Source organism: Cervus elaphus, chromosome 22 (genome assembly GCF_910594005.1).
Source record: "Cervus elaphus chromosome 22, mCerEla1.1, whole genome shotgun sequence".
NCBI classification, from domain to species: domain Eukaryota; kingdom Metazoa; phylum Chordata; class Mammalia; order Artiodactyla; family Cervidae; genus Cervus; species Cervus elaphus.
In genome coordinates, this window is record NC_057836.1 from 14,056,717 (window position 1) to 14,199,388 (window position 142,672).

At 47.7% G+C, this 142,672-nt stretch overlaps 3 protein-coding genes, 1 long non-coding RNA gene and 2 other non-coding genes across 8 annotated transcripts in view; 4 read left to right on the forward strand and 2 right to left on the reverse strand.

Moving 5' to 3' along the window:
- Positions 1-20,070: 20,070 nt before the first annotated feature.
- LOC122680950 lies at positions 20,071-20,177 on the forward strand. Its single transcript, XR_006336858.1, has one exon. It is a non-coding gene; the product is annotated as a U6 spliceosomal RNA (small nuclear RNA).
- A 38,779-nt stretch (positions 20,178-58,956) lies between these two features.
- Positions 58,957-85,318, reverse strand: LOC122679897. Of its 2 annotated transcripts, none has more exons than XR_006336570.1 (3): positions 84,887-85,318; positions 60,535-60,720; positions 58,957-60,416 (listed from the first exon to the last, which is right to left on the reverse strand). It is a non-coding gene; the product is annotated as an uncharacterized LOC122679897 (long non-coding RNA). The 2 variants fall into 2 exon arrangements; XR_006336571.1 differs by lacking the exon at positions 84,887-85,318 and adding an exon at positions 80,176-80,877.
- CCND2 (cyclin D2) lies at positions 83,613-112,003 on the forward strand. The gene is made up of 5 exons (XM_043880717.1): positions 83,613-84,120; positions 85,848-86,063; positions 88,626-88,785; positions 96,994-97,142; positions 106,609-112,003. Exons 1-5 carry the CDS (start codon positions 83,926-83,928, stop codon positions 106,756-106,758), a joined length of 870 nt encoding a protein of 289 aa, XP_043736652.1. The 5' UTR covers positions 83,613-83,925; the 3' UTR covers positions 106,759-112,003.
- A 7,840-nt stretch (positions 112,004-119,843) lies between these two features.
- Positions 119,844-119,950, forward strand: LOC122680961. Its single transcript, XR_006336869.1, has one exon. It is a non-coding gene; the product is annotated as a U6 spliceosomal RNA (small nuclear RNA).
- A 3,379-nt stretch (positions 119,951-123,329) lies between these two features.
- TIGAR (TP53 induced glycolysis regulatory phosphatase) lies at positions 123,330-139,289 on the forward strand. Of its 2 annotated transcripts, none has more exons than XM_043881985.1 (6): positions 123,330-123,532; positions 129,000-129,037; positions 133,122-133,243; positions 135,609-135,686; positions 136,321-136,431; positions 137,470-139,289. In XM_043881985.1, exons 1-6 carry the CDS (start codon positions 123,501-123,503, stop codon positions 137,899-137,901), a joined length of 813 nt encoding a protein of 270 aa, XP_043737920.1. In that variant the 5' UTR covers positions 123,330-123,500; the 3' UTR covers positions 137,902-139,289. The 2 variants fall into 2 exon arrangements, with proteins under 2 accessions (XP_043737920.1, XP_043737921.1); XM_043881986.1 differs by lacking the exon at positions 123,330-123,532 and adding an exon at positions 123,545-123,756.
- Positions 139,290-142,193: 2,904 nt separating this feature from the next.
- Positions 142,194-142,672, reverse strand: part of FGF23 (fibroblast growth factor 23) — an 11,280-nt gene continuing 10,801 nt past the window's right edge. Inside the window, exon 3 of the mRNA XM_043881987.1 lies at positions 142,194-142,672. This exon is cut by the window's right edge and continues 2,406 nt beyond it. The gene's annotated coding sequence lies outside the window, so the exon portion shown is untranslated.

Here is a 142,672-nt window from a genome sequence, read left to right on the forward strand (position 1 = left end):
TTTTGTGATGAATAAATCTCTTGTGAGGAGATAGTTTGAGACTCTGCAGATATCCTGTTTTCCATCTATTTTCACATCCCACATTCAGCATCCACCCATGAGACATACTTGGCACAATCATTAATGGAGTGTTGCCAAATTGTCCTTTTTCCCCCTCTCTCATTTCTTCTACATTTATCAATTGGAACTCTCCTATGAAAAAGAGCTGTTCCTTTTTTCTCCCTTTGTGTATATAATTTATTCAATTATTTAGATCAGCATGGACTCATGAACATTTATCCTCTTCTCTTCTATGGGTTATCACTCATTTTTATTATTATTTACTTTATTACTCAAAACTTCTCAGCATGGGACTCAAGGATAAACCTGATCCTTTCCTAAAAGTCATCATGGTCTCATAGTTGAGACAGCTAATCAAAGACTATCAGAAGGCATAAGGTCCAGAAAGCAAATACAGAAACCCACTGGAAGCCACCGTTATGTAATTTTCTACTATTCTTGGTCATTTAGGAGAAGTGATTCTCAAGAGATGAGTAGGTGCTTCCCAGCCAGAAAAAGGTGGGCAGGACAGGTCAGGGAAGTAGCTGCAGCAGAAGCATCCATGTGCAACAGCCTGGGTACCGCAGAAGAACAGGGTGTTCCGAGTGGCTGAAGCAAAGGGTTTGCACATGAGCCGGGCAAGATGTAAGTTTGGAGAGAAGCAGGGTCCAACTCCCAGAGTGGGCGGGGGACCCAGATGCCTGACTCCGGGCTGTCATTGACACTCTAGGTGGGAAGTCACTGACAGGGCTCAAGTAGCAGAATCACATGTTTGGTGCAGTGATTTTTAAAAAGTCTTTCTTTCTCTGTGAGAGAGAGAGAGAGCTAGGAGAGTGTGAGGCTGCAGGTGGGCAGTCAGCTACAGGACCAGCACCAGAGTCAAGCAGAAAGGATGAGGGTCTGAGGAGTCAGCGGTGGGGATGGAAAGTGGAGGCAGGTCTGAGAGATGGGAAGGAAGTAGACTCAAGTGTGTTCCGTGACCAAATGTGGGGAAGCTCTGGAGTGTCTTGGGCTGATAGTGACATAATTTGTTGTTCAGTCGCTCCATCGTGTCCAACTCTTTGCAACCCTGTGGACTGTAGTATGCCAGGCTTCCCTGTTCTCCACTGTCTCCTGGAGTTTGCTCAAACTCATGTCCATTGAGTCAGTGATGCCATCCAACCACCTCATCATCTGTCGCCCTCTTCTCCTCCTGCCCTCAATCTTTCCCAGCATCAGGGTCTTTTCCAATGAGTCGGCCCTTCGAATGAAGTGGCCAAAGTATTGGAGCTTCAACTTCAGTATCAGTCCTTCCAGTGAATATTCAGGACTGATTTCTTTTAGGATTGACTGGTTTATCTCCTTACTGTCCAAGGGACTCTCAAGAGTTTTCTCCAGCAGCACAGTTCAAAACCATCAATTCTTCTGTGCTAGCTTTCTTTATGGTCCAACTCTCACATCCATACATGACTACTGGAAAAATCATAGCTTTGACTATACAGACCTTTGTTGGCAAAGTGATGTCTCTGCGTTAAGGAGCTGAGATTTAGAATAGCCACTCTGGCTCCTGCATGCAGCATGAAAAGAGAAAGCCCCATTGCAAGGCCCTTTCATTGATCCAGGGGAGATAAAGACCACTTGGGATGATGGCAGGGGAGAGCAAAAGAAGGAGTAGTTTAGAGAGATGCCGAGGAGGGAAAACCCACAGGACTTGGCCATGGATAGGATGCTCGACCGAAAGAGAGATATGTATGGAGGAAAACTCCAGGTTTCTGGAATCGACAACAGTTGACACTAACTGAGCACTCAATTTATGTCAGGCACAGTCCTAGGGGAGAAAAAAATCACACAAAGACACACACACAGTTTACACGTGGGGTACCTCTCGGGATACATAAGAAACTGTTTGTAAATGTTGCCTTAGGGAGGAATTGAGTATCTCTAACAAAGATCAAAATACTATCTAGTAGGACTTCCCTGGTGGTCCAGTGGTTAAGAATTCACCTGTCAATATAGGGGACACGGGTTCAATCCTTGGTCCAGGAAGACCCCACATGCCACAGGGCACCTAAGCTCATGTGCCACAACTATTGCAGCCCATGCACCCTAGAGCCCATGCTCTGCAACAAGAGAAGCCACTGCAATGAGAAGCCCACGCACAACTAGAGAAAGCCCAAGAACAGCAACAAAGACCCAGCCAAAAATTTTAAAAACTAAAATAAATATTTTTAAAAAAATACTGTCTAGTAAAACTCTTGGAGAACTGGTGCTGAATGTTTTCTACATGTGTGTTTGCTAATAACCCACCTTCAGTTTGACTGACTGAATCCGTACAATCCACACAGTGTTGCAGCTTCAGGTTCTGTGTAGGTAAAACAGGGGGAGAGCAGAAGACATATTGTCCCCTGGTAAGCAAATGCAGAAAAGAGGGAAGACCAACCATCACACTCAACTCCTTCTTCCAGAGCAGCCAATCAGCTCGGTCCCTCACAGAGGTGGGCAGGGTTTGGAGCAGGAAGGTGCCGCCTCCATGGGCTCCCAGCTAACATTCCCAACTCCTGCTCGCTGAACTGGGTGAAATAACCCACTGAGCTTATGGTGGGTAGGAGTTGTGTGTCCTTCCAGATCTGTTCGATCTTGCTCCCACCATCAAGTGGGATTTTCCCAACATCAACTACTGGTCCTTTGGGGAGCCTCCTAGAACCATAGCTGGGCAAAGCAGATTTGGTTGCCTGAAGGTCAAAAACAAAACAGGATTATATATTTCAATTGACTCCAAGGCCAGTCAGTACCTAAGCTGGAAAATGGACTCCCTACCCCATTTTCCACCTCAGATTATGAAGCACCAAGCAGCATGATAGAGCTCATCAGATATACTCCATATACTCCAATACTTAGGCCACCCGAATGCAAAGAGCCAACTCATTGGAAAGACCTTGATCCTGGGAAACAGTGAAGGCAAAAGGAGAAGAGGGCAGCAGAGGATAAGATGGTTAGACAGGTAGCATCATTGACTCAATGGACACGAATTTGAGCAAACTTCAGAAGACAGCAGAGGACAGAGGAGCCTGGCAAGCTACAGTCCATGGGATCACAAAAAGTCAGACATGACTTAGTGAGTGAACAACTAAATGGCAATATAAAAATACTCCATGAAATACCAACACAGAGAAGCCTCAGACTTGAATATAAATTCATTCCCATGGTGAATTTCTGATCCTGCTCAGCCACAGCTGAAGGGGCTCTGAGGGTCTGGATGGAAATGGGGCCACCACCTGGACCATCTCTAGTGGGGAGAGGCATGGACCCTTCAGCACCTTATAAGGGATGCTGAGAGTACCAAGTCTCTCACGAGACTCAGCTTAAAAACATCCTAAGAGCTAATGTGTTGAACCACAGATGAATGACATACCATCTACACACCCAGGAAATCCCCAGCTCTCAGGGCAGGTGTATGAGCAAGAGTATGTTCCCCTAGGCTCTGTAGGTGATGCTGCAAAGACCAAGAGAGAGACTCAAGCGAGGGAGGAAAGGAAGATGTGGACCAAGAAAACCATTTCTATTCTGCGAAGATGCTAGTCAGGCGATGGAAGACAGGGATCTGGGGTCCACTTAAACTCAATAGGGTCAAATCTCCCCCTACTTTTACCACTGGGCAATGCCATATAAGGGGGAAGGGGCCATGCACAGGGTCCCCTCTCTGAGACAGCAGGGTCTGAGATGTAATTGTCTTCATATTATTGTTGTTTTTTAGTCGCTCAGTCGTGTCTGACTCTTTATGACCCCATGGACTGTAGCCCACCAGACTCCTCTGTCCATGGGATTCTCCGGGTAAGAATACTGGAGTGGGTTACCATTCCCTTCTCCAGGGGATCTTCCCGACCCAAGAATAGAACCCGGATCCCCTGCATTGACAGGTGAATTCTTCAGCACTGAACCACCTGGGAAGCCCCCATTGTCTTCATGTAAGTTAGCAATCTGCAATGATGCTGGCTCCTGTGACCAGGTCTTCTTCTTTGAGGTACCTTCCTTTCCCAACTGGAAGTCAGACTCTCTGAATGTCCATTCTTTCCGGGCTCCAGTGCCTCCTCCCCCTCCTGAGGGCATCTCACCACAGGGCATCCTTGCTGAGACCCCAGACTGTCCCCTCAAGAAGGTGGCTTTCTTCCCTCATCCCCCTTGTGTTCCAACTGGAGGATCACTCAGGCAGAATCCTGAACCAAAGCCGGATTGATGGTTCTGCTCCCGTGCACTTCTCAAGATGCTCTTCTTTGTAGATCTTTTAAAAATATCCACCCTTAGAAAATCATTGCTTTCCCTCAAATCTTTTCCTGCAGAGATCAGATCGTTCACCTGTGCGTTCTTCCCCTCAACTGTCCCTGGCTTCTTTCAGGCAACCTCAGGTTCGTATCAGTTGAATCTGCTTTTTTTTTTTTTAAGTTGGCCCTTTATTTCATACAGAGCCCGCCCTTTCATGTGTTTTCCAAGAATTGTTTTCTGAACACAATCCTCCAGGGCCTTTTCTTATGGGATTTCCCATCATGGGAGATACGAAATCATTCATTCTGGGTCTGTTCAAAGCAAACCGCTGTTTAGACAAATCTTACTAAGCTGGAAAATCCCACTCAGAGGTCTTCTCCCATCAGTCCTGTCTCCTCGAGTCTGGGCTTGTTCCGAGCTCGTCCTGCCCGGCTGCTCTGTCATCCATCCCACGGGTCCTGCGTTTTCCTTCAGCGACCAAATTCCATGAATGTCTCAGGTGTTCTCTTAGACAGAGGTATTTCCTGGGTCACAAAGTTCATGAAATGTTTTGTTGGTTTTTTTTTTTTTTTTTTTTTTTTTTTTAGCATTTCACACTGATCTTTCTGGTCTTTCACTGTCCAAAAAATTTCAATTAATTTATCTATTTTTAATTAGAGGATAATTACTCACACTATTGTGTTGGCTTCTGCCATACAACAGCATGAATCAGCCATAGGTATGCATATGTCTCCCTCCCTCTTGAGCCTCCCTCCCTCCTCCCACGCCATCCCATCTCCTCTGGATAGCTTCATCCAAAGCTTTTTTTGTCCCATCCTTTAAGGAGCTGTTGCCAGTTGTTCTTATGATGTACGCTCACACTGTGGCCCTCCTCCCAGCAGATCTAAAAGGACAGACACTTCTCAGATTTTCCTGGATCCTGGCTACCCCTGGGAAAGTCATTGCAGTCTGCTTTCTGTAAAATGTTGCTTCTTTTCTCTGCTGCTTAATCTTACTGGAATTCGAACACCATTTCTGTTCTAGAACCATCTAAACTAGGTTTGTCAACATTGTATAATATATCATCTTTACCATCTGAGCAACCAGGGAGGCTCAATCCATTACTATAGTTTCATAAAAAATATTTTAAAAATATGTCTGTCATTTCAATTTCCCCCATAAGAACAATCAATATTATATTTTCAATAATATTGATGTATTTCTCTTCCACAAACTTAGAGGACAGATTCTCTTTATGATAAGACTTCATTCCTTTCATTATTTTTTTAAAAATAAAATCTACTATTTTTCTGTAAAAGGAAGCCACAGGCGGGGTGTCTGAGGTTCAGAGCTGTAGTCAGAGTATATCAGTAACAAATCTGGAACCACTTTGAAATCACATATGGGGGTTTCTCTTGAACCTGTGGGCAAGTTACAGGAATTAAAATCTAGTTCCTTTGTAGTTTTCTCTCTTGCTTCTGAAGACAATTTAAAACAATTTTAAAATTTTTAAAAGTACAGAACTGGGGGGTAGTTTACCTTATGCCATCTACAGTTACTGACCACTAACACTCTAAAACTCAAAACTCACTCTGCTCTGTGAAACAGACAGAATATCAGCTTAAAGTCCTGGTCATCCTGGCTCTGAGAACTTCCTGAAGACCACTCTAAAAATGTCCTGCTCCTTTGCATCAGAGACCCCATGAAATGCTCTCAATTCCCTTTAATCAAACCCTTGCCTCCTTCTTAATCTTCCCTAATGCCTCCTTTTCACCCAATCCTTGCTTCTGCCTCTTAAGTCCGTCCTGAAGCCACCTCACTTGCTAGGGTCCCCAGCCTGCCTCCATCCCAGTGTAAAATGGCCAAGGAGCTTCTGGCTGCCATGACCGGCTAAGGGAAGAGTCCCACACGGTCCCTGCTTCCTAATGCTTAACTCTCCCACCCAGGGCATCCCTGTGAAAAACTCAGTTTCAGGGGCTTCCCTGGTGGCTCAGCTGCCTGCCAGTGCAGGAGACACCGGTTCGATCCCTGATCCAGGAAGATCCCATACGCCTGGGAGCCACAGCTCCTGAAGCCTGAGTGCCCTAGAGCCTGTGCTTTGCAACCAGAGAAGCCTCTGCAATGAGAAGCCCGAGCACCGCAACTGGAGAGCAGCCCCTGCTCACTGTAACTAGGGAAAAGCTCATGCAGCAATGAAGACCCAACACAGCCCAAAATAAATAAATGAAATTTTTAAAAACTCAATTTCATTATAGAGCAGAGAGAATGAATAATATGTGACTACGCACAACCATGTGAATGATCTCATAAAAAGCTCTTCATGTTGTGGGAAAGAACATACTGTTTCTACTGTGTGATTGTGTTTATAGGAATGTATGTGAATTACAAAGCAAACGCAAAGCTCTTTATGCTGTTAGTGGTCAGGATGGTAGCTGGGTGATCATAAGTGGTATGGAGGGGGTTTATGTGGTGTTGGTAATGCCCTTTGTCTCGTTCAGGTGCTGGTTACATAAAGTGTCCAGTTAGTAAAATTTCATCCAACGTCCAACTGTAACATCTGCACGTTGATAAAAGGTTACTTTTTTAAAAGTCATCAAGGCCAACTATATGACATCATGTTAGCATTGTGACAAATTGCCAAGGTCAACCCCCATTCCCACCCCAAGGGCTGCAGTTGACAAACCTAGCACCTTGCCTCCTGGCCATGCCCAAAGGCCCCATCCATACAGGTTGAGTGCTCCACAAGTGACAGTTATTGTTATTTATTTTTCAATGTTCTCTGCTCTTCAATGAGATGTTAGGGTTTGGGGGAGTATGTTGGGTTGAAGAGTGCACCCCAAAAATGATATAACCAAGTCTTAGCCCCCAATAGTTATGAAAGTGATCTTGTTCAGAAATTGGGTCTTTGTGAATGTAATTAAGTCAAGGTCTGAGATTTACAGTACTCCCTAAATCTAATGAACAATGTTCTTATAAGAAAAAGGAGAGGGAAATTTGAAATGCAGAAAAAGAGGCCCAAGGAAGAAAACCACGTGGAGATGGAGGCAAAGGCTGGAATTCTGCTACCACAAACCAAGGAACCCCAGGAGCCAGCAGAAGAAACCAGGAGAAGCAGGAATGACCCTTCCCTAGAGCCCTCGCAGGGAGCATGGCCCAGCCAACACTTTGATTTCAGACTCTTGACCTCCAGAACTGTGAAATACATTTCTGTTGTTTTAAACCCATCAGTTTGTGGTCATTTGTTAACAATAACCCTAGGAGACAAATACAGCCCTAGGACCAAACATTTAACACTCCCTTTTTCCTGCACTTTTTATAAACCGAGAGACAAATTTCTGACTCTAAGAGATGGGTATCAGAATTCTGCCTGGATTAGTCATGAAACCACAGTAGATGGCACGATTGAACACATGCCAAATTAGCTTATTAATAACTGCCTGAGAATTGAATTGAGTCCTCCTGGCTCCAGACCTCCCTACCACAGGATAGACTCTGCTCTAAAATGTTTGCAAAAACAGGTAAGGTCACATTTTATCTAAAAGGTATTCAGCATTTGTTTAGAGACCCTAGGTGCTTCCTAGGGGGCGTGAAGGTGGGAAACAGTAAAGATACTGTCTATCACAGAGCAAGACAAATACTAGATGATATCACTTAGGTGTGGAATCTAAAAGAACCAAACTCTTAGAAACAGAGTCAAGGGGTGTTTACCAAGAACTGGTGGGTGACGGACGCGGGAAGATGTTGGTCAACAGATACAAACTTTCAGTTATAAGACTAAAGTTCTGGGAATCTAACATACAGCATAAGTATAATAGTTACTCATACTGTAGTATGCATTTGAAAGTTGCTAAGAGAGTAAACTGTAAATGTTCTTACCATGAAAAAGAAATGGTAATTATGTGACATGATAGAAGTGTTAGCTAATGGTGTGTTGGTAATTATTTTGCAGTATATAAATGTATCAGAACAACACAGACACTATGTGTCAATTATATCTCAACGAAGCTAGGAAAATAAGATGTTGTCGATCACTCTGCAATTCAGCTCTGGCCCCATACTTGCACAAACCAGGAAGAACTGAGTAGTCTACAGTATCTATGATCTTTGCAGGCAGATTATTAAATTGTTACTTGGATATGTCCCCTGGGGGTTCACACAAATATCCCCCAAGTGGCTTATTCTACCCATGCTTACTGCTCTCCCTAAGGGGTATTATTACTGAAGCAAACAACATTCTGTTTTGTTCTATATCACTGATGTTTGAATGCCTCTTCCAAAATGTCATTCCCTGACAGCAGCTTGCCCAGCCTGTCCCCAGTCCTGCTCTACAGCAGAAACCAGTGAAGAGATATTGTCTTTCAGGTTACATAGTCTTACTATCGGCCTGCAGGACAGAAAAAAAGGCTGGATATAATCTCCTGTCTATTACTTGTGACAAGAATTCTCACTTATTTTTGGTTGCATTAGATCTCAGTTGAGGCAGGCGGTATCTTTTGTTGTGGCACGAAGGTTTTGTTGTGGCACGAAGGTTTTGTTGTGGAATACTAGCTCCCCAACCAGGGATTGAATCTGTACCCCGCAGCATTGGAAGCATGGAGTCCTAACCCCTGGACCATCAGGGAAGTCCCTCCCAATTCTAATATTGCCAAAGTAACCAGACCCGGAAAGCAGAGGGGACACGTGACAGGGAAAGACCACTTTTGGCTAAGCCCCTCTTAGGGGCGTGTCAGCCTTTCCCAGTGCACATTCTTGCTGACAAGCATGTGACCCCATCCGAGACCACCTAGCCCAGACAGCCTGCCACATTCCAGAATTATTTTTTTCTCTCTTTACTTTATCCCCCTTCTTCTTTCAGCTAATTGTCTGGGTAAAAAATGTCTGGGCAACAGTTCAACTAATCCCCTCTGAGGTACCCTATTAGTGAAGATACCAGTTATCTTCCTCAGGGATACATATATTTTAGAAGAAGGTGATTGAAGAGAGTAAGACCTGAAAGCAAAGGAATCAAAGTTGAATGTTGCAATTTTAGCCAGCTTGAGTGAGCGGAAAGATTTTCCTTCCTCCCTCAAACTACACTGTGTAGCTGAGCACCGACACTACAAGCCTACAGCGGGGGCTATTCAGGGCACACGCCTCTGTAAGACGTAGAAGTCACCATGGAAAGTCCCACTTCCCATCACAGAGACACATGCTGGAACATACAGGAAAGATGAGAAATTAGACATGACAGGCAGTCAGGCTCCCCATACACCAGAGTAAGGAATTTACACTCTTTCTTACAGGCACTGGAAGCCATGAAGGGCTTTACTCGAGGGAGCAGCGTGGTCAGCTTTGCCTTTTAGCCAAACCACCACATGGCACTGCGCAGGATGGATGCGATGGAGTCGGCGGGCTCAGCTGGGAAGCTGTGATGTGGTCCATGTGAGAGACACGAGGCTCTGAACCAGAGCAAAGGTAGTGGAGCTGGAGAGGAGGGGAAGGATTTGAGGACACTGGGGAAGGGTGGGGAGCGGGGAATGCAGCAGTCCCAGGTGACCGAGGGGATCCAGGCAGAGAGGGCAGGAGCCTCGCACACACCAGTGCTCATAAAGAGGGGAAGAGGAAACCAGGTACAGAGAAGCCAAGGCAGCTACCGCTGTGAAATTCAAACATTTCTGTTCATGCAGTCCTGGTGCTTTGGTCCTTCAGAGTACATGCAGGTTTCCACAGGCCACATGAGTGTGGATCACCTGAAAGTTGTCCATCTCCAGATCCTCCACTTCCTCAAGTGGATTCAACCTACCGCAGATAGAAAATATGAAGAAGAACAATTCCAGGAAGATCCCAAAAGCAAAACCTGAATTTTTCCACTCGTGTGCAAACAGTTACATAGCATTTTCAACTATTTACATATAATTTATAGATAACTTGGCCTTCCCAGGTGGCTCAGTGGTAGAGAATCCACCCGCCAATGCAGAAGATGCAAGAGACACAGGTTCGATCCCTGGGTTGAGAAAATCCCCTGTAGAAGGAAATGGCAACCCACTCCAGTATTCTTGCCTGGGAAATCCCATAGACAGAGGAACCTGGAGGGCTACAGTCCATGGGGTCACAAATGACTTAGTGACTAAACAACGGATCAATTACTTTGTATTAAGTATTATATGTAATTAGAGATAACATAATGTACAGGGAAGCTATGCCATAGATTGTCAGGAAATACCAGGATCACAGCTTTATCATGGTGAAGGGGAAGGAAAGGAAATCAGTCCTAAGTATTCATTGGAAGAACTGATGCTGAAACTGAAGTTCTAATACTTTGGCCACCTGATGTGAAGAGCCGACTCATTAGAAAAGACCCTAAGGCTGGGAAAGATTGAAGGTGGGAGGATAAGAGGGCAACAGAGGATGAGATGGTTGGATGACATCACCAACTCGATGGACATGGGTTTGAGCAAACTCCGGGAGATGGTGAGGACAGGGGAGCCTGGTGTACTGCAGTCCATGGGATCGGAAAGAGTCGGACACAACTGAGCGACTGAGCAACAACAGCAAAAACAATAGGCCATTTTATGTAAAGGATTTGAGCTTCCCCAGATTTTGGAACCCAGGGAGAACCGCCTTATCTAAAATCATAGAAAAAAAATTCACTTCAATTTATATGTGGCAGAGAGACAAAACAGGATGATCACTAGAACATTTTCAGTCATAAAAATAATCATGCCCAGATAAACTTCTGTGGAGTTCAAGGTGAAAAGTGATCTCTGTAAAACTCTCAACTCTTAAGAGCTTGTGCATGGACATTTTAAAGTAAATGATGATTCGTATCAAGTAGCTAGATTCTCTTGGAGACACTTCAGAGTGATATCGCACATTTCAGCGTCAAAGAAATGTCGACATGGCAGAAGGTACATCGTTTACAGGCTACAACCACTTAAACTTATGATGAGACATTCCCGATGCTTGATGGATCATCTCCAAGATGATGGTCTAAATGATCTTAGAGGGGCGCACAGGTCACGCCTGGTTCCCCCACCCCAGAGCTGTGCCTCCCCAGGGCTGTCTTCAGTGTATCTGAACTGGGAGCCCGCCTGGCTTCAAGTTGCACTCGGGTGCCCAGCACTGTCCATTCCCCTCCTGAGCTTCTCTCTCTTTCCTGGCTTTCACACCCTTTCCAAGTGAGCGTTTTCCTCCGCCACATGCATCCTTTTCCCTGGCCCCGGTACCCTGATAGCAGTTGCTGTTTGCAGGCTGGGCGTTGAGCGGATGCAGAAGGAAGCCCACCCCTCCGCTTCAGCCCTCCTGCCTCTCCTCCCGGGTCCCCCACTTCCCCGAGGTCACCACCCACCATGTGTACCCTCCCCAGCCTCCCTCCTCTCTTCCATCAGCCCAGTCGCCTCCAGCCCTGCCTTCCCTTCCAGGTGCCCAGGGCCCAGCCTCTGGACCTCCTTCCCAGGAGAGCTGACGGTGAGCCCGAACAAGCACACACCCCAGATCGGTAACACCAGCCCTGCCCAGCCAGGCCCTTCCCGCTCCCCAGACATCTCAGTCTCCCTGGCCTTTCATCTGCAGAGCAGTGGGAGGGAGAGGATGTGACTTCATCAGCCAGGCATCCGAGCCCAGGGGTGCCCAGAGCTCCCACCCAGGCCTGCCCCCTGCACCCCTCTCTCCATCTCCGAGCCCTGCTGCGGACAACCAGGGGCTTTGGCTTTGAAGGGAGGATGCTGCATTTCTGAGAAAGGGACAGACTGGGGAGGAAATGGACTTGGCTAGACGTGCACTTTATGTAAAACATCCCCTCCGCTGGAATCCCATGCACAGAGCTACACACACTCACTGCCACAGGGTGCAGCCTTGCAGGAACACACACACACTCACACACACACACACTCACACACACACACACACACCCCCAACTCACTCCAGCCCCAACCTGATCAGAAGAAATGAATTAAGATGAAAGCCCTTAGTATTCTTCCTCATTTCCTCCTCGTGGCATTAGCAGAGGTCACAGCAGAAGCTTCTGAACTTCAAGGTGCCAGTGAGAGAAGGGATGGGACCAATAGGACCAGGAGCGCCCCTCTTCGGAGCCCCCAGGCTCCCCCTCTCCGACTGACTGCATGGGGGCTGCTGGCTGCACCCCTTTCTTTCCTCCCGCCCCCACAGAGTGCATGGTCTCCACTTCACGCCTCCTTCCTGCACTGGGGCTTACTGCCTTGGAGGTCTTCAGCGTTTCCAGCCCTCCAGAATTCTTGGCGTACATACAAGTGCCTCATGGAAGTGTGACACACTCGTGCACACTTCTGGGGGAGGGGACAGGAGCAGAGGGGCGAGGCTCAGAAAGGGCAGAAAGGAAAGGGCCCTTTCCAGTTTCCAGGCTGTCACCCCGTCCACGGCCCCCAGCGGGTGGGTCCCCAGCAGTGAAGCACCCTTCCCAGGGGTGGCTGCTCCCTCCCTGCCTGTCCTCAGAGGGCTGTGGAGAGAAGCCCAGGGACCTCTGGGGTTTCTCCATCTAAGGAGTTTGCAGAGGCATCTTTGCTGTGTCTGAGGTGTGTTTCATGCCAGCCAGTCACTCCTGTCACCCCATCTCGAGTGCCCTCTACCCCTCCACACCCACCACTGTCCCCATCACCCTGTGGACTCCTCACCCTTAAGATCTCTCTTAAAGGAGCCTCCTCCAGCCACGCCATGGAAACTTGCCCTCTCCAGGAAACAAATCACTCTGTTTATTTCCTTGCAAGCATTTGTCATTATCAGGCTCAATTTTGCTTACTTATTTGCTTGTTATCTGAGCAGCGCTGTCAGCTCTCCACATGGAGACCCCCAGATTGGAGCTCCCCAAATGAAGTGGTTTGCAGTCTCACTCACCCTTCTTGTAGCCCCAGAGTAGGTCTAGCACCCAGCAGCTACGTGTGTGCTCAGCCACTCAGAAGTGTCCAACTCCTTGTGACCCCATGGACCGTAGCCCTCCAGGCTCCTCTGTCCATGGGATTTCCCAGGCAAGAATACTAGAGTGGGTAGCCATTCCCTTCTCCAGGGGATATTCTCTAGCCGGGGATGGAACCTGGGTCTCCTGCTTTGGAAGGCAGGTTCTTTACCACTGAACCACCTGGGAAGCTCACCTAGTAGCTACATATTTGTTCATTAAATGAGTGAAGGAAAACACTCTCGGTGCTGGTAACCTGTGTCCTTCCATCTTAAAGACTTTCCAGTTAAATTATTATTTATAATGTATAAACATAGATATTAACATAGGACATACATTGGATACATTATACAATTATATGTATGTATAATAAGCAAATATGTCACACGTACTTGTCAACATCTGCCTTCTGAGCAACTCTAGAGCGTTGCACAGTCTGAGCTCTTGCTGTCACTCAGCATCTAGCCCAGGACCCAACACAAAGTCAACAGTCTAGAGTTTGTATTGCCATATGATGATGAACAAAACATTTTATTTTAATTAGGAGGAGAGTGATGCATCTTGCATTTGCTCAGTTCCTGAAATACTGCTAAGTTCTTCCACGTCTGATTCATCTCCATAATTCTAAAGGTCAGCACACGGCAGGGGCGGTAGTTTGCTCACTCAGTCGTCTCTGACTCTTTGTGACCTGATGGACTGCAGCCCGCCAGGCTCCTCCGTCCATGGGATTCCCCAGCCAAGAATACTGGAGTGGGTTGCCATTTCCTTCTCCAGGGGATCCTCCTGGATCCGGGATTGAACCCCGCGTCTCCTGCTTGGCAGGTGGGTTCTTAAGCACTGAGCCACCTGGAAATCTCCAAAAGTCAGCATCAGTTAGTTCACTTCAGTTGCTCGTTCTGTCTAACTCTTTGTGACCCCATGGACTGCAGCACACCAGGCTTCCCTGTCCTTCACCATCTCCCAGAGTTTGCTCAAACTCACGTCCATCAAGTCGGTGATGCCATCCAACCATCTCATCCTCTGTCATCCCCTTCTCCTCCTGCCTTCAATCTTTCCCAGCATCAGGGTCTTTTCCGATGAGTTGGCTCTTCGCATCAGGTGGCCAAAGTACTGGAGCTTTATGTATTGGGAAATTCTATTTCCATAAGTCCTTTCACCTATGCAATTAGGATGGCCTCATGCACCCTCTGCTCATGGCTTTTCTTCCGAGCTTTGTATTGTGCTATGTTCGCCTCTCCCACAAGATACAGTTCATACCTCCCTTCCTTTGAGTACCTCTCTTCCTGATAACTTGAGCAGAAACGTCACTTCTGAGACCACAACCCAATTATACCCGCATGCACACTTTTATCAAAGCTCGTCACATTTTACTGATTTGCCTTTGTGAATGTCTTCCCCACTGGATCCTACATTCTTCTCAAGGTAAGAACTATGTATTGTTTATTTACATGTCTCCTGTTCCTAGCAGGGCTCCGTGTACCTTTTCTTGAACTTGTAGGCATACATCAGCCAACAGCTAACTGATTTGCTTCGCCATATCACAAAGGGCATAAGGATGATACCCAGAAACACAGGACAAACCAAAGACCAGAAAGCCATTTTCAATAAGATCTAGGAAAGCATATCCCATTGGGAGGGCTGGGTAGGTCAGTCTCTGCTCAGGGACGTGGTGTGGTCACGAGTGTTAGTGGAGAGTCCCATGTTCCTCATGAGTTCCCCAGTCACTCACCGCCTCCTAGCCCACCTCTCTTCCTTTCTTGGGCAACACTAGGTGCCCCAGCCCGGAAGAAAGACTTGACTTTCAGGTCCTGGGAGCAATTAAATAAGACCATAGGGCTCAAGGAAGATTTCCATGGGGAAGTGATGATTAACATGAGACCCCACAGACTTCCCTGGATAGGATATCCTATCCTATCCTGTGGATAGGAATCCAGTGGACAGTGGATAGGAATCCACCTGTCAGCACAGCAGACACAGGTTTCATCCTCGGCCCTGGAAGATTTCACATGCCGTGGAGCAATGAAGCCCAAGCACCACAACGACTGAGCTCTGTGCTGGAATTATTGACGCCCGTGTGCCTACATGCCTGGGCTCCACAACAAGGAAAGCCACCGCCATGGGAAGCCAGCGTGCCTCAATGAGAGAGTAGCCCCTGTTCACCACAACTAGAGAAAGCCTGCACGCAACAACAAAGGCCCAAGGCAACCATAAATAAATAAACATTTAAAAAACCATTTTGAAAACAGATGAGACCCAAGGAAAAGTTGGAGGTGGCAAAGAGAAGGGAGTGAGGGTTTTGCAGACAGAGGGGACAGTACCCGTAAGACAGCAGTGGTCACTTACCGCCGTGGAGGCCCCGGGGAGTGGAGACCGTAGCAACCAGAGTAGTCATGCCTCAGCCAAAAGGGGCAACAGGCTGTGGCCACACAGGAATGGGGGAGGGGGGTGTTAATGTATATTCCAATTTTTTAAAGAATCTGGAAACCTGGACTTTTATGAGAAATTCTCTAGTTTTACATGTCGGCTCAACTTAACAAAAATATTGTGTGTGCCAAATAAAACACACCTGTGGGTTTAATGGGCCAGTGGGTAGCCAGTCTGGGGGCACCAGGTTAAAATGTGTACAAAGGGGCCTCAACGTGCAAAGACAGAGGCTGAAGAATGAAAAAGACCATGTGGCCGTGAAAGGCTGTGGAAGGACTTTGTCACCTTGTCTTGTCTTTACTTTTTCTTTTCTTCTTCTCTCCGCTCTTCTCTTTTTTTTCTCATGCAACTCTTCTTATTTCTTTTTTTGAAATTGAATTATGGTTGATTTATAGTGTCATGTTAGTTACAAGTAAACAGCAAAGTGATTCATATATATATATATATATGTAGATAGATAGATAGATTTTCAGATTCTTTTCCCTTATAGGTTATTACAAGATATTGAGTTGAGTTCCCTGTGTTACACAGTAAGTTCTTATTGCTTATCTACTTTATTTTTTATTGACAGATGCAGTACCATTTATAAGATAGATGGGTAGTGGGAAGCTGCTATATAGCATGGGTGGGATGGGGGGAAGGGAAAGGCAAGAGGGAACGGACGTATGTACACACACGGCAGATTCAGCTCACCATATAGCAGAAGCTAGCACAACACTGAAAAGCTGCTACATGCTAATACATTTTTTAAAGCTTATCTATGTTATATGTAGTAGATGTTAATCCCAACCTCCTAATTTATCATTCCCCAAAGAATCTTAAGGTGAGCAGGATTGTATTTCAGGAAGCCTACTCAGGTTGCAACATGAAGAATCAATGGGAAGGAACCAGCATGTAAGGAGGAAGACCAGTTACCAGATAAGTAATGTGACAACACAGGTAGAGATGTAGCAGCCTGGTCTCGGTCCAGGAGAAGGATGGGGATGGATGTGTTTGAGAGATTTTCTGGGTTTCGAACCACAGGATTTTCTGTCTGAATGATGTTTGAGTTTCTGGCTTAGATACCTAAGTGGTTTTTGGTGTTATTTATCAAAAGAGAAAACACAAGGGACTTCCCATAGTGGTCCAGTGGTTAAGACTCCGCACTTTTACTGCAGGGGGCAGGGGTTCAATCCCTGGTTGGGGCACTAAGATCTCATATGCCACTCAGCTGAAAAATAAAAAGAAGAGAGAAAACACCAAAGGATGACCAGGTATGGGGGTGAGATGAGTTTAACTTTGACCATGTTGAATATAAGGTTTTGGCGCTTCCAAATGGAAATTTCCAGGGGATGATTTCAAAGAAAGAAATCTGTGTTAAAAATCTAGATTTAGGAGTCATCGACAGGTGATAGTAAAGCCACAAGGGAAAGTTGAGACCCCAAAGGGAGACTATGTAGGGTGAGAACAGAAAAGGGTCTGGAACAGAATCCGTTTTAGGGTTGCGTGGAAGTGAAGAAGTTGCAGGCCCATCAAAGAAAAGTCAGAAAAGAAGTAAGAAAACCAGTAAAGTATTGGCATGTGGTTTCATGGAATCATGGAGAGATGTACTTTCAGGATCAAGTGGACAGCAATGTCAGATGCTTCAGAGATACCCACTGAGAACAGGAGAGTGCCCATTGAATTAGTGACAGGGAGCCTAATGGTCATCTTGGGGACTGCAGTTTCACTGAAGTGGTTGGGATGAAACCCAGCTTGCAGGGCACTGAGGACCCAGTTGGGCTTGAGCAGAAGGACACAGTAGGTTTGGACAGCTCTTTCCAAAATGTTGGCTCTGGATAGAGGAGAGAAAGATAAGTCTATAGAAGGGTGTGAGAGTTGGACCAGAAAGAAGGCTGAGCGCAGAAGAATTGATGCTTTTGAACTGTGGTGTTGGAGAAGACCCTTGGACTGCGACAAGATCAAAACAGTCATTCCTAAAGGAAACCAACTTTGAATATTCATTGGAAGCACTGAAGCTGAAGCTCCGATACTTTGTCCACCTGATGTGAAGGGCCGACTTATTAGAAAAGACCCCGATGCTGAGAAAGATTGAAGGCAGAAGGAGAAGGGGATGACAGAGGATGAGATGGTTGGATGGCATCACCGACTCAAGGGACATGTGTTTGAGCAAACTCTGGGAGTTAGTGAAGGACAGGGAGGCCTGACATGGGGTGACAAAGAGGTAGCAACTGAACAACAACAACAAGAGTGTGTGGGACCAAGGCGTTTTTATATATAGGAGAGAACTGAACATATTTTAATCTTTATGAGTCTTCAGAGCAAGAGAAAGAAGTTGAAGAAATGAGAACAGAGAAGTCATCAGTGGTCCATGGAAGCTAAGAAGGCAGGTGACAGAGAGCCCCCAGAAAACAGGGAGATCCTTAGATGGGAGCAGGAGAGTGTGTACAAGCAGGTGGTGAACTGGCTGTCTGCAGCGAGCTCCACTCACGGGCTTCTCTTTTTCCCTCTGAAGTTAGAACTGATAGCATCAGCAGAAGAGGAACGGCGCACGTGGAGGATTCTAGGGGTTGAGGGGAAGTGACTCATCTCTGAGCACATCTGCAGAGAAGGTGACTGCCTTGCCCTGGTTCCCACACTCGGTGAGCTTGGGATTTTGTGTGTGTTCTAGTGATTCTTCTTCACTCCTTCAAAGGCCAGTTGCATTTCTAACTGATGGTCCACGGGCAGATGCAGCCCTTCCCACACCTTGTAGGAAACGCCCTGGACTTGAGTCCAGGGGCCTCAGGAGAATCCCATCCCTGCCACTCACCAATCTGGATATAAGGTCGAAACATCAGGCCACGAGTGGCCAGTGATGAGCTTGATGCCAAATAAAAGGGGAGATGTGTGTTTGCATGCTCACGTAGCCAAGCACACGCTCCTGACTTACAACTTCCACACCATCTCCAATGTTGCTGTTTAGTCGCTCAGTTGTGTCCAACTCTTTGAGACCCCATGTACTGTAGCCCACCAGGCTTCTCCATCCATGGGATTTCCCAGGCAAGAATACTGAAGAGGGTTGTCATTTCCTTCTCCAGGGGAATCTTCCCAACCCAGGGATTGAACCCGCATCTCTTGTATTGGTAGGTGGATTGTTTACCACTAGTGACACCTGGAAGGGTCTCATATAAGGCTGCAATCAGGGTCTCTTAGGAGGTGTTGTCCATGACTGGGGTCTCTCTCACCTGCAAGCTTGGCTGGAGAGAGATCCTCCTCTGAACCCATAGCCACCATTCAGCTTCTCTCTGACTATGGACCAGAGATCGCCTTCAGAACCCTGCCGCGTGGGCCTCTCCAACAAGGTAACTTGCTTCTCCAATGCACACAAACCACAAAGGTGATGGTGTCTACTAGCAGAAGTCACAGTCTCTTGTAATGGAATCACAGAGTTCATGTCCCTTCCATATTGCCACATTCTGCCAATCAAAAAACAAGTCACCGGGGACTTCCCTGGTGGTCCAGTGGTTAAGAAACTGCTTACAATGCAGGGGACGTGGGTTCAATCACTGGTTGGGGAACTAAAATCTCTCGTTGTTTGTTCTTGTTGCTGTTCAGTTGCTAAGTCGTGTCTGACTCTTTGTGACCCCACGGACTGCAGCATTCCAGGCTTCCCTGTCCTCCACTATCTCACATGCCTCTGAGCAGCTGAGTCCATGCCACAACTAAGACCCGGTGTAGCTAACTATATGAATTAATTAATTTGTAAAGCCTATTTAAAAAAACAAAAAGTCACCAGGTCTGCCCAGGTTCAGGGGACAGAGTTATGCAAACGCATGAAAACCAAGAAGCAGGCATCATTGAAGCCACCTTTGAAGTCTGCCTACTACAAACAGGCTCCAGATTTTCACTCTGAAACAGAGGTTCAAGCCAAGTTTAATCATGTTTGAGAAAGGCAGAGTGGCCTGAGCTGATATTTGACTCCTAAAGAGTAACAACTCATAGACAGGACCATATGCCAGTCACCACCCTCAGCTATGTACATGCACTTCTGATTTGCAAAACAATGTTTCAAGTGAAGTGTTTTCACTATGCAAATTTAGGATGATGAAAACAAGTTTTAGGTTAAGTGAGTTTGTCCAGGGACGCAGCCATCAAGTGGCAGAGCTGGGTCACAGACAGAGCCGGTCTGCTTCCACACCATGAAAACCAGCTCTGAGGAAACCCCACTCAGCCAGGTCTGTGTCTTCAGAGCCTCACCTCTGGATGCCAACACCTGCATTGGTTAAGAATGAGTTTGGCTTTAATAGCCAAGAACCCAATACACCAGGGTTTCAATAAGACAGGCTGCGTTAAAAGTCCTTAAGGGCTATTTTATCTATAATAGTATACACGTGTCCAATTCTTTGCAACCCCATGAACTGTAGTCTGCCAGGCTCCTCTGTCCATGGAATTCTCCAGGTGAGAATACTGGAGTGGGTTGCCATTTCCTCCTCCAGTAGAAGATCTCAAGAAATCTAAAAACAGTGCTCGCTTTGGCAGCACATGTACTACAATTGGAACGATACAGAGAAGATTAGCATGGCCCCTGCACAAGGATGACATGCAAATTCATGAAGCGTTCCATATTTTTTTTTCTCCAAAGAAGACATACAGATGGCTAACAAACACATGAAAAGATGCTCAACATCACTCATTATCAGAGAAATGCAAATCAAAACCACAATGAGGTACCATTACACGCCAGTCAGGATGGCTGCTATCCAAAAGTCTACAAGCAATAAATGCTGGAGAGGGTGTGGAGAAAAGGGAACCCTCTTATACTGTTGGTGGGAATGCAAACTAGTACAGCTACTATGGAAAACAGTGTGGAGATTTCTTAAAAAACTGGAAATAGAACTGCCATATGACCCAGCAATCCCACTTCTGGGCATACACACTGAGGAAACCAGATCTGAAAGAGATCTGGTGCACCCCAATGTTCATCACAGCACTGTTTATAATAGCCAGGACATGGAAGCAACCTAGATGCCCATCAGCAGATGAATGGATAAGGAAGCTGTGGTACATATACACCATGGAATATTTACTCAGCCGTTAAAAAGAATTCATTTGAATCAGTTCTAATGAGATGGATGAAACTGAAGCCCATTATACAGAGTGAAGTAAGCCAGAAAGATAAAGAACATTACAGCATACTAACACATATATATGGAATTTAGAAAGATGGTAATGATAACCCTATATGCAAAACAGAAAAAGAGACACAGAAGTACAGAACAGACTTTTGGACTCTGTGGGAGAAGGCGAGGGTGGGAGGTTTTGAGAGAATAGCATGTATATTATCTATAGTGAAACAGATCACCAGCCCAGGTGGGATGCATGAGACAAGTGCTCGGGCCTGGTGCACTGGGAAGACCCAGAGGGATGGGATGGAGAGGGAGGTGGGAGGGGGGATCGGAATGGGGAATACATGTAACTCCATGGCTGATTCATGTCAATGTATGACAAAACCCACTGCAATGTTGTGAAGTAATTAGCCTCCAACTAATAAAAATAAATGAAAAAAAAAAGAAATCTAAAAACAAACTGCTAAAACTAATACATGAATTTAGCAAGGTTACTGGTCAATATACACAAATACTTACATTTACCTGGGTTATATTTTTAAAGATTGTAACATATTTTAATATATAACATTCAGGTATGATCTAAATCAAATCCCTTATGATTATACAGTGGACGTGACAAATAGATTTAAGGGATTAGATCTGATAGACAGAGTGCCTGAAGAACTATGGCGGAGGTTCATGACATTGTACAGAAAGCAGTGATCAAGACCATCCCCAAGAATAAGAAATGCAAAAAGGCAAAATGGTTGTCTGAGAAGCCCTTACAAATAGCTGAGAGAAAAAGAGAAGCAAAAGGCAAAAGAGAAAAAGAAAGATACACTGATTTGAATGCAGAGTTCCAAAGAAGAGCAAGGAGAGAGAGAAAGCCTTCCTCAGTGATCAATGCAAAGAAATAGAGGAAAACAATAGAATGGGAAAGACTAGAGATCTCTTCAAGAAAATTAGAGATACCAAGGGAAGATTTCATGCAAAGATGGGCACAATAAAGGGCAGAAATGGTATGGACCTAACAGAAGCAGAAGATATTAAGAAGAGGTGGCAAGAATACACAGAAGAACTATACAAAAAAGATCTTCATGACCCAGATAACCACAATGGGGTGATCACTCACTTTGAGCCAGACATTCTGGAATGCAAAGTCAGGTTGGCCTTAGGAAGCATCACTAAGAACAAAGCTAGTGGAGGTGATGGAATTCCAGTTGAGCTATTTCAAGTCCTAAAAGCACTACGAACGTGCTGCACTCGATATGTCAGCAAATTTGGAAAACTCAGCAGTGGCCACAGGATTGGAAAATGTCAGTATTCATTCCAATCCCAAAGAAAGGCAATGCAAAAGGATGTTCAAACTACCACACAATTGCACTCATCTCACACACTAGCAAAGTAATGCTCAAAATTCTCCAAGCAAGGCTTCAACAGTACATGAACCATGAACTTCCAGATGTTCAAGCTGGATTTAGAAAAGGCAGAGGAATCAGAGATAAAATTGCCAACATTCGTTGGATCATCAAAAAAACAAGAGAGTTCCAGAAAAACATCTACTTCTGCTTTATTGACTACATCAAAGCCTTTGACTGTGTGGATCACAGCAAACTGTGGAAAATTCTTCAAGAGATGGGGATAGCAGACCACCTTACCTGCCTCCTGAGAAATCCGTATGCAGGCCAAGAAGCAACAGTTATACCTGGACATGGAACAACAGACTGGTTCTAAATAGGGAAAGGAATACATCAAGGATATATATTGTCACCCTGCTTATTTAACTTCTATGCAGAGTACATCATGTGAAATTCCAGGCTGGATGAAGCATAAGCTGGAATCAAGATTGCTGGGAGAAACATCAATAACCTCAGATACGCAGATGACACCACCCTTATGGCAGAAAGTGAAGAAGAACTAAAGAACAGAAAAAGAGACACAGAAATACAGAACAGACTTTTGAACTCTGTGGGAGAATGTGAGGGTGGGATATTTCAAAAGAACAGCATGTATACTATCTATGGTGAAACAGATCACCAGCCCAGGTGGGATGCATGAGACAAGTGCTCGGGCCTGGTGCACTGGGAAGACCCAGAGGAATCGGGTAGAGAGGGAGGTGGGAGCGGGGATCGGGATGGGGAATACGTGTAAATCCATGGCTGATTCATATCAATGTATGACAAAACCCACTGAAATGTTGTGAAGTAATTAGCCTCCAACTAATAAAAAAAAAAAAAAAAGAACTAAAGAGCCTCTTGATGAAAGTGAAAGAGGAGAGTGAAAAAGTTGGCTTAAAACTCAACATTCAGAAAACTAATACCATGGCATCTGGTCTTATCACTTCATGGCAAATAGATGGGGAAACAATGGAAATAATGAGAGACTATTTTGGGGGGCTCCAAAATCACTGCAGATGGTGACTGCAGCCATGAAATTAAAAGACGCTTGCTCCTTGGAAGAAAGCTATGACCAACCTGACAGCATGTTAAAAAGCAGAGACATTACTTTGCCAACAAAGGTCCGTCTAGTCAGGCTATGGTTTTTCCAGTAGTCATATATGGATGTGAGAGTTGGACTATAAAGAAAGCTGAGCACTGAAGAATTGATGCTTTTGAACTGTGGTGTTGGAGGAGACTCTTGAGAGTCCCTTGGACTGCAAGGAGATCCAACCAGTCCATCCTAAAGGAAATCAGTCCTGAGTATTCATTGGAAGGACTGATGCTAAAACTGAAACTCCAATACTTTGGCCACCTGATGTGAAGAACTGGCTCATTGGAAAAGACCCTGATGCTAGGAAAGATTGAAAGCAGGAGGAGAAGGGGACAACAGAGGATGAGATGGTTGAATGGCATCACCGACTTGACAGACATAAATTTCAGTAAGCTCTGGGAGTTGGTGATGGACAGGTAAGCCTGGTGTGCTACTGTCTGTGGGGTCACAAAGAGTCGAACATGACTGAGTGACTGAAATGAACTGATAACATATAATATGCTATAGCTATATATTATGAAATATAAATATATTCATACATATATTTATAATTATTTTAATTATGTCTTATTCATAATGATGCAAATAATACTTTATATATATTATATACTCTATTTCTATATTTTCCATGTACCAACAGTGATCAATCAGAAATTAAAACTAAAAAGCACTCATTTACCATGGCATTAAAAAAAATCAAATTCCTGGGAGCAAATCTAACAAAATATGGAAAAGTGCTTGACACTGATAACTTTTTAATATTTTTGAAGAAAAAAGGAAGACCTGAATAATTGTAGATATAAGCTAAGTTCATGGATTAGAATGCTCACTATTGTTAAGATGTCAGCTTGTCCCAGATCAATCTATGGACCTCTAGAGTCAATGTAGTCCCGGTCAGAATTCCAGCAGCAGCCTTTTGGAAGAAACTGACATTCTCATCCAAACATGTACATATATGACTGACTTCCTTGTCTAGCACGTCATTAATTTCTCATCGTCATAAAGTTGTCAAGATAGTTCATCTGTAGATTTAATGTCATCCCAATAAAAACATCAAAAGGGCATTTTTTTCTGGAACTAGACTAGCTGGTTCTAAATTTCATATGGAAAATTACCAAGAACAGCCAGGAAAAGTTTGGGGAAATTAGAGTAATAAGGAGGCTTGCTGCTGCTAAGTCGCTTTAGTCGTGTCCAACTCTGTGCGACCCCATAGACGATAGCCCATCAGGCTCCTCTGTCCCTGGGATTCTCCAGGCAAGAGGCTATCATATATAAAAACTTATTCTGAGTCCTCAAAAATCAAAACAACATGAATGGAAACAAAGATCACTAATACCAAGTACAAAATTCTGAAACAGATTTAAGGTTTCATGAGAATTTTGCATAATAAATTAAAGTCTTGGCTCACAGGAAATCCATCTGAAGAAAAAAATAGAGGTGATTTTACTTCACAACTGATGCCCAAATAGATTCTGATAGATGAAAGATTTAAATGAAACCACAAGTTACTAAACGTGAGAATAATTTTATAAGCTAATATGAGAGAAAGTGTGCTGCAAAATCTAAAAGCATAAAAGAAAAGAGTGATGAATTTTATCCTGGAAAAACTACTTACAACCTCTGTGAATCACAGATGCAATTATCAGAACAATAGTAACAACACCTCAGACAAACAGATAAACAACAAACTGGGACAAATATTTGTAACTCATATGACAGGCAAGTGCTACATTCCTTCATATAAAGAAATAAAAGTAAGAGAAAATTTAGTGATCTAATGGAAAAATGAACAAAGAATAGGAGCATACACAGATAAAATAGGTCACAGAAAAAACAATACGGATAGTCCCCAACTTAGGGCGGTTTGACTTACAATTTTTTGACTTTATGATGGCGTGCTTTCAGTACAGTATCCAATTCATTCAATTCATTATGTGAGACAGTCAGCACTTCATCACAAAGTAGGCTTGTGTCTGATGGTTTTGCCCATCTGTAGCTAATATAAGTGTTCTGAGCACTTTTAAGGTGAGCAGGGCTAAGCAATGGTGCTAAGTAGGTGAGATACATTTTAATCTTATGAAATTTTCAACGTATACTGGGTTTATGGGGATGTAGCCGCATCAGGAGTCAAAGATCTGTAGCCTTTGAACGTATGAAAAGATGTTCGACTCCATTCATTTTAAGAAAAATGCAAACATAAGGTACAATGAAATTCCATTTTTTCACCTGTAAGGTTGGTAGATTTTTTTTGACTTTTGTTGATGCATAGTTGATTTATAATGTTGTGTTAGTTTCAGATGTACAGCAAAGTGAATTAGTTACACATATACATATATACTCTTTTTAAGATTCTTTTCTCATATAGGTCATTACAAAGTACTGAGTAGAGTTCCCTGTGCTATACAGTAGCTCTTTATTAGTTATTTTATGTGCAGTAGTTTGGGTAAACTCCAGGAGTTGGTGATGGACAGGGAGGCCTGACGCGCTGCGGTTCATGGGGTCGCAAAGAGTCGGACACGACTGAGCGACTGAACTGAACTGAACTGAGTGGGTATATGTCAATCCCAATCTCCCAACTTATCCCTCCCCTGCTCCTTTCCCCCTGGTAATCATAAGTTTGTTTGCTACATCTGTAACTCTATTTTTGTTTTGCAGGTAACTTCATTTGTACCCTTAAACTTTCGATTCCACATATAAGCAATATCATAGGATATTTGCTTTTATCTGACTTACTTCGATCAGTGTGAGAATCTCTAGGTCCATCCACGTTGCTGTGAAAGGAAGTAAAGATTTTCTTAATTTGATAACTGCTAATGAGAAATGTGAGAAAACAGGCATTCACATATTGCTGATATTGGTCCATCTTCTATGCCACGACACTTGCCAATTTCTGTCAAAATTACAGATTCACGTACCTTTTGAATTAATTTCATCTCTAGGCATCTAACCTCTAAATATGCCTGCACATATGAAAAATGACTGTCAGGAACACTCACTGTCTGTAGCAAAAAGCTGTGATGTTAAGTTGGAAACAACATAAAGCCTTTACCATCAGTATCCATTTTGATATATCCATGTAACGAAATACTATGCATCAGTTAAAAAGTGGGTGGCAGCTGTTTATCCCAATGCAGAAAAATTGCTAAGATACATTATCAAGTGAAGAAAACAAGACAAAGAACAACGTATACAATATGCTACCACTTGTATTAACATAAAATATGTTGTGTGTCTGGTGTGTGTATGTGTGTGTGTGTCTGTAGAGGCCGGTAACTGAGGGTACCTCTAAAGAAACGATCCAGGTAGATGGGGGCCAGGAATGGACAGGAAGACTTTCTTTTCAGGAAATATCTATCTTGTATACCATGAAAGTACAGAAACTATTCAATAAATAAATATATATTCAGTGTAGAAAACAAAAACCTTGAGGAAGAATAATAATACTCTCACCACCAAAGATACCTTAACATGTTTGCGATTACCCTCCAGCCTCTTTTTGTTTTCTGAGCATGTCATTGTTTTTAGTGGTGGGTGTGTTAACAGCACACCCTGTCTCCTCTTGGTTTTCTTCCTTTATTAATTTATAATGAACATTTTCCATTTTGAAACGTATTCTTCTAATATGGATTCATACAGATTTTCCCATGTTCAAGCAGGGGCGGCATTTTTTTTGACCATCACCTTGTGTATCAATACATACAGCTCTGCCTTATTCATTTGAAACTGCTGTGCAATATTCCAAGATGTGGGGCTGTCATTTTTTTTACATAACCATGTACTGCGTTAAAGAGAGCATGTGCCGTCCGCGTGCGGGAGCTGCCAGCCCTCCGGTCCATGTGCGGTGACGCAGTGTTCCAGGCTCACGGGCCTCCTCGCAGGCTCCACTCTCAGTCCTCCAAGACCACCCAAGGGTTAAGGCCCTCTCTCCTGGTACTGTGAACCCCTACACTACCTTTTCCTTCACTCCACATGGTCTGGCCCAAGACTTCTTTTTCAGCTGAGGGCCATCTGATTAGAGCTAAGGTGCTAATAACTGGAATGAAGGTCATTAAATAGGACCAGATACAATCTGCATTTAAACAGGGGCTCCCCAAGGGCCAGAGGTTGGAATGTCAAGCATCCGGGTAAGACCAGAGGAGTGAAGCTTGAAGAGGCGTCCCTTCCCTTAGGTAGCCTCCCCACATCTCTCTGGGGCTTCCTAGGTGGCTCAGTGGTAAACAAAAGGGTTAGTCGCTCAGTCATTGCAAGCCCATGGACTGGAACCTGCCAGGTTCCTCTGTCCATGGAATTCTCCAGGCAGGAAAACTGGAGTGGGTGAGCTGTTCCCTTCTCCGGGGACCCAGGGATCGAACCTGCATTACAGGCAGGTTCTTTACCCACTGAGCCATCTTCAGGAGAGGTTAGGAAAAGTCATGTTCTAGCTGGGCCCAGTAGTCCCTCCAACAAAACAGGGATTCAGTGAGTCAAGATGGGAGGCTGGCTGCTGAGGGGCCAATCAGTAGCCTCAGCTTACATACACTTCCACAGACTGTCCTCTTTCTGTTGTAACACTTCCCCAAGTTCAAAGCTACACCCTCATTAGTCTGTTTGCGTCTCGTGTTAGTATCTGCCTTCCCACCTGGCTATAAACTCCATGAGAGCAGAGTCCACTTTTGGTTTTGTTCATGACTGAATTGCCAGTGCCCAACGTAGCCCCTGGCACCTGCTCTACAGATATTTTTGAAAAGAATGAATGAATGAGGAGCATTAAACAGAACAGAGACATTCTCCTCCTACAGGCATTTCTAGCTTGACTTTCCAAAGGTGACTCTTTAGGAATGAGAATAAGGTAATGGCTTAGTTCTTACACATTCAGGATTCTACTGGCACATGGAAAGAAGCCTGGGACCAGAAAGCAGATTATGGCCTCCCCAGACGCTGCCAGCAAAGACAAAACATCAGTGGCCCCAGATGTTTGAATGGGCGACTAACTGGTCCTGGACGCTGATCGGTCCTGTTGGCTCACTGTGTGGTATTTTGTAGTCAGCCTGACGTAAGAGGCTAGAGGCGCGTGAATTCCTGACCTTGTCACCTCATTCCCATCCAAGGCTTGACTTGAAAGTGGCAGATTAATACTCCTGAGAGGCGCACCTTGTCCAGAAGCTTCGGCCACATGGAATCTACAGAAAAGTCAAAATGGTAACTGTCCAAAAAGTCTCTTCATAAACACGCACCATGGGAAGTAAATCCTAGACTGCCCTGTGAGAAACCTTAGCACTGACTTTGCCAATCGCTCTGTCTTACAGACAAGGACGCGGAGGCTCATGAGGGGCTTCATCCCACAAGCTCAAGGCAGCATGATGCCAAGACCCCCGGCTTCACACTGAGCCACTCAGGACCCTCAGAGCCTTGATGCTGGGGGTCTGCCGTGAGAGCTGGGACTCCTCCCCTCCCCCCACATCTCTGCCCTCATCTCTCCAAGGATGTTAAAAAACCAAAACCAAAATAAAGCCAGAAGACAGAAGTGCCCAGCAGTTCCCTGGCAACCCTCTATTTTCAGCCCTACAGACTCTCTAACAAGAGATATGATTCTATTGTCAGATCCAAGGACAGCACACCTGTGGCTCTGGGCTTGTCCACCCACATGTCGATAGACAAAGCAGTCTCTCCAGGCACGGACTCATAAGCAGAGGCTCCCCAGATCTTGCTCTCAAGTAGCTTCAGTTCTAGGGGGACTTCCGGGCTGGTCCAGTGGTTAAGACTTCACCTCCCAATGCAGGCAGTGCTGGTTCAATCACCGGTCAAGAAGCTAAGATCCCACACGCCTGGAGGCAAAAAAAAAAAAACAAATCCAGAAAACAGAAACAATATTGTAACAAATTCAATAGGGACTTTAAAAATGGTCCACATAAAAAAAGAAAAAGAAAAGAAACTTCAGTTTTACCCCAGCGCACAAGACCCAGGGCTGAAACAGATGACGGTGGGTGGAAGCAGTGACCTGACCTGTGTTCGGAGAGGGCTCCCTTCAGCCCACCTCACTCTGGGATGCCAGGGACACCCCCTTGGTGGAGGTCAACTGATTGCTGCAGAGTGTTTTCCTCTGAAATTCTAAGTCCAGGGGTCCTGACATAATTCTGTACTTAATCTCATTAGTTAAGTGTTCGTTGCTCAGTCAGGTCCAACTCTTTGTGACCCCATAGACTGTAGCCCACCAGGCTCCTCCGTCCATGGGGTTTTCCAGGCAAGAATACTGGAGTGGGTTGCCATTTCCTTCTCCAGGGGATCTTCCCAATTCAGGAATTGAACCCAGGTCTCCTGCATTGCAGGCAGATTTTTTACCATCTGAGCCATGACTAATCTCATTACTGTCTAATAAATGCTTTTATAAGTCAGTATTTCTTGATGGACTGCCTGAATGGATTAATTAACAGCCCACATGTCATAACAACCTGTGAGGAGCTGTTACAGAAAGCTTCAACCCAGATTGCTGTAATTATCACATATTTAGGTCACACTAGTTCCAGGCACTCTACATACATTAGCTTTAATCCTTACAACAAACATGCCAAGAAAGTATTTAAAGAGGAAATCATTTGCCCAAAGGCATGCAGCTTCCTAAGCATCCAGATAGGATCTGAACTCAGTTCTGCCGGCTACAAAGTCTACGCAGTCTTTGTTTGTCCAACACCTGCTAACCTTCCAACTCTGCAGAACAAGCCTGTCCACACAGACATGGCTAGCCCCGTCCTTTCCACTTTGGAAGTCAGACAAAAGGTGCATTTCTGGTGTTCAGTCTAGCATTGGAGTGTGTGCTCAGTCATGTCTGACTCTTTATGACTCTTTATGACCCCAAGGACTGTAGCCCACCAGGCTCCTCTTTCCATGGGATTCTCCAGGCAAGAATACTGGAGTGGGTTGCCTTTCCTTCTCCAGGGGACCTTCCCGATTGAACCCTCATCTCCTATGTCTCCTGCATCGCAGGTGGATTCTTTACCCTCTAAGCCATTTGGTGCTGTTTTCTGGGCCAGTAGACAAGTGGTTATTTGCAAGAGCGGACACTTAGGGGTTAGGGTAGGGTGTGGGAAGGATACTGACCTCTGCAAACAGATAGGCAGCAAGCAGTGGGCGTTTGGAATCTTCCTACCAGGGAGGTATGCTTAGAGTGATAGAACTGCTTAAAAAAAAAGAGGCCAAGATAAAAGGGATTTCTCATCCTCTTTACAGACACTGATCTGTTAGGCTTCCCTAACTCAGAGGACAGAGGCCGATCTTTCATGTGACAGATTGTTTAGACAACCTTGCCTCTCTGGTGGAAAGGGTCCTAGGGTTAAACCTCCTGTAAGGACTCTCCCACCGTCTCATGTGGCTTGAATCACTGGAGAGGGACACAGAGATTGGTGTCAGCATGGAGCCAAGGATGCACAGAACAGGGGAGTGGGAGGAAGTGGAGGGGAGGTGTGGGAGAACGAAGGGGAGGGGTGCAAGATTCCACTCGAACCTGATGCAGAGTTATCCATCAACCTCTGTCCTTTCTGACTCCAGGCTGTTTACAAAACCCTCACCCTAGCCTGTACCGGGCTGCCTGATACAGTTTTGTGCTTCCTCCTTGAGAAGAAGGCATGGGCTTCCCTGATGGCCCAGTGGCAAAGAATCTGCCTGCCAAGTCCAGAGATGCAGGATTGATCTCTGAGTCGGAAAGATCTCCTGGAGAAGGGAATGGCAACCTACTCCAGTATTCTTGTTTGGAAAATCCCATAGACAGAGAAGGCTGGAGGGCTATAGTCCATGGGGTCGCAAAAGAGCTGGACATGACTGAGCGACTAAACAACAACAAGAAAGCTGTGCTTTAGTTACAGCAAAAATAAAAAACCTTCACAAAGCCTACACGCAGGACACACCCCTGCATGTGTCTTGGACCTGGGAAGCTGGACCTGCGAAGATGTGAAAATTCAACATCCATGAAGATTGGCTGCTTCCTGTAAATATCCTCAGACATTCTCTCTCCCATCTCCCTCTCTCCCCCTCCACTCTTTATGTGAGTTTACCTATGGGGTGGGACCCCCTGAGTGCTGAGGGACTTACTGAGTTCAGAGCCCCCAATTCAAAATACAAAGTGGTAAAGGACTAAGGTTGGCAAAAAAAAAAAAAAAAAGAAGAAGAAAGAAAGAAAGAAACAGTGTGGAGAAGGAAATGGCAGCCTACTCCAGTATTCTTGCCTGGGAAATCCCGTGGACAGAGGAGCCTGGTGGGCTGCAGTGAAAGTGAAAGAAAGGGAAAGTGTTTGTTGTTCAGTCATGTCTGGCTCTTTGCAACCTCATGGACTATAGCCCACAAGGTTCCTCTGTAGCAGATTCTAAGTCATTTCACAGAGATCTACATCCCTACAGGGCTTCTTAGGGGAAAATGTAAGGGAAGGTCGTGGGAACTGCACTGAAGAGCCACCAAGACCAGTAGCCCCAGTGCAGCACAGAAGCCTGCTCCCCTAAACCCTATTCATACAAAGGGGCCAGAGACAAGTAAGCCAGCTGGTCAACCCAAAGTCAGAAGCTGGGCATCTTACTCCATCACAGGATAAATGGTCCCTGATGGCCTCAGCACCAGCCTCTCGTCCATGAACCATCCTCATCCCACCCCTCACACAATGAATGTGTGCTCAGGGAGTGCAGATTCATTTTGATATTTAACATGACCTTAAAGAAAGCAGCTGAAGGTAGGTCCCCTGCCTATCTCCAGGGGAAAACTCAAAATTCTCAAATATTCTAAGGCTTTGATCAGGGATACGAGAGAATCTCAAGTGACCAGTGAACTGTTGGAAGCTAGAGCATTTGGCATGTGTGTATTTAAAAGAATTCAGTTGTAAACTCTCTTGTACAAGGCGACCATCTCCCCTTGCACCCTTGGTTCCGGCAGCTGCGGGCGTGAGCCCTGAGAGGTTGGCTGATGAGGCAACACCGTGCTCTCCTCCTGTTGCCCGATGGCCCGCTGGCTCCTGCAGTGGGCAAGGAGGCCAGCAGGGCTCCAGGCTCAGCGAAGCACCCCTCGTGGATTTACTTTCTGCAGGAGCTTGAGCTGGCAGAACCCCAAAAGGATTTTGCCCCCAGCGTGTTCTCTGATTTTCATACCTTTCTGGATTTCAAGGGTAATGCAATTTGAGGGTGTCCGATTCAATGAAAATAGCTCAGCAAAGTCTGGTTTGTGAGAGCTATTTGATGACTGAGATGCTGAGATCCCTTTTTTTGCTCATAGTCTTCTGAGCCCATCTACTCTAAACCCTTACCCTGGTTGGAAGCTGGAGAGACACAACCCACGTTATAGAGGAAAATGGAGCCAAGGCATGGTGAAGAAGTGTATCTAATTCTTCAAAATCTCCCATGATTCTTTTTTTTTTTTATGTCACACCAGTCGACATGAAAGATCTTAGTTCCCCAACCAGGGATCGGATCCTTATGCCCCGCAGTGGAAGTATGGAGTCTTAACCACTAGACCACCAGGGAAGTCCAGTTCATGATTCATACGTCTGTTTCACAGATGGGAACACTGAGACTCAGAAAGAGCCTTACCGTTTGTAGGTGAAAGAACAGAGCTATGAATAGGATCCACCTGACTCCAGAGACTGCCCTTCCCACTAGACCACATCATATCCTTGGGAAGCAAGCTACCCAGCCCCAGGGATCCCAGCCAATACCTCACGCTTCCCCTGGTTCTAGCCTCTGATTCCTCATTCTAAAGCCCCCTACCAGCAAGAATCTAGAAGGACCATCTCCCAGTTCCCAGCAAAACAGCTCTGATATATACTACACTTTTGGCATTGAAAGTTTTCGATGTCCTGGAAGTTCCCTGGTGATCCAGTGGTTGAGATTTCACCTTCCGATGCAGGGGGTACAGATTTGATCCCTGGTCAGGGGGCTAAGATCCCAGGTGACTTGCTGCCAAAAATAAATAAATAATAAATAACATAAAACTGAAACAATGCTGTAAAAAATTCAATAGAATTTTTTATAAATGGTTCACATCAAAAAAAAAATCTGCCATGTCCTTAGCTACTAATCCTAGTGGCTTAGGGAGTAAGTGGTGTACACGCTCTGTACAACAGTGCTGTGGACATCTGATTGGGTCCCAGGAGGCCAGCCCTCACTGTATCTGCCATTGAGGGGGCTGTGTCATGCCAGGCCTCAGGTTCCCCACCTGTAAAACAAGAAGACGGGGCTGCTGACCTCACAGAATCCACCCTCCTGACAATCTGCCAGGGTACGTCAACATAACCACCTTGGTGCCATAGGACCACGCTGAACTACAGGACATGTCAAGACAGAACAAAAAGTGATAGAAAGCATTAGTCACTCAGTCGTAGCCGACTCTTTGCGACCCCAGGGACTAGAGCTCCCCAGTCTCCTCTGTCCAAGGAATTCGCCAGGAAAGAATATTGGAATGGGTTGCCATTTCCTCCTCAAGGGGATTTTCCCGATCCAGGGATAGAACTTGGGTCTCCTGCACTGCAGCTGGGTCCTTTACCATCTGAGCCGCCAGGGAAGCCCCAAGAAGACAGAGTGATCTAGAGAAGAGAGAAGGGCTACCTGACACATCACTCGACATGGCGGGAATTCCAATTTCTTTCCTGTAAAACATACACCCATCACCCTAGCTAGGAAGGACTTCCTTGGGATGACAAACCCAAACCTTTAGGGCTTTTTTTTTAGCCTGGAAAGACACAGCTGAGAACAGACATGAGTCTTGTGCGGAGCTCTAGCCGGGAGAGCCAGCCAGAGCGGCCTCCTTGGCGGAGCTGCCAGCCTCCGGTAAGATAACATCTCTGAAAGTATTTTGTCAGCTGTTTGGTGCCAAGGCAAGGACAAGGGATTTGAATTGTGTACAGGAGCTGGAGTTCCTCTCTTGAGGCTTTAAGGATATATAAAGGCAGTGTTACTTAACACTGGAAGGAGCAAACCACCCAATGGACAAGAATACAGGCTGAGAAGTACCACTGACTCCAAACAAAACTCTAAGATGTTTCATGAACATCAAAAGCTTTGAAGTTAAAATCCAGGGACCCCTCTGTGGCTTACTCCAAAAAAGAGCTCCTCTTCCTCTTTCTCATCATCAGTCTATAGACGCACCCCTGGTCTCATCCTCAGCACCACAATGGGCATTTCAGGGCGGTTACCCCCATCTTCCAAGTGAAGAAACTGAGATTCAGAACAGTTGCAAGCGTTGTCAAAGCCACACATCTAGCAAGCGGTATAGCCTCCAACTCGAGCCAGAGGTCAAGGTCCTTTCTGCTATTAACTTAGCTCACCCCTGGGATTCGTTCTTCTTTCATTTATGTGTTCATTCATTTAATAGATGTCTAGGAAGTAGCTTCAAAACAAAAGAAACAGGAAACTGGAGGATGTTTTCTTTCCCATCTCCTGGCAAGATTGAGACATTTTCAATGGAAACAGTAACATTTTGTCTCTGTTCTAAAATCACGTCTGTCATCTCATTGTCTTCACTGAGTCTCTTTGCAGCCCAGAAGTTCTTAAAGATCCCCCCTTCTCTCTGGCTGGTCCCCTGCTTCTTCCCAGCTCCCTTCCTGGGTTCAAACTTCACTGACCTTTCAGTCCTTAATGATACCAGCCAAGCAAATGGTTTCTCAGGACCTGCGTACAAGCCATTTTTCCCGTGCACACGTGTCCACATCCTTCCCATCATTCGGGTCTGGACTCAACTGTCCTGGCCTGGCTTCTGCTGTCTGACCTGTCACACGACCTCGGCATACACAGCCCTGTCCACCACGGTGCCCTTAACTTTCTTCATGGCACTTACCACTACCTAAGGTTTTCTAATTCCTCTTCACTTGTTTGCTGCCAGTCTCCCCCCACCCTCAGGAAGGAGAACACCAGAAGAGTGAGGACCTTGTGTGTCTTGTTCACCAGAGATACCTCCTGTCCTGTGTTTAACACATAACAAGCTCGCGGTAAGTATTCATTGAATAAAATCGGTAATTACTGGTCATGGTGTCAATATTTACTCCACTGCATCCAACTGCACTGTTTACACCCCAGGGTCATTGTTATAAGTTGTAGATGAGGGACCTCCCTGGTGGTGGTCCAGTGGTTAAGACTCTGCCTTCCAATCCAGGAGGTGTGGGTTCCATCCCTGATCGGGGAGCTAAGGTTCCACATGCCTCGAGGCCAAAACAACCGAAACATAAAACAGAAGCAATACTGTAACACGTTCAATAAAGGCTTTAAAAATGATCCAGGTCAAAAAAGAAATTCTTTAAAAAAAAATTATAGACGAAAAAAAGAAAAGCCTTCTTTTCCCTGAAATCAGATAGGTTCTAGGGAAATCTAATCTCTTCTAAGGAAAAGTTTCAGCAACCATCAGATCTACACACACACACACACACACACACACACAGAGTATGAACTCAATTAGAAGACTCCCTTTGTCCTTGTCTTGTTTGTTTGTTTACACATGGCATCAATTTATGAACAGTTGCTTCAGCTTCCAGGCTGGGGAAAAGCATCAGTAAGTTGAAGGCTGTGGACAGCACCTCTTCTGAGCCACCATGAAGCAAAAATTCTAGACAGCTCGCAGAGGGGGCTATGTTGTCCAGTTAGAGCTGAGACGTCTACCTCAGGCTCAGAACCAGACGCACGGGAAACAAAGCTGGCGTGTTTTTAGCTCCAGCGCCTCCTCTCTCTGAACTTTTCCCTCACAAACCACCTGCTTTCCTCAGTTACGTATCATCCTTATTCTTCCCTCTTCCCTTATCTCACATGCTCTGATGAAAGGAGCCGAAGAACTCATGCACACTAAGGTGTAAAGGATACGCATATATTTATATTCTTTTTCAGATTCTTTTCCCCTTATAGGTTATTACAGAACATTGAGTACATGTAGTAGGTCCTTATCGGTTATCTTCTTTATGTTTAGTGGTGTGTATCTGTTCATCGCAACCTCCTAGTTTATCCCTCCCCCCACTTTCCCCTTTGGGAGTCATTAGTTTGTATTCTATGTCTGTGAGTTTATTTGTTTTACAAATAAATTCATTAGTATCTTTTTTTTCCACAAGTAACCAACACCTTATGATATCTGTCTTTCTCTGTCTGGCTTACTTCACTTAGGATGATCATCTGAAATGGACATTGCTATTTTCATTTTTCAGAAGAGGAGAAAGTGAAGGCCCATAGACATAAACTAACGAGCCCAAGTTCAAATAGGCAGGAAACAGCAGAGCCAGGATTCCTTCTGACTCTGAAGATCTTGATTTTTCCCTGTAGCTTCCTTCTTCACATGTGTGAGACAGAGTAACCCACTGAGGTATGAGCCCATAATTCCCATTATAACGTATGCACTTACATGTTTAACTTCCCAAGTTAGAAGTGAAGGTCCACACTAAGTGCTGTGTCATTTGCGTGAGTGTTTTGGAGTGGCTCTCCTGATTGTCATTTCTTTTTTTTTTTTTTTCTTTATAATACATAATGATAAAAAAAATAATGGTGTAGATAGTCATTAATTTTAGCCTTACTTGTACAAGAATTTTCTATTCCTTATTCATGATACTCTTTTCTTAAAGAAATATTTACCTAGCAGAGACTGAGTACCAGATGCTACTGGTAGAAGGAAACAGAAGTAAAGCCCAACAGCCTTGCCTTCGAGGAGCTGACATTCCAGCAGGAGATGGAGAATAATACGACAAGGAAAACGCAGACTATGTCAGGAAACACTGTTGCCTGAAATGAAGCAGGGGGAGAGCGTGGAATGCCGGGGTCCAGGCTGCAACATTAACTCCTCTGCTCAGAGGAGGTGTCACCAAGGTGTCTGAGGTGCAGCTGGAGGTGAGGGAGCCACGCAGGGTGGCTCTCTGGGGCAGGCTCATTCCCGGGGTGGGGAACGCAAGGACAAAGTTTCTGAGACGGAGTATGTCACAAAGACAAATGAATTTTATGAAAAATACCAGTCTGATAAGTTGCTTGTGTATTGTAAATGCAAAAAAAAAAAAAGGAGGTGAAAAAAATCTTTAAATGTATCTCCTACAATGGAACCAGGATCAGTGGTTGCCCCTGGAGAGGGGGTGGGCACTGCTGGGAGGGTGGGGGCTTCTGTGTAGACCCAGGTGGGGATTAAATGCTTGCAGTCATTTGCTGTCCACCTGCAATCTGGGTTCTTCACTCCGTGAAGTTATACCTGCATTTTTTTTAATTTGTTTTTTTATTATTTTTTGTATTTACTTAGCTTTACAATGTCTTGAGAGTCCCTTGGATAGCAAGGAGATCAAACCAGTCCAATCCTAAAGGAAATCAACCCTGAATATTCATTAGAAGAACTGATACTGAAGCTCCAATACTTTGGCCACCTGATGAGAAAAACCAACTCACTGGAAAAGACCCTGATGCTGGGAAAGATTGAGGGCCAGAGGAGAAGGTGGGGGCGGGTGTGGAATACAGGATGAGATGGTTGGGTGGCATCCCGATTCAATGGACATGAGTTTGAGCAAACTCCGGGAGACGGTGAAGGACAGGGAAGCCTGGCGTGCTGCAGTCCATGGGGTCGCAAAGAACGGGACACAACTGAGCGAATGAACAACAACAATGTTGTGTTAGCCTCTGCTGCACAGTGAAGTGAACCAGCTCTATGTGTACATATATCCACTCCCTCTTGGACCCCTCTCCCATCCCCTGCTCATCCACCCTTGTAGGTCATCACAGAATACTGAGCTGAGCGCCCGGGGCTATACGACAGCTCCCCACTAGCTATCTATTTTACACATGGTCGTGTATATGTGTCAATCCCAGTCTCCCAATTTACCCCACCTTCTCCCCACCCCATGCCCACACATCCATTCTTCTGTCTGCATCTCTATTCCTGAGCATAAGCAGGCTCATCGATGCATTTTTTCTAGATTCCACATATATGCATACAATGTTTGTTTTCCTCTTTCTGACTTACTTCACTCTATATGACAAGACATGAAATCCATACACGTCTCTCAAGATTTTTAAATTTAAAAGCAGAGAGGGGTCCTGGTTTTTCACTCCAGTCTCTGAAATTACTTATGTACAAGCTTCATGACTTCAGGGTATTTAGTGCACATTGCAGGATTTCTCCTTTGTCATCCCTGCTCCAGAACCGCTCAGCAAAGGGACAGCTTCATAAGAACAGGGTTCAGGTCCTTGCTCTACCACTTGGGGAGACTGGATGATTTTCTCTGGAACTGAATTTCTAAGCTATGAATCAGGGCTGGGGGGGAAGCATTCACTTAACTGGGTTTGGGGAGACCAACTGTTGCAGGGAGAAGTTAGTTCTGACTCCATGTTGGAACTGTCTCTTGGATTTGCTTTCCCCATTGCTTTTGTTATTATAATCTTACCTAAAGGCCTGCCTCAGAGAAACCTGCCCTTCTGCCTGTTAAACTCAAGTGCTTTTGTTCAGAACCCTGTCCAACTGAGGATGGCAGGAAGGAAGAAATTAACACATCCTCCTGCCCGAGGCTTGCCATTCTAGGAGATATTTGCAAGACTAATCGCCTTGTCTCCTTTGTTTCCTCACCTTCCCCCATCTCTGATCCATAAAAGAACCCAGTGTCCAGACTCTGACAAGATGGTTCTTTATTCGGTTTTCCGAATGAAGTCATATTCTTTGCCTCAACACCTCATCTCTTGGATTCACTGGCCTGTCAGTGCGGTGAGCAGATAGACACAAGATATCATCTGGGAAATTTATCCTTGAAAGTAGGACCAAAGACATCTTACCTTAGGTCATAAGTTGGGGTGTAGCCAGTTCTTGCTGGGAAGTGCCTTCAGGGATTCCTCCTTGGGCTTTGCAGCTGTTTGCATTCTGCTATCTCCCTCGGCTGCATATATTACAATTATTTTGCTGTTGTTGTTGTTGACTCACATCTGACATTTTGTGATCCCATAGACTGTAGCATGCCAGGCTTCCCTGTTCTTCACTGTCTCCCAGAGTTTGCTCAAACTCATGCCCATTGAGTCGGTGATGCCATCCAACCATCTCATCCTCTGCTGCCCTCTTCTCCTCCTGCCCTCAGTCTTTCCTAACATCAGGGTCTTTTCCAATAGTCAACTTTTTGAATCAGGTGTCCAAAGTATTGGAGCTTCAGCTTCAGTCCTTCCAATGAATATTCAGGGTTGATCTCCTTTAGGGTTGACTGGTTTGATCTCCTTGCTGTCCAACAGACTCTCAAGAGTCTTCTCCAGCACCACAGTTCAAAAGCATCATTTTTTCAGCACCTAGCCTTCTTTATGGTCCAACTCTCACATCTGTACACGACTACTACAAAAACCATAGCTTTAGCTGAATGGACTTTTGTCGGCAAAGTGATATCTCTGCTTTTTAATACACTGTTTAAGTTTGTCATAGCTTTTCTTCCAAGGAGCAAGCATCTTTTAATTTCATGACTGCAGTCACCGTCTGCAGTGATTTTGGAGCCCAAGAAAATTCAGTCTGCCACTGTTTCCATTTCTTCCCCCATCTATTTGCCATGAAGCAATGGGACCGGACGCCGTGATCTTAGTTTTTTTAATGTTGAGTTTTAAGCCAGCTTTTTAAGTGGGATCTTAGCTCCCAGACTAGGGATCGAACCTAAACTGCCTACATTGGAAGGTGAAGACTTAACCACCAGGCCGCCAGGGAAGTCCTTTAATTGTTATTTTAAAACTAAAGAACAAATCAAGAAAATCATGATTCTTGCATGAGAATTATGGGAAATAATTTGGGGGAATAAAGGGAGGAAGTGTAGAAACTATATCTATCCGAGGAGTTAAATACACTAAGGATACCGAAGAATGTGTATCATTCAACCAAACACTGAGTGAATTGAGCTAGGCATATTTAGCTCTCAAGCCTTGTGTCCTTCTATGTTATTATTGTTGTACCTTTCAGGATAGTTTCAGCTGCTGGGAAGAAAGGGGATGATGATCACCTACAAGAATGCTGCCCTGATCCATTCACTCAAAAAAGCACTTATCAGACACTTTTACTGTGACTTTGGTTTATTCAGAGCACTGCACTTGACCCTGGAGAAAGTTCCAGGACCGAGGAAGCCACGATTTCCCTATTAATTCCAAAACTGAGAAACATAGACGGAGATGAAGGTGAAATATCTTGGTCTTTAAATGACTACAATTATGGTACCATTTCCAAAACACACCTATTAAAAAGGCAGGTTTATAGGAGGGAGACACACACTTATAAAGTAGTTGATAAACAGAATGTCCGTTTATGCTATTATATATTTATAAAATGAGTCCCGACCTGCTGTGGAGAGACAAATAATTGGAGAGGACCTCCCTCCTGTCGGAGCCCAGCACAAGCTGTAACAGCAGCCCAGCGTTTAGAGCCTCTTGACGCGCCCCGGGAACATGTTGTAAAGTGCATTTTCCTGATTTATTTAATAAAAGCAATTCTTGCTCATTATTCCTCTTATTATCATTGGTAACAATAATAACAGGGTGTTTGAACATGTTACTTTTTCTCGGAGATTGGCCGGAAGGGCAAGTTTATTACTCATCTAATGGTGAACCAACTGGTGTGAGCCTGGGGTGGGGAAGATGCTGCCGGAAGGGCAGCGGGCGGTGGGGTTGGGAAGTGTGCAACCATCTGTGTTGTTACTTGGCATTATGATGCTGAGATGGTCCCGCTGGTTCCTTGGTCACTGTCTGGAGGCTATCAAACATCATGTGAGGAACAGGCTCCAAAACTTTCTGTGGTCTTGGCTTTGGAAACCAGTCCTTGGTACCATGGAGACAGGAGCCCAGGTGCGTTCCGTGACATATAAGTGCCATGGTGGCCTCCTTCATTGGATCCTTGAAGAGATGGGTTAACAGAAACAGCCACAACATATAAAGAAGATTGCTGTTGCTTCTTTAGTCACGAAGTCATGTCTGACTCTTGTGGCCCCATGGACTGTAGCCCACCAGGCTCCTCTGTACATGGAATTTTCCGGGCAAGAATACTGGAATGGGTTGCCATTTCCTTCTCCAGGGAATCCTCCCAACCCAGAGATCACACCTGGGTCTCCTCCTTTGGCAGGCGGATTATTTACCACTGTGTCACCTGGGAAGCCCCCATAGACAAGATTGTTGTTGTTGTTCAGTCACTAAATTGTGTCTGACTCTTTGCAACCCCATGGGCTGCAGCACCCCAGGCTTCCCTGTCCTTCACTATCTCCCAGAGTTTGCTCAAACTCATGCCCATTGAGTCGGTGATGCCATCCAACCATCTCATCGTCTTTTGCCCCCTTCTCCTCCTGCCTTCAATCTTTCCTAGCATCAGAGTCTTTTCCAATCAGTTAGCTCTTTGCATCAGGCGGTCAAAGTATTGGAGCTTCAGCTTCAGCACCAGTCCTTCCAATCAATATTCAGTGCTAATTTCCTTTACGATTGACTGGTTTGATGTCCAAGGGACTCGAGAGTCTTCTCTAGCACCACAGTTTAAAAGCATCAGTTCTTTGGCACTCAGCCTTCTTTATTGTCCAACTCACATCCACACATGACTACTGGAAAAACCATAGCTTTGACTAGATGGAGTCAACAAAGTGATGTCTCTGCTTTTGAATACACTGTTGAGGTTTGTCACAGCTTTCCTTCCAAGAAGTGAGTGTCTTTTAATTTCTTAAGAAGATAAATTTTTTTAAAAAGATAAATTTCTTTAAAAATAAAGAAGATGGAGCCTCTTACTTTGGATATTGTTACCTGAAATACAAGGGTGGCAAAAACCATCCGACGATGAAGCCAATTTTGTCCTCGTAGGAGCAGGGGTGGAGATGTTCTACTTGGTGTGAACTTGACGATTAGCAGTTTTATCAGGTGCTAGAGGCTGGGACGGGCTCACCACCTGTAATCTCACCTGGACCAGGTATCTCGACTCTCTGTCAACCATAGATGCAGCTCTCCAGGCTTGCAAAGCAACTGGACACCAGGAAGGCAGGCTCAGCACTGACTGGGGTTTGAAGTTCGCTCTTTCATTTCCTAGAAGGGGAACCTTTGAGAAGTTACTCTAATATTCTGAGCCAAATTTTCCTCATCTGGAAAGCATAAACCATAACACCAAGCCTGTAGGTCCATGATGTGACTGGTACAAATTCTGTTAAAAACCCAGCAGACACTGCACTTTATTAAAGGAAGTCATTCAATGGCCAAGTTAAAGAATTATCTTGGTAAATGTCATTTTGCACTTGAAAACACATGGGTAATTTTCAAATATCTTTTGATATTGATTTCTAACATAATTCCACAGTGATAAGAGATCAGACTCTATATGATTTCAGTACTTTTAGACTGTGAAATTTTTGCACCTTGTTTTATGTCCCTGGATACATTCTAGTGTCTCCAGATTTACAGTCTCTGGGAACTTGAATTTGTATCCTGTTGTTGTGTGAAAATTATATAAATCTCTATATTGAATTGGTTCATACTGCTTTTCAGGTCTACTGTATCCTTCTACTTCTCTGTCTATCCATTCTATTAATTTTGAGAATTAAATATATCAAATTTGATATATCAAAACTCCAACTAAAACTTCTGACTCATTGGAAAAGATCCTGATGCTGGGAAAGATTGAGGGCCAGAGGAGAAGGGGGCAACAGAGGATGAGATGATTGGCTGGCATCACTGACTCAGTGGACATGAGTTTGAGTAAGCTCCGGGAGATAGTGAAGGACAGGGAAGCCTGGTGTGCTGCAGTTCATGGGGTCGAAGAGTCGGACACGACTTAGTGTCTGAACAACAACAACAAAATAATAGTAATATATTGTGGGACAATATGCAACTTTGTTCTGTATTCTTTAAGTCTCATTTAGCTGTTATCATACGTTCATAATTTTAAAAATAAAAAAAGAAAGAAAACGAATAATTAAAGGAAGCCATTTCTACATCACCCTACTACATCCTTGTTCGCATTCTTATCACAATCCAGCCCACGTGGGGCTGTGGCTCCCAGGCTCCTGTCTGCTACTGAAAGTCAGAGAAACTCTCCTTTCCATATTTTGGTAAAGGTCAGAATAAGGATAGAAAATTGGAACATGTTCATTTATTTTCTCCCAAGGAACTGAAAGCTCAGTAATCAAAACATTGCTTTACTGGTGTTTAAAAACTGAACCGCGGGGAGCTGTACACGAAGAAACTGAGGTTTGCAGGAGTAACGGGAATTGCTGAAGTTCATGTAATAAGCCAGAGCTGTTATCCAGGGAGTCCCGGGAGTGTCTGTCTTCCTCTTAGGGCTCTTTTCACTCTTACTGTGTTCGTGAACAAGGAAATCCTTTTTGCAATAGGAGGAAAATGAACTGGAACTAGTATTGATTAAGCAGAGCTTCTTACAAGGCACTTTCACAAAACTATCTCCTGAATTTTGTGCAATAGATACTATTGTTAGCATTCACAAATGAAACTGAAATTCTGTGATGCTACCGAACCTGTTCAGAGTCACGGTATCCAAATAAGCAGAAGTCAGGTGGGTGTGGCCCCAACCGTCCATTCCCCAATTATACATTCTTCTTATTCTTGAGCATGCAACATGAAAACTTTACGAGTATTTTTCAGAAAGTATACTTTCCCACCTTCACTTCCCTCACCACCTGCCCCCTGCATCTTTTCTCCCAGTCCAACCACTTTCTGTTTTTCAAATCGTTGCTCCACTGTGAAGCCTGTCTTGATCAGTACCTTTCTTTTGGATCCAAGGAATCCTGATTCTTCACCTCCTCTACCTGCTCCTGTCACTCATCTGAGAGCACGAGATGTGAGGTGTGCACTTGTAGACTTCTATTTTATCACATGATGTTAAAACCTAATCCCCTATGAAGGATAACCCGAGGTTCATCAGCCTTGAAGCTTGTGTGGTTGGGGAGTCCTCTCTAGGAAAGAAAAAAAAATTACAGAGCCTTAGAAGAAGCCCATGTAAATTGCAGGGGGTGGTGGTGGGCACTGAAGTTCATGCTCCACAGTCTCTTTGTAGTCCGTCCCCAGGTAAGATACAGTTCCCTCTGGCTCCCCTTTGAGAAGTCTACCTTGAACCAAGGGCTGAATTTGGAGGCTTAGCCCACTAAACATTCACAACACAGTCAAGAAGGTGTGACATTTCCGTTTTATAATTCAGCTCTTCTCATTCATTGTTGTCCACTCAAGCCCAAGTTTCTTAACCTCAGGGGTCCAGCTTGCTATCTCTTGGTGGGACCATCCATCAAACCCAACACCATCCTGAGTTCATAAATAGTCTACGAATGAGTGGATATTTGAACAGACAAATGAGTAAAAAGTACACATTCAACAGTGACTCGTTGAATTTATAGCAGAAAATGTAATGATTATAATAATTACCGTTATTGAGTGTCTGTTATGATCCGGTGGGAATTATTATCTCAGATTTATAGCTGAGAAAATCGAGGTTCTTATGTGGTAAGTGGCTCGCCTAAGGTCAGACAGGAAGTGGCAGAACCAGATCCAATTAGCCCTAAAGTCTAGTTCTTTCCACCACGTGCTACAACTCAGAAGTCAGAACCAGGATGCTTCAGTCATGGGAACCGTCTGCTCTGGCTGGTACCTGCTCATCCTGTCTGCCTCACCTGTCAGTGAGGAGGTGATGAGAGACCCCTTCCTGCTTTTACTCACTTTTTCCTGCCTCCCCTTTACCCACAGTTCCTTGGACATGCTTGGCCCACGCAACATACAGGTCACATGAACTTAAACAGTGGGCAAAATTCTCTTAGTGGGTCTGCGGTAGGAAGTAGAATTCAATAAGACTCAGCTTGGCAAACAGAAGGAGCATGCCAAGGAGACCGGGGTGCTGAGGACTAAACTTGGGAACCAGCGCCTGGGCTGCAGGAGAGGGGAGGAGATGAGCAAGAACTTCTGGGGCTTTTGCCTGGTGCCCCAGACTGCTCTGCAGATAAAGCCAACAGAAAGATGCTCTTTGCGGTCTCTTTGGACCAAACAGACTCTGTGATCATAGGGGAATGTGAGGGTGCATGCCAGATTCCCACCGAGCACTAAGAAGGAGAAGATCTCTCCGGCAGTTTTTATGGGATGAAAATGTGGTGGTGCTTTTAAGAGGTTTCAAGAGCCGGAGGCAAAAGATGCTCTGATAACTTTGGAATGAGATGCTCAAAAGCTCTCACCTCCATTATCTCATTGAAGTCTCTCTTATCCTTTAGGGTTGAAAGGGGGGCAGTCCTAGTCATTCCCAGTTCAGAGAGGGGAACTTGGAAGCCCAAGATGGGAAAGCCCAGAAGTTCACTGTGTTTATTCTATGTTTGGCTTGGCATGGGATGGCCCTGAATATTAAAAGTTTCTAGAAGAGAGGACAAACTAGAGTCTTTCCTTTTCATTATAGTCTAGTTCAATGTAGCATCCTGGTATTTGTTGTTATTTAGTCACTCAGTCATGTCCGACACTTTCGAGACCCCATGGACTATGGCCCGCCAGACTCATCTGTCCTTGGGATTTCCCAGGCAAGAATACTGGAGTGGGTTGCCATTTCCTCCTCCAGGGGATCTTCCCAATCTAGGGATTGAACCTGCATCTCCTGCATTGGCAGGCAGAATCTTTACTGCTCAGCTGCCTGGGAAATCACATTATAGTACAGTTCAATCTATTTAAAAATGCTGTCTGGGAACTTCTCTGGCAGGCCAGCGGTTCAGACTCCCTGCTTCCTCTTCAGGGGGCATGGGTTCAATCCCTGGTCAGGATGCTTAAGATCCTGCATGTCTAGTGGGACAGGCAAAAAGTAGGGGGAAAGAGCAATGTTGTCTGATGCTGGGAAAGAGGGTTATAATGAGGATGGTGACAATGATGGTGACGCCGGCAATGGCCGTCACCGGAACTCACTCAGAAATCAGAGCACCAGGAATGCCGGGGCAGTGGCCTGCTCCCAGGTCCTTGTGGACTGAGACCCAGAAGACCGGCAGAGTCCTCCCACACTGGTGACAAGCAACTCTTGACAGGAGCTGCAAAAAACATAGGTGGAGAGGGGCAAGGAGACTGTAATTCCCCAGCTCTATTGTTCGCAGCCAGGTCTATAGTCTATGGTTCTGCAAAGCCAGGTGGTCTGTTTTTTTTTTAGATTTTTGTTTGAAGATTCATGGCCTGAAGCACTGCAGTCACTTTGTGACCATGAGGGGGAAATCCTAAGGGCAAAAATCAACATGCTTCGGATGGCAGAGAGGGCTTCCTTGGTGGCTCAGACTATAAAGAATTCACCTGCCAATGTAGGAGACCCTGGTTTGACCCCTGGGTCAGAAAGATCCCCTGGAGAAAGAAATGGCACCCCACTCCAGTATTCTTGCCTGAAGAATCCCATGGACAGGGGAGCCTGGCAGGCTACAGTCCATGGGGTTGCAAAAAGCTGGACATGACTGAGTTTGCACACACACATACACACACACACACCCACACACACAAGATGGCAGAGCAGAAAGATGGAAAGAAGCTGGCTCTCTGGTGATACTGGGCCGTCAGGCTGTCCAACCACAGAAAGAGGCTCAGGATTCCTCACCGTGTGATGATAAATGTCCTCTTTACTTAAGCCCCTTGAGTCGAGGTCTCCATCCCTGCTGTACTAAGTATTTCAACCAGTACACCACCTGTGCAGAGAAAGAGCTCCGTGACAAAGGGGACAATAAAGCCAAGGAGTGTGCAAGGAGGAAAAAACAAACGGGAGGCCGAGGGTGAAGGAGTTAGAGAGGGAAAGTGAGCAGTGAGACGCGGAGAGCATCACTGGGGTGGGAGAGAATTAGAGCCTGTGTCCCGCAAGTCCACGGAACAGAAGGGTCCAGAAGAAGTACACAGGAGTGGACTGAAATCAATGACAGTAGAAGAAGGCAGAAGTCTATGGGAAGAGGAGGGTGGGATGGGGGTGGGGGGAATCACTCTGTCAGTTGACTATCTGTACAACGGACAGCTGCCCCACAGAAGCCAGGATGACCTGGGTGTCCAGGACTCAGGAAGCTCTGATCCTCAGGATGAGAAAGAAGTGTCATCGTGCAGATATGAACTCCCCATGTCCAGGGCCTCCAGGGCAGAGGCTCTGCAGAATGCTGCCCATTGTCAGACCAGGAGCCCAGACACCTGGTCCCGACCTATCTCCCGCAGACAGAAAAGGCAACACAGAGCTATAACTCTGGGAAGTCACTTTGTTGCTTTCTTGTTTCCAGTGCCGGGCAGCTCCCCAGGTCCCTCCTCCCTCCCACTTTATTCCTTCCTCCTTCATGCTTCCTGCCTTTGATCACAGGGTTCCCTCTACCCTGGTGTCCTTCCTCACCATCCCATCTCTACTTGTTAAAGTTTCTCTTCCTGTCCTTCAAGGCTGCCACCTCCTCCAGGAAGTTCTCCCCAGTTCTCCCATGTCAAAGTTATCCTGGGCTCTTAGGTACCCCCATTTCACCTGGCTTGAACCTTTGTTCTTCTAAGCTCGAGGGGGACATGTCTGGGGGCATCTGTGGTCTCCTGGGAGATGAGCACAGACCCAGAAGGTAATTCACCTGCACAAGTAAACGCAGGACCTACACACAGTCTGCCCCAAGTGTGAGCAGAACGTGGGTGACCCATCCCCTCTGCTCACCTTCAAAGTCGCCCCTCCCTCTTGCCTTCTCAGATGACCTCCAGAGCAGATGACCTTGGCAAAGCAGGATGTACACCATTTGCCTTCCCACCTCTGGAGGGTAGGTGACCTCACCGGTCCCCAGATAAAAGTCCACTTCCTTTGGGGCCACATCTCTCCTCGGCTGCCCTCTCCTGGGCTCCAGGCCCAACGCCTAAGCTCTCTGTTTCTCCTTATCACCCTCCGCCTTTATCTGGCATTGTTTCTTTCTCTGTCTGCCCACCTCTGTCAGACGCTGTCCTTGTCCTTCCCCAGCCCTCCTCCTCACTCCCTCAGCCTCCTGGACTGGAAGGATCTTCCTAGGAAAGTAAGTTGGCTTCCAGCGCATGAGGGGAGCTGGGAGGAAGACCCAAAGGACAGGGGGCTTCTCGGTCTGAAACCAACCAGCAGGAACTTACACCGTGTGTACCAGACCTGACTAGACCTTGGAGCAAAGTCACGGGGCAGAGTCCCAGAAGCTGGGGCCAGAGATGCACACTGTGGCCTCACTAGCATCTTAGATGGTGACCCAAACAGTTTTGATTGCACACCCCGATCAGTTTTTAGAATTGAGCAGTGGTTAAACTAACACAACGTTGTGAAGTGACTCTACTCCAATAAAAATTAATTTAGAAAATTGAGAAGCGACCTCAATCTATCTTAGTTCATTTGCTCAGACGTGTCCGACTCTTTGGACCCCATAGACCGCAATACGCCAGGCTTCCCTGTGCATCACCAACTCCCAGAGCTTGCTCAAACTCATGTCCATCAAGTTGGTGATGCCATCCAGCCATCTCATCCTCTGTCATCCCCTTCACTTCCTACCTTCAATCTTTCCCAACATCAGGGTCTTTTCCAGTGAGTCAGTTCTTTGCATCAGGTGGCCAAAGTACTGAAGTTTTCACTTCAGCATCAGTACCTCCAATGAATATTCAGGACTGATTTCCTTTAGGATTGACTGGTTGGATCTCGTTGAAGTACAAGGGACTCTCAAGAGTCTTCTCCAACACCACAGTTCAAAAGCATCAGTTCTTCGGTGCTCAGCCTTCTTCATGGTCCAACTCTCACATGCATACACGACTACTAGAAAAACCATAGCTTTGACTAGACAGGCCTTTGTTGCCAAAGTAATGTCTCTGCTTTTTATATACTGTCTAGGTTGGTCATAGCTTTTCTTCCAAGGAGCAAGCATCTTTTAATTCCCTGGCTGCAGTCACCATCTGCAGTGATTTTGGAGCCCAAGAAAATAAAGTCTGTCACTGTTTCTGCTGTTTCCCCATCTATTTGCCATGAAGTGATGGGATGGGATGCCATGATCTTAGTTTTTCAACAAATCAGTTGAGTTTTAAGCCAACTTTTTCACTCTCCTCTTTCACTTTCATCAAGAGGCTCTTTAGTTCCTCTTCACTTTCTGCCATAAGGGTGGTGTCATCCGCATATCTGAGGTTATTGATATTTCTCCCAGCAATCTTGATTCCAGCTTGTGCTTCATCCAGCTTGGCATTTCGCATGATGTACTCTGCATGTAAGTTGAATAAGCAGGGTGACAATATACAGCCTTGACATACTCCCTTCCCAATTTGGAACCAGTGTATCTACCTACTTCTATATATTTCCAATACTTTGGCCACCTGATGTGAAGAGCCGACTCATTGGAAAAGACTCAGATGCTAGGAAAGATTGAAGGCAGGAGGAAAAGGAGACAACAAAGGATCAGATGGTTGGATAGCATCACTGACTCAATGGACATGAGTTTGAGCAAATTCTGGGAGATAGTGAAGGACAGGGAAACTGGAGCGCTGCAGTCCATTGAGGTTGCAAAGAATTGGACAAGACTGAGCGACTGAACAACGTTTCCCTTGTTATTAACATCTTCCATAGTAGTAGAGTTTATGAACTAGTACTGATTTCGTTATGATTATTTTAAAGCCCCTGCTTTACTGTGCTTTGTTTTTTTTTTGGGGGGGGGGGTTTGGTCACACCGTGTGTGGCACACAGCAGCTTAGTTCCCTGACCAGGGATTGAACCCACACCCCATGCAGTGGAAGTTCAGAGTCCTAACCACTGGACTACCAGGGACCACAATGATGTTTTTTGAAATAAATAAAAGTTTATTATTTCTCTTCCTAACCCCCAAGCCTCCGGCATATCCCCTGTGTCTGGTGGCCCCGGTGGTGACCATTGCTTTAGGAGGTCCCTTCTTAGTCCCCTTGCTCATCAGATAGCTCAGGAATGAGGCTGAGAGGGGATATCAGGTGAAGGGAGGTCAAGAGTGTGAGTGCTGGGCAGATCAGCAGAGATGGAGGGACTGATGGCTTTAAGGATCAGTCCAGAAAGCATCTTGGAAGCTGGGTTTAGCCAGGGAGGTCAGAGACTGCTAGAGAGAAGGGTCTGGCATTTCCAGGGTGGAGAATAGCCCCGGTGCAGACCCCGGGGGGGGGCAGGAGCGGAGGCAGAGGGGGTGACAGTGGGGTAGAATCTGGTTTGCATGAGGAGTGTGGCCTGGCAAGTGACACAGAGCTGGTCTGAGTCAGGGCAGTGGGTGGTGGACTCCAGGCCTGGGTCTTGGGTACTTTCCTTCTCCAAGAGCCCGTCTGCATTATTTTGAGCCCAAGGTCCTGTCTCTTCTGCTGAACTCTGCGTCCTGTGTGCGCTGTGCTTAGTCACTTCAGTTGTGTCTGACTTTTTGTGACCCCCCTGGGGGGCTATAGCCCCACCCCCCACCCCCAGGCTCCTCAGTTCATGGGATTTCCCAGGCAAGAATAGTGGAGTGGGTTGCCATTTCCTCCTCCGGGGGTCTTCCCAACCCAGGGATCAAACCAGCGTCTCTTGCATTGGCAGGCAGATTCTTTACCACTGCACCATGTGGGAGGCCCCTGTGTGTACTGGTTCCCTGTGAAAACAGTGGGGTTTTCCTTGACCCTTGAGAGTCCATGTATTGGCTTGGCCAAAATGTTTGTTCTGGTTTTCTATAACAGCTTACAGAAGAACTTGAACAAATGTTTTGGCCAACCCAATATCTGGAGGACAGCCACGATCTTGGAGAAGAAAATTGTAGCAAGACCCCCATCCCTCTCTTCAGGTCAGACCATGACATAAGAGCTGTCTGGGGAAATCAAGGCCTTTTCTGGCACGTATACGCAGAATGCACCCACGACATCCAGTACTCACCCACTCACTGCTGGCTGCTGTTCACATTCTGATTCCCAGGTTTTCCGTGACTTTAGATTGGAGGAGGTCCGGAAGCAGAGCGCCTGGGGTCCCCTGCATCTGGACAGACATGAGCCCATGGACCTGTGCCCAGTCGCCCAGCACCCTGGCCATTATATAGGTCTGGGGTGTAGAAACAGGTACAAACCAAGATCACAGATAGGTAGGAACGTAAGGATGACCGATGTGGTGCCGAAACGACTTCATCATCTGTGCGCATCCCTGGAGGTGGGACTGGGTCCCTTCCCTCTGCATGTCCGTGTCCAGCTCAGGGTCTGCTGTGCAGTCCGTGTGTCAGACAATTTGTGCATCCAAACGCGCTTACCTCATTCACCGTAGAACCAGGAAAGGCCTGGGGACCCTAAGCCTTGGGTCATGCTATCCCTTTCATGGCACCAAGTTACCAAATTGCTTCTGGACCTTGCTGTGGCTGCATTTTGGTTCGGCCAGCCACCTTGCTCCTCCACCCCAAGTACACCCACACCCGTTCCTCTGCTGGTTCACCCGGGCTAAAGATTACATGTGGCTTACAGAGACAGCTGTGACCACAGGGCCATTGAACAGCCGAGCTGGTTAGCTTCAACGAGGCTCAGCCCTGGCTCTAGGCTGCCTTCTTAGAGAAGGGAAGGTGCACATGGGGACAGAGAGTGGCGCTCAAACTGTTAATACTCAGTGGGGCCGCAGTGCCTGGAGGATAAAAATCCAAAGTCGTTAGGGTCAAGTTAGTCCTCCATCCATTTTTCTGGAGCCTTCTGTCTCTCCGTTACCAACTTCTACACTCACACTCTAATCCTGACTTTACTCACCCAGCTCCCCAGATATCCATGGCTCAGTCACATTCAGTATTTGCCATTCCTTATACGGGGCTTCCCTGGTTGGCTCAGATAGTAAAGAATCTGGCTGCAATGCAGGAGATGCAGGTTTGATCCCTGAGTCGGGAAGATCCCCTGGAGAAAGAAGTGGACACCCACTCCAGTATTCTTGCCTGGAGAATTCTAAACGGACAGAAGGGCCTGGCAGGCTACAGGCCATGGGGTTGCAAAGAGTCGGACATGACTGAGTGACTAACACTTTCATTCCTTATACATATCCTTTGTCCACCGGCACAAACAGAGGATATGTCCAATGAATGTTTAAAACTGCTTCTTGCGTGGAAGGGTCTCCCCGCAGCAGGCTAGGAGGATTCTAGGAGGTTTTGGGAGCTGTTCTGTCACACAGGGCTTGGGGCACCACCTCCCCACTGTCTACCTCATCCCTCCTCAGAATTTCTCCAGAGAAGCACCCAGTGGCCCCAGGAAGTCACGGAGCCCAGAGGCTCAGCACAGCTGGTGCCCGGCAGCAACCTCTTCCAGGATCTATCCTTCATGCCACCCCTCCCTCATTTCCTCTGTGCCTCCCCCAACCACACACGCCGCTGGGATCCTCAGATGGAAGGCCCTTGGCAGCTCCAAGGGTTCCCCAGGCTGCTGCTCCTCCTCTGGACTCCTGAGTGCTGGTGACCTTCACCCCAATGCAGCCATGACTCTTGGGCTTGGAACCAGAATCATCCAATTCATCTTCCTCTTATCCTTCAAAGGTGGGCAGGGTGCGTGGGCTTCTGGGAAGCCCCCAGACTACCCAGCATCCCAAGTGACACTCAGCCAAGAGCAAGGAAGTAGCGTGGGATTAAGTGCTCCCTGCTTTCCTGAGAAAGGCCAAGCTCATGCCTGTGGACCACACAGCTTTCCACCCATCACCTCTCATCCAAGTCCTGCAGCATTCCCGCCATCCTAAGGAAGAATGGGCTCCAGTGACATAAAATCATGAAGGATCTCAAGCTTCCCCCGTGGCTCAGTGGGAAAGAATCCACTTGCCAAGCAGGAAATGCGGGTTCGATCCCTGAATTGGGAAGACTCCCTGGAGAAGGAAGTGGCAACCCACTCCAGTATTCTTGCCTGGGAACTCCCATGAACACATGAGCCTGGGGGGTGAGGGGATCACAGAATTGGACACGACTGAGGACAGCACACACGTGAGGGATCTCAGACCCGTTCTGTCCGGTTTGGGAGCACTAGGCGGTTCTTCTTATCCTGCAGCTGACTTTCCCAAATCTATTGAATATTAAAATCCACACACCGCCTGGACAGGGCTGGAGGGAAACTGGCTCCTCATGGAGAGCTGGCCACACGCAAGTCTGAGCAGTTGTTCTCCAAGAAATCTTTTAAAAATCACAGGAATCGCCTGAGAGTCTGAGTGCTGTGTGTGGGCAGTATCTTCTCCGCTTTGAAAACCAACCCAGAGTCATAAATTAGCAACACTGGGAGGGGTCTTGAGACCACTGCCTGAGTGCCCGCTCCGTGTGAGGAAGCTGGAACCCACAGGGAGGCAGGGCCCGCCTAGTGGGACAGCCCGTCTCCTCCTCTTTCTCTTTAAAACTTTGACTCATACACCCTTTTACCCAGAAACCAACCCACTCGCCCAGCTCCCCTCACCCAACAGCAGCTCGCTCCACACTCTGATTTCTGCTCAGCTGCTATTTTTATGCACCTGCTGGGTGTGTCCTTTGTGTATGTGTCATTATGTACATTTTAATGACTTATTTCCCCTATTAACCTATAAGCTAGAAAACTACTGATTCATTTGGGTTTCTTCTTGTAAATTACATGCTAACACTTCATTACCTAGTGACACCCGACTAACGGCCCCCGGCACCCATCTTGAGGGTCTCTGACTCCCACCAGCTCCTGACTCTGCTACTTTCCAGCCACAGGACTCAGTCCCTCTAGAGGTGACATCAAAAGAAGGCTTTAGTCCCCACAATTGTCATGGGTGTTTGCTCAGTCGCTAAGTCATGTCCGATTATTTGCAACCCCATGGACTGTAGCCCGCCAGGCTCCTCTGTCCATGGGATTTCCCAGGCAAGAATTCTGGAGTGGGTTGACATTTCCTCCTCCAGAGGATCTTCCTGACCCAGGGATCGAACCCATGTCCCCTGTATCTCCTGCATTGAAGGCAGATTCTTTACCCTCTGAGCCACCAGTGAAGCCCTAAAAACCATGGTATGTGCCATTTAAATTATGAGAGGCCAGTTGATGTCAGGGGCCAGGATCTAAATGCTGCTCCCCAGTGCCTAGGAGGATAAAGCTGTGTCCGGACGGTTGGCCATGGAAGCCCAGAGTCCTGAGTGGCGGTGGTCACACCTCGGGCAGACATTTCTGTGGCCCCCATGTCACTGGCCTGCCCTGTGACGCGTGTCACTGGGACACAGGGAGGTTCCTGCTTGGCTGAGGGGTCAGGCAGGGGGTGGAGGGGGGAGAGAGAGGGAGCATGCTTGTGTCCACTGCAAACTGGAAAGTCCTCTCCATTGGGTGATCCCCAGACAGTAGAGCCATGGGGGAATGTGCGCTGGGGAGGTGGGAGTGGGAGTGTGGGGGGATGTGTCTGGAGCAGAGGGTCTTTAGACACGAGTCTTTCCGTGTCCACGGTCTTTCTCGGGATTCTAGCCAAGCGAGAAGCATCTTCCCCTGGAGGAAGAAGTCACCCGGACAGCCAGGCTGGACTCCGCCCTTTTGGTCTCCGCAGGCAGCGCACACCTGGGGAGTCCCCAGATTGCTCCCACATCCCTTACCCAGGCTCCTGGGGCCCTGCCCTTCCCCCACCCGGGGTCCCCCCACCCACGTGGGCTGTGCTGAGAGCAGGCAGCAGTGCCCGGGCCTGGCAGACCTGGCAGGAGAAGGGCTCCAACCCGCCCCCACGCTCCCACCCAGCTCTCCACCCTCCAGCTGTCGCTCCCCCTCCAAGCCCACCATTTGGCAGAGCGCAGCCCCTGTCCCGCCCCCAGCCAGTCTGGTCCAGCAGGCACGGCTTAAGTTGCCACAGAAACTCTGACTTTCCTGGGGTTTGGAGCAGGCCGCGGCAAGGAGGGAGGTGGGCGGTGTCTGTGGCCACAGTTCCAAAGGCTGCTGGCTTCGGGATCCCCTATCCTCCCACGGCTTCTGGCGGGCACGGTCACTGCCGGACCAAGGCCTGGCAGATCCTGGCCTGAGAGGCGGGTGGCCTATTGTTGGTTCCTATTCCTCGCCCCCTGAAATCCCGAATAGCAAACCTCACCCTTAAGGGTCCATTTCCACCTTTCAAAGAACTTTCTAATATTTTATTCCACATGGTCCCCATGGGTTCCCAGGATAATTAAGACCAATCCCATTTGGCCAAAGAAGAAGCTGAGACCAGAGAGGGTGAAATAACTTGCCCAACGTCCCATGTTGGGGTTACTGGCATGGAACCCCCGGAGTCCTCCCCAGGCCACGTTATTAACACCACACCCTCTCTGGGTGACACAGCATAATCCCAGAAGTCATGGCAAAAATGTCTTTCACTTTTCACAGACTCCCTTTTGAAGAAAAGACCCTGGAGGTGCCCCATGTAGGGAGCTGTTGGGGCATCGGGGAGACAGTAATTCACTCCTTCTTGGGCAGCCTCACCACATCTGGGCACCAGGACCCACCGTTGCCTCTCCCACTTGCTGGAAACACGTGCTCTGTGTCCTGGGCAAATCTGTTGATCGACGTGAAAAACCCCCAGAGAAAGATGCTTTGTCTGCGTTTTTCCATAGGAGGGATGGGAAGCTTCAGAGGGTAGAGGAAATTAAGAAAACTGGGGGAGGAAGAGGGCAGAGGAGGAAAAGACGTGCACTTGTGGGCCTGGAGACAGCAGTTGCAGGGGCTCACTCTTGCGACGTGTCCACCTCTTGGAAGTTTCTCGCGTGGACTTGTTAACTTGATCCCAACTGGCTTGAGAAGAGACCCGTCCAAGGCAGCAGGCTCATTCCTGAATCCACAGAACTGAAGTCACCAGGTCCAGCACAGTCCTAGACTCTGCCAGTGGTGAATCTGCACCCTGGTCTTGCATGTTTCCAGAGAATGGGGCGCCTTGATCAATTCTCAGGTCTCAGGTTCTACTTCGAGTCTAGCCTAAATCCTTCCTGCTGCATTTTAGAAAGACCTTCAAATCTCAGTGGAGGAGAGAGCAGGCGGGATGCCAACAGGTAGGAAACGAAATCAGGAGGCTGATGGTTTCCTTCTTTTCTTTCCTCTCCCCTCTCCTCCTCCTAGTCCATCACGTCGCTGCCCCCCACCCGTGGGGCTGCTTATCAGATGCCCCCACTGTGATGAGCAGCGCCTATGTGGATGGTGCCCTTATGAGTTACAGATTTTTGCCGTGAGCCTTCAGGCTTCTCCTTGCAGCCCGGACAAGGGAAATCCCATAATGAAGGATTTCATGGGGCTCAGAGGCTGGGAGCGGCTTTTCTTTCCATCTGTCGTTTTACTTCATGCCTTGACCTTTCTGTTCCCACGTGGGGCGGTACCAGGAAGAAGCCTAGGCTGGGCTGTGGACTAGGGAGCAAATGAACCTAAACAAGTAGACTGGGGTCAGATAACCTTGAAAGGGTGCATTAAATACCAGAATACATCCTTCAGGGCTGTGATGGAGGCAGGTGGGGTGAAGAGAAAGGTTTAAAGAGAGAAGAAGGGCTTCCCTGATGGTCCAGTGGTTAAGAATCTGCCTGCCACTGCAGGGGACATGGGTTTGATCCCTGGGCCGGGAAGATCCCACATGCCACAGGGCAACAGAGCCTGTGCACCACAACTACTGAAGCCCACGTGCCCCAGAGCCCTGCTCTGCAACAAGAGAAGCCACTGCAATGAGAAGCCTGCGATGGGGAATGGCACTCGCCTGCCACAACTAGAAATAAACCTGTGCGAAGCAGCAAGGACTCAGTACAGCCAAAAATTTCTTTGAAAAATTAAATTTAAAAGAAAGAAAAAAGAGGCTCCAGTGAGAAGGAGTCCTCTGTGGAAGTGGGACCACAGAACAGCCTAGGAACCCCTTCCTGTCTGGCCACTCTGGCCAGACACCCAGCGATGCCACTTTTATCAAAAAAGCCAAGGCTCTTTTTTTGTTGTTCAGTCCTTAAGTTGTGCCTGATTCTTTGCGATCCCATGGACTGCAGCACACCAGGCTTCCCTGTCCTTCCTGGGAACCCCCAAATCTGGGTTTAAGGGCTGGCTTGATTCCTTGCTTGCTAGGACTTTGGGTCAGTCCCCTAACTTCCCCAAGCTTCACTTTCCACATTGGAAAGCCAAGGGTGGGGACTCAGATGTCACCAGCTGCTCTGCTGATGGAACAGGCAACCACCCAGGGCCCAGCCTGGTGCTTACAGGTGGGCAGCATGTAACCAGGGATGCTGGGCACGCTTTGGGGCAGGAAAGGACCCCAACACCTCCACCTGGAAGATCTCAGAAACCAGAAAGCCCAGCTGTGGCCTCAGTGCTCACAGAATACCTGGAACCTGCCCCGCTCCACACCCAAGTGGGGCCTCAGCCCCGGACAAGCAGCGGTGAGAAAGCAGCTGGGGGCTTTGATGCCAGTGAAAAGGCCACCTTCTGAGCAACTTTCCCATGTCGGGTCCAGACGGGGCTGAAAAAAACTCCCAGTCTCCAAGGCTCCACCACCAAACGCCCGGCTGGCCCTCGGCTTTGCAGAGGCCAAAGCCTCCGAGATGCACAAGGATTGTAATTGTTCGCAACGCTGGTAACATTTCATCTTCCCAAGGACCTTGTTCATTTATCAGGGTTCTTAAAACCCTTTTGTTCCTAGGCACGCGGTGAGCACAGAAAACATTCTATCTAATATCAGAGCACAGCTGTTCCCTGACAGACAGACTTGGGGAGAAAGCCCTTAAAAAAGGGGGAAGGGGAGGAGGGGTTTATCCTACCAGGGACAGAAACATGGGAGAAGCAGCCAGGGCAGCTGCCTGACCAGAATAAGCTGTGTGGGGGCCCTGGGAGAAAGTCACCCCAGCGACAGTGGGCCCCCGGGCGCTGAGCCCCGAGACAGAGGCTAGGCCCCAAGTCGGGGCTCCACCCCCCGTAGGGTTCCTGGCAGCCGCACCCAAAGCCCCAGCCAAGGCCCCTAAAAATGTTTGAAGTAGGTGTGGAGTCTTGAGTAACATCTTAAGGGCCAGTGTGGCTGGAAAAAAAAAAAAAAGGCCTAGTGGAAAACTCTGTCCATCCAAGGCCACAGACGACCAGGAAATATTTTCTAAAAAGGGCTTTGATTGCTCCTGAAGGCTCAGGACAGAGTAATCGGGGCCTGGCCATGGCGAGGACTTTGTGACGTTACCCACGGCTACAGAAGGTGGGGGCAGACAGGTCCCCAGTCTAGGATTTATTTTCAGCTCTTGACGATTGAGTCAGGAGTCATGTAAACCTTAACAGTTTTGGATAAAGGAAAAATCACGTCCACGTTGATGAAACGTCTGAAGAGTCGACATTACTTTAAACGGCACTCTATTTCATAAATCAAAGCCACATTCTAAAAGGGAAAAAGGGACTTCCCTGGTGGTCCAGTGGTTAAGACTCCGCCTTGCAATGCAGAGGACACAGGTTCAATCCCTGGACTGAGAATTAAGGTCCCACATGCCGCGGGGCAACTGGACCTGCAGGTTGCAACTACTAAGCCTGCGTGCCACAACGAAAGATCTTCAAGATGCAGCAAAGATTTTGACACAGCCAAATCAATCAATCAATTTTTTTTTAAATAAAAGGGAAAAATGATAAAGTTCATTGAAGTGCCTTTTCAACACTGAAAATTACAGTTGCCTTGTAATCAATTGAAAATAAAGTCAGTGTTAGTCGCTCAGTTGTGTCTGACTCTTTGTGACCCCATGAACTGTCCACACAATTCTCTAGGCAAGAATGCTGGAGTGGGTAGTGATTCTTTTCTTCAGGAGATCTTCCCGATTTAGGGATCAAATCTGGGTCTCCTGCAGTTGCAGGCAGATTCTTTACCATCTGAGCCATCAGGGAAGCCCATATTAGTTAAGGACAGAAGTAGGTTTAAATGGTGGTGCTGTGTGACCTTGAGGAAATGTCTCAACCTCTCTGTGCTCCAGCGGAATAAGAATGAAGGCCCCTACGTCACAGGGTTGCTGTGAAGGTTCCAGGAGCTTCTCCATAAAATGTGTTTCAAAGAGGGTGAGAATCTCTTGAGCCTCCCCTTTTAAAAGTAGAGGCTCAAATTTTAATGAAATGGAGGTGATTACAAGGCTTTGTTGTCATCAAGAAACAGGTAGTCTCCGCTTGACCACTAATTGGATCCTGAAGCATCTCCAGGCCTTGGTTACCTCTACAGGAGGCAAATGACACCCGTCTATTCCATCTGACAGGAAGGTCAGGGTCAGAGAAACTTAGGAAATGTAAAGGCATAGGTAACTGTGATCTATCATCATGACAAAGTATCTTTATTAAGGGCTTCCCAGGTGGCGCTAGTGGTAAAGAACCTGCCTGCCAATGCAGGAGATATAAGAGATGTTGGTTTGATCCCTAGGATGGGGAGATCCCCTGGAGGAGGGCATAGCAACCCACTCCAGTATTCTTGCCTGGAGAATCCCACGAACAGAGGAACCTGGCAGGCTACAGTCTACAGGGTTGCACAGAGTCAGACATGACTAAAGCAACTTAGGACATAGTGCACGTCTTTATTATGTAATTTATTTCCTCTCATTCAACAACCTCATGCAAGAACTTTGAATGAGTACTGGGACCCAAATTTCCACTGCACCCTTATTCTAACAGATCAATTGCTCAAGAGCGACAGGCAAACAGTGGGGGAAAATTGGATATTGAGTCACTTTTCATTTTCTTAGTTATAATCATCGTATTGCAGATATGTAGGTACAAACACATGGGAGAGTTCTTCCATGGGTGCACGCGGAGTGTTTACAGATGATATCGCATGATGTTTGGATTCGCTTTAAAAATCTTCATTGCAGGAGTGGAATCTGGAGCTGGGTATAGATAAAAGAAGGTTGGCCATATGTTAATAATTGTAGGAGCTGGGTGAGGGCACATGGGAGTTATTTATATTGTATTCTCTACCTTTATGTCTGAAAACTTTCCATAAAAACAATACCAAAAAAAAAAAATCCAGAAGGGTATTAATGATTAAGCATCCATGAGGGCAGCTGAGGACCATGTAGAGAGTTCTAACCAGGACAGTCAGGTAGCTGGGATGCAAAGAAGGTGCCCAGTTTTGGGAGGAGGCTGGAAACTGGACGGCCTGCAGCGGACAAAGCTTTGTGCTGCCACCATCCCTTCATATCTCCAGGTTGCTGTGGCATTTCTCCGGTAAACGGGGGCGATGAGACTGAAATGCTCCTTTCAGCTTGAACATGATATGATCTTCGAGGATTTCAAAATCAGTTACACTTCACCAGGTTCTCTGAATGGAACACAGAAATCTCACTTTCAAGTGAACGAAGTCATTTACAATGTATCCAAAATGCTCTCAATTTAAAGAATCACCTGGGGAAATTGTCTGGGTCAGTATAACAAATATTTTGGTGAAGGTGTCCCTTCTGCTTCAATTTCTTCCTGGCTTTTCCATCTGTTTGTTAAGGTCCATTGACCAACACCTACAGAGTCTGGAGAAGTTCTTCCAAACTCCATTTCTAAGAGCTTAAGGATAATCTGGAAAAAAAAAAAAAATCCTTTAGGTTTCAAATCTCATTAGAAAAAAAAAAAAAAAAACACTCAAAGCCAGGCGTCTGCTTTCCTAGCTTAACCACCACGGAGGAACAAATATTACCTTCTTGGTGAGCTTGGCGAGAGGTTTCTTCTGGTTTCAGGTCACCACCGAGCATCAGGTCTGACTGCCCCGGACTGGAGATTGTAGGCAGAGTGGGTAGAGATCAAGTCCAGTCTGCCGGGCATCTTCTGAAAGGTGAATGTTCAACATCAATCCTCATAGGAGCCAGCTTCATCATATATCCTCCTACAAGCGGAGGACAGCAGAGCAGCTAACACAATGTTCTGGTTTGGCTGAGTCTATCAACCAATTGATGTGGGCTGTCTTCCCATTTTTCTCTGCCACGATGGACTGCATTCATTCGCTGTACGTGTGACCCCAAATATATGGGCTTTATCCCCACGCCAACCAACTCTCCTGACGCCAACTGGGGGTCCGACAAGTCAATTTGGTTCTGACAGTGACCACAGGGTCTTAGCATAGACCCTGAGGTGACGAGCTCAGCCAACAAGACTTGCCCAGCTCAGATGGGGTGCCACCTGGACTCCTGACCAACAGGCCATAAATTCAGGGGTTCCCACAGCCTCCTCTTGGGGTTTGATCATTCCTAGAGCAGCTCACAGAGCTCTGGAACAATTTACACACTATTACTGGTTTATTAATGAACAATTCCGGGCTTCCCAGGTGGCGCTAGTGGTAAAAAACCCAACTGCCAGTGCAGGAGATTTAAGAGACTTGGGTTTGATCCCTGAGTGGGGAAGATCTCCTGGAGGAGGGCATGGCAACCCACTCCAGAATTCCTACCTGGAGAACCCCACGGACAGAGGAGCTGTGGTGTTGCAAAGAGTCGGACACCCCCAGAGCGACTTAGCACGCACATAAAGGATATTATAAAGGATCCAAACAGACAACCAGATGAAGACGTACAGAGGGTGTGGTCTGGAAGCGTCCCAAGCATGGAACCTTCTGTCCCCATGGAGCTGGGTTGCATTGCCTTCCCAGGCGTGGTTGGTTAAGTCATCAGCCATGGGTGATGAACTCAATCTCCAGCCTCCTCCCCATCAGGAGGAGGAGGGATGGGACCCAAAGTTCCAACCCTCTAACCTTGGTCTCTTTCGTGACTAGCCCCATCCTGAAACTCTCTAGGGACCGTCCCCCCACCTCCGAGAGTGGCCTCATGAGAACAGAAGACACTCCTATCGCTCGGGAAACTCCAAGGAAGTAAGGAAGTGGGAACTGGGGACAAAGACCAAATATATATATATATATATTTACTGTGTCACAATTAACCTGAAGACTTGGAATGAAACGCCTGGAAATCTCACTTCTCCCAAGGAGTACCTGGTTTTTGTCCAGCAAGGACTCACTACTATTTTGTCCTTTCAAAAGCACCTGAATTCAGGAATTTCTTGGTGGTTCAGTGGTTAGGACTCCAGGTTATACTGCTAAGAGCACAAATCACACAGCATGGCCAAAAAAAAAGCACCCGAACTCACAGATCACTGGAAAAGCAGACTAGAAGAGCCTTTGAACAATCAGTAAGCCAATATTTCTTGAGCAACTACTCTGTAGGGACATTTGCTAAGGGCTACAGGAGGTACAAACGAACAAGAACGTCCTTGACAATGTCTTATTGAGAACAAGACGGAGACAAATCCCAGACTCTGACGCCTGCCCGGGGTTTCAACACCGTGGTCCATCCAGTACCACTTGGGTCCTTAGCTGCCGAGGACCGGGGCCTCCAGTCCCTACTGTGTGATGCAGCAATAATAGTAACACAGACTTATAGGGTTGTTGGGAGGATTAAATCAGCTAATCCCTGGAAACAGTGCCTGGTACATGCCAAGTGTTCTGTAAGTGTCTTGTGAACACCTGAGAGGTGCATTAATGCAAGAAGCTGCTATGGCCAGGACACATCGCACCAGCAAGACCTCCAATGCCCAAGGCCAGATGGACGCTAGGGAGGGTATGTTTGCCATAAGAATGGGGTTACTGGGGAGACAGGTCCCTGGACTGACTGGGCTGGCTTCCAGAGTGTCTGAGGCTTTTATCACCCAGTCTGAACCCCAGCCCTCTGGGGACTCCTGCCCTCAAGGAGTGTGGACTGGCCTGGACCTCAGAGAACCCAGGCTTTGTATCCTCAGAACAGAACTGTGAATTCTATGTGTGCGGGCGCTGGTCAGTCAGGAAGGGCTTCTTGGAGGAGGTGGCGGTGGAACCAAGGCTTTAAAGAATGGTGGGATTTCAGAAGGTTAGGGGCAGAGACAGTGAAGAGGCCAGCTTTGCGGTGGCCTATCTCCTCTGTCTAGAGACCCCTTCACTGGGCGAGGTCCTACGGCCACCCTTTGTCACGGTCAGGCATTGTACCCCGTCGGGGATGGTTCTCTTTCTCCCTGAAATCCCACTGCTGCTGCCCAAACAGAAACCTACTTTTTCTTGCCTGGCTCTCGGGAGAGCTGCTTCCTACATCCCCTCGCCCACAGAACAGCCCTTCTCAGATTTGAAGGCTGAGGTCATGCCAGCCCACCCCCGCCGGCCTTCTCGTCTCCCAAGGACCATGTTCGTCTGGTCCCCTCGAAGCCACACTTGGCGCTCAGCCCAGCTCGGGGGTGCCAACCCGCCAGTGGGCTCTGAGGCCTTCTCTGGCCCAACCCCAGGCTTGTGGCTGCTGTCTCATCACCCTCCCCTCCGCCCTCACCATCTCTGGAGCTGCAGAAATGTGGCTGTCCCTGGCACCCCGTCCCAGCTCAGCTCAGAGACTCTATTCTCAGAACCCTGGCATCCTACCCCGGACCCTCCCTCGCAGGAGATTTCCAGGGAGAAACAAAACCCAAATGGAGGAACGTTTTCCTATTGCATCACAAGACGTCAGCAGTGAAACACACACCCCGCCACTCACCAGCAGGGTGAGCCTGGGTGAGTGACATGCATGTTCCGAGCCTCAGTTTCCCCATCTGTTAAAAGGGGATAACAGTGCCCCTACACGGTGTTGTTGTGAGAGCTGGAGGAGTTACTATAAAAGAAGTATTGAACGGTGCCTTGTGCAGAGTGAGGGCCCTGTTAGTGTAGGGTCTGGTTGGGATGGTGGTTAAGAGGGTGGGAGACTGCATCAGGCGTCCCAGAGACATCATTTAACCTCTCTGAGCCCCAGTTTCTTCATCTTCTTACAGTAAGAATAATCATAGCACCTACTTCCCTAAAGTGTTGGACGACCATAGGAGATGCTGCCTGCTAATTGGTCTGTGTTAGTGAGGTAGCACCGTAATTGACATGTAGTAAGTCACATTAAAGCCTATAGCATTAAAAAACAAAAAAAAAGAACCTTTTTCCTTTAGTGTTTCTCATATGGACCATTTCTAAAGTTTTTGTTGACCGTGTCACAATATTGCTTCTGACTTATGTCTTGGTTTTTTGGCCCCGAGGCATGTGGGATCTTAGCCTCCCGACCAGGGATCAAACTCGCACCCCTGCATTGGATGGTGAAGTCTTTTTTTTTTTTTTTTTGGATGGTGAAGTCTTAACCACTGGACTGCCAGGGAAGTCCCAAGAAGAAGAATCTTAAAGGAAGAAAAAAAGAAAGGCTGATCAAGTCTGGATAGAAGAGTGATGACCAAACTCAAGAGAGATATAAAATGTCTGCAACTCACCCCTCACCCCAGAAGTGGCCCCCGTCCAGGGCACCCCTTGCCAGGCTGAACCAGAGGTCCCGAAATAGACCAGGATTCAATGAACAGCATATTTAAGCATGCCTGCTTGCCCCCCAGGAAACCAGGGGAGGAAAAAGAATCCCTTGAAGGATTTTTCTCCACCCGACAAACAGACAGACCTATTCCATTGGAGAGGGCGGATGCCATGGGTGCCACAGATTGGGTGGACTTGAGTGCCAGGGTCAGGAGCTTGGGCTTTTGAAAGACTGGTTCAAGTCCACAATTCTGCCAGTTACTGGTTATGGAATTTAGGTAAATTTCTTACTCCTTCCTAGCCTCAGTTTCCTCCTTCCTAAAGTGGGGATTGTGCAAAGTACAATCCCTGGTGGCTCAGAAGGTAAAGAATCTGCCTGCAATGCAGGAGACCAGGGTTCGATCCCTGGATAGGGAAGATCCCGCGGAGAAGGGAATGGCAACCCACTCCAGTAATTTTGCCTGGAGAATTTGATGGACAGAAGAACCTGGGAGGGAACAGTCCATGGTGTTGCAAAGAGTTGAACACAACACACACACACACACACACACACACACACTCCTTCACCACTGAGCACATGCTCAGTCATTCAGTTGTATCTCTTTGTGACCACATGGACTGTAGCCTGCCAGGCTCCTCTGTCCATGGAATTTTCCAGGCAAGAATACTGGAGTGGGTTGTCATTTCCTCCCCCATGGGACCTTTCCAACCCAGGGATCGAACCTGTCTCTTGTGTCTCCTGCATTGCAGGCAGACTCTTTACCAACCACGGAGTAAGGAGAAGTAAACGAATTATTTGTTAAATGCCCAACACACTGGTAGATGTAAGCGCTGAATGAATTTGGGTCATTATTATCCATTCTGGATTTCTCAAACTCCTGAAGAGGCAAGGGCATTCCAGGCAGGCAGTATTTTGAGGGAATATCTGCTGTCTTCTTAATTGTTCTGGTTGGGGATCAGGAGAAGCAGGATGGGGCCATGACCTGAGCCCCGGAATGCTTCTGCCTCATGCCAGCACCACTGACGTGTGTGTCCATCCTGCGTCGGGGTCATGGTCCCCCTCTGGCTGCAATTGTCAATCCCGTCACCATCAACACCGCTCCTTCTGCAGAGATGTGAACACGCTGGCATTGTTTCCTCTGGCCAGTGGCTTCTCTCTGCCCTGTGATTGGTACCCCCGAGATTCCACTGCGGTCCAGGCATGCCAGCTATGTCAGCGTGACTCCAGCTGTGTGCGTCTGACATCCACATGGCCCCGTAGAAGGCAGGCTGCAGCGAAAGGTTATTTGGAATGCTGCTGAATGTTTGATGGCTGTCGGGTTATCTTTTTGGGGTTAGGCCATTAAAGTCGCATCTCGTGTTTTACGGAACAAAAAGAGATAAACTACCTGTTGAAATTCATGGAGCACGGAGGGAATTTTTAAGGATACAGACCCAGCAGCAGCTGAAAGTTGGTGGGTTTTTTTTCCCCTAAAACTTTGCAGTTTGTCTTCCACATGGCGATTTCACTTGAATTCAAAGCAGAGACACAGAGGGAAGCAGAGAGGCGTCACAGTAACAGACTCAGGAAACCTTGGTGCTCGGGGTCACTTATAAAGAACGTTGACCCATCTGTCTGGCTCCCATCACCCCATCAGAGAGCTGTCTGCTCTGTCCTTACTCTTTCTGCCCCACCTGCAGCATGCATCGTAAAGAAAAATCATTTTCCAGACAAATCAAAATGCCTCCTGGGTGTCTCTTAGTCACCCCCCCACCCCCGGCAACAGCCTTCCATCCCCGTGCTGTTCAGAGGTGGCCTGTGCTCAATGCTCTGGCCACAACAGCCAGTTCTTGGCCCTCTGAGAAACGGGACGCTTCGTCACTTTAGATCTGGGGCTGTGTCTCCTTTGCTCAAAGCATACTCCCCCTCCATCTTCACCCTCATCATCCAACCAAATAAGAGGCCAACCAAATGACAGGCACATTGCCAGGCCACGATAGGAAGATGGGCAGTCCAAGCATCAGAGCCTTCCCATCCTCCGCAACTGCACTCAAATGCCACCTCCTCCACGCAGCCTTCTCGGCTGTCCACTCAAGAGAGCCCCTCAGTCTCCTTCCTGTGCTCCTGTAACACTGAGGGGATTCCTATCTCTCTTGCTCTTATATTAAGGGGAAAGCCATGTGTGAATACATTTGCTCTCTATAGACTGTGAGGTTGCTGAAGATAGGGACCTCAAGGTGTTCATTTTCTATCTTGGACTACTTCTGAGGTTGCAGCATTAAGGTCTCAAGACTTTTCTCCTCCCATGGACACTTAAATGCACAAAGAAACAAAGTACAATGATGGCACATCATTTATAAAAGCAAAAAAAAAAGTGATGGGAGAGGCTGCCCACAGGTCCATTAATTATAGGAAGTGGTTAAATTATGATACATTCTAACTGTGAATGCAAGAGACCCGGGTTTGATCCCTGGGTTGAGAAGATCTTCCTGCAGAAGAGAATGGCAACCCATTCCAGTACTCTTGCCTGGAAAATCCCTTGGACAGAGGAGCCTGGAGGGCTACAGTCCATGGTGTTGCAAACAGTTGGGCGTGACTGAGCGACTATTAAAAAACCTTCTGCACTTACAATGAATGAAGCAGATCTATATCAACTGTTCACTGAAAAAAATAAAGCTGCGGGACAGTATGTTTGGCATGATCCTAGTTAGGGTTTTCACAATTCCAATGCTCGGAAAAAGAAAAATGAGAAGTAAAGATCTCTCTGCTCTGATTGGGAAGGTGTTGGATGATCTTAAAATGTTGGGAAAATGAGATAGCATTTAAAAATGAATTATACATACCTAAATATTTATTTGAAGTGGATGTACCTTTATTTACTAATCTTTTTTAAGTTTTTAGTGGCTTTGCTTGTTGTTGCTTCATTTTGTTTTTTACTTTTTGGGTGTGCCACATGGCACATGGGATCTTCCTCAACCAGGGAGCAAGCCCATGTCCCTGCATTGGAAGCATGGAGTCTTAACCACTGGACCACCAGGGAAGTGTCTATTTACTAATCTCTTGATGTCAATCCAATGCCGAATTTTTAGCAGGGGTCCAATGATGGAGCTTTCCATCATCTCTCCTGGTAAGCCACACCCATAAAGCACCGACTGTGACTGCTAGTTTCATTTTCTGTAATGTAGAGGGAGAACTAAGAGACAAGGATGCAGTCATTTGGGTGCAGGTCCCTAAATCACGGTATGTAGAAGCTTTGTGTCCAACACAAGTTGAATAAACTCTGTAAGCCTCTGTTTCTCATCTGTAACAACAGGACATGGTAATAGTAACCATTGGTAACCGAGAAAAAACAAAAAAAGATGATTCTCTGTTCAATGTCTTGTTCTCTCAATAAGATTTAGCTGATCAATGAGGCATTTTACTTTCCTATTATCCTAGTACAGTAAGACGATGAAGAACCAGCAGGGGACCAGCCTACCTGGGTCTCTGGCCGTCTGTCTTCTCTCTCTGCCTTGAAGATACTCAAAGTCTAGAGATACCCAGGGGCGGTGAGGATTGTGGCATGAAGCACAGATGATGTGTGACAGAACTGTGCTAGGGGGTGCGGCAACAAAGAGCTGACCAAGTCAGTCTCTGCTCCAGAGGACATCTCAGTCTAATAACAAAACATTGGATATACATGGGAAGGTAATAATAATGAGGATGAGATTGTTAGCATAACTGACTCGGTGGACATGAGTGTCCGGGAGACAGTGGAGGACAGAGGAGCCTGGTGTGGTGCAGTCCGTGGGACCACAAAGAGTCGGACATGACTTAGCGACTCAACAACAACAAATAAGAATGGATTAGGATATTTTCAGTTGCAAATGATAAAATAAACCTCAGAGAGTAGCTGAAATACCGAATTTTGTAATTGACTCAAGCAATGGAAAATTCCAAGGTTGGAAGGACTTCAGGAGATGCTTGATCAGATTTCTAGCTCTATCTCTCTTTGGTTTTTCTCAGTTCTGCCCTGCTCCCTGTGACAGTTTTGTTCTCAGGCTGGCTTCCTGCTAGTTTAAAAAAAAAAAAAAAAATGACTCTAGCAATTCTAGACCTCACATCTGAGACCATGTTGTCAAACTGCAGTCCCACAGGTTGCGCTGGCCTAGTCAAGTTCACATACCCAAGGCCAACTCAATCTCTCTGGCAAGGACGGGATTATGTCAATCGGCTTGGGCCAATCAGGGATTACCCCTAGATGGGGTGATGGAATTGATTCACATTTATCTTTACAACAACCCTAAGAGGTAAGTACTAGTAGCCTCTCTAGTTTATAGTGGCAGAAACCCAGCCCAGAGAGGCTAAGTAATTTTCTCAAGGTTGCACAGCTAAGAAGCAGTAGTGCCAGGATTCCTACTTTGGCTTTCTGACTCCAGGCCCCACATTCATAACCACTAAGCCCTAGAGTCTCCCAAGACACAAGCCCCAGGGTGGGGCCTGATGGGCACTGCGGACAACACTGATTGGGTAAACTGAGATGAATGACTGCTGGCTAGGCTCAGTTGGTGGAGAAGGCAGGGCTTGAACTAGGTCTGCAGCAAGGGCGGGAAAATCAGAACCAGTCAACTTTCAGAGATAAGAATCATGTTATACCAGGAGTAACAGAGGCAGTGCGGTCAGACAGCTGCTGCCTGCCATCTATATACAAGCTGAATGAACTTTTAAAAATTATTTGACTCCTCTGAAGATCCCCTGGAGAAAGGAATGGCAACCCGCTCCAGTATTCTTGCCTGGAGAATCCCACGGGCAGAGGAGCCTGGTGGATACAGTCCATGAGGTTGCACAGAGTCGGAGGTGACTGAGAGACTAACATTTTGCTCTTGACTCTCTGAGCCTACAGGTGAATCAAAGACCCATGGGGAGAAGCTCAAGAGAGAAGAAGGACGTCCTTGGTGATCCAGCGGTTAAGAATCTGCCTGCCAATGCAAGGGACACGGTTTGATCCCTGGTTTGGGAAGATTCCACACGCTGCGAGGCAGCTAAGGCCATGCGCCACAGCTACTGAAGCCCACGTGCCCTAGAGACCGCTCCGCAACAGGAGAAACCACAGCAGAAGACCACGCACACAGCCAGAGTAGCCCCTGCTCAGCACACTAGAGAAAGCCCACACACAGCAACGAAGACCCAGTACAGCCAAAAATAAATACATAAATAAATTTAAAAAAAAAAGAAGAAGAAAACAAAGAATACAGTCCTGGAAACCCAGAAAGGAACCAGTAAGAGTCCAGCCAAATCGTAAAATGGAAAGTCTCTTGGGAGGGCAAAGTACGATGTCACAACTCATGGGCTTGCTGTAGAGACAAGTCTAAAGCAATTATTCTATAGCAACTCCACCGGGGCCAGCTAGGAAATAGGAAAGAGAAAGTGTTAGCTGCTCAGTTTTGTCCAACTCTTTCAGATCCCATGGACTATAGCCCACCAGGCTCCTCTCCATGGCATCTCCCAGGCAAGAATACTGGAGTGGGTAGCCATTTCCTTCTCCAGGGGATCTTCCCAATCCAGGCTTTGAACCAAGGTCTCCTGCATTGCAGGCAGATTCTTTACAGTCTGAGCCATCAGGAAAGCAGGGGATAGGAAGGAAGGGGATAAAGATGAACCCTCAGGAGCTATAAGAATATTCTAATAGATAGCTCCTTACAGTCACACAATTCCGGACCTTGATGGGACAACAGACAACATTTGGTACAATCCGATTATCTTATAGCTGAGGAAGAAACACATCAGAACGCATGGTGAGGCTTGCAGGCAAACTGCTTAACGCAGTGCCTGGTAAACAGTAGGTGCTCAATAGATCTTAACAGTATTTCTCATCATTTTTTGAAGTGACTTATCTGCGGTATCAGAAATCGGTCAGTGACCCAAAAAGATGAGAATCCACATCTCTTAATGCCCAATGCAGTGCCTTCCCTTACGCTTAGCTTTTTTCTTCTATGGCAAATTCAAGACGAAGGATGCCAGGTATCGCTAAAAGAGCGGGGTTAGTTTCTTTCACCCAAAGCCAGCAACCCTCCTTAGTACCCAAAGTGGGGGTAAGCTATCACAGAAAGAAAATGTAGGAACAAGCACCAGACAAGGAGTTTGGAAACCAAGATTATGGATGTTGATCTGCCCTTAATCAGCTCAGTGATCTAGCCAGTTGAACCCCAGTTCACTCATCTATCAAATTAGAGATTTAGGGAAAACGTAAACTAAGTTTCCTTTCAACTCTGAAATTTTAGGGAAGTAGGTTCTGATGTTCACATTGCAATGGATTGCTTTGTAAAAGAACATTAATTGAGTTCTAGGGGAAAATGGTATAAGGCAAAGGTCACACAAAAATTGAAAGGGAGAAAAGACACGAGAGTTGGCTTTAGATATCTGGAGAACTCTCTAGTCACACAGGGGTTAGATGTACACTGTGAGGCTCCAGAGGCAGAAATAAGCACCCAGAGGAAAAGCAACAGGGACAGACTCCTGCTCGATACAAAACGAGATTACGTTCATATATTTGCGGGCTCATTTATTAGGGCCACGTAATGTGTGTAATTATTAAATCTTCCCGATGAATTAACCATTTTATCAACTGTTCTTTTTGTCTCTAGTAGCAGCTTTTGTCTTAAAGTCTATTTTGTCTGGTGTTGGCATAGCCACGTTAGCTCTCTTTTGGTTAGTGTTTGCATGATACATATTTTTTCATCTTTTTGCTTTAAGTTTATGTCTTTTAATCTAAAGTGTGTCTCTTGCAGATGGCATAGAGTTGGATCATGTTTTCTTTTATTCTGCCAACCACTTCCTTTGACTGAACTGTTTAGCTCATTTATACTTAATGTAATTACTAAGGTAGAATGGACATCTGTCATTTTGTTATTTGCTTTCTGTAGGTATTATGTCTTTTTTGTTCTTCTGTTTTCCATTGATAGACTCTTTTGTCTTGAGTAGTATTATTAAGGGTGACACTTAAATTCTCCTGTTTCATTTCCTTTAAAAAAAAATTTTTTTTTTCTTGGTAGATGTCCTGGGGACTACAATTAAAACAATGCGTTAATACCAACTTAATTTCAATAGTTTGCAAAAAATTTACTCCGTTACAACACTGTTCCCTCTCACTCTTTTGTGCTATTATTGTCATGCACATTACATCTTAAAGCATTATAAGCCTATCAACAAATGCCTTGAACCAATGTCTCTTAGCTTTACCAAGAGACCCAGTGTGTGTTGAGGGGAGAGTCTGGCTTCAGCAAATGGTAGACAGTTTTTGGCTCTTAACTATCACTTTCTGTTTGCACAGAGGCTCAAGGTCGGCTGGTGGTGAGTAATTAGGGCTTGCTCAAGTCTCGCCTATGTATGTGAAAAGCCATGCACAAGCGGTGCGACTTTCTAGATTCCCAAGAATATGTCAGAACTGTTCAAAGCCCATATGGACAGCACATTTTCCAGCGTTTCCTTTTACTTTTCTCAGTCAGCCTCTTGTTAGCTCCAATGGGTATCACCACCTCAGGTAGTTGAAATGTTAAACAATTACTGATGATTGTTTTGGGCAAACACCCTGGGGATAAGCTTGTTCAGAGAGCAAGCTCTGAGTCAGGTCAGATGATGACAAGCCCTGAGAAAGAAGCTGTTCCAGAAAACTGATAGATAAGTCAAATAGTGACATTTCTCTACCCTTAAAAGAGCAGATAAGTTTGCAAGGGCGACAGGACAAAAGGAAAGCCTACTTAGATAGGCAAAAGTAACAGGCAGTGGTGGTCTGGTGAAAAAGCAAGGCACCTAGCCCAAAAGTTAAAAGTAGGGAAAATCATTATAACAGAAATGAACAGTAAGAAGTATCTAAAACCATTCAGAAAACAGAACCTATCTGTGAGTCACAATAAAATACTCAGAGAAGAAATAAGCAGAATGGGTAAATTGTAATGATATAGTTTAAATGAAAAGAAGCCATTAAACGAAAAGTTAATCCAAAGACTTAACTTCTTTAATTTCAGAAGTGAAGTATGCTATTTTAGTCCTAGACTACCGCCAACGGGCTGTGAGATTATAGATACTAAGTGAGATGCTGTCCCTTAGTTTTCTAAGGAAGAATTGGACTGTGTTTCCTAAATTTTAATAATTTGCATACAACTTTCCAAATTTTTAAAAACCGTATCTATGTTATCACTGCTTCAACTTAATTAATTTTTTAAAAAATGGATCCTTTTTTAAAACTTAAATACCAACTATAGTATTTGTGTAACTATGAGTTTGATACATTGCGTGTTTTTTCTGCTGCTCATTAAAATAAACATCAAAGCATTAAAACACAAAATGCTCCTCCATGTACCAACTACCTCACTTTGGTAAACAGTGGATTTTATATGTAAGCATCTCTCATTGTGTAAATGTGTTCTCCTTTGTCCCTTGCACAAGTTGGGAGATTATGAAGGTTGGAGGATTATCTCTGAGTTCATGTCTCTCTGAGGATGAAGTAACAGGATGTTTAGAATTGACTTGTTTGAGATTAAACCATGCTGGCAGAAGCCACTGAGTAACTGACCCATAGTGGTGTAAACAGTGGGTAGAGACACCCCACTATATTATGGGGACTAGACCTCACCTCTCATAACCCCAAGTCTAGTGCTTTCTCCAGGACACCATACACCATGTTTAAAAAAATTACAGGGGACTTCCCTGGCTGTCCAGTGGTTGAGACTCTGCGATTCCACTGCAGGGGGCGTGAGTTTGATCCCTGGTTGGGGAACTAGGATCCTGCATGCTCTGTGGCAGTTAACCAAATTAATTAGTGAATTAAAAAATAAATCTTAAAATGATATAGAACCGCCCAGAAACTCTCCCAAATGTAGCTGCTTATTGCTGTTGCTGCTCAGTTGCTAAGTCATGTCCGACTCTTTGCGACCCTGTGGGCTGCAGCATCCAGGCTTCCCTGTCCTTCACTGTCTCCTGGAGTTTGTTCACACTCACGTCCACTGAGTCAGTGATGCTTTCTAGACATCTCATCCTCTGCTGCCCTCTTCTCCTTCTGCCTTCAATCTTAGCCAGCTTCAGGACTAATTTCTCCTTCTCAGCAGCTAGGCTTTTTTTTCAAAGACTTTTGTTGCTGTTGTTGTGGACCATGTCAATTAAGACCAGGTCTTAATTGAGTTATTACAGTATTGTTTCTGTTTTGTTTTTTTTGACTCAAGGCACGTGGAATCTTAGCTCCCCAACCAGGGATTGAACCTGTACTCCTGCACTGAAAGACAAAGTCTCAATCACTGGACTGCCAGGGGAAGTTTCCCAGGAGCCACACTTTTAAGAAGGAAATAGTCTACAAACACATAATTTTATATGGTAAATAATTTACATTAAGTGGATTTTGCTCAACGAATGACATTTCTCACATGTTCAAAGCAATGAAAAGTGGGACAGAGCAGAAAGCTCCCCTTGCTTACTCTTAGCTGTTAGGACGCAAGGAGGAATGTCCAGTCTAAAGACTGCAATGCTGGAAATCCAAGGAGTCACTTGATGCCCTGGGAGTTCCATGGAGTTCGGAATAAGCCTTGCTGAAAAGAGGCCCACAAGGCTCTGAGCCGTCACTTAGTCAGGCTACTTAAAGAAGGGTCTGTGAGTGAGCATCCAGTTGAAACACTATGTCCACATATGCTGTGATGGGGCTGTGTTTGGGATGCGGAGGTAAGCACTAGGTGAATTTAAGTTTTGTGCTGGAATTTTCATAAGCACCAGAACGCTCCTATATTCCATATATTTTTACATTCCGTGAAGTTTAAAGGCTACCATCTTCTGTTGACTTGGGACAATGAAAGTAGTCTTTTCATCAGCTGACAACACTTAGCAAATGCTCACCTATGTAACATACTGAATTTAAAAGCTTTCAAGGGACTTCCCTGGACTTCCCAGTGGCTAAGACTGCACTCCCAGTGCTAAGGGTCCTGGGTTCAATCCCTGTTCAGGGAACTAGATCCCACATGCTGAAACTAAGAGTTCTCATGCTGAAACTAAGAGTTCTTGTGCTGCAACAAAGACCCAGCACAGCCAAATAAATAGAAACAAATATTTCTTTAAGAAATAGAAAGGAAATAAAAGATTTCAATCTATGAGGACTTAATATCTCCCAGATACCTAGGGAGTGAGAATACATCCACACAAATTCACAATTTAAGATTTTTTTATGTTAAACATAAAATACATAAAAGACGCTATTAGATATAATTCCTATTTTGATGACAATGATGATAAAGCCACAGGAACTTGAGAAATTTAGGGCTGAAAGGGAACTTTATGATCCTTTACTCCAGCTAGCTAATTTTGTAGATGAGAAAGGAACATCAGAAATGGAAGCACTTAAGCTATCCCCACGTCACACGGCTGGAACCAGAAGATGAGAATTCTGACTTCTAGGCTGGTGCCATCTCACCAACATGGTGCCAAGGACAAGATGTTTCCTTTATGTATTTTAGGAGACATCTGAGCTCACAATAAGACATCTACACTCTGCTCTCTCAACATCTGGATGAATCAGGATGAGTATTAATAAATGATCCACTTTTGACCTCAACTTCCCTAACCAAAGGAGTGAAACGCTAATCAATACTCTGATGCAGGGAAGGCTCATTCAGACGAGAAACAGATGGTCTGGGAAAAACAGCTACTCCAAGAAAGGACTGCTTGTAGACTGATGTACCAAGAAAGGAGTCTGGGTACTTTAAAAGGACTGACCAAACCCCAGACATGGAACCCATATAACCAACCAACAAGTTCCAATAAATCATTATCAAATTAAGAACACAGTTCAAGAATAACTTAAGAAAAATAATTTAAAAACACTATGCAGTCCAAGGAATAACTACTTGTGTAGACTGAATTTTAAAGAAAAGATAAATCTCCATGCCCCTGCCTTAAGGTGGGTGGCATAAGGTGGGTAAGACACAGCATCTCATTCTATGCCTTCTGTTCTAGGTTTTATTACTTTCCTAAAGCGTTCACGTATGGGATGTTAATTCTTTCCCAGGTTTGATCCCTAGACAGTGGGCTTGTTAAGGACAGGGACTATATTATCCAATACTTTTTCCTCCCTGCCAGTCTTACAAAACATTCATTTAGTGTCCAGTCTTCATACCCACCACATCCCTGACTTCTAGCACATTGTTTGACACCTGGTAAGGACTCAGTTTGTATCAAATAAATGAAACAATAAAACACAAAAGCCAAAGGCAATTTCCTAAGCACAGAAACCTCTGCATATCTGACTCCTTCATTAAAACCACTTAAATTCTACCTTACAAATCTGAAGCGTGCCCTCCGACATGCTCTGGTGTACTTCTGCACAGACCTGCGATGTTATCAGTTTAACACATATGTGATCGCTCAGCATGAATAACCTTGATGAATACTATATAGAATTTCAACTGCAGACTCCCTGACACAGAAGGCATATTCTATGACTGGCCAAAATGTCATGAGGGTCCATCGACCGTTCCCCTGTTTCTAAGCAAGACTGCATCTAATCTACAGCAGAGAGCCAGGTTTCTTAAATCTGAAAGAGCTCCACTGGGTGAAACATACAGGCAGCCGAAGTCAAGTCTTAAGTGTCTAAATGGAGGGTCAGACCTTGGTTTCTCAAGGTAAAGTATGGTTTTCATCCCAAGTGTAGCAGATTTCACTGGAGTTCGATTACCGACTTACTTAAATCATTTGCTAGATGACATAAAATTGCTGGTAATCACACTACAAAGAGTAATTATCTGAACTCTCCTTATACAAAGGCAAGTAAATTGAAGCCCTAGTCTATATTCTGTTAGGGAAATTTATAATTAGGCATGCCATTTTATTTAAGAAAGAGAGATACATAACAAGAATATATGTTCAGAAATAGGGGGTAAAAAATAAAAGGCTATTCACCAGTTTATTGAAATTGTACAAAAGGGAGTTCATGGACTGCTATGTGAAACAACTAAATTTCTTGAGTTTAATAGATTTTAGGAAGACCCCACACACACAATGGCCTGCCCACATGTGATGCGTGATCTAGACTCCCTCTCCCTCAAAATATTTCTTTAAAATAATATTTCATTATCCTGAAATAATTGGTGCCTGTGAGATGCCAGATGTAAGACATTTCATCTGAAACCTTGTGTAAACCCATACCATTCACTTTAGAACATCTTCCTTGACACCAGGAAAGACTTTAGGTCCTGAGTTTGCATTTGCCTAAGGGACTGCCTGGCTGCTCTCAAAAATGGAAACATATGTGGGCACGATGAAGGAAAGGATTTGTAAATTAAGCAAAGGATTTTTCCTGTTCATTTTTAATCCTGTGCCTTTCCCCCACCTCTCTTAAGCAACATGACTACTAAATTTTGGTGACTTTTTATTTTCAAAAGCACAAAATCTAGTGCTTTTGCTGTTATTTCCCAGTGAAAAACCCTAATTTGGGGATCCATTTCTTTATAACATGCTCACAATTTTTAAAGAAAAATAAAGTGCAGGCTCACACACATTCACTGGAAGAGAAAGAGACAGGTGGATTATTACTATTTATTATGATTATTATCATCATCATTATTAAATAGGGCTTGAAAGAACATACCTCTGTATGTCACAAAGAAAAAATTATTTGGTTTATAGCTGATGGAATCACAATGGAAGTGTGATTGGAGAGGGCTAACAGCAGAAATAAATCAGGACTTTCTGTTCTAATTTCACCTTCCACACAAACCCGTGTCCTCTGAATTTGTGCTTTTCAGAGTTGTTTATATAATGCATAGGCACAGACTTTGTTTCAAGTTCATATGAGAGCAAATGCCCTTACTTAAGTAGGAGTGTAAATCCATCCTAGCTGGGATTGTCCAGCATACTTCTGCAAACTGCTTGCTTTCAAGTCAATCCCAAAATAGAAAGAACATCTCTCTCCAGAGGTGCACATTTTGAAGATTATAAAACTTAAAACATGCTCTATTCCACATTTCAAATTAAAAATGCCAACAAAAGACCACCAAGAAAATAATTTTTGAAAAATATTCCATCTGCCTCCTGAATTTTGCCACCAGGGAAAAAAAAACCCCAAACAAGAACAACAATAAAACCTAAAACCTCAACAAGAAAACTATGTCTTCGGTTTATATTAATTAGGTTTTTTTTAAGTTTGCAGAATGTGAATTCAGGGTGTTGTACAGCTATGCTATAAAGTAGACTAACAAATGCTGACAATCCTTGTGTTTAAAAATTGAAAAATAAAATATGAAATAAGGACTATTTGTTAGAAATATTTTATATTGCTTCAATTTGGTTGTAGCTAATACACAGCCAAATAAAGCCACAAAATCGAAAGAATATTCAATCATACTAGAAAAGTGAACATTTTCAAGGCAAATGAACGTTTGAACTTGGGCAAAACTGAAGTGTTTATAAAACAAAATAAAATGACCATTGCTCCAAGAAAATTTCTGGTAGGGGTAGTCTTGATATTTCACTAAGGATTTAAATGTACAAAATGCTTACTCTGATCTCCCAGAACTTAAATGTCTAAAGTGAAGCAGGAGTAAAAGTTAAAAGACATTTGTCTTTTTTGGTTTCTTAAACACTTCTTTGACTCCTTCCCTTTTTTTTTCTTCAATAATTTATTCTATTTTTCTACCTTTGTACATACAAACCAAGTGCCCATCAAATCAGGCACCAAAAATCAGGAACTCAAACACAGTTCACTCAGACTGACCTTCAACAGCAAGTATTGACATTTTTTTTTATTAATTTTAACTCTTTTTCTCCCACCAGAAGAAACAAAACAAAGTCTCTTGGGTCACATCAGCAACCATTAAACGAAAAAGAAAGAAATAATGAGTTAAAAATAGAGGGAATGTGTTCAAACGAAGGAAGAAGGTTCATAACCAAAGTCTGACATCTTCAAAAAGAAACAGTTCCACACTTCATATCTGATTCAAACAGAAAGCTTCTCCTTTACATTTGAAACAAATAATTCCACCTTCAATCCACATTTTCTAAGAAACCCCCAGCTTTCTACATCTGATTCCTGCAACAGTCTCTATACCTCACTGAGGTTAAAAGCTAGTTCACATTTGACTATTTTTTCCCCAAACATTCCCACAAAACTCCTTGTAAATTTCAGCAGAAACTCAGCATTGTCACCGTGGGTTTCAGGAATGGCACAGTTCAGATATCAACCCCCCCCCCCCCCCCCCCCCCCGCAAACGGAAAGATTTAAAAAGACTTTGCCCAAATGCAGGGGAAAGGAAGATACTTGGGCTCACTCTGCAACTGCTGTGTTTAGCTCTGGGAGTCTAGGAGGTTCTCCCGGAGCTCGGACACCATGGGGGTACCCAGCGGGTGGGAGGGGAGTCGCCTTAAACGTTTGACGACCGATTTGTGAACTCTTGAAAAGTATATAGTTGTAGATGGATTTGCTCCTAACCCAGTAAAGTTCGTCCCAAGCTGCTTCTATGCAGACGTCACATGTCATTTTCAGCGCATCAGCCAGTCGGTATTGAAGGAGTGGATGGGGCGGGTGAAGGGGGTGGGGGTAGCAGGGAGGAAAAGTCACGCGTGAAAAACTTCTGGTGTCAAAATATGTGCCGAACTCCCTGCCGGGGAACAGAAAGCACACCCACGTCTCCATCACTGGAGAGGCGGAGGAGAGCCGGGTGGCGGCGCGTCGCGACCAGCAATCGCGATACTCAATCTGATGTCGCCAACGAGCGCAACTGGACCGCAACCCAAAGAAATCAGCTTTTCGCGGAGCTAGCAGCAGCTCGCGGCTTCCAAACGCTGAAAATCAGCTCCCCCGGGTGGAAGATGCGGGGGCGGGGGGGGGGGAGGGTGGGGAAGGCCTGGGAGCCGGTTGCCGCTCGGCTCCGGGCGGGCGCGCACGGCGGGTCCCAGCGAGCGCGGCGGCCGGGGGCGCGCGGTAGGAGCGTCCCTCGCGAGGTGCCGGCCACGCCGCCGCCGCCGCCGCCCGCCCCCTCCCCCGCCGCTTCCTCTCTCTCTCCCAGCCCCTTCCCCCACGTGTGGGTGACGTCAAAATTCCGCGAAAAAGCCGCGTGGTGGCTCCTCCAGCGGAGGCGCGATTCCGCCGCCCAGCGGGCCCCTCCCGGGCGCCGGGGGCGGGGGAGGGCGAAGCAGTGAGCCGGCCGGTTCCCTTTCCTCCCGGAGGCCGGGCCCGCCGACGCCGCGGGCCAGACGCCCCCCGCCCCAAATCTTAGTGGAAAAGTCACTTTTTTTTTTTAAAATAAAGCGAATACATTTCCAGGGCTATTTTCGGCCGCGTGAGGCGTGTCCAGCAGCTGAATCAGACAGGAAGAGGGGGAAAGTTCGGGTCTCTTTACTTTTTATTTTTTTTCCAAGGGAGAGGAGGAAGATGTGAGGTGGGCGAATGGACGGCAAGCGTTCCAGACCCCCGTCTGTCACGTCTGCCGCCCCAGGCTACGCAGCCCGGGTTCGAGCTCGGACCCCGGCAGGGCGGCTGGAGAGCGCAGGCCCCCGCCCGACTCTGTCCCCGCAGGGTCCAGGCGCCCCGGGGCCGCCACGGGCAGGGGGCAGCCGTGCGAAGTCCCGGAAGCGCCCTCACACCTGGTGTCCCTGGGCCTGGCCGGGGCGGCGGGGTGGGGGTGGGGGGGCTCCCGACGGCTCATCCCTACCCACTCACCCTCTGCCCGCGTGCGCTCCAGTTCCTGACCTGTCGGTCTTCCTCGGGCACATTTTTCTAACTTGCTGCTACCGCCCCCCCCCTACGCTCCCACTCCAGCTGCTCCTTCTGCACCCCGTCCGGTTCCTCCCTGGTACCCCGGGCGCCCGGAGCCGGGACTCGGACCCTAGAACATCTACTTTCAAGCGACCGTCGGGTTTTCGGCTTTTACTGCCTGTCCGTCCCTAAATGGGAAAACCCCGACACAGCTCCGCTCTAGGGGGGGCTGTAAGGGGTGGGGGGAGGGCCTGAGCCCGAGCTCCCCTCCCCTCCCCCCACCCCGCCTGAGCGCCCCTCTGAGGACGCAGCTTCTCGTCGACGGCGGGATCACCTGGCTGGGCGGCGTCCGCCAGGTGAGCTGGGGCGTAAGTGTGCTCAGCGTTGCCGGTTCCTGCAGAAATGTGCCTATAAACACCCTACACCTACAGGGTTTTGTACACTTTCCAACCGAAACTCCACAACGCGAGGGGTGGTGAGCCGGCCAGGGAGGGAATAAAAGTCCAATAAAACTGACGTTCGCTAAAGGTTATCACTGATCCTTCGAAGGGTAGGAATTTTTTTCCCCCTCGAGGGATGGAAAAGGAATAAGGAAGAGCCAACATTCTCTTCCCCCCCGCCCCCAACAGTGACCAGTTTTGACTTAAAAGCCAGAGCACAAGTTTGGTTTTGGTTTTTTTTTTTCTTTCCCCTCTAAGCCTACGTCTACACTGAAAGAAAATGCGCAGGTTTGCCCAGAAGGCAACGTGCCTTTTCCCGCGTGCGAGACGGTGTGCTTTTTAACAAGCAAAATTAAGCTTTTAACACATGGTCGGAGTGGCGACCAAAAGGGAAAACTCAGTTTCCAGTCCAAGCCTCCCGGAGACATTCCTGCCAACCTCCGCACCCTCGCACGCCCCACCCCGAGCCTCGGCGCCCGAACCACTGGGGGATGGATTCGCCGCGAGGCTGCAGTTCGGATAGAGTCCGTGATCGGAAGGGGAAGTCAACGGGGAACTGGAAGGGGCGAGCCTGCCGCGCGGGGAGCGCCCGCACTGGCGGCTCTGGGTGGACGGAGAGGGCGGCGGGGAGAGGGGCACCCGCCTGCGCCCCTCCCCTTCACAACCGCCTACCCCCCGCCCCCGGCCCCGCTCCCCGCCGGAATTTCTCTGTAAAGCCAGACGGGTTTGGGGTTGGGGGGAGGGAAGGGGCGAGGGGGCCCCTCGGCTCGCTCCAGAGACTTGAGGCCCTGCCACCCAGGCTTTCTCCCCAGGGTGGGCGAGGCCCGGAGGACGACCACCCGCCTCTTCCCCGCCCCCCGCTGCCCCTCTTCAGGGGACCCCGAGCTCAGGATGCTTTCTCTGCAGGGAGGTGGAGAAAAGACCGTGCTGGGTTAGTTATCAAGTGATGTCAAGAGGCTGGGGGCCCTGGCCGGCTTCTGTCCTTGCCTGTCGGGGTAGATTTATACTTTAAAAATACCTCTCTCGCCCCCACTGCCCCCCAGCCCCCTCCACCCCCCACTCCTGCAGGCTTGCTTTGATCCGCTCAAAGGTGGCTGAGCTGAAGTTTGAGTAGGTCTTTTATGGGGTCTTAAAATGTAAGTTAACGTATTTATCCGGAGTGACTCAAGGCCTGAGTCGGGAAGTCCACGTTGACTGAAATCAATAGGTGATTGTGAGGGACCCGCTCTTTTCTGAGGAACATGCTCCTGGGCCCCGGGTGTCACCCGCCGCGCGGGGCTGTTTCATTTTGAGTTTGCAACTTGGGTTTTTCAGCGAGCTTTTTTTTCTTCCCGAAAGCTAATGGCTTCCACCGCAATTAGACATTCTCCTCGCCCGCCCCCTTCCCTCCCCTTTCTTTACGTACAGTCGATTGGATCCTAATTCCTGCGGCTATTGATAAGGTCGCGGGCGCCCCGGCCTCTCCCCAGCCCCCGCCCGCCCCATCCCCGCTCTCCCTCCGCCCTCCCTTCCTTGGCTTCCTTTTGATGTAGCGGGGAACGCGTCCTACTAAAAAAAAAAAAAAAAAAGTAATCTGCCCGGTAACAATCAGCGCGCAGTAGCAGGAGACCCAGAGCTATTGGCTATGCAAATAGAGGGAGGGGAGACGGCGCCCCAAACTCTTACTCACCCTTTTAAAGCGATAGCCCCCTCCACCCAGCCACCCACCCACCCACCCCTTCCGCCCCACCCTCGTGGAAAGGGGCTGGCCCCGGGGCCGGAGTTAATCGCTCGCACCTCTGGTTTTCTGCGCGCTCCCTGCGCTCCCTTCCACCTCCCCCTCCTTTCGGGGAACCGCTCGCCTGGTTCACCCATCCCGCAATCCCCCCCGCTCACGCTCGCCCTCCGTGCCCCGGTTCTGAGACCCTCCTTGCTCAGCGAGGGAGGTGCTGGGCTGACCTCGGGGTGTCGCGAGAGCCCCGACCCACGCGGCGCTCGCCGCACGTGCCAGCTCGGCCAGCACCCAGGACGCAGGGCCCGTTCCTTTGCCCCTTGGAATGAAATATCACAGAGGGCAGGGTGGTGGGGGGGGGGTGGTGGCGGGAGGAAGGAGGTGAGGAAACGCCCCCGGATCCCCTCCCAAAGCGGCTTTGACCAGAGGATGCGTCGGAGCACGTGTCGGAGCCGACCGCGTCTCCACCGCAGTCCAGCTCTCGGGGAGAAAGCCCTGGCTGCGATGTAGGCGTGAACCCGGAGGGTCCGCGAGGGTGCCGGCGAGGGACCCGGGGTGGGAGATCTTGGGCCTCGGAGGAAACGAAGGGGTGGTGTCGTTTGCGCTGGGGGAGAGACAGGGAGCCCAACCTACCCCCTCTCTCGTCCCCCTCCCCGCCCCCCCCCCTCCCCGGGCTATTTCCTAGAAAGCTGTATCAGTGTGGCCACGCTCGGCGCAGACACCTCGGGCGGCTTGTCAGCAGATGCAGGGCGAGGAAGCGGGTTTTTCCTGCGTGGCCGCTGGCCGCGGCGGAACCGCTGGTAGCCCTGCCCCCGGCCTGCGGCGGCTCGGGGCGCCTCCCCGCGTCTCCCAGTGGCGCCTGCGGCGCCCCAAGAACGGGAGGGTTTCTGCTCCTAGGTCACATTCTCCCACGTCGAAGAAGCGCCCCCTCCCTCCGAACACCCACCCCTTCGCCTTCTTCCTCTCCCCACACATCTCGGGGGGGGGGAGGGCGGTGGCACGGGGCGGAGATGGGGGGGTAATGTATTCGGTCCCTAGAATCGGGTTTCGGAAACCGGCTGAAAATGATCAAGAACGTACAGTTCAGGGCCATACATACCCTTTCCCTCTGGGTATGCAAAGTTAACTGTTTTCCAAAATCGCCCTCCTTCGGGCTCATATAAGGGATCTTATTTCTCAATCGTCTGAGCCCACCTCATCTTCAGCTCACCCACCCGTCATTCCTGGATCTTAAATTCGTGGGCTGGAGTGTGGCGATCATGTTTGAGGAAGCCAGAGTCGGAGGGTCGTATTTTTGGCGGGATGCACCTACAGAATGTGCTGCAATTACAGGGAATGAGTAGGGATCGGTGGGTTTTTTTTGTTTTTTGGTGGGTTCCCCTCTCCTGGGCCCCTGGCTTGGTGGAGGGAGAGGGCCTTGGAGAGCTAAGGGAGAGGGTGGGGGGCGGCGCGGGGGACCGCGTTTGAAGTTTGGTCGGGCCAGCTGCTGTTCTCCTTAATAACAAGAGGGGAAAGGAGGGAGAGACTGAAGGAGGAGGGGAGGACCGGGAGGGGAGGGAAGGGGAGGAGGAACCGGAGAGGGGGGTGAGGCGAGAGGGAGGAGAAGTAACTGCCCAGCCAGTTTGCGTCACTGCCTCGGCGAGCGGAGAGCCGAGCGAGCTGGGGAGAGCAGACAAGTTTGAAGGGGAGGGCAGAGAGAGTCAGCCGCCCCCGGGGCGCTCCTCTCCCACCGCCCATCCTATCCCTTTTCACTCTTCTTCCCCGGCTTCTCTCTCTCTGCCCTTAACTCTCTCCCCCCCCCCCCCCCAAAAAAAACCCCTTATTTAGCCAAAGGAAGGAGGTACGGGGAATCCTCTCCCCTCCCCCTCCCAAAAAACCCCCCAACTTTTCCAGTCCGGAGATCGCAGGGGCGCGAGCGCGTAGCCCGCTGGCCATGGAGCTGCTGTGCGGTGAGGTGGAGCCGGTCCGCAGGGCTGTGCCGGACGCCAACCTGCTCCACGACGACCGCGTGTTGCAGAACTTGCTGACCATCGAGGAGCGCTACCTGCCCCAGTGCTCCTACTTCAAGTGCGTGCAGAAGGACATTCAGCCCTACATGCGCAGGATGGTGGCCACCTGGATGTTGGAGGTAGGGCTGCAGGCAGGCGCTCCCTCGGCCCCCGCGCCGGGTCCCCGAACCTGGGCGAGGGCAGCCTTGGGAGCCCGCCTCCCCACTCCTGCGCCAGAGCTTACCCCCGCGCCCTCGGCGAGACGCGTGGCTTCCTCTCGGTTCCTTGCGGGGGGGGTGCAAGATTCCCGGGGGGAGGGGGAGAGCAGCGAGGTTGTCCCAGGGCGGGGGGGGGGGGTTGGGGAGCATCCCGAGCGCGTGTGCCTGCATGTGGCTGCCACCTCTTCCCACCGGCACCCACCCCCGCCGCGACCTTTTGCTAAGCCGAGGCTGCTTTCGGTGCCTTGAAGAAGAGAATAGGAGGGTGAACCCCGAAGTTAAAAAATCAGCTGCGCCCCCGCCCCCAGGCCAGGGCAAATGGGTCCCAGCCTCGGGTCCCCGCATGTGGTCGGGACTCCGCGTTGGCACTTGAGGGGGGAGGGGGAGGGCGGAGGGAGCAGAGAAACGGGGAATTCAGGAGCCCCGGAAGTCACACTGAAGAAACGTGTGTTTTCGGGGAACCCAGAAGAAGCACTTCTTTCCCCTTGCTCCGAACCCTTGCCGTGTGCCCACGTCTGCACGGCTCCGGACCTGCCGCGGTTTCGCCATGTTGCTTTGTAAACTCGGGGGTGGAGAGGCTGGACGCGTCGCCTGCTCCCCCTCGCACCCCACGACCCCGGTCCCCCCACTCCTGATGGCGCCCTCGCCCCCCCATCACCCACCCCGCCCCCTCGTGAAGGTTACTTACGGTTCGGCCTTCAGTTTCCTGGGTGCGGAGATCTGGGTGGGGTGGGAGGGGGAGGAGGTGTGTGCAGGGGGGATAGCGGGCCCCCCCCCGAAGGAAAGGCCGGAGCCCCCCGCGCCTCTCTCCGGCGGCTCCCCGTCCTCGAGCGTCCCCCAGCTCTTCGCCACTGTCCCCGGCCTCTGCCCTTGTGGGCCGCGGCCGGACACTCCCGCCGCCGCGCTCTCCCCTGCAAGTTTCCCCTCGGGATCCGAAGCCCCAGGGGTCGCGCTCCAGACCTTCCCGGCGCCCCAAACCTCCGCTGCGGGAAGCCTGGGTCCTCTGCGGGGTTTTCACGGCGAAAGGGCTTTTCTGGGATATTTCCTCGATTTTTAATTATTTTTTGAACCCGTCTCCCCTGCTCCGACTCCGGCCGCCCAGGCTGCGCGGCGCTCGCTCCCTCCGCCCTCCCCCCGCTTCCCCACCTCTCCCCACCCACCCCCCCAAATGCGGCCCCTGGGCCGCGAGGACCCCTCCCGACAATTTTTTCAATTGTCGGGAATGATAGAGCAGGGTCTGGGGATCCGAATGAGACCAAGAACGAGACCCCCGGAGCCTCCAGAATATTTTTATTGATTTTTTGAAAAGATGACGAAATCCAAAAAAGAGAGTGAGTGAGTGCGAGCGCCCGGAGTAGTGAGCGGCCCACGGGGCCCGCGGGGCCGGCGCTGTTGCGCCCTCGGCTTCGGGGTCCTTAACCCCCCTCTCCTTTGAGATTTTAAGCTCCCGGGGAGGACCCCCGCGCGGATGGCCATGTAGATTGCCCCCAATTTCCTTGTCTTCATTCTTATCGCTTATTCTACTCCCCTCCCCTCCCCCCAAATTCAATATTTTTGTCATTTCCCTAGATTGTGCGATTTCCCTTTCTTCCTCCTTTCCTGATATTATGGTCTCCCCCCACCCCGACCCCTTCCCACTCGTGTCGTAGGTCTGTGAGGAGCAGAAGTGCGAAGAGGAGGTCTTTCCTCTCGCCATCAATTACCTGGACCGCTTCTTGGCCGGAGTCCCAACTCCGAAGACCCATCTGCAGCTGCTGGGGGCCGTGTGCATGTTCCTGGCGTCCAAGCTCAAAGAGACCATCCCGCTGACCGCTGAGAAGTTGTGCATTTACACCGACAACTCCATCAAGCCTCAGGAGCTGCTGGTAATGACTGCCTCCTTCCTGCCTGCCTGCCTTTCTGTCTGCCCTGGCCTAATCCGCCTTGACCCACCGCTCCCAGAACAAACCCTTAGGACCCCAAATTACCCATCTGTGAAATGTCCCCCCTTCGAGGAGCTCTGCCCTTTATATTGAGACTCCTTGTGTTCCTACTGTGTGCTGGACTGTATATACAAAGTACTCAGGCTCTGCCCATGCATAAGATCCTTCACAGAGGTTTGCAGAACATGTATGTATGTATGTATGTGTGTGTGTGTGTGTAGCGGAGGTATAGAACACAGTGCTAATATTTTAATTAAATTCCCAATTTTCAATCACTGACTTCTGAGACAGTCATCAATCTCTCACATGATCCAGACATGTTGTGACGTGTCTCCTAAGAACTAGGAGTTCAAAGGTACGGTCTAGGGAATCTCTCAGACTCTCCAGCATAGCTGCATATAGTAGCTGTTAACTAAACACCAATTCACTGGCTTTTGAGCAGAGTCAAGGTTGGCCCTTTGTGGGCAGATTCTGAGGCGTGGATTCCCATCTCCGGTGGGGCTGGAACCTCTGTACAGACATGGGGGTCCTGTCTGGGTTCTGGTTTTCTGCCAGCAAACCTTTCTCCCAGCCAGTACCCCTTGAGTCTGCAGCGTCACGCTGAAGACGGCCATGTAGCCGCAGTGTGGCGTTGGTTGAGCGGCCCCAGAGGCCACCTTCAGTGATCTGCACACCCATCTCCCAACTCCTTGGAAGAGGGCCCCCCCCTGTTCCTCCCCTCCAACCTCCCTCCCTGCTGACCAGGCCCGCACCGAAGTCCCCAGGGCCAGGACAGGCTGCCTGAACTGAGTTCTTTGTGAGAAGCCTTCCTCCCTGAGGCTGTGCTGCCACCTAGCGGCAGACATGTGCAAGGACGGGGAGGAATCTCCGAGAATGCAGAGGGGCATGAATGACCTCACCTTTGAACAGCTGCCAGATTTCAGCTGCTTCTGGTTTGGTCGGAGAGGCCCAGAAAGGTGCTTTCTTCTGGGAGATCTGCTTCCTTTAATAATGGTACAAGTCGAGTGGTTTATACTCACATTCTCCCGTGAGAAGGAGAGCTGGAATTTCAAGCCGTCTTGGAAAGACCCTGATTGTTTAGGAGGCTATCTGTGTGTTTACCCCCAACCTCCGGAAAAAAGCGAAGGCCAACATTAAAGCCAGCAAAGACAAACAAATGGGTAGAATTAAGATCCCGTTATTATTTTTTTCCCCAAGGGAGACCAGGAAAAATTATCTTCCTTTTGCTTCACTGTTAAATCATGATGGGGGGAACTCAGATCTTTTTAGAGCACCCCAATTTTTTGGAGGGTCTGCCAAGCTAATTTATATTTCTGCAGACACATCTGCCTTTTCCTAGACTCTTTATCCCAGAAGTTGAGATCTAGAGGGGTCCTCCTGTTTTACCAACGAGGAAGCTAAGACCAGGGAAGGGGAGGGCATTGGCCGAGACCACACAGCTGGTGGGTGCCAAGTGGGTAGAATGGGGCTCCGGTGGCTGGGGGGAAGAGAGTCCGTTTCCTCCGGTGATTGTGGGAGCGAGCTGCACTGGCGGGCTGCTCTTAACCGCTCATTCTTATGATGATCGATCGATAGGCCTGTTTTCCCTCAGCACATATTTTTAAGGCCTTCTTTTTGGCTTGTTTCCCTTGAACACAATTCCCCCTGAAGTATCTCAATGAGGGGAAGAAACAAGGTTTTTTTCAGTAGGTGGGATGCTGGTGAGAGGCCCACAGACATGGGGTTGCCTTGTGCCAGCATCTGGGCTGCGTGCTTCTCTATGACCTTGAACAAACATTTTCATCCTCCCCTGAATCCCCTCCAGCCACAAAACGGGGTGGCCAGTGACCCTCCGGTCCTTCAGTCATGGTAACAAAAACTTGCGAAAACCTGTATGTAGAAGGGTGCGCTGTGTCTGGGTGTCATTTCCTGAGGTCTTCTGCATTGTGTGTGCAGTGGGAAGTCTTAGCAGCAGAGAGGAAAATGGCACTTTTTGGCACCAACGGCAGGCAAGGTAATTGGTTGCCAAGGATTTGGGCCAAGAAACCTAAATTTGAGCTTCATTCTGTGTACATCTTTTTTCCAGGAGGATGAAAAAAGACTTATTAATTCAGTCACTGATATATACGATAAATTCCTATCAAAGGGCCACCATGACCTTGGTGGTATTTTACTGTGGATTCAGCCTTCTGGGTGGGCGGGCGACAGCATCCTCTGGAAGTCAGGGTTGGGTGGGGAAGGGGGGCGTGTGCAGCTGGAGAGGCTGAAGAAATAGCAGAAAGGACCATGGAGCCGGTGGCCACCTGGGCGCTCATTGGTTTCCGGGGAGCTTGACATTTGAAGCCTTCAGAGCCATCACCCACTTCAAAGCTTTAGGGCCACTCTGATAAATGGACCCGCCTTCCAGTCTAGCCTCGTCCTAATGAACATCTTCAAGCAACTGGTCTAGATCCCAAGCCTCCCATCCGGGACACTGGGTCAGCCTGTGTGGGTTTTATACTCTTCTCCGCCTCCCTCCCTCCCCAGGAGTGGGAGCTGGTGGTGCTGGGCAAGTTGAAATGGAACCTGGCGGCTGTCACCCCCCATGACTTCATCGAACACATCCTTCGAAAGCTGCCCCAGCCCAGCGAGAAGCTGTCGCTGATTCGCAAGCACGCTCAGACCTTCATCGCTCTGTGCGCCACTGGTAGGAACTGCCGGAGCCCCAGGGAGGCGGGGTGGCTGGGTGCTGAGGAGGGCTTTGGGGGGGCTGCAAGGGGAGGTAGACCACAGCCCTAACTTCTGAGCATTTACAGGAGGGGTCCCAAGTAGTCTCTACAGAGTCCAAGGTTTCCTTCCTGGGCGGTTTTTTCCCTCTTTTATCTCAGCTGGTATATTTTCTCTCTCTGCCAAACTCATAAATGGTTTACGAGGACAGGTGTGGTAAGGAGAAGAAAAAAAAAATAGTGCCTGTTAAAATATTCTTTATGGTGTCTAAAGTGCTCTTTTGAAGATTATTATATGCTCTCTGGTCGTGTTTAAATCTTTCATCTTTGGAGGGGAAAGGATGGCTTGGAGATAAGCCCAAGAGGAAATTTGGGGGGTGGAGGCAAATACAGGTTAAGGAACCCTGTCAAGATAAATACCGCCTGCCCTGTTACGTGGGAAGGGAAGAGGCCCCAGGATTTCTCTGGCAGGGTACTGACTGCCTCTGGCTGCTCCCTCTGGCAGGGTGGGGTTGGACCTGTGGACTTTGCAGCCGGGAGTCACTTCCGAAGCCTGGGCTCTGCTACCCTCCCTCCACGTGTTGAGGTTTTGATTGCAACCTGTAACATTGCAATGGCCTTTTCATGTTAAAAAGCGCTACACCTACCCTGTTGATCCCACAATTGATAGGTAATCTTGTTGGCCCCTGTGCCATTAACTAATACACTAAAGGCAGTGGTTTGATACAGTCTGATCACACTGAACCTTGGCCAGTTTCTACATTGCCCCCCTCTCCCTGCCCCCCAACGGTAGTGGCTGTGGGAGAAACTCTGGACCCGCAATCATCTAGGGTGGAGCGTCAGGAGTTCATATTTTCACAAGCAGAAGTGTCAGGGAAAGAACTTGTTTGGGCAGATCTTTTTCCGCCCCCTGCTCCTCCCGCCCCCCGCCGGGAGGTGGGGGAGAGGGCGGAGTTCAAGGTTGCCCCGGAGTCTGCACTTGCATTGCAAAGGTGGCCTGGGGGTTGACTTCTCTCAGTGTCTTGTTACATATTATATTGGAGCCCAAGGAGATGAACACATTGTTTGCAATATCATCCATGCCCTGTTCGCAGTCAAAAGGTCGGGCTTTGCTACATATCACTGGGTGACCTCCCAGCGCGCTTAAGTTTTGTCTGAACCTTAGCTTCTTCATCTGCAAAACACACGGGACACTCCTACAACCCTTTCAGGGTGGTTAGGAAAACGGACATCAGAAGAGATGATGGGTGAGGAGGCCCTTTGTCAACCAGGCAAGGTGTAGGTGATGGGCCCTAGTACTAACTGTGAACGTGACTCCGATGCTGACTCTTCCAGCTAAGGCGGATACAGTGACTTTCACGCTGACCCTGCTGCGCCGTCTGAGTCCAGCAGGACGCCAAGCTCGGCCTTCGCTGGCTCAGATGCAGGGTCCAGCCCCCCCACCCCCCACCATGGATCCCAGGGCAAGCTTCCCCTCCCCGGGCTTCCCAGATGCAGTCTGTGCCCTTCCTGCGGCCCCGGGGGCCACTCTTAGCCGTTGATCCCTGCTGCCTTGCAGGCTGTGGCCATTCTTAGCTGCTTCCCTTTCTGCTGTCTGGCCTGGGCCCTCGAGGTCAGCCCCTCATTGACTTGTCACTTTGTCTCCCAGGCCCCGCCTGTGCCCCCTTCTCCATGGTCATTATTCACTGGGGGAGGGGGTCAGCCAGTCCTTTTCTCTCTCGGACAGCTGACCCCTGACCCTGCGCTCCCGCATTGCCCAGCTGTTGATGGCCGGAGCTCTGATTTGACCTTGTCTCTTAACTGATGTACCTTTGGGGGTCCGTCTGCCCACTCCTCGATGATCTCCAACTTGGATAGGAGGGTGGGTGGAGTCACCCAGGCCTAGAGCAGGTCCCCACATTCTCTAAAGGCCCATTCTCTAAAATTGGGGATCCCATCCCCCACCCTGGGCCTTCTTGGCCAGATCCTTGGGGCAGCTGCCAAGTTTGGGGCCAGAGTAGGGAGCCTGGGATTCAGGGACTGAGGACAGAGGTCTGAGGGGAGGCGGAGGAAGTTGGGAAGACTGCCTTGCTAGTGTGGGGCAGGGGGTGGGGAAGGATAGGAGAAAAGAGACTTCTAGCCAGGTGCTCAGTAAGCCCCAAGTGTGGTCTGCTCAGAGCACAGGTCTCCTGTGTCTCCTAAAGGAAGGAGCCTATCTCCGGAGGCTTTTCTTTCCCCCATCTGCCCTTGAATGTGTCTGCAAGGCTATGTCACATGGCATCCTGCTGGCTGGGGCTTTAAGGCCATCGACCTGATGGATCGAGAGCCCGGGGGCTGCTTTTCTTAGCTGCTTTTCATCTCAGTTAGATGAGATGCCACACTTTGGGTGTGTGTCTGGGACAGGTAGCAGGTGGGAAGTCCCAGGAGCTCGGGTCCTGTTTCCCCACTCCCACCCCACATGGATCCCGCCTGTTCTGTCTCTGAGCTCTGGCAGCCAGGGGTGCGGTAGCGACCCTGGGGCGCGGCGGCCAGTCGAGGGGGGAAGCTGCTTGTGAAAGAGCTGGCCTTGGTCCCGCTGTCTGCAGAGAGTGCCTGTGTGTGAAAGGGGAAGAGGCTGGAGGCCGGACGAGTAGGGGGTCGGTCTTCTTCCTGGGGCTCGAGGCATAACATGATGAGACAGAGAGGTGTCCCCTTACCTCCCCTGCTCAACCCTGAATAGCCAGTGGGGTGGAGACTCCCTCCGGCTGGTCCTGGTTGGCAGAGGCCACGGGACGAGGGGGAGCCGTTATGGCTCCTGTGGAGCTTTAGCTGCCAGGCAGCAGGCGGGTCCTGATGGCAGACCCCCCCAGGTCTGCCAAGGGGGACGGAGACCACTGGGATGACTCAGGATCGCACGCTGGCGTGGGGAGATTCTTGACGCATGATATCATGCTCAACAGATGATTCCAGTTAGTCTAGAAGAGCCAATGGCATTGAGGTTGAACTTGGCGTGGGGGGGTGGGGAGAGGAGGTGTTTAGCCTCCCTACCCATGGCGCCCGGCCTCTCCTCTTTTTACCTAGGTGCCCCCCATCCCAAGGTGCTGCCCTCAGCTATCCTGCACATGAGTATCCCCCCCCAGACTTCCGGGCCTGGGCCCCGCTGATGGTATCACGCCCGGTGCTCCCAGCCGTCTTCTTGGCTTTGCCTCCAGGTGTTCTTGTGAAGTTCATCCCCAGGTTGCAGCCAGAGAGTGATGGCCCAGGTGGCTCCAGTGGTAAAGAATCCTGCCTGCTAGTGTAAGCAGAGGCAAGAGATGTGGGTTTGATCCCTTGGTGGGGAAGATCCCCCGGAGAAGGAAATAGAGGCAGCCCACTCCAGTATTCTTTTGTCATTCATTTTGAATTGAGTTGCTTTACAGTGTTGCGTTGGTTTCTACCCATGGACAGAGGAGCCTGGCGGGCTACGGTCGTGGGGTTGCAAAGAATCGGACACAACCACGCACACACACGCACACACACACATACAGAGTGAACACACACACAACCACATGCGCGCGCACACACACACACAGAGTGAACACACACCCACCCACACACACACACACACACCCCACACACACACACCCACACACAGTGATGGCCCAGAGAGAATCTACCACTTGGCGCCTGAGCCAGGAAAGGAGGTTTGCCTGGGTGGTTGGAAAGTGGAAGGAAGAATGGAAACCCGCTCTCTGTCCTCTAGGAGCCAGGGTCGCAGGGGCCAGGAGGAGTGGCCGGTTGACCCGGAGTCTCCCTTCTTCCCTAGTGGGGACAGGCAGCCTGGCAAGGCCGTCTCACCTCCCATCTTGCTGTGAGGAGCAGGCTGAGGGCCCTCCTCCCGCCACCTGCTCCCAGCCAGGCCGCTGGAGTTAAACTGACATCGAAGCCCCCACAAGGACGGGGTGGGCTGAACCGGCTCTGGGGGCCGCCGATGACGTCATTCGGTGGCCACTGAGCACCCTCATCCTGGCCTTTTAAACCCCCACCGGACTGACGCCAGGTTGCGGGAGAGATGGAGGAGGGCGTCTCTGGTTGACACCTCAGAGAGAGGCTCTCTCGCCCCCCAGTGGTGAACAGAAGCACGGCAGTCACGCTTACCCGGTCAAGGCCTCCGCCGTCGTAGTCAAAACAACCGGGATAAGGCGACCCGCCAGGGCCCTGTAATCTGTGGCTGCAAACCTGCTTAGCTCAGAACGCTTCCTCCAGTGACATCTTCCTGAGTTGATGAACGTGGAGCACTTCTCTTGCCCTTGCCTGGGTTAAGGGGCCTCCCGGAGGTCCTTGAAAGACGTGGGGAGAATCTCTGCAGGGTCCCAGAGCAAGAGCAGGGTTGGGTGGGGGTGCGGCGGGGGCAGCTGAGGATGGAACGGGTTCCCATCTCTTGGACGTCAAAGCCTAGGCTCCCTCCTCTGGGCATTTCTTCCTCTTCTGATGGGAGAGACGACCCTGAGTTCTTAGTGGGGCTGGAGGTTGGGGGGGAAGGCTCTGTTCACCTTCCGAGGAGTCCTCCAGCGCACTGGGTGCCAAGTCCAGGCGCCTGCAAACCCAGCAGCAGACGCTAGACAAAGCCGCTTAACCTCTGGAGATTTCACCGATTCACCGGTAAAAGCCAGTGTCCTGAAACAGGTGAACTTTACCTTCTTTTTGCTAATACTCGGCCAAGTCAGCAAACTGCAGGAACGCCGTCAGGGCTGGTCGGTGGAGATGCGCCCTTTGCCTGCCTCGCCTCACCGGGAGGGCAGGGGTCAGGTTGGGGCTGCAGGTGTGTGGGCCTGCTCCTTGGCTCTGGCTGCCCCTCCTCTTGCAGGAATGAGCACGGTCCATCCAGCTTCCCTTTGATCGCCTGTATACTTATGTCGTCTTTCTGTCTCCCCTACCCCCACGTCCCCATGGGACCTCAGCTTCTCCTGTCCCTGATGGAGCAGCAGGAGGTGGTGGGGACTTCATGAGGCTGTGTTCCTGTCTCACACACATAGGATCGGGAAGGAGCCTCCAGGCCCAGAGCAGATCCCTCATTCTCTCTGGGCTCCCCATGCACCTTCCCCTGAATCACTGCAGATGCTGAACAGAATCTCTTGACAGTCAGAACTGCCCACTCCAGGGCCTTCCCTGGCGGTCCAGTGGCTAAGATTAAGTGTTTCCACAATGCAAGGGGTTAACAGGTTCGAGCCCTGGTAGGGGAACTAAGATCCCACAAACCATGAGGTGTGGCCAAAAAAGTACTGCCCGCCCCCATCCCGCAGCAAGTCCCAGTGTTAGGAATAGTGGGGGGTGATGGTGGTGGCGGTTGATGTGAACTGTTTACTGTGAGCAGGGCAACTGCTCTCTTGGTTGAATCCTCAGAACTACCCTGGGAGGTGGGTATAATTGTTACCCTCATTTGCAGGTGAGAAAACAGAGGCTCAGAGAGGGTCGGGTGACTGGCCCGGGAGACCTTCAAGCAGCTGGTGGGCAGTGGGCTACCAGCCTCCATGGCCTCCATCTTCCAGTGCTTCGAGCTGCGTGGCCCAAACCCTTCCCAGCAACTAGGGGAGGCCTGCGTGGCTCCACGTGGATGCTCCTATCCATGTGGAGGCATCTCCCTTCTTAGAGATGTATCTTTAGAATGAACCACCCTGTGCTGTATTTTTATGTCCTATATTTGGGGGGCAGGGGACCATCCATGGTGCCTGGAGCGCGGGGGAACATGATCTGAATGGGTCCCTGCTCAGCTAACTACCTCTCACTCTGCTGAGGGTCGGGTTGCCCAGGAAGTGACACACACCTTATGTTTCTAGGTAGAGAGCTGAGGGTGGAGGGAGACGCTCACCCCTAATCGTGCCTTCAGCACCAGAATACAACGTGTCAGCATTTCTGAGCAAGCGACTTAGAGATTCAGGGGAGATTGTTACGTGATATTTAATTTTTGCTAAAATAAGTTTTCCCCACCCAGTGGTGGGGAAGTTTACATGTATCTTTGTATCTTCTAGTTCCCCTATATTCATGTACGTTTATGCCTATTTATATATTTATGGGTGGTTGCAATCTTGATCATAGCACACAGTCATATAGTTTTTTTTTTGCCCCCCTCCTCACCCAGGTAGGTATTGTGACTATTTCTTCATCCAGTTCCATAGCTGAAAGTTTAAGGTTTCCAGAAATGGCTGAATGGGCTGGGTGGAACTTTCCACGGTTGAATGTGGAGGTTAGCGAACAGTAGCTAGGACAAAGACGAGACCAGGTGTTTTATTGGGTATTTTCCTCTCTGCCATTTCCCCTATCAGCAGAGAGGGGAGTGTCTCTGGGTGTAGTCTTGGGGCAGCCCCCGAGGCCATGCAGAACTGCCCGATGGAGAGACTTGTCTTGTGACTTCGCTGCCTGGTGGAAGCCAGGGTGTCTGCTTTGTGGTGACCTAGACGGGTGGGATGCGAGTGGATGGGAGGGAGGCTCTCCATATATACATGGAGAGGGGATCCATGTATGTATACAGCTGATTTGCTACATTGTACAGCAGAAACTTAGAATGTAACTGCTTTACAGTGTTAATTTTTTTTTTTTAATAAAAGTCAGTTAGACCTGGAGGGGCCCCTGGGAGATGAGCCAGCCTACTGCCTTTCAGCTTTTTGACCTAAACCATAAGGGAAGAAATACATTTTATAACACCACTTGGGATGCCTCATCAGTGTACCTCAAATCGATACAAGAGCTTCTGCAGACAGTGTTGACTCTCCACCACACGCCCTCCTTCCTGATACTTTTATTTTGTTCAGCACAACGGCAACAACAGAACATGCAGGTCACGACCCACAAGTGAACTTAGTGATGGGTACTGAGTTGCAAGGGAAGTTAGAAAAACTAACTTCAGGTCTGGAGGGAGGGCATGACTGGTCCAGGACCCCCAGGGGGCTGAACCTGGCTTTGCAGCACTCATGTCGCCTCCACTGGATTAACCCAGAGGAGAGTGGCCAGCTGCTCAGAATCCTGTGGCTCAGCGGAGCCTGCCTGGCTTCCCTTGCTTCATAGGTGCAGCCGTCAGGGGTCAGGGGATGGTGGGGCGGGGCAGGGGGGACCATGTCTCTCAGCATTTTCCCCCCAAACAAGGGAGGTACAGTCCTCTGGGCACCCCCTGGACCTTCCACCCGCACCCGCTGGCTTCTAGAAGTTGGTCAATTTGCTAGAAGTAGGGTTGGGTGTGCAGGCAGTGGGATGCAGAGATAGGCAGTGTGTGGACTGTGCTTCTAGGCTGAGGCTTGGGCACTGGGGGAGGGGGCCAGGAGGCGGGGTCTCCTCCTGCCCCACCTTTCCCTGCCAGCTGCTCCCACCCCAAGCCCCTGTGGGCCCAGGGCCACAGGCTGGCTGCCGCCTCTGCAATTGTGAATGTCTGGTGGAGTGGGGGGAGCTAACAAGGTTTTTGGGCAGAGAAACACTGCCGTGACCCCATGTGAAGAGACCTACAGCAGAGAAGAGGGAGGGAGGCTGGCTTCGTCACCATCCAGGGGACAGAGGAGGGCCCGCACAAGTCACCGCGCAGCAGGCTTTGGGTGGAATGTTGTAATGTACATCCCTCAAGAGGTGGAGACGGTGCCTGGACTAAGACAAGAAGGCCAAGGAGAAAGACAGCCAGCCAGTCCTGCCGCGTTTATGGAGTTCGGCCAGGAGGGGTGGGGAGCTTGTGTCTCGTTGAGCCACCCAGCACGGTTTCTAAGGACGCCCCTCACTCGATGTAGACCTTGGAGTCAGCGATAAAAGTGCCTCCATGGAAAATGTTGATATGCTAGCAAGAGGGAGAAGCCATAGGTTAAACTGTTTCTGTGGGCTCAACCCAATGCTCAGGTTGGGGTTTTTTGTTTTTGGTGTTTTTTTTTTAAATATTTATTTAGCTGCACTTGGTATTCATTGTGGCATGTGAACTCTTAGTTGCGGTAAGGTGCAGTCTAGTTCCCCGACCAGGGATCGAACCCATGCCCCCAGCATTGGGAGTGCAGAGTCTTAGCCACTGGACCACCAGGAAAGTCCCCTGTGCTGGGATTTGAATTGGGACGCATGTCCTCCCTCCGCAGCAGCCCCCTCCCCAACCTTCCACATTTTGCGTGATGAATCACATGGGTTCTAACGCCTCCGTGGGACCAGGTGGCACTTCTGCTGTCCGTCTTCCGAGCAGAGAAGCACCTGTCTCCACCCCATCGTGACCTTCCTGCCTCTCGTCCCCACAGACTTCAAGTTCGCCATGTACCCGCCATCGATGATTGCAACTGGAAGCGTGGGGGCCGCGATCTGTGGGCTTCAGCAGGACGAGGACGTGAGCTCGCTCACCGGAGACGCCCTGGTGGATCTCCTGGCAAAGATCACCAACACCGACGTGGTAGGTGGCCCCTGTCCCTCCTCCTGGCCGAGACCAGGCGTCTCGTCCGTCCGCTTGGGGAAAGAGACAGTTGGTGGGATTGGTGATGTGTCAAAGGTTCTTTGTGGCAGCTGGCTTCTCTTTGCCGAGACCACGGCCTCCGACGTCGTACAGAATTCAGCAGGTAAGGCCGCCTCTTCAGGTTTCAGCAGCCCGTGTGCCCTCACGATAGAGGGGAGAACTTAGCAGGCAGATCCGAGGCGGGAGGGAGGCCGCTGACTGCTTTCCTGTATGGCCCGGGCTTCCCCGCGGGTCTGATTTGTTGCTTGTTTCCATTTATGTACAATCCCCAGCCTGCCTCTCCTCCAGCGTGGAGCCTTCTCGCCTGCTCACACACGCTGAGGCTGGCAGGCAGGGCCAGAGCGGGGGGCCCCCCTGCACCACAGGGCGTGGGAGAGGAGGGCCCCCCCACTCCCGTGAGGAGGTGTCTGCCTCCACTGACCTCTCAAGCCCTCGCGCCTGCCTCTCATTTCCCTTTAGTTCATTGTGATGATGGATTAAAAAGCACTTTAAAAAGAGTTAAGTGCCATGCAAACGCAAGGAACTATTATTAGCTATAGATTTTTCCATTCTGGGTGCCCCGTGGACAGTTCAGAGGCTGTAACTCTGGATGCCAGAATTTGAAGCTCTTTAGAAGAAAGAGAGGTTTGGGGGAGAAGCCAGGGTCCAGAGAGGCTCTGATTCAGCTGGTTGGAAATGACAGTCCTTAGAAGGTCCAGGCCAGGGCGAGTCTACGAGGTCAGAGAGGTGGAGAGGCCAGGGTCACCGGCCAGGGACTGGAACCCAGAGGCTCTGACGCCTGGGCCTGGGAACCCTGCATTCCTGCCTGGCTGCAGCTCCTGGGATCTTTTTGTTTGAAAAAGGCCTTTGGCTTAAAGCAACCCGGGAGAGGGGTGTCAGCTCCGAGGCCCTCTCGAGTTACCATGGAGAAGCTCAAGAATGCAAGGGACTTCGTGATGACCCCCTCTGGATGGTCAGGGGGATTCTGAGTGCCCTGCTGGGGTAATATATTGAGTTACAAGGGAGAATGTGGTTTACCAGTCTGAGGCCGGTGCCTCCTCTGGCAATGCTGGGCAGAAGGGGTAAATGTCAGCTCGGCAAAGGCTGAAGTTCTCTTGCTTTCCCCCCCACCCTCTCTGCAGATTTTGCCCCAATCTTTATTACCATCTCACAGAAATGGCACAGAGAGGGGTTCTCCTGGACTTGCTTTTCAGATGCTGCCTCCAAACAGGGTTTTTTTTTTTTTTAATTTTGTTTATTTTTTAATTGAAGGATAGTTGGTTTACAGAACTGTGGTTTCTGCCAAAGTGGGTGAAAGAATCCACCTGCAATGCAGGAGATGCGGGTTCGGTCCCTGGGTCAGGAAAATCCCCTGGAGGAGAAAATGGCAAACAAGCTTTTGAAGCATGGTTTCCCAGGTGTAGATCGAAAAGACCCTCCCAGGCAGAATGCGTTTCAAATCCTCTAGAGGAAAATCTTGGACAGAATTTATTAGGGTTTATAGAAATGATATGCTTCCTTCCTTTTCTGAACCTCTCCTCTTAAGGCTGCCTTGCTGAAAGGATTCCTAACCAGCATCAGACCAGCCCCTCCTCGACCCCCAGAGACAAAACATGTCAGTGACAAGAGTTTTGACCCCCGCTTCAGGCATTGTAACCTCCTTCGGATATTTACAGACACGTCCTCACGGTCTGATGGCCCCACGGGGTCTCCAACCTTCTCCACATCTCTCTGTCACCCCTTAGTGGCTTCAGATGGACAGAGGTTGTTCCCAGGGTATCACCGGAGCTCGTGGGCTGTGGCTGGCTTTTCATGCCCGCGAACCAGTCTCTCACTTCATGCTGGAGACACTGCTGGCCTCTTTCAGACACTATTTTGCTGGGCCATTCAGACTAGGTCAATTGAGTACAGCCCTAGCTTAAAGGGTCCTTCTAAAAATTGCAGCTGTTGATGGAGATGGCACACACACATGCTTCAATCTCACCGGTGGGTCTGGGGGTGTAACATTTTGATGTGAAATCCTGAGCACTCGTGGACCAAGTTTTCAGAGAACAGATGGAGACCTCAGGCATTTCCACTTCCCCTCGGATCCGCAGGTCTGGCTCCCGCAGTCCCAGGGCGTGTCTGTCCTCTGTGCCTCAGCTGTTGTGTGTGTGTGTCCTTGGGCACCGAGTCCTCTCTCCCATCAGTCTGGACTCTCTGGAGGGCTCTTGTTTAAAACAATATTTAATGGAGAATTATTTGACTTAATTTCAGCATTAAGTGTTCAAATGTTAGTTGCTCAGTCGCGTTCCACTCTTGGCGACCCCGTGGACTGTAGCCCACCAGGCTCCTCTGTCCACGGAATTCTCCAGGCAAGAATACTAAGGTGGGTTGCCATTTCCCTCTCTAGGGAATTTCAATGTACAGTCGTTAAAAGAAATAGAAACAGCAGGGCGAAGTAACAGCAAATGCATCCTCTAATTGGGCTGATACCCACATCCAGACTCTTTGAACAGCACTGGGAAGTCCCGAACGACTGCAGTCTGGAGCCCCAGTTGGGAAAAGGTCCCAGGTGGTGCCTGCCTGCACTCTACGGGTGAGACTTCAGATTGCAGCTTTCAGGGCTCCCGCTCACGATCCCAGGGTGCACACTGAGATCATCAGCTCTGGGTTTTAACTTTTTTTTTTTTGCAATGCTGTTTGTTTCGTCTTGTGAGTCATAGTCTGGAGAGCGCTGGGGGCAGGCTGTCACCTTGTGAGCAACGCAACACGAATGAGCAAGGCGCAGACCCGAGGCAAGTGTGGGAGAAGCCCGGGGGTGGGTGACACGTGGAAAATAAAAGATGAGCTTCCTGTCTTCAAGGAACTCAGCGAGTGTGTGGAGAATCAACAGTAAAACACCTAAACTCCCAGCAGATGAAGAGCAAATGAATGGACGCTAAGCCAGTGTGAGGAACTAGAGGCGTAGTAGGAAATCAGCCCGCGGGCAGGACTCTCCGGGCCTAATGTGAAACTCAGGGAAAAGCATCAAGTTTCATCACTTGATGATAGAAAATGTCCTTGGGACAGAGAAAGTGGTCTGTACATGCCATGGTCTATTGTTCACCCTTAAAAAGAAATGAAATTCCGACGTATGCTACAATGTGGGTGTGCCTTGGACATGTTAAGCGAAACAAGCCAGATACCAAAAGACCAAATATGATTCCACTTACCTAGAGTAGTTGAATCCATAAGGACAGAAAGTGGGATAGAGGTTCCCAGGGACCAGAGGATGGGGGAAGGGGGAGAGTGGTTGTTGATGTAAAGATCTGGAGAGGGTGATGGTCACACAACACAGCGAAGGAATTTAAAGCTAACACACTGCATTTAAGAGTTGAAGATGGTCAGTGTCAGGTGGTGTATATGGGGTTAGCCAGAAAAGGTCATTCAGGTTTTCTGTAAGAGCATATGGACAAACCTGAGTGAAATTTTTGGCCAACCCAATGTTTTGCCTTCACAAAAAGTTGTGGCTGTAGATGTAGACCCTCGGACCACACTGAAGGGCCCAGGGTTTTGCATTGAGTCCTCCAGGGGGGAAGCCAGGCGCTCCGACCACCATGTGCCCCACGGGCCTTGATGCTCAGACAGCTAGGAAATCGGGGTGCATTGGCCTCTGACTCCAGAGTCCCCACAGCTGTGTGTCAGCCTTGTGCACCCGGAGATCCTGGACCAGCTGATGGTGTCCTCTCTCCGTGGGTTGTCACCGATCCGGCTGCGGAAAGAGGGTCCCCAGGACAGCCAGACCCACCTCTCTGGCTCCTTGGCCGGCGGCAGTGAGCTTTGATAGGAGGGACGCACGCGGCCGTAGAAAGCTGTGTTCTGTTGCTCACTCTGGTTGCCAAAATAAACCGGAACGCTTCATGCCAAAGAGAAAGCTGAGTGAGAAGGCTGACAGTTTTACAGGGAATAAAAGTCTCAGAGGGTGGTGTATTTTAAGTAGTCTTTCCTTCCACTCATGAGGGTTGCTAAAAACAGACACCAGCCAGAGAGGCCGTGCTGGCTTTGGGGGACCGTCCACCGGGGCTTCCGTTGCCAGGGGTCCGCTTGCGAAGGGAGAACCGACTGGGCCACTTCCCCGGCAGAATCGGGGTTCCTCTTCCGTCCCCTCGGCATCCTGCTCCGCTTGGCGCCTGCCTTTATCTCCTTGTTCACTTGTCTATAGACTCTTGAACGAGACCCAACTTTGACTCAGTCCTTTCTCTCCGTATCCCCTGGCAGAGTCATCGGGAATGATGCTGGGGTGAGGGGAGGAAGGGAAAGGGGACAAAGAGCTGGCAGGTGGATGTCAAGTGTGTTTCCCCTGCTCTGGTCTCCCCAGGTCTCTTGGAAAGTGAAAGAGGACTTAGCATGTCAGGGTCCCTCGAGTTTTACCTGGCTTTCTCTTAGAGCGAGTCACTTCAGTGTCACATGACACCAGTTTCCTAAATCCCTAATGAGCGAGTAGAATGGGGCTCACAGGCCTTGAAAATGTGAAGTTATCGGAAGATAGTTAACAGAACAGGTATAGACTCAAGTCATCCTGTCATTGTACATACCCTGTTCTACCTAGATGATGCCAAAAGTCCGTTGCATTCTCTTTTTAAGATTTTCTTTTTTAATGTGGACCAGTTTTAAAGTCTTTATTGAGTTTGTCACAACATTGCTTCTGTTTTATGTTTCGCTTTTTTGGCTGTGAGGCATGTGGGATCTTAGTTCCTGGACTAGGGATCAAACCCGGGTCCCCTGAATTGGAAGGCAAAGTGTCAATCAATTGAGACTCAAAGTCTCAATCTCAAAGTCCTGGTTCCACTGGACCACCAGGGAAGCCCCTCTGTCTCAGTCTTAAGTAGCTCCCAGAGAAGTTCCAGGACATCCGTCCCCTAGGGTTATCCTGGCATATTAGAATCCTATTGTCAGTGAACTATTACAAAACAACCTGCAGTGCCAGGGGAGATGCGATTAAGACTGGGCTTCCCAGGAGCCTCCGTGCTAAAGAATCCCATTGCCAGTGCAGTCGACACAGATGTGGGTTTGATCCCTGGGTCAGGAAGATTCTCCTGGAGGAGGAAATGCCTGCCCACTCCAGTATTCTTGCCTGGAAAATTCCATGGACAGAGGGGCCTGGCGGGCTACAGTCCGTGGGGTCGCACAGAGTTGGACGCAACTGACGTCATCTTGGTCCCTGGAGCCTTCTCGAGCACACCTTCTCCCGGAGACTTCTGTGTTCCCGAGACTTGCCTTACGTGGACGGGACTGGGTCTGTGTGGTCAGGGGCCTCCCGAAGAGTGGCTGGAGGAAGGGAAGCCGGGGGCGGGGCGGCAGAGGAAGCAGAGTTGGAGCTGACGCTTCCCGCGCGCCTGCCTGATTTTCACTGCGGGCCTCATTTGGTATTCAAGGAAATAAGCCCAACAGGCTGCGAAGAAAGGAAGAATGAGATAGTTTCCTAAGTTGTCTGTGCCTGAGTTGGCCGCGGGTCTGGGGCTCATTCAGCCCTTTGTCCCCCTGTTGAGTGCAGTGCGTGTGTGGTGACAATGCCCTGATGCAGCGACGCTGGGGGCCGATGGTAACAGTTCCGCAGCCCATTCACCGAGGCCGAGGAGGGTGCAGGGCGCGGGGCTGGAGCCAGCAAGCGGAGGAAGTCGGGGCCCGGGGGGACGGAGCCCGGCATCACAAACGCGGCTGTCAGGGCTGCGGGGGGAGGGGGCCCAGCCTCGTGGGGCTGGAGGCCTGCCCGACCCCCAGCGCTGGGGAGTGCCACCTGTCCAGGCTGACAGACGAGCATTATGGCCCTCCTTCTAATCAGCTTAATTTGGGGCATCTCGACACAATGGCTGGTGCTTTTGGAGGCTGCTGAGGAGCAGAGGGCCCCGGGGCGTCTTTTCATCTGAGGCGCTGTCCTGGGGGTTTTCCAGGCCGCTCTTGGGCTGTGTCTGCCTTTCCTGGAGATTCTCTGGTCTGTCTTTCCTTGGAACCTGGAAGGAGCAGAGAGGTGCAGTGGGAAGAGAGTTCTGGAATAGGAAGCTTGCCCTCTGAAGGCCGGGTTTAACTTCTGACTACATGTGACTGGGGGACGAGCCAGCTCCAGTTCGGTTCTCTAAGCTGGGAAGTGAGGGCTGCTAGCTGTTACAGTGCCCCCGGAGCCCCTAGTCCTCAGATTCTGTAAGGATCTATGTGCATCACCCCCAAGAACCCGGCCCAGGAAAACACTGCCCTCACTCTTCGCAGCTTTGCCTCTTGTTCCCTTCAGGCTCCGCAGCTTGTCCCCTGTCTATTTGTCTGTTTCCATCCATAGGCTTGGCCTCCTCCCTCTGGGTCACACCCTCCACCCTGGTCCCTGCTGGGGAGATTGAGAGCCCCTTGGGCAGGACTGGGGCTGGGGGGACTGGGTGGGGGTGCAGGTCTGCTGCAGGTAGGGGCACCAGCCCACGCTCCCTCCAGCTTCACCTGCCAGCAGCTCACAGGAAATTCACACAGTCTTAGGAAGTCCACCAAGGGGAAGGGCTCCTGCGATGCTGAAGGAAGGTGTTAAAATGCAGGGAGTGGGGAATTCCCTGGAGGTCCAGTGGTTAAGACTCTGCACTTCCACTGCGGAGAGCACAGGTTCTATCCCTGGTCTGGTAACTTAAGATCCCACATGCTGCATGGCCAAAAAAAAAACTATAGGAAAGAAATGCAGGGCATGAACTCCGTTCTCCAGGAAGAGGGAGGCTGATTTCTTAGCTTCATGCCACTGTCAGAGAACATCAGCATCCTTTATGCAAAATGAGCTCTTGCCCTCTGGTAGGTTTTCATCTAGCCAAGAGTGACAGGTCCCACAGTTGAAACTGGGATGCTGTCAGCAGTGGAACCAGAGGAGGGTCAGAGTGCTTCCTAGGAATGGGGGACACAATTGACCCCTGAGAGCCTTCGCTTCCTGCTCCATCCTCATTGCTGGGACAACTGCTGTGGTCCTTCCTTTTCTCTTGAAGTAAGACGTATCAAAGAGGAAGAGCTGGCCACTGTCAAAAATGGTTACATTGACTGGAGGAAGGAGAGTCTGTGTTTTGTGTGAAATCTTTCTTCATTTTATTCAGGAAAATGGTTTGGGGCTGCAAGTTACATAAATATGACGTTCGATGCCTGTGTTATCTCGAAGTCCCATAGAAGTGACTGCGTGGTGTACCAGCCCCGCCCTGAAGGACTTTCTCAGAACTGTTTCTTTAGGGTCTCAGGCTGCTGGGAGGGAAACCTGAATACCAGGAAGAGCAGGCACCTGGGTGACCCCCAGGGAGACTGTCCTTGGCCCCCTATCAAGCTGCTTAGCTCTCTGGAGCCCCATCCCCATGTTCAGAGGACCGCCTGTCTCAGCTGCTGGTGTGGCTAATGCAGAAATGATCGTGGCGTCCTGGGTTCATCATGTTGCTGGGTGGCAGTTGCGTTGATGCAGAAACAGAATCACGGAGGAAGGAAAGTCAATGGTTGGCGGGGGAGCTTCTTAGGGGACCAGCCAGAGCAGTTTTGACTGTTGTCAGTCTGTGCCTTGTTAACCTGATTGGAAGAGTGAACTCACTGAAAAGACCCTGATGCTGGGAAAGACTGAGGGCAGGAGGAGGAGAGGGCGACAGAGGATGAGATGGTTGGATGGCATCACTGACTCAATGGATGTGACTTTGAGCAGACTCCAGGAGATAGTGAAGGATGGGGAAGCCTGGCGTGCTGCAGTCCGTGGGGTTGCAAAGAGTCAGCCTCCCTGCTGGATGCTCCATCCCCAGTGCCTGTCCCATTGCCCCCGTCACCTGTCGTGAGCAAATGCTCACTCGTACCTCATTTCAGAGAAACCTCAGAAATTCTTTCAGATTCCAAGACTTCCTCTTTGTAACGAATGATTAGAGCTTCATCTAGACATCTCCATTGATCCTCCCTCTGTGAACGTCTCCTGAGCCTTACTTTACAAACGGGGAAACCAAGGACAGAGAAGGAGAATAACTCAGTGGTGCCCACAAGTCTGGCCGTGGGAACAGCAGATGCCACCTCCCTCTGTCCCTCTTCACTCATTCTGAGTGGTATTTCATATCTGCTCTCAGCGCTGGGTCTGCTGTCGCTCCAGATGTTAATTTTCCTAAAAAGCTATGGTTTAACAGTGTACGGTGGCTGAGAGATACAAAAGGAAAATATGGGGGCATGGAAACTTTCCTAGGAGCTCCAACTTTATTTTAGATCTTTGGAAAATAGAGATAATGCCTGTGTGCTTGGCAGACTGCAACCTCTGGGCAGTGAAAATTGCATGGTGGAGCAAACACAGGGGGAACATACATGAAACTGTGGAAAGACCCAGGCAGAGTGGAGTTCACATATTTTCCATACGTTTACAAGAGTGCCAGGAAACCAAGCTTGATGAGTAGAGAGGTCGGGAGATGCTGAGTTGGCCGAAAAGTCCATTCAGATTTTTCCATAACATTTTACGGGAAAAGCCGAATGAACCTTTTGGCCTACCCAGTATCTGCTACGAACAGTTACTTCAGCTCACACCCCGGTTGCTAGTGCCAACCACCGTCCCACCCTGATGACACCCGTTAATTACTGCTGTATCAATGTCACCCAGTTTAGAGGAGCTCCTGCCTGCGGCTGACAAACCCTGAATCTTCCCTTCCAAATATAGACTAATCTCAAAGCAGTGCTGCAGCTTTTTCTTTTTGCTTTCTCCCGAATTAGACGGCTCAAGTGTCCAGAACTTTGTAAACACTGTGTGTTGTATTTTTTGAGAGTTAAGGGAATGGTAAATAAGCGGACAGACAAATTGGCTTGTTTATGAGCATTGCTGCAGTGGCTGTGAGGCTCAGAATAGTTTAGTCCTTTCGCTTATATCTGTCCCTTGGGTGGTCTAGCGTTGTCGCACTGTCTGGAGGGCTCGCCTTCGCCTTTGTCCCCTCACCACGCAGTGTCCCCAAGCAGGAAGCATCTCGCTGGTCCTTGAGTTCCCAGGTGCTGCATGGCTGTAAATGGCCCCTCGCCTTGTCCAGCGCTGCCTGGGCTTCTGCTAAAATGCAGATTCTGAGATGCGGCTGGTTCGGAGAGAGCTGAGAATTGCATTTCTAACTAGCTCCCAGGTGGTGCGGATGCTGCCGGCCTATGGAGCCCACTTGGAGTGGTTCCCCGGCCACCAGGAGGACGCACCTCTTGTACATGTTGACTTTCTGTCTACTGAAAGTGGAGAAGGACATGGCAGCCCACTCCAGTATTCTTGCCTGGGAAATCGCATGGACAGAGGGGCCTGGCAGGCTGGAGTCCAGGGGGTCGCAAGAGTCAGAAACTACTTAGTGACTAAACTACCACCACCTACTGGAGTGTGGAGTTGGGTGGGCTTGAATCATGTGTGTTCTCTTTGTTGATTGCTCTGTGTCCTGTTACCCTTGCTAACGGCTCTGGTCTCGATGCTTCTCCCTTCTAGGATTGCCTCAAAGCCTGCCAGGAGCAGATTGAGGTGGTGCTGCTGAATAGCCTGCAGCAGTACCGTCAGGACCAGGGCGACGGATCCAAGTCGGAGGATGAGCTGGACCAAGCCAGCACCCCTACAGATGTTCGGGATATCGACCTGTGAGGATGTGGGGCGGGCCAAATGGGAGGGGCGCGTCCAATCTGCTCTCTCCTTCTCTCTGGTTGTATTTGGCTCTCTTACGTTTTAGGATGAAACTTTAAAAAAAAAAAAAATTCTGCCCCCACCTAGATTCTATTGAAAGATCTTTTAGAAGTGAGAGATAAAGGTCCTATAAAAACGAAATCATTACAAGCATTTGGTGCCTATTTGAAGTACAACAGAAGGGAATCCCTTATATATGCCAACAGTTACTGTTTGATGTTAAAAGTCATAGTAACATGCTTACAGGAAAACCTGCAGAGTAGCTAGAGAAAAATATACGCCTGCACTATGGGAACAAGTTAGAGACTTTTTTTTTTTCCATGTTATGAACTAGCACGTATGTACCCCTGTTAGGATAATTTGGAAGAACTGCGGATGCCATGTATGGCAGGATTGGATTGCGAAGCAATGAACTTGAGAAGGAATTAGAAATAAAGGAGGGACAGGATGGGGAGGGAGTGACGAATAATCTCAGCGCAATCGAACCATTTTGGATGGAGAAGCGCCCGACTCCCAACCAACTGTTTATTGCTAAGTCAGGACCGATGCTGGGTCTCTAGTGACAAGTCTTGCTGTCTGCAGTAGCTGCTACCTAAAAGAGATGTTCTGTTTTGCCCGTTGGACACAGGTGATTGGATCCTGGGTTTCTCATGTTTTTCGATACCTTGCTTCTTCTTCCAAACTTGGTTCGTTGCAGATACCACCCCATTTTTATCTTAAAGGGGCAATCTAGCTATGGGCCATCCCACAAACTCCGTGAAATGGAGGCAGATGGAGCCCCAGGGTGCGATCTGGAACTTTTTTTTTTCTCCTGAGGTGTTCAAGAGAGTAATGTGACCTTGGCATCCCTCATTAGGGAAAAAAAAAAAAACTAATTTTTTTTGGTGCTGATTGGCATGTCCGGTCCACAGGTGAGCGTTGGTATAAACCATTCCATTCGAAAAGCACTTTGAAAAATTGTTCCCGAGGGGGTAGATGGATTGGTTTATGCAAATCATACAGACTAGAGGCCTCCTTTCTCCTCCTGTGTCCCCTCCCCTCTTGCCGCCCCCCTCCGGTCAGGTTGCTGTCCTGTATCCAACACTCTCTGGGTTCCCCCTCCAGGGACTCAAGACACATCCCCTTCCGCTGAAATCCCTATGACAACATTCCTAAAAGCAGAGATCTGTAACCATTTTGATGGCACACAAGGATCTTAATTCCCACCTCTATACGTCCCCTTTGGACATGGAAAGAAGCATGATTGCTGGTGCAAAGACAGACAGCGGGTCATCCGTGTGGCATTTTGTTCCCGTTTCCGTTTTGTTTCTTTTGTCGTTGATTTCATTGCAAAGTTGCATTCAGCGTACTTGAACTTTTTTTTTCCTCTCCACGTCTTAGAGGCATTCAGTTAGCAGAGAGGTTGATGCACCAACTTTTTTTTTTTTTTTGCACAATTATAATTGACAGGTAATGAAGCTATTAAAATATTTGCCTTTTTAAGTAAAAAAAAAAAATAAGATCAGAACAAGGCTACTCTGAAGAATTATTTTATACGCAGATTTTGCCTTGTTTCATAGTATGGAGGGTTTAAGATGGAGAAAAATCTAAGGGTCTCTTATTTTTCATTTTATTATGTTCAGTTTTTTATTATTTTTTTTTTTTGCGCTGCTAAGAAGCTAAGATCATTCATCGTTATCCACATTAACAGTACCTAGCTGTAATGTTTCACCGAGTGTGCTGCTATTATATAAACATTTTTATAATATATTATTTTACTGCTTAAACTTCCAAGTCCTGAAGTAGTTGGTTGAGATAGGAGTTCTTCGTACTGGAAAAGCCCTCTTCCATACATAGTGTGTTTTCTTCTGGTTGCGTATTCATGGGTTTTTTTTTTTTTTCCCTCTCTGATCACATCCTTCAAAGACAGAGTATTCTTTACCTCAGGTTTACTGGACAAAATCAATAGCTACGAAAGAAAATGGTTCACATTTTTGTTTTCATTAATACCTCACAACCGTACAGTTTCTGCTTGGGAGCCCATCAGTTAGGGAAGGCGGAGGGGGGAGGGGGCCGCAGCCTCTCCCCGATGGAAGGTAAGGGTCTCACGCCCAGAGACCTCCTCAGCGGTGAAGGTCATCAGGCTTCCATTCTGACTCCGGTATCCTCATCATGATGGAAAAAATGCAATTGGACCAAGGGATTTCCCCTCCCCCGCAAGGCCAACACACAGCGCTGAGTGATGCTGTGTGCTGGGCACGCAGCATCTGCACTTGGGTACCAGACAGTTCCAGCAGGCTGTTTGTTCAGAGAGCCTCATCGGGCGGGCCTTTCTAAAGCACACCTGCTTCTAGTTCTCCTTTCACCTGGGAGGTTTCCCTTCTTTCGGCATGTTTCTCTCTCTCGCAAGTTTCTCTCTCCTGGATGCTGGCAGCCACCACCACCCCTCCCCGGCCCCTGCCCCCTTCAGGATGATCTCAGAGGGTTTCCTAGGTCTGAACCTGCGGCAGGCAGGGTTGCCACGGGAACTGCTCCCACCTGTCTGGCCTGTGACAGGCAAAATGCTGGGGCAAGGGCGTGGTCCTCGCTGAGTGGCACTGCATGGTTTTCAGGTTTTAAATCGTGTGCTGAATTGGCATGATCGGGAAAGCGGGTCGGGGTGAGTATCGGATCGGTGGTTGAAGGCACGTGGGCAGGCTGCTTCTGTCCAGAGATGGAATCCCAGGTGAGTCAGGCTCCGTTGACGTGGGTTAGAAGGGTTTCAGGACTCGGTGAGTTACGTGATCCTGAGATGCTCAGGATTCCTGGTGGGCCAGTGGGCGGTGAATTCTGAGGTTTGGAGGAGAAAGGCTGAGCGGCCTGTGTTTTATCAAGAGGCCATCCTGCGTAGGCTGCTCTTCTGGGCAAACCGGGGTTGGGGGGTGGTCTGTGTGGTGGAGACAAGCATGGGCCCTAGAGTTCTTGAGACTCTTGGGACCTAAAGAGAAAGGGAGGTATAGATCCTTCTAACAGTGACTAGCTGCTCAGCTCAAACGGGAGCAGTGAGTGAGAGGAATAAGGAACGAGACAGGCCAACAGATCCCCCTGCGGTCTCTCACTCTCCACTTTCCCTGGAGCCCTAAGGGTTCCTGGGACCTTCTAGCTTTTTCTCCTTTTCCACCTTGTGCCTAGCGTGATGGGAGGCGTAGGATTGCAGGTGGGAAGGGTGCTAGGTAGCTTCTGCTTTCCTGCCTGCTCCTTCCTTACACAAAAGACGGGCCCCGGGCATTGTTGAACTGTCCTGTGCCCTTTCCTCGGATCTTGGATCTTGGTTTCCTCGGTAGGAGTTTCTGTCCCAGAGGAGTTCAGGTGCATTTCTTTTTTTTTTTTTCTCTTTCCTCCCGTGAAGGAGGTTCCAACCTATTCTGGTTTTTTTCCTACCTTGCTGTCATCGTATCTCTCCTTCACTTTGTTCTCTTTATGTTTTTTTTTTTCTTCTTCTTTTTTTGGTTGTTTGTTTTTTCTCCATCAGTGGGGACTGATTGTTCCCCTCGCTGGCCAAATTTTGTTCCTTCCCCTATTTTGGCCAAATCCTAGGGGGTGAAAATCCTCGTATGCCAAAAATATATGCTGAACATAAGTCAGTTCCATGTGGGTTGTTCATCGCAGCCGAGAAGCCTGCAGGTGGGGGCAGGGGATGGGTGCCTCAGCAGACTGCACCCCCCCACTTCCAGGCTGAGAGAAGGGGCTTCTGTCCACGGAGACTGTCCTCTGGAACTGTCCCCACCCCACTGAGCAGCCAGTGTCCCCCAGCCAGGTCCCCCTTGGACGGTGGGCTGTTCAGAGGCCCCCTCCTGCCTCCTGTCCTCACTGGAGTCGGGCATGTGTGACTCGGGAGGGGCGGCCCTTGGCTGCGGGCATCGGGGTCTTCCCTTCCGAGGAGGCTGCCACCCACCCCTGAGGGTCCCAGGAGCCCTGGGACTCCCCGATGAGGGTGGCGGCAGGACTGGATGATTTTTTCTCAAAGAGGGCAGCAGACTGTTTTCCCCATGGGCCACAGTGGGGACAGGGCTGGGAGAAGAAACAGACGTGCACCTTATATCATGTAAATATACTGATTTTTCTAGTTCAAGAAGAGAGAATTATTGGTAGAGTGGGAATGGGAGATAAGAATGGGCAGGAAATCTTGAGTAAGCCAGCTGGCTTCTAAGCCAAAAGGGTTCCTCCGTGTTTATCTTTGAGACAGTCCAACCCCAAGAATAGCTTTAAAAGGGAAATCAGTGCTGAGACGGTGAAGTCCCTTACCCAACACGCGCCCTGTAGCTTTAGAACAAACGCAGGCTCCTCAGCTGTGGGCTCGGCATGGTTCCCGTCACCCGTTGGTGTGAAACAAGGCGGGAAATTCATTAGGATGTTCATGGCTTCTTCATCCCATCCGGCTTTTCCTGGTTCTGGATTCTAATAAACAACCTGGAACAGTCTCTTTCCTCCAGAACCACTGTTCTGCATCCCGGTGTCTCTGCTTCTAGACTCACCTGGGCCCTCAGACCCATTTCTTGGCTTAGGTTTCCGGAAGCCTTCGGCAGACGTGTACACGCGTGCTCTTGCTGTCGCATTTATTCCTTTGCCTGCAGCCTACTTTGGGGGGGAAAAAAGTGCCTTACTGACTGTAGCCATTACAGTAGCCAGTGTATTTTCACAGATGCCTATCCTTTTTTTTTTTTTAAGTTGGTTCTGTTTCTTACTGCTCACCACCTCTGAAATCCCCAGCGTGTCACGGGGCCATTGGATTTTTTCCATTATGTTCATTACCCTTGTACCATGTACCTCAGATCTCTCTCTCTCAGTTACAGTTTCTCGTCCTTGACTTTCTTTTATTATTATTATAATTTTTTTTTTTTTTTTGCTTTAAACGAGTGTGATGCCATATCGAGTCAATGTTAATCTCTCACCATATACTCTATAAGAGGTGTGGGTGTTTATTTGGTCGGCGTGCGAGCAAGTGCTAAAGTAGCATGATCAGTATACACAGAAGGTTTTTAGGAAGTATGGGAAAAAAAAATGTTGTATTGGCTATGATGGTGACGTGGTATAGTCAAGCTGCCTTTTCTGAGGTCCTATCTTTTCAGTGTTAAGTGATTTTTAAAAATAATAACCTGTTTTTCTGACTAGCTTAAAGATGGATTTGAAAATGGTTCTGGATGCAATTAGATTATGCTATTTGGACAATAAACTCACCTTGACCTAAGGTCTCTGGCTCTTTGACTTATTTTTTAGACCAGCAGTCCTCAGTGTGGAACACAGCCTTCTTGGGTCAGAACTCTGTTGGCCATAGTTGGTGTTGGGGTAAAATGTGGATCCTAACCTGAAGGGTCATTTAAATGTGTCACTTGGGTGCAAGCCATTGATGGCCTTTATTTAAAAAAAAAAAACAAGGATCACCCAGGCAACCCTCTTGTAAAAAACCGGAGCCTCAGACCACTTTCAAGAGGCGCGTCAGTCACTGCTATCATAACTGACCTCAGATGCTATCTCCTGATTATTGCCGGCTCTTCACTCCTGGGTCTGAGCGAGCATCTTCTGGCTTCTGAGGTGCCATCTTAAGATTGCGTGTGTGTGTGTGTGTGTGTGTGTGTGCACGTGCGTGCGCGCGCGCGCGCTCAGTCATGTCTGAGTGACCCCATGGACTGTAGTCCACCAGGCTCCTCCATCCATGGGATTCTCCAGGCAAGAATACTGGAGTGAGTAGCCATTCCTTTCTCCAGGGGATCGTCCCAACCTAGGGATGGAACCCAGGTCTCCCGAATTGCAGGCGGATTCTTTACCAACTGAGCTGCCAGGGAAGCCCCATCTCTAATTGGGTGGGGCGTGTCCATGGAGAACCAGACCACTGCAGCTTTTCCGGTTGCTTCCTGGTGGCTCCTACCTGATTCCTGATTCTCTCTCTGTATCCCTCCCTTAAGGACCACCGCTGCTTTGGAGGAAAGGGTGGTGAGGCAGAGCCTGGGAAAGGGGTGGGAATGGCCACCCTTAAACGAATTGCCAGTTGCTCCATGACCTCAGAAACTCAGACTAGCCTCTTTCCCAAGAGTGATGGGTCATGCCCGTTTGCTGTTGCTATGAAAATTCATTTTCTCTGTAGTTACCTGTCTCTTTTAAAGTCACTGAATAGAAGATGTGGTACATATATACAATGGAATATTACTCAGCTATGAAAAAGAAGGAATTAAAGCCATCTGCAGCAGCATGGTTGGACCTAGAGATGATCATACTAAGTGAAGTAAACGAGACAGAGAAAGACAAATACCATATGATATCACTTACATGTGGATTCTTAAAAAAGGAAATGAACTTGTTCACAGACCAGAAACAGACTCAAATTTAGAAAACAAAGTTATGGTTATCAAAGGGGAAAGGTGGTAGGTAGGGATAAACTAGGAGGTTGGAATTAACATACTGATACATGTCTGTATGTTATAAAACAATTAACAAGGACCTATTGTATGGCACAGGGAGCTCTACTCAATACTCTGTAATAACTCTGTAAAAGATAAATGTATAACTGAATCACTTTGCTATATACCTGAAACTAACAGAACACTGTAAATCAGTTACACTACAACATAAAAATCCTAAATGTGAAAATTTAAAAATGTGAATTTCTATGAGAGTTAAACAATAAAATATTAAAGGAAATAGAGCTGCAGAGACAGAAAATAATAACCTAGTCTCTAAGGCAGGGAAAAGTCACTGTAGGCTGTTTTCCAGTTTAATTCTGACCTCAGTTGCAAGCAGGAAGGGTAACGGTGGTCATGGAGGGACAAGCCCGGATGAGCCACCTCCCTGTTATCCCCTAGTAACTCCACTCCATAGAATGCTTCATCTTACAAGGACTCAGAAGTTCCCCTCTGTCTCCGTCCGCCGTGCACTTACAGTGTTCTTGGAGGAAAGCAGGCATAGCTTTCTTCTTGGGTTTCTGCCTAGTGGCGTCCGCTGGGCCTCTTGGGAGTTTCCAAGGCCTCTCTCGTTGGTTGCTGCTCTTAACCATCCTTGGAATCCTCTTCTGCACGACCGACAGTGCAGCCAGGTCCCTCCCTCCCCTCCCCTCCCCCATCTGTGTGCCCCGCAGTGCTTGTGTCCTGTCTGTTAATAACACTCAGCACCTCTCCTCCCAAATACCGTCCAGTGCGGCCGGCTTCTCCCGTTCTGGGCTCTGGGTGTTGAAGGTGGGAAGGAAGCCGAAGCCTCACCCTGCATAGCTGGCTTGGGATCCATCCACTGGCCCCTTCACACACATTCTCAGACCCATTTCATCTGACACTTGGAAAATCTCAGACTTTAAACACCGTGAACACCGATGTTACCCTCATGAAAAGGACGCAAGGGTCCTTTCCGCAAGTGGAAGATAGTGATGGAGCAGAGATGTCAAAATCCCAGGTCTTATCTAGTGGCTAAGACTCCACACTCCCAAGGAGGGGGCCCGGGTTCAATCCGGGTGCCCCGTCTAAGACCCAGATGTTTTGGTCTTCCCGAGACAGTAAAGAGTCTGCCTGCAATGTAGGAGACCTGGGTTTAATCCCTGGGTCAGGAAGAGCCCCTGGAGAAGGAAATGGCTACCACTCCAGTATTCTTGCCTAGAAAAATCCCACGGACAGAGGAGCCTGGCAGGCTACAGGCAGTGGGGTCACAAAGAGTCAGACACGGCTCAGTGACTAACACTTTCACTTGCTTCTGCTCTAGGGAGAACTTTTTTTTTTAAACAATTTTGCAGAGATCTGGGGCTTTGAGTCGGGATACAGAGGTCACACTAAAATGAAAAGTTCCAGTTGCCTGAGCTCAACCTGCTGCTGTGAGGAGAGTGTTCAGAGCTGGGTGTTACACCGGATCATTTCTGCCCTGTCATTACGGCAACAACGGCCGCAGGATTGGTGGTGACAGTGGGTGCGAAGGTTCAGCATGTCACAAAGAGCTGACCGGCCGTGGCCAGTGCGCGTGTGCAGGGCCAACTACACTTGGCCTTCAAGGAAAAGCAGAGCAGACATAACCCACGCCCTCCGGTTTAGGAGGTTTTCCATGAGACGGCACAGAGCTCTGACGGCAAACGCCGATGCCCCGGGTGGCTCCGGGTGCTTTCTGACAAGATGCATGGGTTTGCTCAAGCAAATGAGTTTTAGGAAAATACATTTGGAAACACGCAGTAGAGTCTGTAAACAGAGCTTGACTTTCTCCAGAAATAAGAGGATGGGAAGTGATTTTAAAAATGAATGGAAAATAGACTTTTTTTTTTTTTTTGAGACACTAGTCCTCTGTCTGCTAGCTTTCTGATCAAAATTGTTGTTCCTTATTAAAAAAAAAGTGAAGGGAAGATATTCCTAGCTTGAAGAGCACACACAATATAATGGATTTTAAACACTGTGAATACCGATGCTACCTTCATGAAAAGGATGAACTCCACCGCAGACATTGATTTGGGATTCCCATGTACCTAATTCCTCCTGAGATATATGGCCGGCCTTTCTGAGCTAATGGCTTGGGCTCAGGGATGTCCTGCTGTTGAGGGGCAGATTCCATCAGGATCCCATCAGGCAGGCAGATGAAACTGGGGGCTCTGCCTCAGCATCCCACGGAAACTTGGTGTCTATGCTTATCCAAAACACAGCTTCCGTTTCACTGGTGGTGACTTCCTCTGACTCTGGCCGTTACTCCAGGTGGCTCAGTGGGTGAGGAGTCCACCTGGAGAGACGCAGGAGACAGGTTCGATCCCTGGGTGGAGAAGATCCCCTGGAGGAGGGCATGGCAACCCACTCCAGTATTCTTGCCTGGAGAATCCCATGGACAGACGAGCCTGGTGGGCTACAGTCCATGGGGTCGCAAAGGGGTCAGACACGACTGAGCAACTGAACACGCAAGCTGGGCCCCGTCATCCTCTGGCCTTGGTGGGTATCAACTTCCTGGGAACTCCACTAGGTGGCACTAATGCCATAGGCGGGAGCAACTTGCAGAGAGAACCTTGGCAGGCAGGTGTAGGGCGACACCTCCCTCCCACAGGTGAGCAGAACTGGTAGCTGCCTCCCCAGCATCTCTCAGCACTGCTGCCTTCTGACTTCTCCTGGGATGGGCTGGTGCTATTCATGACTTCTTGCCGTTCTTCTCAGGGTCTAATTTGGAGATGCAAAAAGTAATTTATGGACCAAATCCAGCCCTCGGGCATGTTAAGCTTGACTCCCGTCATGACATATTCATTGGAAGGACTGATGCTGAAGCTCCAATACTTTGGCTGCCTGATACGAAGAGCCAACTCACTGGAAAAGACCCTGATGCTGGGAAAGATTGAAGGCAGAAGGAGAAGGGGTTCACAGATGGTTGGATGGCATCACCAGCTCAATGGACATGAATTGGAGCAAGCCCCGGGAGATGGTGAAGGACAGGGAAGCCTGGTGTTCTGTAGTCCATGGGGTCACAAAGAGTTGGACATGACTTAGTGACTGAACAATGACAGCTCAGCCCAGAGGATCTTCCTGCTCCAGGGGACAGGGAAGACCTCATCAGTCTCCCAAGCCCTTGCTTATGTCAAGATTATTTCCTTTATCCTCCAAGGAGAGATAGTCATTTCCCTGGCTCTCTGGCACCTCCTCTTCCCTGAAAAGGGGACATGGGATAAAGGGCCAAAAAATGCAAGGGAAAAATGCTGGAGGAGAGACACTGATTACTATCTCAAAAGTATCCTGCCGTGGATATGATAACCTGAACCCTGCAAGGGCTGAGAACCCTGTTCTCAGCGTAGGGTCACTCAGCAATGCAGGCCTTGACATAGGGAAAGTGCTCTCAGCTTGGGTGGGTTTCCGTTTGTGGCTGGGCTCAGTGAGTCTGGACACCTCGGTCAGTACCTTCCTGGAAAGTCTTGATGCCTCAGATGTTTTGACAGCAATCATTCACTTCTGTCTCCTATGTGGCCCTGTAGAATCAGAATGAAGAGTCTATGGGGGACTTCCCTGGTGGTCCCTAGGTTAAGATTGTGTCCTCCAGTGAACGGGGAGAGGATTGATCCCTGGTCTGGTAACTAAGGTCCCACATGCCGTGGAGTGTGACCAAAAATTAAAAAGCAAAACAAGAAAAGAGTGTAGGGACGATCTGCTTCAATATGGTACTTCCTATGGCCTTACCCACTCTACACCCTAAATCTTTGCAGATACTCGGGCCAGGAGAACAGGATTTTAGGGTCTTCCTGAGCACTCTTCCTGGCTCTAGGGGAACCTTCCCAACCAAGACCCAACAATGCTTGCTCCGCCTGGAGTGTTGCTGACAGTGTTGTACATTTATTCATTTCATGCAGATTGTCACAGTGACAGGAAAAGTCAGGATGGCGTAGCGGAGAGGCCATTTCACTTAAGCAAGAGGATCTATATTTGAATCCCAGGGCAGTTGCTTGTTAACTGTAAGATGCTGGATTATTAAAGGGATTACATGAGGTAGTGTAGGTACAATGCCTAATACTGGAAGTTTCAAGCAGTGTCTGACCGTAGTCCTTCCACATCCACAGGTTCAACCAAAGATCGAAAATGTTTGAGAAAAAAATTCCAGCAAGTTCCCTAGTGGCTCAGACAGAAAAATCTGTTGGTAATGCAGGAGACCCAGGTTTGATCCCTAGGTGGGGAGGATCCCCTGGAGAAGGGAATGGCTACCCACTCCAGGATTCTTGCCTGGAGAATCCCATGGACAGAGGAGCCTGGCGGGCCGCAGTCCATGAGGTTGCAAAGAGTTGGAAACGACTGAGTAACTTACTCTCCCAAAAAGCAAAGTTTGAATCTGCAGAGTGCTGACAGCTATTCACAGAGCTTTTACATGCTGGGTATTCTGAGTAACCTAGAGATGACCGAAAGTGTCTGGGAGGATGTGCACGGTTATCTGCCAATACCGCACCATCTTGTATAAGGGACTTGGGCATTTGCAGATGGTGGTATCCGAGGAAGGTCCTGGAACCAGTTTCCAGTGGGTAGTAACTGTATATGCAAACACATCAAGTACCTTGTCAACTATTTTTAAAGGTGTTACGAATGCAAATGTTAACTTTCCAAAAGGGCAGGGATGACGGGAGGTATCACTTTCCTGTAGATCCTAATGGAGGAGACTGGTCTGAGCCACGGCACTGAAACCATAAGCGTTTGCTCTGTCCACAGTATCCGCTTCATTCTGCTACCGTTCTCCCAAACAGCAATGAACTTGGGCTTAAGGGAAGTTCTCTCCCCCACTAAGTGACAGGCTACCAGGCGAGGCATGAAAAGGGATTACTGGATACATGTATTCAAATAAAGGGGAGTTTCCCAGAAGCAGGCTGAGAAGGCCTCCTTCCACCATCCATCAGTAGAAAAGCCATTTGACTGGCAGATATGATTTTTTGGAAGCAGCAGTAATGGCGAACTCTGGGTGACAGATGTCAGATGTTGGCAGAGTGACTGCCAAAACAAATCTCCTTGCACCTTCAGACATCAAGCTGATGGAGGACTGGGCACAGTTGGACTGGCAGCCCCTTCCTGCTTGGATCACTGCTCACATTATTATTTCTCAGTCGCCGGACAAAGCAGATGGTTTACCATGTATTTGTGACTTTTTATTGGCCTCAAAGTTCTGTTCTTCCATCAGGGTACAGCATGTAATCAATTATGACAGTGGGTGGTGTAAAAAAAAAAATCCCTGCCAATAAAAGTCCAAGACTTTCCCTTTTATTACATTTGCATAAACCCCGACAATTTCCAACTTAAAAGCCAGGGGAGCAAAAAGCAAAGTCATGGTGTTAAAAGTACAGTAACGGTGTTAAAAGTAATTGAAAAAGCACCAAATCTTAGTTGGTCCTGAAGACTCTTGGTAGTTTAGACTAACATCTGATGTCAGCTTTGTCCATTTTGAGTCTTCAACCCCAAATCTCCTCATCTCTATTTTGGTGAGTCTTTAAAAACATTTTGTTTTCCTTTCTTTATTTTTTTAGCTGCTCTGGGTCCTCGTTGCTGATCGTGGGCTTTCTCTAGTCGTGGCGAGTGGGGGCTTCACTTCGTTGCAGTACATGGGCTTCTCATAGCAGTGGCTTGTCATGTTGCCGGGCATGAGCTCTAGACGTGCAGACTCGGAAGTCGTGTGCACGGGCTCAGTTGTTCAGGAGCATGTGGGATCTTCCTGGACCCTAGTGAAGAGTTTTCTATCTTATGTTTTTTTTCCTTTTTTTCCCTTTATTCTTTTTTTTTTTTTTTTAGCAGTTGCAGTATTTATTATTTACTTTTTTTCCCCCTTTATTCTTTAGGAACGTTATTTTTGTGGATGACAAATGTTGATTGGGCTTTTGCAACGTGACTGTCGCCATTCCAGGCACATGTAAGAGAACAACAGAGTCCCTTCCTTCAAAAAAAAAAAAAAACAACAACAACCTACATTCCAGCATATAACAAGACAGAAATGGATTAATACATACAGAGGGCAAAAAGGCGGCAAAATTGGGGTAGTGGGAGGAAAGAAATAGGTGAGAAAGATTAGGAGGTACAAACTTCCAGTTGCAAAATAAATGAGTCAGCTGGTATTAAAGGTTCAGTGAGGGGAATACAGGTGACATGTTGTAACCACTTATCTTGGTGATCATTTTGAAATGTGTCAAGCCACTATGTTGTAACAAGAACTACCATAGAGTTTTAGGTCAGTTATACTTCAACCAAACCCATGCGGGGGGTGGGGATCAGATTTGTAGTTACTGGGGGCTGAGGAGTGGGGACTGTGTGGATCACAATAAACTGTGGAAAATTCTGAAGAGATGGGAATACTAGACCACCTGACCTGCCTCTTGAGAAACCTGTATGCAGGTCAGGAAGCAACAGTTAGAACTGGACACTGAACAGACTGGTTCCAAATAGGAAAACGAGTACGTCAAGGCTGTATATTGTCACCCTGCTTATTTAACTTATATGCAGAGTACGTGATGAGAAATGCTGGGCTGGAGGAAGCACAAGCTGGAATCAAGATTGCTGGGAGAAATACCAATAACTTCAGATATGCAGGTGACACCACCCTTACGGCAGAAAGTGAAGATGAATTAAAGAGCCTCTTGAGTGCTCGCTTCGGCAGCACATATACTAAAATTGGAAGGATACAGAGAAGATTAGCATGGCCCCTGCGCAAGGATGACATGCAAATTCGTGAAGCGTTCCATATTAAAAAAAATAAATAAATAAAGAGCCTCTTGATGAAAGTGAAAGAGGAGAGTGAAAAAGTTGGCTTAAAGCTCAGCATTCAGAAAACTAAGATCATGGCATCCAGTCCCATCACTTCATGGCAAATAGATGGGGAAACAGTGGAAACAGTGTCAGACTTTATTTTTCTGGGCTTCAAAAATCACTGTAGATGGTGACTGCAGCCATGAAATTAAAAGATGCTTGCTCCTTGGAAGGAAGGTTATGACCAACCTAAACAGCATATTGAAAAGCAGAGACATTACTTTGCCAACAAAGGTTTGTCTAGTCAAGGCTATGGTTTTTCCAGTGGTCACGTGTGGATGTGAGAGTTGGACTGTGAAGAAAGCTGAGCACTGAAAAATTGATGCTTTTGAACTGTAGTGTTGGAGAAGACTCTTGAGAGTCCCTTGGACTGACTGCAAGGAGATCCAACCAGTCCATCCTAAAGGAGATCAGTCCTGGGTGTTCATTGGAAGGACTGATGCTGAAGCTGAAACTCCAATGCTTTGGCCACCTCATGCGAAGAGTTGACTCATTAGAAAAGACCCTGATGCTGGGAGGGATTGGGAGCAGGAAGAGAAGGGGATGACAAAGGATGAGATGGTTGGATGGCGTCACCGACTTGATGGACATGAGTTTGAGTAAACTCCGGGAGTTGGTGATGGACCGGGAGGCCTGGAGTGCTGCAATTCATGGGGTTGCAAACAGTCGGACACGACTGAGCGACTGAACTGAACTGAACTGAACTGAGGAGTGGGGAAATTGGATGAAAGTAGTCAAAAGGTACACACTTCCAGTTACAAGATAAATAAATTTTTGTCTCTAAGTCATGTCTGACTCTTTTTTGACCCCATGGGCTGTAGCCTGCCAAGCTTCTCTGTCCGTGGGATTTCCCAGGCAAGAATACAGGAATGGGTTACCATTTCCTCCTCCAGGGGATCTTCCCGACCCAGGGGTGGAATGGGTGTCTCCTGCAATGGCAGGTGGATTCTCTACCACTGAGCCACCCGGGAAGCCCTAAGATAAATCAATACTAGAGATGTAATGTACAACATGATAAAGATAATAAACACAGATGCAGAGTAAATCGTAAGAGTTCTCATCAGGAGAGAAGCCTTTTTTTTTTTTTTTTTTGCTATAATTTTGTGTCTCTAAGATGATTCTTTCAGGAAAAGAAACAATTTCGAACTTGACTGATAATCACTAGTATTTTACTGGACTTCCCTGGTGACTCAGATAGTAAAGAATCCGCCTGCAATGCCGGAGACCCGGGTTTGATCCCTGGGTTGGGAAGATCCCCTGGAGTAGGAAATGGCAACCCACTCCAGTACTCTTGACTGGAAAATCCCGTGGACAGAGGAGCCTGGTGGGCTGCAGTCTGGGGGTCGCAAAGAGTCAGACACAACTGAGCAACTAACACATGACTTGACAAGATGAGGGATATTCACTAAACTTTTTGTGATAGTCATCCCATGATGGGTATAAGTTACATCATTATGTTGCACACCTTAAACTTATAGAGTGCTGTATGTCCATTATATCTCAGTAAAACTGGAAGAAAAAGTAAACGAATAAGGAGAAAGCGGAGGGAGGGGACTGCAGGCTGGAGACAGAAATAATATCTATACACTGGGTAGGATCACTGGGGAGACGGCATGGTGGAGAATGGAAGAGGACCAAAGGCATAACCCACGGAGACTTGGACACACACTGTATGGATGGCATTGTCCACACACTGAACACTCACACGTTCCTCACTTTTCCTATCACTTTTGCAGTTAAAGAGGGTCATGTGAGTAGCTTTGGACACTGAATGAAGTATCTAAAAACTGGTTCAACACCCTCAATTGTTCTCACTTCCTGCCCTAGTTATTGTCAATCCATGTAAGGAGGTCATTGTTAACTGTTAACTTAGGACTTTGTGGAGTAAAGCCCCTTCCTGATCCATGTCAGACATGTAGCATGAGAGAGAAGTAAAACTTTTATGTTGTAAGCCATGGAAATCCCAGGATTAATTTGTTACCATAACTTGGCCTATCCTGACTAATTCAGAATTCTATCATATGAGTTGCCACAACAAAGCATCCTTTTTTATTAAAACAAACAAACAAGCAGCATGTTATATGTTCTCAACAAAAGTTTATCAGTGGTCATTTCCAGCTTATATCTAAACAAAGTTTAACTGAATTCCTTGTTCATTTTATAAACTGTAATCTCTGAACTCTTGAATGAATAATGCAGAATAATGTCCATTCTTTCAAAGATTCTCATTTTTCAACTGTTTTTTTCCTGCTTCTCAAAGTTTATGAAAACATACATGATTTTTATAGGTAGTTCTTGGATAATTAAAAATGTCATGTTATTTTAATTTTCTTAATTTTTCCAAAACAATTCTCTCCCCTTATATTATAAAGCTAATTTTTTAAAAGATGTTTGATTTATTTGACAAATGAATACAACTCTGAATACAAGGACAAATGGAAACTTATAGCCAAGGGTGGGCTACCCGGAGGCTCATCGGAAAAGAATCTGCCTGCAATGCAAAAGACGCAGGTTCAATCCCTGGGTCGGGAAGATCCCCTGGACAAGGAAATTAATTGCACCCTACTCCAGTATTCTTGCCTGGAAAATTCCATGGACCGAGGAGCCTGGCGGGCTACAGTGCATAAGATCACAAAGAATTACACACAGCTGAGCACACATGCATAGCCAAGGGTGCAGGGTGAAGGATAGAATAGAAAATGAGATAGATAACGGAAAATATGACCATGAGGAACTAGGTGAGATATTGGCGGGATGGGGACAGAGAGGAGCGTGATTTTATTAACAGAATGGAGGAAGAGGAGTTTGATTAGACATCAAGGGTGGAAGGATTCTCCAGCAAGTGGCTTCGCAGGATTTTTGGTAAAAATCGGGCCCTGCAGGCGAAGCAGGAGGCCTAGTTCCCGATAGGGCTGCCAGGGGCCAAGCCTAGACTTTGCGCCCGGAGCAGGTCAGTCTAGGCGGAGCTGGGGGCTGAAGCCGGGTGGGTCTAAGCACGCTGCTGACTCCACGCCCCCAGTGCCAGCGGGTCACATAAACCCTAGGACCGAACGGGTCTGGAGCTGTACATCCACGAAGCAGGACTGCTGGCCGCACTCCAGCCTCCAATCAGACTAACCGCAATCGGAGCTGCAGCAGCCTTATCATCGCGGAGCCTCCGGCCCTGGATTTGCCCGGGCGCGACCCGCCTGCCGGGTCCGGGGCGGGGCCGCCGCACCTGCCGCGCTCCAATCACGGGCCTGCGCGCAGCGGCGCACGCGCCACGGCCTTGGGCGGGATCTGGCCGCCCATCAGTCTTCGCGACCTGCCGGGCCCCCGCCTCCCTGATTGGCTGGTCCGGGAGTGACATAGAGGCCGCCTTCACCTATAGCTGCGGAGCCGGCCGGCGGCGCGGTGCGGAAGCGGCGGGGCCCGGCGGCCGCAGTGCAGGCAGCGGGTGCGGATTCTGGCGACCCTGCGGTCCTTGCTCCTCTGGCTCCGGGCGTGGGCGGCATGACGCGCTTCGCTCTGATCGTGGTCCGGCAGTGAGTATGGCCGTCGCCGGCTGCCCTGTCCCTTCCGTGGCGTGCTGCGGGGCTGGGCCGGGGGGACCGAGGATCCGCACCCACCCCGCCAGTCCTGTCCCGTGTGTTCCCCCGCGGCTCGGCCGGGCGATTTCTGGATGTTCCCCGTGAGTTACCCTCTTCCGGCTCTCCTGGCCCAGCGACGCCGAGGAGAAGGCCAGGGGTCAGATGTCATCGGTCTCCCAGTACGTGGGGACGGGGACGTCGGAAGGAGTGAGGTCAAGGTCCCCTTCCCCACCCCACCCCACCCTACCCCAGCTGCTGCTGCTGTTAAGTCGCTTCAGTTGGGGGGCGGCTGAATCCGGAGACACAGTCGAGTCCCAGCACCTCCCGGGCGGCGCGTTTGCCCCCAGCTGGGACCCCAGGGTCTGCAGCGTGGACTGGCCCAGGGCTGACCTTTCCCCTGCAGGCTCTGCGCCCACTCTGTCCCTTCGGTCCCCCAGGCTCGGGTCTGAGATTCTCTTCTTCCCGGCAGAGCTCCGATCACTGGGGGAGGAGCTGGGGCGGGGGGGAGGATGGTGCGCCTCGCCCTGCTCTCAGCCGCCTGCACCGGCCTCAACAAATATTTTTTAACATACGTTATAGGGGCCAAATGCTGACATGTCTTGCCATGCCTTCCTTTTCCTTTTCGACTCTATATTTGCCCGGTGTTAACTGAGTTCAGGGCGGTCAGGAGCACAGATTTTTCAAGCAAGGGCGACATAGATTGGAATCTGGGCTCCACCTGGGAGCCTTGTAACCTGGGCTTCCTTTAACCGACTTAATTTACACGACCGCAATTTCCTGATTTATAAAATGGGGATAGTGATAGGCCCCACACCACTGGGTTAGTGTGATCATTAAATGTTAGAAAGGTCAAGTGCATAGCACGGGGGAGGGGGGTGGAGCATGTATGAAAATTAATGAACTTTTGTTTCTGTAAGGACAACTCTGATAAAAATGCAGCGAGTCCTCCAGTATGTGTGTGTGGTTAATGGGACCAGCATTCTGAGTGGGTTCTGTGTAGCAGAGGACTGGGTTACAGGTAACTAAGATTACATTTTTGACTTCTTGGAGCTGCAAGGAACATCAGAATGGTCTAACCTTGTCAAGCCTGCCTTTAGTTGCTGACTTTTTTTGGTCCTGTTCTTCCTTAATAGGAAGGTTATCTCAGCTGTCATCTGAAGTTGTCCCTTTAGGACTCACAGAATTTTAATGGCCAAGTTAGAAATGGAGATCCTTTCTCCACCCCATTCCTCTGCATTTTATAGAATGGTTTATGACTATCATGTGACCCTCGAAGGACTTTTAGCTAGGCCTTAGCAGAACAGGAACTAGTCTTGACTGCACTTTCCTTTTAATTTGGAGCACTTTCTAGATGCCTGACTCAGTGCCTGACATAAAATTGAAGCCCAGAAGCCGTAGAAAATCTAGGCTAAACCACCCCTTGAAAAACAAGCTGATCCCTATTTATATGCTTAATAGACAATTGTTACATGAATGTATATTTTATCCCCTCCTCCTTAAGCGCTTGAAAGGTATAGAGTTGTTCCCTCAAAGAAATCCTTTGAGGAATTAATTTAAAAATGAGTCTTAATGAATTAGTATTTGCCAGGTACTGTTGTAATTAAATTCTGACTACCATCCAGTGAGGTAAAGAGGGCCTCTCAATTTGCAGATGAGGAAACAGACACAGAGGTCATGAGACTTGCTTAAAATCACCTGATGAGTTGGGGAAGGAGTTTAAACCGAGGCGGCAGTACTGTGGCCCATCCTCTTAACTGCTTTGCCCTTCTGCCTCCTATTTTAGAATTAAAACCTAGTGTTCGTGGATTGCTCGACTATCACCAGCCATTTCAGAAGCTACTTTTTACTTCTTGTGATCTGACTGAAGAGTGATAAGAACAGTATGCTTTGTTCTGTTCTGTTAATGGGAAAGGGCTTCTCTGGTGGTTCAGTGATAAAGAATCCACCTGTAATGCTGGAGATGCAGGTTTGATCCCTGGGTCGGGAAGATCCACTGGAGGAGGAAATGGCAACCCACTCCAGTAATCTTGCCTGGAAAAATCCCATGAACAGAGGAACCTGGCAGGCCGAAGTCCATGTGGTCAAAAAGAGTTAGACACTACTTAGCCACTGAGCACACGTGCATCCATAAGAAATTGCAGAGAAAGTGTTGAAATAATTGCTAGGGTAAAGTTAGTTTCCTCCTTCAGAATTCTCAAAGCTAAAAATTGATGATTCTTTCAGGAAAAGAAACAAGATGCTAAAAGACGCTTACTCCTTGGAAGGAAAATTATGACCAACTTAGACAGCATATTAAAAAGCAGAGACATTACTTTGTCAACACAGGTCCGTCTAGTCAAGGCTGTGGTTTTTCCAGTGGTCATGTATGGATGTGAGAATTGGACTATAAAGAAAGCTGAGCGCCAAAGAATTGATGCTTTTGAACTGTGGTGTTGGAGAAGACTGCAAGGAGATCCAACCAGTCCATCCTAGGGGAGATCAGTCCTGAGTGTTTATTGGAAGGGCTGATGTTGAAGCTGAAACTCCAATACTTTGGCCACCTGATGAGAAAAGCTGACTCATTGGAAAGACCCTGATGCTGGGAAAGATTGAAGGCAGGAGGAGAAGGGGATGACAGAGGATGAGATGGTTGGATGGCATCACCAACACAATGGACATGAGTTTGGGTAGACTCCGGGAGTTGGTGATGGACAGGGAGGCCTGGTGTGCTTCGGTCCATGGGTTTGCAAAGAGTCGGACACGACTGAGCAACTGAACTGAACTGAATTTTTATTGAATGGTGACTCTTCTGATAATGGAAGAAAACTTTTTAACTGCAATTTAAACTCAGCCAAACACTTTATGAATCTTGTGCTGTTACTGTCAGCATGTTGCTCTTCATCAGCATCCTTGAACGTGAGCATGCCAGTGTGTATCATTGTTGGAACAGAATACCCCAGATTTCAGACTTCAAGTCTACTCATCTGATTGAGCTATAGTTTCTCATGGTCTTAGAGCTGCATTGTTGAAAACCCCAAGAAATGCAGAAAGGCCTCTCGTTCCCTTGAAATGTTCTTGTAGGTGTTTGCAATTAGTTGCCTGCAAAACCATCCCATTTCATTTCCATTTTTAGCTAGCTCTTTAAACATTTTTACAAACTAAATTTAATTTACTTTTAATTCCTGAAAGATAATGAATTAGTATAGGTATTGACAGCAACACTGATTTTTTTTTTTAATTCTGCCTCTTTTGGCAGTTACTTAGTTTTCATTGAATGCTAATCATTGTTCTGTTCTAATAGAGCAGGCAAGTTGAATATTGGATCATCTGTAAACTCTTATAAAGATACATGTAATTGTTACGCGCCTGTGATGTGTGTTTTCTGGGAGTAGGATTGATTGATTGGAAGAGCCTATGCAGCTAGGACTAATCTAATATAGACACAAATGTATCATGAATTGGGTATTTTACATTCCCTAATTCCCACCCAACCATCCAGTGAATGTCCTCACATTCCTAGCCCTTGCAAACTTCTCTATTTTCAAATGAATTAATTGGTGTGGAGGAATCCCTGTAAGGCCGTGTATTCATGGTTGAATAGTGGGAGAGTACACTCCATTCTTGTGTACACCAGAGCATATCTACTTTGACAACTCGCCCCAGTTGTACACTAATGTCCCATGATTTGTCTCTCCTGTGGCAGACCCAAGTACTTGTCTGTTGAATCTGAATTATTTAAAAGGATGTGATCAGGAAATTAAGCTATCTTACATGGTTTCTAGAGAAGCACTATTAAGCATAAACCATAACTAACAAAATAAAATGTCTTTTAAAGTGAAGAACAGCGTGATCATCCCCCAAACGAACGGTGCATATTTGAGGGCCTATAAATGGCCGGTCATCAGACTTGGCTTCTTGTCATAAGGCTTGGGGTTCTTGCAGAGTCGGATATCTGTCTTGGAAGTGAATCACATTGCAGATTTTGAAGATGAGCGCTGTTACTCCTGACTCCTTCAAAATATACTCCTCTGACCTTTCCACTCCCCTGACCTTCCCTGTGGCTGCTACAAGCCAAGCTTTGGTTAGGGAAGTGGATTAATAGTAAACCTATTCTAGCCACCCACTTTTCTTTCCCACTCCCCAAATAAGCTAGCTATAACCAGTTGCTGCAAGGATTTGTACAAACCTCTCGAGAAATGTTTGGTTTGTTAACAAACATTTACAAAGCTGTAAAACTAAATATTTGTGCACATTTTTGGGCGGGGGGGGGGGGAATTCTGTTGCTAGATTGCGTCTCTGTGATGTTTATAAGGTGATTTGAAAGCAAAATATGCCCCCATAGAACACCAGTGCGCCCTCCCCTGTCCAGCCTCAGTCCAGTTACCTTGTGACAGTATTTCTCATCCTGTCACTCTGCTGGCTGCTTCAGAATGGGCTGGGTTTGGTTTTGTAATTGCTTAGCACTGCAGAGCGGAGCAGCTGGGGCCGCTCAAGGACTCAGGAACCAGGGTGGGGGCTGTGGGTCCCTGTACCCCTTCCCGCTCCGCTTGTGGTCCCCTGGACCTACTTGCTCAGCCCAGCAGGTGAATGGATGGACTGGCTGTCCCCTTTGGTCCTGATGCCTGGGGAAGTAGTTTTGGTCAACATATTTAAGAAGATGATTTAACAGAAATTTTCTGTCCATACATACACTTTTTTTTTTAAATTGGGGTATAATTGCTTTGTTGGTTTCCGCTGTACACAGTATGAGTCAGATACCTGTGTACATACATTGCCTCCCTCCCGTCCCTCCCCTCTAGGTTGTCACTGAGCTGAGCTCCCTGCACTTTGCAGCAGCTTCCCTCTAGCTATCTGTTCTACACATGGTAGTGTGTGTATCCCAGTGATACTCAATTCATCCACCCACCCCCCATGCCCCCCCCCACCATGACCACAGATGCGTTTTCTACATCTGTGTCTCTATTCCTACCCTGCAAGGAGGTGCATCAGTACTTTTTTCTAGATTCCATATATGTGTGTTAATATACAATATTTGTTTTTCTCTTTGCGACTTACTTCACTCTGTATGACAGGCTCTAGGTTTATCCACATCCCTTACAACTGACTCCGTTTCATTCCTTTTTATGGCTGAGTGACATTCCATTGTGTCTCTGTACATATACTTTGAAAAATAGCATTCTCTGCCTTCAATTCACTTGAGATTTATCTATACGTTTTAATTTGGAACAGTTTGAAATTTGTAGCTCATCAGTCTGGTACATAGAATAGACAACTGCAGGTAGTAGTTTAGAATAAATGTCATTTTTACAGGTTAGATTCTCACGTATGTACAATATGCTGTCTTTACAAATATCATGACCTTGCAATGTCAGGCGTTTTTTTCCTCATTTCGAATGTAACCTGATTTGAAAATAAACGCTTTCTCCCTGTCTTTCTGTTTTAGTGGAGAAACAAGACTTAACAAGGAGAAAATAATTCAAGGTTAGTATTCTCTGACTTTTATTTTAGTTCTCTGTGTTCGTGTTCATGTGAAATGCAGGTTAAAGAGATCCGATGGGGTAGGACGGACTGGGGGCAGGTCTGGACTGTGACCTGGGATTACAGAATTAAAGCATATGATCACAGAAATATGATCAGAGTAGATGGTACTCAAGAGGAGTAAGTCTGTTGAATGAATTGGATGTGAAGACCAGTGCTCCAAGTTGTTTGTGGCCAGCTTCAAAGCGACCTCTCAGCTGATTAAGGAGTTATATTGGGTCTAATTGTCTTCAAATATATCTGCCAGGGTTTAAAATGACTTCTTATTTGGAAACAAAAATTTACTGGCTGGTGTTAATGGTATTTTTCTTGCTAAGATGTATTATTTTTAGTAGTAACAAAGAAATAGTTTAAAAAGAGAATTTCTGTTCTCACATGGGGTTGTCACTTTATTCTGACTATACCCCCCCACCCCCTCGCCCCAGCTTGATCTGTTAATTTGGGTTCAGATCTTTTAATCTCCCTGTGATCCAGCTGGTGTGGCTTCTAAAGAATATCTTTCAGCTAGACATGCTATTTCTGTGCTCTGATGATACAAGCGTTGAGTTTTATATTTTGGGGCTAGAGACATCTGGTGTTTGCAGGAGCTGATTTTTAATACCCCACGTGCCTGCCTCCTGCTGGAAACCAGTCTCTGTTTCCCACTGACCTGGGCCCCACCCAGAGCATCCTCAGGACCCATTACCTTGTTTGTTCTTGGGCCCTGCTCACTTATCTCATTTCATTTGAAACTGACAGTAGAACATGAATAAAAGTTTCCATGTTCATGACCTTCTTTTTAGATTTGTTTTGTGTTCTTTTCCTAACTTTGAAAGTTAGATGCTTAGTTTCTTCCGTTACAGCCACCTTCTTTTTCTTTTAATTTTTGTAAGCATTCAAGCTTACATGGTTTTAAGTACCATTTTTGTTGCATGCCTACAGTTTTGATTTATAGTAATCTAGTAGGTATTCAGTACGAAGTATCTTAAATTTCCATTATGGTTTCTTCACTGACCTGTAAGTTATTTTGAACTGCTTTTTAAATTTCCAAATGAGTGGGCTCTTTGGTTTTGTTCTTCATCTTTTGTGATTGACTTACAGTGTGATTGCTTTCTGTTTTGACAATACGGTTTATTTGGTAATCTGTCTTTGAAATTGGTTAGCATGGTCAGTTTTTATAAATCTACTATATGTTAGAGAAAAATCTTTGTTTTCTAATTGTTGGGTTTGGAATTTTATTTCAAATCATTAAGCTTGATTTTGTCATTCAAATCTTCCCATACTTTACTAGTTTTGTAAATTTACTCATGTGCCTATATGACCTAAGGGGTCAGTTTATGCATGAGATATATTGAATTTCCCACTGTGATGGCCAGTTCATCCTTAAATACCTTCATTTTGTGCTTTATATATTCTGCTTTTATATGCTTCGAGGCTATTTTATTAGGCACATACAAGTTTAAAGATTGCTCTATCTTCCTGGTGAATTGAACATTGTTTATAGTGATCTTCACAATCCTTAATAAGACTTCTGTTACAGAGTCATGCAATTCTGGGAGTGATATGACAGCTCCAGCTGTGTGGGGTTGGAATTTTCCTGGTGTGTATTTTCCCATCCCTTTCTTTTCAGCCTTGCTGGGTACTGGTGTCCTAAGTGTTACCTTGTAAATGGTAGGCAGCTGATTTTGGTTCTCTTAAAAAAAAAACAATGCAGTCTTTTTGTTAACTGGTGAGAGTGGTTTGTCCATGTTGACTCTGGTTTCTGGTGTGTTTGGATTTTTCCTTTGTGATTCTTTTTTTTCCTTCTTTTTCTAACCTTTTCCTTCTCACTAACCTTTACTTCTTAGGTGCCTACTTTTCTTTTCCTTATCCAACCCACTGTTACCTTGCCTTCTGGCCTTGAAATAAGCCATGTCTGTTCTTTTAATAGCTGTCTTTATATCATTACCATTCATACCTACTAAAGTATGAGATAAATATCCTCTCTCCTGAAAAATGCGATGGCATGTGCTGTTGTTTTAGTCTCCTGGCCTTTTTCACCTGTGCAACCTAGGCATTATTATTTTACTTAGTGTTTGTTTAAATTTACAGCCGTATTTGCCAGTTTCTCCTGTCACCATTTCTTTCGCATCTCAGACCTTCATTCCTGGAGCATCTTTTCTGAGAAGTCCTCTTGTGTAAGTTGGTTGGTGGTAAAGATAGTTTCAATCAGTTCTATTCCAGGCAGTTCTGTTTTTATTCTCTTTAGTCTTTTTTAGTCCAGTTCTAGACTGATGGTTCTTTTAGAAGCTATTACTTGCTTGGGTTTTTTTTTTTTTTTTTTTGGCTTCTATTGCTCCTGTCCAGAGATCTTCTTTCAGCCAAATGGTGTCCCATGGTGGGTATCCCATCAAGTCCATGGTGTCCCATCATATCCCATGGTGTCCTGTCTGTCTTTCTCTGTAGCTGTTTTCAAAATCTTTTTATTTTGGTTTTCTGCGGTTTCTCTTACTAAATCTGGCAGGGTATTTTTTTTTTTTTTTTATAATTTATCCCTCTCAGTGTATATCTTATCTGTAGTTTTATGTCTTTCCTGATTTCTGTTCTCCATTTCACACTTCCTGTTGTTTCATACTTCCTGTTCTCCATTTCGCACTTCCTGTTCTGTTTCATAGTTCCTGTTCTCCATTTCACATTTCCTGTTCTCCATTTCACACTTCCTGTTCTCCATTTCACATTTTCTGTTCTCCATTTCACACTTCCTGTTCTATTTCATACTTCCTATTCTCCATTTCGCACTTCCTGTTCTGTTTCATAGTTCCTGTTCTCCATTTCACATTTCCTGTTCTCCATTTCACACTTCCTGTTCTGTTTCACATTTCCTGTTCTCCATTTTCTCTCTTTCTGGAGTTCCCACTAGCTGTAGTTAGGAATCCTTGTCCTTCCTCCGTGTCTCTAACACGTCTGAGATGTGCTCTTATCTCCTTGTATCTGTAGAGGAGGGGCACAGCCTTACCTTTGGGTTTGTGAAGCTTCTCAGCTTAATGAACTTCCTTTTATCCACTGAGGGATATTTTTTTTCCTCCACAGCAATTCCGTTTTTCATTGTTAAAAGATGTGTTTAGTTCCTTTAGAAACCTGTTTTTTTTTTTTTTTTGTAGCTTAAAACAACACAAATTTACTCTCTTACAGTTCTGGCAGTCAGAATTTGAAACCTGTGTCTCTGAGCTAAAATCAAGGTGTCAGCAGGTTGGTTCCTTCTGGAAGTTATGAAGGAAGAATCCATTTCCTTGCCTAATTTTTTAAATTTATTTTTTGGCTGCACTGGGTCTTCACTGTTGTGCTCGGGCTTCAGTGGTTGCGGCACGCAGGCTTAGTTGCCTGGAGGCATGTGGGATTTTCCCAGACCAGGGATCAAACCTGTGTCCCTTGCACTGGCAACCTGTCTGGTTTTTGAGGACTTGTTGCTTGTTTTTGTGATTCAGTGTGCAGTCTCTGCTGATTTCCATGTCTGAACTTCTGGTCTGTTACCCACTGTTTCCACTGACCCTCATTCACGATGGGTTATTGTCCTCTGTGTGGTGTCACTGGCTGAACTGATGTTTGCTCTAAGTGGGTAGAAGGCTTGTCGGCCTTTATGGAGAATGATTTGTAGTACTGTATGTTACTGAATTTGAACGGTGGAGATAAAGAAGGAAAACTTCTCTAGGTGATGATCCAACCACCAAAATACAGCAGCTGGGCCGAGAAGGTAGGTCAGAGGCAGCACTAATGAAACAGGCTGGTAGAGTGGTAGGCGGTGCAGGGCAGGGGCGCTGAAGGCAGTCTCATCACCCACCAGTTCCCGTCAGGCAGACATTCTTCTGGAAAACACTTGGATACCTGAACTTCTGTAGGGATTATAGCTTAATTTTGCTTGCTTTTAGTTTTCTGAAAAGTTATGTGAAAAGTACCCAAGGAAGACTTTCGATAAAATATAGGTAGATGCTCTTTATATTCTCTTAGGTGTGATTTTTATTTGCATCCGTTATATATTTGAACATTACTGTTCCTTCTCTTAATACTGCAGGACAAGGAATAGATGAGCCTCTTTCAGAAACCGGATTTAAACAAGCAGCTGCTGCTGGTATATTTCTTAAAGATGTGAAGTTTACTCATGTTTTCTCCAGTGACCTTATAAGGACAAAGCAGGTAAGTTTAGTCCAGGATGAGGCTCGTGAGTCAAAAGTTTCAACAGTTGTAACCTTGAGAAATTTCTTCCCAGAGTTCATAGAGAATTAAATCGCACACAAACATCATCCCCAATCCCCTTTGCTCACTGACAGAAGTTCTTTTTATTTCACTTTTATATTTTATTTTGGTAATTTAATCAGAGCAGCTTGGGGGGAAATGTCTAATAAAATGCCAAAAGCAAAGAGGGTGTTGTGAGAGAAACCCAGTGGAAACACCACAGAGATTGAACGATTGAGACATCAGATATTGGAACTCAGAGCTTAAAAAGCAGTTATGTTGCTATAAAGAAATAAAAGATGTGTGAAATATCTTTAGGGAACACATTACTATAAAAACAACCCCAGAGGTTTGAAAAAACCACATCAACTTCTGAAAGCTAAGGGAAGGAGACTTTGGTGGCAACCAGGGGGAATAACAGGGCTGGAATATAGCCTCCCCCAACAAACAACCAGAAAACAAGACAACACCTGTGAGACAGCTGCTTTCAGGTAGTGGACTCCAGGAAGCCTGGGCTGCAGCCTCAGATGGAGTGAAACAAAGGGGATGAACCCTCAATTGTCATGGTTTTCTGACTGAAGTGACCCCCAGACTTCTGCAAAAGCAGCCAACTAGAGGTCAGTGGTCTCCGAGTTGAGGGGACAAAGCTTGGAATTTGGAAGGCTTAAGTAACTAAAATCTGTGGGGCAGAGTGCTGGAGAGAGAAATGCACAGAGAAGACTCTAGACACATGTGAAGAAGTCCTCATCAGTCTCTGGTGAACGGTTAGTCTGCACAGGGGTGGCTGGAACCGCACGAGGGCAGAAAACAGGACTCCGGGGGAGAATAGTCGCTGGGGTGCAGTTGTCCAGTCGATTCCTGGGGCCCACACAATGTGGGGAGGCATTAGAGCTCCCACAGCACAAGTGGAGGCTTTGCTGAATACAGAGAGCGTGTCCCCCCTTCACAGTGAGGCTAAACTGCCCTCAGGAGCAGCATGAGGGGAGAAGTAGGAGACGGCAGAAGCAACCCCATCTCCTAGAGATGAAAAGTGCAGTGTTCTGAAATGAACGATTCACAGCGTGGGGTTAGCAGTAGGTTAGCCACTGTAGAAGAAGAGGTCGGTGAACGGGAAGACATGGAAACGGAACACTCCATAATTAACTGTGGAAGGAAAAAAGGCTGGAAAAGGAAAAATGAAGAGTCTCTGAACTGTGGGACGGTACCAGGCAGTGCAGTATTACACACAGTTGAAGTCTCAAAAGGGAAACAGGGAAGAGAGGTGGGGTGAGTGTGAAAGTAAAAGATACTTTGAAGAAATGACAACTCAAAAGTGCTTTCGAAAATTAAGGTGAAATAAAGACTTTCTCTTTCAAGCACAAGTTGAGGGACCCACACTTACATTGTCCTGCTTTTTTATTCAGTGTTTTTGTCCAGTTGGACTTTGACAAAGATGCCAAGATAATTCTGTGGTTGAAAGGGTGGTCTTTTTCCGTAAAAGGTGTTGAAACAATGGACCAGCCATCTGGAAGAACATGACATGTGACTCTTACCTCACACAGTACACAAAAACTAACTTGCAGCCTATCATAGAACACGTCTGAAAGCTAAAGCTATGGGACTTCTGTAAGAAAACACAGGAGGAAAGTCTTTATAAAAGTTTTTTGGAACAAAGCATAAATAAGACACAGGGAGGGAGAAAATTATAAATGTGTATGTTATATATGTGTGTATATATCTGACACATACATGTATTTGTCAGTAAATAACTTTGTTTTATAAGTGATTGATCTACAATCTTTATTAATATATATACCTTCTCCAATAAGATTTTTGCTTTCATGTATTCTTGCTATTGATCAGTGCCATTTCTTTTCAGCTTAAGGAAGCCCCGTAACTATTTCTTGTGGGGCTGGTTTCGTGGTGATGAACTCCTTTAGCTTTTGTTTATCTGGAAAACTCTTTGATCTTGTCTTCAATTCTGAGCAACCTTGCTGGGTAGAGTATTCTTAGCTGGAATTCTCAGCACTTTGAATATGTCACACCACTACCTCTGACCTGTAAGATTTCTACTAGAAAATCTACTGTTAGCCTTTTAGGGTTTTCCTTGTCCTTGGGAGGAGGTGAGTTGAGGGTCTTCCTATGATATCATCCTGAGCACTCCCGGAATGATTTTTCTCCTGGGGGGTGGGGTGCGTGTCATGCAGAACCTTTGTTCCCCAACCAAGGATCTGAACAGTGCCCCCTGCAATGGAAGCAAGCATGCCCTGATCATTGGCATGCTAGGGGATTCCCCGATAAGGATTATTTTTATGAGAAAAGAAATGGTTGTCTTTTTGATTTGCAGACTGTGCATGGGATTTTGGAGAAGAGCAAATTTTGCAAAGATATGACAGTAAAGTATGATTCAAGACTTCGAGAAAGGGTAAGTATTAATAGCTTACTTATATGTTGTTCTTCTACCATAAGATATCAGTACAGCAACTCGGTTTATCCCATGGCTGGAAATCAAATGCCTTCCTGCTTGGGATGTGAAATTGGCTATTACATGAAGAATCTACTGTGTGGCAATTACTCTCACTTACTCTCGTGAATAGTGTCTTATTTAATCATTAAAATCGTAGGCAAGAGGCATCTTAAATTATAAAAGCAAGGCATACTTGTGAGGACTTAGTACAAAAGAGTTTAAAAGTGAAAAGTTCTCTTCCCAGCCTCCAATCCTCCTACATCAACACTGGCTGTTAGTGGTCTTTTTGGTCTTCTGATTTAATGACCTATGAAAGTTGTCATTTTAATCTTTCTTACTATGGATTCTCGAGAAGGCAGATTTCCCATATTTCTTGGCCATTGGTATTTCCTCTGTGACTTGTGCATTTTGCTAAGGCTTGATTTTTAAGAGTCTAAACAGCTAACAAGCTCTGAAGTCACATGGATCTGGGTTTGCATCTTTTCAGAGGAGATAGGATAAAGTAAGGTGAAAGTGTGCCATAAACATGTACTTAATTGTCTGTGTATTGCAAATTCCCCTTGAGGCACTTTTGTCTGTTGGATCATTGCAGAAATATGGGGCCGCAGAAGGCAGGCCGCTGAGCGAGCTGAGGGCAATGGCCAAAGCGGCAGGGCAGGAGTGCCCAGCGTTCACACCACCCGGAGGAGAGACCCTGGACCAGGTACGCAGCCCGGGGGAAAGGGGCCGTGTCCACGAGCTTGTCAACATCCAAGTAGCTGAAACCTGATTCGTCGTGTGAGCGAGATGTTTCTGAATTTTAGCTAAGCAATTTGCAAGTTGTTTGGTTCACAAAACAACTCTGCACGATACCGTATTTTCCCCCCTTTTTAATCTGTCTATCTCGTTTATTAATTTGGCATCATTTCTGATCATGGATTTGAGGAAATGGGTTATTAGATGGGCTCGTTAAGAACGGGGAGCAGCCGTCTCTGCAGTGACAGGGGGGTCAGTGAAGCAGGTGTGTGCTGCCCAGGAGGGCGGGCAGCCGATAGCCTCGGGCGCAGGGTCGTCACGCCTCCCCGCCCCCACCCCTCCCGGTGACATCGTAGCCCCTGGAGTGTTCTGCTGCTGAGTTGTGTTACGGGTGATCATCTTCCTCCCTGTTTTTAATTTTCGTAGTTTCCTTGTAAGGACTTCGTATGAGTTTAGCGAGGGACGGCTTTTCATCCTTGCTGTCATTGAACTTCAGAAGTGTTGGATGTAGTTTCCTAGGTGACGCTGTTTCACGACCTTCTGTTGGCTTTAAGTCAGGCGTCAGGCATTGTATCTTACTCACCTTTGCCCCCAGAGTGCTCTCATGGTTCCAGAAATATATTGGGCACTTACTCACTAGTGTCAGTGGAAGTACTGGTTGAATGACTAGAAATAGAGTTTCATCTGCTTCTGTAGTATAACTGACTTACAGAAAAATTGGTTCTGTTGATATCCTAAGTGTTACTTGGTCAATTGTGTCCAACTCTTTTTGACCCCATGGATGGTAACTCGCCAGGCTCCTCTGTCTGTAGAATTCTTCAGGCAAGAATACTGGAGTGGGTTGCCATTCCCTTCTTCAGGGGATCTTCCCGACCCAGGGACTGAACCCGGGTCTCCTGCATTGCAGGCAGATTCTTTACCATCTGAGCCACCAGCGAAGCCTGTTTATGTCTTAAGATCATCATTAATGTCACTTTATTTCACCTTTTTTTTTCTTTCATTGCAGCTGAAAATGCGTGGAAAAGACTTTTTTGAATTTCTTTGTCAACTGATCCTGAAAGAAGCCGGTCAGAACGAAGAGTTTTCCCAGGAAGCCCCGAGCAGCTGTCTGGAAAGCTCCCTGGCAGAGATATTTCCTTTAGGGAAAAACTGTGCCTCCACGTTTCACTCGGACAGCGGCACCCCGGGCCTAGCAGCCAGTGTCTTAGTCGTGAGTCACGGCGCCTACATGCGGAGCCTGTTGGATTACTTTCTGACCGACCTCAAGTGCTCGTTCCCAGCGACTCTGAGCAGGTCCGAGCTCACGTCCGTCAGCCCTAACACAGGGATGACTGTCTTCATCCTAAACTTTGAGAAAGGAGGCAAGGGGAAACCAACCGCCCAGTGTGTGTGTGTGAACCTGCAGGGCCACCTGGCCGGGGTGAGCAAAACTCCCTAAATCTAAATCATCTGCATGGAGATCTTAACAAATGGGAACCTCTGAGGGAGTGCCTCTGACTTTACTTCCATCCTTTGCTAATGCAGACTTGGAAGCAGTTAAAAAGCTGCCCGTTACAATAGGTTATAAAACTCGAGTGGAATCAGAGCCATGTGAAACACTAATGGAAAACCATCGAAAATGGACTTTTTTGGTGCAGGTATAGTTGGAATTTTCTGGGGTAATTTTACCACCCTGCTCAGTAAGCTCTCTGTATTGTAAATGGATGAGGGAACTCAGTATTGTGAATTGGGGCATGAATAACCCTGTTACTATGGTCTTGGGGTTTTTTTGGGTTTTTTTGCTTTTTTAACGTCTTTTTTTTTTTTTAATGTTTTTCTTTAATGTCTGAAAAATCTAACCTGTTTTCTTGACTCTTGGTAAGATACTGTATTTTTTTTTTTTCTGTCTTCATCCAGTGCTTGGAAGAGGGAACTTGTAATTTCCACTCCATATTTTTGTGACACTATGTTATAGTCCTTTAAAGGAAACCTGCTATCATTGTTTACGTGAAAGCAAACGACACTAAATGTTTACTATGGAAATCAGCTGTTGTAACTGTGGACTCTGGAGGCTTTGAGATACAGATGAATGTGGCTTGTAGTTGCAGAACAGTATAGTGAGGAAGAACCATCATCTATTACAGAATTTTTCAAAGAGGGAATCAAAGCAGGAGAAACAAAAAGAGCAGACCTTTCATATCTAACCTGTGGGCTGAAGAATTAGTTTGAACATGGTGCTTAAGAATGCACACGGTTGCTGACTTGCTTCATAGCAGTGGGGTTTTATTCAAGATGAGGTTTCCTCTCTTTTCCACCAGATGGTGCTAGAGAAAAGGGATTTGGGTTATCATCACCGACTTCATGGACCTGAGTTTGAGCAAGCTCAGGAAGTTGGTGATGGACAGGGAAGCCTGGCATGCTGCTGTCCTTGGGGTCACAAAGAGTCAGACACGACGGAGCGACTGAACTGAGCTGAAATTCTGTGCAACAGATGGGTCCCTCTGAAGTCCTCGTCTCCATGGAGAAAGTGTTTTCCATGCAGTTCTGCTTACAAATAGTCATGTTGATGAATGCTGTGAGCCTCGGCTCACAAGAGGGTAAGACCGAGTCTGTCTGTCACTTAAGGCTAAAGTCACACTGAGATGTATGTCACGTTTAGGATCATGCGGTCCTCAGTGTGTCCAGGGCCGCCCGTGGTCCTGGGACAGAGCACGTGGTTGCGCACACAGGAAGCTCACTGCAGACAGACAGCTGGAAAGTCATCAGAAAAGAACAAATAATAAACGCCCACTTCCCCACCCTCCAGAAGTAGTAACTAACCCCCTCCTTTTTTTTTTTTTTTTTTTTAATAACGCACTGAGATGGAAGTAAAGTTCCTCTAAGCAGCCATCACTGCCCTGTTGCCTCCTGCTCTCCGTAGAGGCGGCCAGCACCACAGGCCCACACACCCACCCATCCTTCACATGGTATCATCAGGGAACGGTATCATTCTGGCATTTTACAGATGGCCGCAGCATCGGTCTATTCTGACTTCTCACTTACTGTGTGTATCTTGAGGCTCTATACTGGTATGTACAGATCTGGTTACTTCTCTAACCACTGTATTCTGCAGAATAAACACAGTATATTTTATTTTTTTATCCTCCCATCAGTGGATGTTTTGCTTTACTCACCGTTTTCTTAATAGAAACAGTGCTTCAGGGAGTGGCCTTGTGCCGGGTCCGAGAAAGTGTGCATCCCCGGTCTGACAGGAGCCAGTATTCTCCAGAACATCGGTTTTTCAGTCTCACTGGAAGTATTTCAAAAGCTCCTGGTCTCCACATCTTTGGCAACACTTGACTTTGTCTGGTGAAATTGTGTTAATCTGATATGTGAAGAATATGCCCCTGTGTTAATGAGCTTTTCTGTGAGTGCTGGAGTCTGGGCATTTTTGTGTGTGTGTGCATCCTGACCATTGGGTTCCCTCTCTGGCAAGTCATCAGTCAGCACGCATCCTTGGTCTGGCTTTCTGTTCGGCCACGTAGCTTTTTCTTAGTGAGTTACGGGAGCCTTTGAAGATGTCTTCCAGTTCACTCGTCTCTTGTGTATGCCACCATACACCTTTTTCATATGTGTGTCTTTTTTTATTTTGAGGTCAAACGGATATACCCTATTGTTTATGATGTGGGGGAGTTGGGGGTGTCTTTAAGAAGCTTTTTCTACCATGAGGTCACTTCCTAATCTTTTTCTTACAGTGTTAAGGAGTTTTTTGAATGTTTCCTCTCTCAATCATCTGGAGTTTGGTTTTGAATACTGTAAAGTCAGAATTCAGTTTTATATATTTTTTTCCACATGGTGAACGGTTACCAAGTCTTTCTTTTCCCAGTTGGCTCCTGATTATCAGTCAGACCCCCATGCACCCACCTTTGCTAGAGGGCGTGGACTTTGCTGAATTTTGGGGAGCTCTGGGTTCCCATGCGGGCTTCCCAGGTGGTTCAGCAACGCAGGAGACATGAGTTCAGTCCCTGGGTTGGCAAGATCCCCTGGCGAAGGAAATGGCAACCCCGTAAAGCACACGAGTATACCTGCCTGGGAAGTCCCGTGGACAGAGCCTGGTGGGCCACAGTCCCTGGGGCCACAAGCAGTCGGACGTGACTTAGCCACCAAACAGCAACAACTGGGTCCCCATAAGACTGTCATTTTCAGTTACTGCAACTTCACAGCCAAATACCTTGTACGGTGAGCACCTCTATTCTGTACACATGCCGGAATCAGTTCATTAATTTCCAGAAAAATTCTGTTGCAATTATAACTGGAATCGCAGTTAGTCATTCAGTAAATATATTTTGAGCATGGTGCATACAAGCCAGGCTGTTACAAGAACTATTAGAGCTATTCTAAGAACTGCGAATATATATAGCAATGAACAAAAAAATAGACCATCCTTGTGGAAGCTGTATTCTGTCCGGGAAGATGAATACAGGACCTGCTCTTTGCGGTGGAGGGAAATGAGGCCGGAAGACCCAAGGGAGGCGTGCTGCTTTATTTGGGGGATGCTGGGAGGGCTCCCACAGGTGGGAGCAGAAGGTGGGATCCAAAGATTGAAACCCAAGAGTGAGCTCTGCTCATCTGTGGGAGGAGACGAGCAACCCAGATGGAGATGGGGGGCACAGGGACGGAGGAGGAGAGGTCAAGCTCTGTGGGACCCAAGCTGGTGCGGGGGGAGTGGGTACTGGGAAGTCTGGGTGGGCGACAGGAGAAGGGGGCAGAAAGTGGAAGGGATGAGGGAGGGAGGCCTGCTTCTGTGGCCTGTTGTAAGGGCTGGGGCTCATCTGTTGATGGGTTAATGTCTGGTGGGGCCAGGCAGTAACATGGGGAAGATCTGTGGTCAGTAGACTTGCATTCAGCTTCTAGTAGTTTTGTGGCTGAGTGAGATTCTTCACGTCCCTGAGCTGCTATTTCCGCATATTAAATGGAGAATAATTACAATAAAGTGTGTGTGTGTTTTGGTAACCTTTTTCTTTTGATATGTCAGACCTACAGAAAAGTGGCAAAAATAATACAAGAAACTCCTCATATTAATGTCTTTACCCAGGTTCACCACTTGCTTACATTTTGAGCCATTTGTTTTGTCCTGTAGGCTCATGTGTATGTTTTCCCCCTGAAACACTGGATAGCAATCTGGAGATCCCATGCCCTTTCCCCTGCAAAATTCCAACGTGTTGAAATGAAAGTGTTAGTTACTCAGTTGTGTCCGACTCTTTGCCACCGCGTGGATTGTAGCCCACCAGGCTGCTCTGTCCATGGGATTCTCCAGGCAAGAATACTGGGGTGGGTTGTCATTTCCTCTTCCAGGGGGTCTTCCCGACCCAGGGATCAAACTCGGGTCTCCTGTGTCTCCTGTATTGCAGGTGGATTTTTTACCCACTGAGCCACCCCCAAATCACAGTTTGACTGTGATTACCTTTGTTACTTTTCTTGAGGTTTGATGAATTTCTTGTATCAGTGCATTCATTTTTCATCAATTTGGGGGAAATTTCAGCCATTATATCTTCAAATAATATTCCTCAACTTTTTCTGTTCCTTTCCTGGAACTCCACTTACACATATTTTGGACAGTTTGATACTGCCACACAAATCATTGAGACACTGGTCATGATGGGGTTTTTTTTAACATATTTTTTCTTTCTTCAGATTAGAGTATGTGTTGACTTTATTATCTTCAGTGGCTATTTCATCTTCAATCTACTGTTAAGCCTGCTTAATTTATTATTTCAGATATTATATCTTTCAATTCTTGATTTCTACTTGGTTCTTTATTATTGTTTCTTTTCTCTGATCTGTTTATTCCTTAGTACCATTCTTTCCTTTTAAATCCTTAAATATATTTATCATAACTGCTTCAAAGTTCCTGTTGCTGATTCCAGGATCTGGCTCATCTAATGGCTGGTCTCTAGTGATTGCATTTTCTCCGGACTGTGGGCCATTTCCCCTTATTTCGTCTAGAGCCTAGAATGTGTCATCTTCCTTCAGAGGGTTACTGGGATCTTGATGTTGTTATGTCTGTGGGTATTTTTCAAATAAAAATTTTTTCTCTCTTTGAAGGAAACAACAAGCTAAAGTGATCAGAAATACAATCACGATTAAAATTTTTTCTTTGTTTTCCAGAATTCTGTCTGAATTAGTCAAAATTACTGAGTTCATTTGTGTATGGGAAAAACCTGGAATATTTTAAAGTTCTGATTTTTTTT

Excerpts from the sequence above, each read along its gene's own strand:
- CCND2 (XM_043880717.1), top strand. The coding sequence starts at position 83,926 with ATGGAGCTGCTGTGCGGTGAGGTGGAGCCGGTCCGCAGGGCTGTGCCG. Across the intron at positions 88,786-96,993 it reads CATCGCTCTGTGCGCCACTG|ACTTCAAGTTCGCCATGTAC; the intron begins GTAGGAACTGCC and ends TCGTCCCCACAG. Across the intron at positions 97,143-106,608 it reads AGATCACCAACACCGACGTG|GATTGCCTCAAAGCCTGCCA; the intron begins GTAGGTGGCCCC and ends TCTCCCTTCTAG.
- TIGAR (XM_043881985.1), top strand. The coding sequence starts at position 123,501 with ATGACGCGCTTCGCTCTGATCGTGGTCCGGCA. Across the intron at positions 129,038-133,121 it reads CAAGGAGAAAATAATTCAAG|GACAAGGAATAGATGAGCCT; the intron begins GTTAGTATTCTC and ends TTAATACTGCAG. Across the intron at positions 135,687-136,320 it reads ATTCAAGACTTCGAGAAAGG|AAATATGGGGCCGCAGAAGG; the intron begins GTAAGTATTAAT and ends GGATCATTGCAG.